Source organism: Aquarana catesbeiana, linkage group LG04, assembly GCF_042186555.1.
Source record: "Aquarana catesbeiana isolate 2022-GZ linkage group LG04, ASM4218655v1, whole genome shotgun sequence".
NCBI classification, from domain to species: Eukaryota; Metazoa; Chordata; class Amphibia; order Anura; family Ranidae; genus Aquarana; species Aquarana catesbeiana.
In genome coordinates this window covers 149,612,704-149,756,882 of record NC_133327.1, presented here as the reverse complement: position 1 = coordinate 149,756,882, position 144,179 = coordinate 149,612,704, and positions in this window count along the sequence as shown.

Genomic DNA, 144,179 nt, shown 5'->3' with positions numbered 1-144,179 from the left:
AAAAACCATAAAGTGAAATCAAAGTCCATCCAACGTGTCCTTTATACTTAATTCAATTACATAACCACAAATAAATGTCTCTAAAAAAAATCCAGTGTTTCTTCATCCAAATCTCAATACATACTCTAGCAAACCATGCTTAGTGGACTACGAAACTCCCCCTTGCCAAAACACAAATCCCGTTCTCCCTTGGTGCTCCTGTTCAAATTTTGCACTCACCAGACCTCCATGACCCTCTTAACTTAGTAAGTGGGTCCACAATAGCTTATATTTATGCTGTCCTTCAAGGAAGTCTTACAGCCTTTCAAGTCACCTCCTTGCAGCTTCTGATCTTTGCACCCTTTAATCCTCCAAATGCATTTTGGCCATTATGAATAAACAATACAATGGAAAGCCACAGTTCCGTAATTTTTATTGCAATAGTAAAAACAAAGCACTTCCAAGTGTGCACTCACATTAAAAATACAAATGGGAGCATTCAATATGGTTACTCTACCACATGGATCCAAGATGGCCGCCACTGATCCAACTTCCTTTTCACGCCCTGCGTGTGTTCCACAGACTGGAAATGATGTAGGCAGAAATTACGTCACAATGAACAAGCCCCACCCAACACGTTTTGACCAATTGTCATTGTCAGGGACAGATTTTAATAATGGGAATGTACTGTACATTAATAAAAATACAAATGTATTGTCAATACCGATGTATATGTTTAGTTCCCTAAAGGTATACCAGTTACTTCTATCTCTGTATAATTAATTTGAATTAGATCCTATTTTATGTGTAGGTGTCTTTCTAATAAAAAGCCTTTTATGCTAGCTGTAATACACATTAAAATTTTTGTGCTTTTATGTTTTATGCTATATTTTATGCACTGAGCTTGTGGTTATGCAAAAACAACTATGACTAAAGTAATTGCCCAGGAAAGAGTGTTTGTAGGTTCAAGAAGTATACTGACTGACCTGAAGAGGTCAGCACTGGCCCCATAGGGAGTTTCTTGACCCGGCCTGTTCAACTAATACTGGCCCCTCCCCCGAAAACAAACTTAATAGGTTGTGTGTGGAATTTTGTCAATATTGTCCTGTATACATGGATCTCCAGGGTTGCCAGCTCATCCCTTTCATTCTGGATACACACAGATAGCAGAAATTCCCTGACTGGTTAGATCCTAGTAAGGTACTCATTGAATAAAATACAATTTGCCTCTAGGTTGCATAAATCTTGACTATTGGGATATGAAAACTTTCTTTGTTCCAATCCATTATTTTTACCCCAGTTGTTATGTTTACTTTGTTCCCTTTACAGGTTGTCTCTTGGCATTTAAGGATTTCCAGCGTATGAGTGTCAATGATAAAACCTTATTAAACATCCATTCTGAATTTCTGCAGACTTGACCCTGTAAATATATGTAGCCAGGTGCTGGGCTAGAGCAATATGGAGAAGGAGACTTTGCCTTTATTTTCTTCTCTCCCTCTACTGAGATACTGATGTTATAATGCACCATTCTTCTCCGGCCAGCAGAGGGAGAGCTACAGCCAAACAAGCCAATAGACTTCTATGCAGAGTACTAAGAATCCTGGGAGTTGTATTTTGAGACGGCAGCCATATAATGGGTTGAATTTACACTACAGATCTCAATATGCACTTTACAGTAGGAGGAGTGGAGAGATGATTTTTATTAAACTGCCTGGGAAAGTTCTTCCTCTTGGCACCAAGGGGGTTAGAAAGAGAGCACCTCTGTCTGGATATTTGCCTGCCAGAAGGAGACCATACCAGCAGGGATCCTAGCCTGAGACTGGAAGTGAGGGCACCTGGGAGCACCTGCACCACTGCTACAGGGAGACTGGAGCATCCACTCACCCTCTGCTTCCCACTGATGATCACTGGAGGCTTTCAATAGCAAAAGGTTACCGCAGCATCCCAGGGACTGAAGAGGGCACTTCACCCATTGCTGATACTGCTTGCAGGAATTGAGCCAATGAGAGCAGGATATTAAGTGTACCCAATCTGTACTGCACTCTATACCACACTTATTAGAAACCTAGATTGCATCTATACCAACCCTATACGGCATTATACCGAATCTTTATTGCATTTGAACCACATCTACCTTGTGCCTGTGCCAAGACTATACCATAACTATACTGTATCTATATTGCATGCAGGTTAACTGGGTTGTTAAAGCGGTAGTAAACCGCAAAAGAAATTTAAATTTATTTTTACATAGTTACATAGTAGGTGAGGTTGAAAAAAGACACAAGTCCATCAAGTCCAACCTATGTGTGTGATTATGTGTCAGTATTGCATTGTATATCCCTGTATGTTGTGGTCATTCAGGTGCTTATCTAATAGTTTCTTGAAGCTATCAATGCTCCTCGCTGAGACCACTGCCTGTGGAAGGGAATTCCACATCCTTGCCGCTCTTACAGTAAAGAACCCTCTACGTAGTTTAGGGTTAAACCTCTTTTCTTCTAATTTTAATGAGTGACCACGAGTCTTGGTAAACTCTCTTCTGCGAAAAAGTTTTATCCCTATTGTGGGGTCACCAGTCCGGTATTTGTAAATTGAAATCATATCCCCTCTCAAGCGTCTCTTCTCCAGAGAGAATAAGTTCAGTGCTCGCAACCTTTCCTCATAACTAAGATCCTCCAGACCCTTTATTAGCTTTGTTGCCCTTCTTTGTACTCGCTCCATTTCCAGTACATCCTTCCTGAGGACTGGTGCCCAGAACTGGACCGCATACTCTAGGTGCGGCCGGACCAGAGTCTTGTAGAGTGGGAGAATTATCGTTTTATCTCTGGAGTTGATCCCTCTTTTAATGCATGCCAATATTCTGTTTGCTTTGTTAGCAGCAGATTGGCATTGCCTGCCATTGCTGAGTCTATCATCTACTAGGACCCCCAGGTCCTTTTCCATCCTAGATTCCCCCAGAGGTTCTCCCCCCAGTGTATAGATTGCATTCATATTTTTGCCACCCAAATGCATTATTTTACATTTTTCTACATTGAACCTCATTTGCCATGTAGTCGCCCACCCCATTTATTTGTTCAGGTCTTTTTGCAAGGTTTCCACATCCTGCGGAGAAGTTATTGCCCTGCTTAGCTTGGTATCGTCTGCAAATACAGAGATTGAACTGTTTATCCCATCCTCCAGATCGTTTATGAACAAATTAAATAGGATTGGTCCCAGCACAGAACCCTGGGGAACCCCACTACCCACCCCTGACCATTCTGAGTACTCCCCATTTATCACCACCCTCTGAACTCGCTCTTGTAGCCAGTTTTCAATCCATGTACTCACCCTATGGTCCATGCCAACGGACCTTATTTTGTACAGTAAATGTTTATGGGGAACTGTGTCAAATGCTTTTGCAAAATCCAGATACACCACGTCTACAGGCCTTCCTTTATCTAGATGGCAACTCACCTCCTCATAGAAGGTTAATAGATTGGTTTGGCAAGAACGATTCTTCATGAATCCATGCTGATTACTGCTAATGATATCGTTCGTATTACTAAAATCCTGTATATAGTCCCTTATCATCCCCTCCAAGAGTTTACATACTATCGATGTTAGGCTAACTGGTCTGTAATTCCCAGGGATGTATTTTGGGCCCTTTTTAAATATAGGTGCTACATTGGCTTTTCTCCAATCAGCTGGTACCATTCCAGTCAGTAGACTATCTATCTATTTTATTTTATGAAATACTTACCTTAGAACAAAGCTTTCCAGAAGTAAGTTGTTATGGTTCCACAGCGCTTCAAGCTTCACCATCTGTCTTCCTTCTGGGTTCGTGGGCTTCGGCTATTTGACTGGCCGAGCTGCAATGACATCACTCTCATGCATGTGCACGGGAGTCACGGCAGTGGCACAGCTCTCTCAATGGATGGTGTTCCGTCTATGAGTGAGTATGTGAGTATGTGCCGGTGACATCACTGGCTGCTACCTGCTACTATAGAAAATATCTCTTAACCGCCTTCTGACTGCGGCAGAAGGGCTCGTAGAGGCAGAATCACGTACCTGTACATTCCCCTTTAAGAGGCGGCCAGTGGGTGAGGGCGCGCTGGCAGCGGCATGCGCCCACAGCAAGCTCCGTGAGTCGGGTCGCGGGTCCCGTAGACTCGATCGCCGCGGGGATACCCGCGATCGCCTCGTGGGGAGGAAGAACGGGGAGATGCTAATGTAAACAAGCATCTCCCCGTTCTGCCTAGTGACAGTGTCACTGATCTCTGCTCCCTGTCACCGGAGCAGAGATCAGTGACGTCTCACACTTATTGCGATTTTTTTTACCAAAAATATGTAGAAGAATACGTATCAGCCTAAACTGAGGAAAACATTTTTTTTTATATATTTTTGGGGGATATTTATTATAGCAAAAAGTAAAAAATATTGCTTTTTTTCAAAATTGTCGCTCTTTTTTTGGTTATAGCGCAAAAAATCGCAGAGGTGATCAAATACCACCAAAAGAAAGATCTTTTTGTGGGAAAAAAAGGACATAAATGTTGTTTTGGTACAATACTGCACGACCGCGCAATTGTCGGTTAAAGCGAAGCAGTGCCATATCGCAAAAATGGCCTGGTCATTAAGGGGGCAAATCCTTCCAGTCCTTAAGTGGTTAATCCAGGTCGGGTTCAGCTTATGTTTTGGATAGACAATGGAGAATTTTTGCTAGGCTTGCTAAACTTTGGTGAACCATGTTAGGCTTAATGGACTAATGAATAACTAATTGGGTAATTACTCCTTATATTCCTTAATTTTTACAACCCACCCTATACCTTCTCTTACTGATGTTCTGATGCAATGTTTAAGCTCCATAGCTTAGACTCATCTTTACCTTTCACATCAATCTTCAGACTGTCTCTCTGGGATTCACTCTGATTTTTGGCTGTGCTAGCAGTGGAAAATATGACTGTGCGCATTCCTTCTTCCAGTCTGTGATGACATAGCTAGAGAAATGCAAAGCCTCTCTAATTTAGCTGTATCTAACAGCACTGAGATTATATTAAATAAAAATTCTCATCAGAAAAAATATACTACCTTTCAAAAGATTATTTGCCAGTAACACTTATAACTGTAAATTATTTTACAATTGCATATCCATATGTTTCTAAAGTTATACACTTTATTTAAAACCATTAAGTTTCCCTTTAAGGGCATTTTTTTGTATTTTAATTGGTGTAATGTGTATGAGAAACAAGGCTGCCACTTAAAAGGTTTAAGAGTCCACGAATATCTAATCATGGAAAGTCAAAATATAACAAGCTGATGCGTTTTTGGGGTTATAACATTCCTCCTTAAGCAGGACTTTAAGTTCTGGAGTGAATAAAGTGATGGATTTGTGAGGATAAATGGACAGTGATTAAACATGGGAGTAGACTGGCTGTTTTGCCTCTCACCTTCAAAAGTGTGCTTCAACAGCTGGTTGTGTAAAGGCCCTGATGACAAGGGAACATTATAGAACGTCAAATATTTTGGCTTGGTCTTCTTGAACTTCTATGATGAAATAAATACACTTGGACTTATACTACTTTGGTACGGTTCTTGTTTTCCTATACTTTTCTGTATTCACTTGAGGCCTCTTAGTGTTAGGCTGCGTACACATGGTCGGATTTTCCGATGGGAAATGTTGGATGTGAGCTTGTTGTCGGAAAGTCGGACCGTGTGTATGCTCCATCGAACATTTGCTGTCAGACTTTCCGCCAACAAATGTTTGCTAGCAGGTTCTCTAATTTTCCGCCAACAAAACTTTGTTGTCGGAAAGTCCGATCGTGTGTACACAAGTTCAACGCACAAAAGTTCATACATGCTCGGAATCAAGCAGAAGGAGCCGCACGGGCTATTGAACTTCCTTTTTCTCAGCTCGTCGTAAGTCTTCTACGTCACCACATTCCCGCGTTCGTAATTGTTGGCCAACATTTGTGTGACTGTGTGTATGCAAGACAAGTTTGAGCCAACATCCTTTGAACAAAAATCCATGGTTTTGTTGGCGGAAAGTCTGATTGTGTGTACGGGGCATAAGAGAGCCACCTAGTCAAAGACCTAGTAAGGACTTATTAACACATTGAGAAGGATAACTTTGGATCCTGCGCTTCTAACCCTCTTTTTTATTCTGCTTGATGAAAAAAACGAACTTGAGTTCCAAGTGAGACCACCTGATACATCAGGCCCTAAGTGTAATGCGTTATGGCTTTTGAAAAATCTAGTTTCATTACATATTTAAAGCAAACTTCAGAGCACAAATCACCAGTAAAATACGGTATGTTCACTAGTTATTTCGATTTTTTATCATGACTTTCAGAGATAGCTTTACTGAAAAAAAATATCTTAGTAGCAAGTGGCAGCTGTGTAGTGGCATGCACTTTGCCACATGGAGGTTGTGTGCCTTGTGAATGCAATTATATTTTTTAAAACTTCCAGAATTTACCTTGGCTAATTTTATTCAAATCAGCATTTATTGAAAGAGGCAAGATGTGAACTAAAACAGGTCACAATATTTGTTTGTAATTAAACAATGGTTCAAAAGGTAGACAGAACTGTCAGCATGAGTGGCATAAAAGCATAATAGGTCAACGACCTATTAAAACCGAATATCATATCGTATTAGACTACCTCTATAGATTTTATAATATGTTTAACAGTTAGAGAAAAAATAAAAGCAAAAAGGTGGTAAGAAGAGGGGGAAAGGAAAAAAAGGGTGAGGGAACAAAGGGAAGGCTGAACTTAGATACAAAGATCTATCTCAGATACCCATTCAGGTATATTGTGGTCTCAAAGACAGATAAATAAAAAAATATTGTTTAAATTTATGCGTGTCGATGAAGACCCACCAGGACAGCCATACTTTAAAATAGAAACTTTTTAGTACTCAAAAAAAAAAAAAACCTTTTAAGAACAAAGTTTAGTTCTGTGCTGTTTTAGTGGTTTGAAATTCAATAAGAATATTAACAGATTAATTGAACAAATCTCTTTTTCAACAGACCTGCTGTATAGTAAACGATTTGCGCTTATCTGACTCTTGTATCTCTTATGACAACAAATGAGGTGATGTATGAGCTGCTGAGACTTGGCTGATATCATTATTGTTTTCAATTATGCTATGTTTCACATATATGGAAGTTATATAATTACATAATTAGGATGGAAGAAAAAACACTGACCAATCAAGTTCAGGCTTTCCAAATTTTTAGTAATGCTACTCATAGGAGAGGACCCTCTTTTCCTGTTGTGATGTATGCTAATTTTGGCTCGTACATGAAAACCACAAAAAATGACAGTTGCTTTGATCAAAACTTCCCTAAACTAACTTTTATTTATTCAGTGTTGGACAATCAGATTGCAGTGGTCTCTAATATTTTGGGTTCCCACGTTTTACTTTTAGCAGCAAAACATATAAAAAAGACAACTATTCCAGATTTTTGGCAGATGCATTTGCATATAAGATTTTATGTAGTATGCAAGATATCTTCAGGGTTACGCTACAGCACCAGTAGTGCTTAGTATTCAGATGTTATGTCCACAAACATATACTAAACAACTAAAGCCGGCCATACATTATACAATTTTCTTGTTCAACTTTCCTTTAGAGTTACTAAAACCATATAATATGAGGTCAAACCCTAAGCCCTTTCAATTTGTAAGCAATCAGGCAGGCCCTTGCACTACTTAGTTGAAGGTAAATCTAAAGGAAATTCAATAAGAAAATTGTATAGTGCATGGCCAGCCTAAGTCTTACTAACCAAATTGATGTCAATATTTTAAGTGATGTCTATCCTTAGTGTAAGGAAGGAGCAAAAAGCTATAGCTTGTTTATCTTATGGGAATAAACAGACAAAAATATATATTTTTTGACTTCCATTTTCTCTCAAATCTATTACTTAAATCTTGGAAAAATTTAATATTTTAAAAATGTGTTTGTTTCTATTATCCTATCATGTGCAAGGTAGGAACCTGATTTTAAATTCTCGTGCACATGACTGGGTATTCAAATTGGACAAAGCTTCACTTTGCCAAGTTAAAGTTTTCTAGTCTGTTAGAAACACAATGTTCCTAATGGACTGTACAATCTAATCTGCACATAACATTGAGAATGAACAGGATGATTTTAGTTAAATTGATTTTGCTGCAAAACTACTAACTTCGTCAACAGTGAAATTTTGTTAAAATGGAAAATCTCTAATTCGCTTATTAACCACTTGTCGACCGCTCTATAGCAGTTTTACTGCTACAGGGAGGCCGCGCTGTGCAAGATCACGTATATAATACATGATCCTGCACTTCCTGGTATCGGGCGTGAGTGTGTGCCACTGGCGGCTCGTTCCTGCTGTGATTCTACACAATGGGTCCCGCAGACCCGCCAGTGGCACACACTCACGCCCGATACCAGGAAGTGCAGGATCATGTATTATATACGTGATCTTGCACAGCGCGGCCTCCCTGTTACCTACTGGTACCTGCTGATCATTCTATGTAAACAAGGCAGATCGCCGTTCTGCCAGTAAGTAAAGTATTGATCCTGTGTTTCTGCAAAGCAGGGACACGGATCTATGCCTTCCTCTGGTCAAAACACCTCTCCCACAGTAGTAAAACACCAGCTAGGCACACAGTTAACCCTTTGATCGCCCCTGGTGTTAACCCCTTCCCAGCCACTGTCATTAGTACAGTGACAGTGCATATTTTTAGCACTGATCCCTGTATTAGTGTCTCTGGTTCCCAAAAAAGTGGCAAAAGTGTCAGTTAGTGTGCAATTTGTCTGCCGCAATATCGCAGTCCCCCCAGAAAAAATAAAAACGCAGAGGTGATCAAATACCACCAAAAGAAAGCTCTATTTGTGGGAAAAAAGGGCATACATTTCATTTGGGTACATCGTCGCACAACCGCGCAATTGTCAGTTAAAGTAATGCAGTGTCGTATCGCAAAAAATGGCCTGGTCAGGAAGAGGGATAAATCTTCCGGAGGTCAAGTGGTTAGGTTGCTTAGCCAAAATTTGCTTGAGAAGTAAGGTCTACTCTTTTTTCCTTTATTTAGAGGGTGTATTTTTTGTTTTGGGGGGGTTGTCTACTTAGGGTAGTTTAGTTTATTTCATTTAATGTTCTTTATATTTATGCTTTTTTCCTTGTTTTTTGTTTGGCCATTATGTGTTCACTTTATGTTTTTTTCCTTCTTTAAACAAAAAATATTGGGGTAATATTTGACACAAGAGCAGGTCTAGGGAATTAAAATTCGCTTCTTTAACCTTTGTGAGCCACTGTACCCTTAAAAACTACCTAGAACAACCTTAATTTCACCTTCCCCATTGACTCATTTTACAAAATTGCCCAAATTTTGCCCACATCTCCAGATTTCCCTAGAAATAAAGAAAACTCTCCCATAATGTATGTAACATGATGCTTGCAACAGCATACACTAGTTTAAAATTTGCACTTACAATAATGTGATTTGAATGTGGACAAATGGGGAGGAGCCATCATAAATTTGTGTATACCTAAGACAGCATGAACTGCAAATGCAGCCATGCCAATAAAAAAATGTATAACTGACTTGACCCATAGGAATCTATCCGTACTCCAAAAAGAAACACTTTGATATTTAATCCTTTTACAGAATGTTGAGTATATATTCACAAGACACTTTGACACTGTGGGTATTGTGAGCCTTGGTATAATTATTGGTTTGGGTACTGCAGCTCCTGTGTGGAGCTGCTATCTACGAATGAAAATATTTAGCTGTCAGATAGCATCCTCAGAAGTGTTAGTGACTGGTTTAATAGGGGATTGAGCTCAGCAGGAGGGACAGAGCTGGGTTTCAATCTGACCTTGACATATAAACAAACGTACGAGAGGACAGCAAAACATGACTTATTATTTCAGAGCAAGAATTAATAAACCAGATATAGAGAGGAGATATTCACAAAGAGCTGTCCCTTGGGAGGTACACATTGACCTTTATCAGCCTAGACCTCATTCGGCAGATATCACCTCTGCTCTCTGAAATATATACATCTCCAGCTGGACAATTCATAAATTCTTCTACGTGAAGTTTATCTGGCCATCGTTTAGAATTACAGCTTGCAAAAAAAAATGTTGATCAGAAAGTGATTGTGCATTATTATTTGAGCTGCGGGAGATATTGATTACAAAAAGGCTTTTTATTTATGAAAAAGTCTAAAAATAAGAGTTGTCTATAGTATATTGCTTCAATCAGGTTTAAAGCTGCCCAGGACAGTGACAGTGAACCGTGACAGAAGTTGATAGGTAGGTAAAATAGGTAAGAACCTCAAAATGCCTTTGCCATATAAATAAAAATGTAAAAAAAAAAAATGGGTTTCCTGTAAATGATTCCGAAATTTGTGTGTGTGTGGCTTTTTTTTTTTTTTTGCTCCTTTAACATAACTATTAAAACTGTCCCATTATTTATCAAAACCTACTTCAATGATCCATGGATTTCATGGCATTGATTTACCAAAGAAATAGAGACTCCTCTTTTTGACTGTTCACTGATCTTATTAATTGGGATGTAGCTGCATTTACTTTAAGGGCCCTTTCACACTGGGGCGGGGGCGGCGGCGGCGGTAAAGTGCCGCTATTGTTAGAGGCGCTTTACCGTCGGTATGCGGCCGCTAGCGGGGCGGTTTTACCCCTCTGCTAGCAGCCGAGGCGCTTTGCCGGCGGTATAGCCGCGCCGTCCCATTGATTTCAATGGGCAGGAGCGGTGAAGGAGCGGTATACACTCCGCTCCTTCACCACTCCGAAGATGCTGCTAGCAGGACTTTTTTTCCCTCGGGGCTTTCACACTGGAATTAAAGCAGCGGCACTTTCGGGTCGGTTTGCAGGCGCTATTATTAGCGCAATAGCGCCTGCAAACCGCCCCAGTGTGAAAGGACCCAAAGTGGTTACATAGTAGGTGAGGTTGAAAAAAGACATCAAGTTCAACCTATGTGTGTGTGATTATATGTCAGTATTACATTGTATATCCCTGTATGTTGTGGTCATTCAGGTGCTTATCTAATAGTTTTTTGAAACTATCGATGCTCCCGCTGAAACCACTGCCTATGGAAGGGAATTCCACATCCTTTCCATTCTTATGCACGGTCGGTATTTCCGACAACAAATGTTCGATGTAAGCTTGAAATTCCGACCGCGTGTAGGCTCCATCGGACATTTGTTGTCGGAATTCCTGACAACAAAAATTTGAGAGCTGGTTCTAAAATTTTCCGACAACAAAATCCGTTGCCGGAAATTCTGATCGTGTGTACACAATTCCAACGCACAAAATTCCATGCATGCTCGGAATCAAGCAGAAGAGTCGCACTGGCTATTGAACTTTTTTCTCGGCTCGTCGTACGTGTTGTACGTCACCGAGTTCTTGACATTCGGAATTTCCGACAACATTTGTGCGACCGTGTGTATGCAAGTTTGAGCCTACATCCGTTGGAAATAAATCCAGGATTTTGTTGTCGGAATGCCCGATCGTGTGTACACAGCATTACAGTAAAGAACCCTCTACTCAGTTTAAGGTTAAACCTCTTTTCTTCTAATTTTAGTGAGTGGCCACGTGTCTTATTAAACTCCCTTCCGCGAAAAAGGTTTATCCCTATTGTGGGGTCACCAGTATGGTATTTGTAAATTGAAATCATATCTCCTCTCAAGCGTCCCTTCTCCAGAGAGAATAAGTTCAGTGCTCGCAACCTTTCCTCATAACTAATATCCCCCAGACCCTTTATTAACTTTGCTGCCCTTCTTTTTACTCGCTCAATTTCCAGTACAACCTTCTACAGGACTGGTGCCCAGAACCGGACAGCATACTCCAGGTGAGGCCGGACCAGAGTCTTGTAGAGTGGGAGAGTTATCGCTTTATCCCTGGAGTTAATCCCCTTTTTAATGCATGCCAATATTCTGTTTTCTTTGTTATCAGCAGCTTGGCATTGCATGCCATTGCTGAGCCTATCATCTACTAGGACCCCAAGGGTTGTAAAGTCAGAAGGTTTTTTATCTTCGTGCATTCTATGCATGAAGATAAAAAAACCTTCTGTGTGCAGCAGCCGCCCCAGCACCCCCTAATACTTACCTGAGCCCCATCCCTCTCCAGCGATGTCCACGAGTGTTTAGGCCGTCCGGGACTCTCGTCCTCATTGGCTGAGACACAGCAGCTGTGCCGTTGGCTCACACTGCTGTCAAACAAAGTCAGTTAGCCAACCAGGAAAGAGAGGGGGTGGGGCCGAACCGGGGCTTCATGTCTGAATGGACACAGGGAGCTGTGACTCGGCACGGGTGCCCTCATGGGAAGCTGCTTGCTGTGGGGGCACTCAACAGGAGGGAGGGACCAGGAGAGCCAAAGAGGGACCCAAGAAGAGGAGGATTGGGGCTGCTCTGTGCAAAACCACTGCACAGAACAGGTAAGCATAACACGTTTGTTATCTTTGGAGAAAAAAAACTTTACAATCACTTTAATGATTTGTATATAAAGCCCAAACTTTTATCGAGCTTTTGATGAAGTAGGGAAGTGTCTCTTCTGGGAAGATTCACCCTCTATTTGTCCTGGTGACCATTGTCACTAAGAAAGAAAGTGATCCAAGATTTTACAGTTGTCACATGTCAATGAAACAAGAGGCAAGGAAAAATCTTACAATGGAAAATTGTGCTGGTGACAACTGTCTACAAGGGCATTGCCTCTCATTTTGTCAAGATTTGCTTTTACTTCCTGGTGTGTCTTCATGACATTAAAAGAGAAGTATGGATTTATTTTTTTTGGAGAATCATACTTACCTATGTGGATGCAGCATCGTTCCGATACTGCATCTGTCCACTGCCGGCTCTAACACTGAGAACCGAGTGATCAAACACCGCTGATCACTCAGTTTCCAGGGTGACTGTGAGTCACCGCTGTCTGATGACTGTCAGTCACCGCTGTCTGCTCTTCCCCCCCATGCTCACTGGAGCACTTGTCTGTGGAGGGGGCAGGAGAGGCCTGCTCAGGCTCTCAGCAGCTCCCTGAGAGGCTGAGCCGGGTGCCAGTCCAGGCACATAGGTGGTTCCCAACTTGATTGTCTCAGTTTTGCCCAAGCCTGGACCAGCTCTGTGATGCCCACCGACAGTGGGCTTCAACCCGCTGTTAACTGAAAACGTGTCACAGGAGTGCAGAACGAACTGTACTTCTGTGATCCACAGGAGAAGTACAGCCAAATGAGCTTTGGTTGTACTTCTCCTTTAAGCAAAAGGAAATTTCTCCAGTGACCCTCTTAGGAGCTGCTGGGTTTTACCTTGCTGTCATAGCATTTCTAACAGTTCTGGTGACTGTCCGATGAGCGTAAAGAGGTTCTTCACCCTGTTTAAAAAAAAAAAAGAAAAGTCAGCAGCTACAAAAACTGTAGCTGCTGACTTCTAATAAACGGACACTTACCTGTCCAGGGATCCAGCTCTGTCCTCACCTGGGCAAGCTCTTCACCAGTCTTCTGGTCCCCAGTGCCAGCATATTAACTGTAGGATACCAGCTGTGACTCCTTGCAGCTTCACAGCTGGCTTCCCACTGCACATGTGCGAGCTGTGCTGCACTTTGTGAATGGTCCTGCAGTCTTCTGGGACACATGATGTGTCCCAGAAGGTTTTGGGCAGGGAAGGGTGGGGAACCTTTGGTGGAAGTGTCAAAATCTGGTACGTGCCCCCCCCCCTCCCAAAAAGACGTTCAAAAAGAAGAAGAGGGGGGCAGGAGGGCATAAAGCAGAACTTCCCTCTTAAGGTGAAGTCCCACTTTAAATTAGAGAGAGACGGTTTAGTACTACAAATAAAAACAAAGGCAGAAGTGAGAGTCACACAACTTCATGAATCTAAATTGCATCACTCTGCATCTACAAGATACTCCTCCAAATCCAGCAAGACTCTACAATCAAGATCTTCCACTTTTAGCCTGTGCTGATCCTGAGGCTTCTAAAATGTAGGCAGCCTTTACCTGAAATAAAGCAAAGATGGAAGTAGAAGCCACAGAATCCACATGCAAGAAAGCACTGATGGAAGCAGAGGTGGAAGCAAAAGCTGTACGCAAAAGAGCAAAGCTGGAAGCAGAGACTGCATGCAAGAAAGCACTGAAGGAAGCAGAGATGGAAGCAGAAGCTGAACGTAAGAGAGCATAGATGGATGCTTTGGAGAAACAATGTGAGTATGGCAAGATTAACGGTTTTAAAGCAAGCTTCTAGTAAAAGTGAAGGCCATAACAGCAGCAGACCCCCAGTTTTATTGTATGTATCTTATTCCTCACACTCTCTCTCCCAAAACTTTCAGCTCCCAGTTCCTCAGTACACCAGGCTTTTACACCACAGCAAACTGTAGACACCAGAATGCAGATAATGGACAAAACATCTTACCACGAGGCTATTCAACTACCTCATACCAAGTACACTGCTCCATAGCTGCAACCCAAAATGGAAATCAACTCTGAGTAAGTGTCAGGTATTAAATCCTTTGCCCCACCATCCCTCCCAAAGTACTTCAATATCAGCACAGCAGACAATGTAATTTGATTACTAACCAGAAAACTACAGAGGCTGGGTGTCCCCCTTCATAGCCACCATCAGTAAATTAGATGCCACAACTACAGAAGAATTAGATCTGAATATTAATTGGTTAGATCCTCAATCCACTGAGAGCATCAAAAAAACAAACCTGTTCATATTGACAACCTTGCCACATGACATGTACTAATGCTGCTTGCGACAAACTTTAGCGTAGTTTCAGCAGCCCAGAACCCATTGAGGATGCTTTATTTAAAAGGTTACCAAACTTCCCAAACTTTTCTGGCAAAGACAATCTAAAGTTTCAAGAGGTCAGTGACCTTCTTTTGGAGCTTCAACTCATCAAGGCTGATACCCATCTACTCAGCCTCTTTTACCTAGGTACTGCTCATGGGGTCAACCCAATGGTCTCCAAGTTACCTTATGGTATACAGGAAAATGAGCATCACTTGGATCAAAGTACAAGGAAAAAAATTAAGTTTCCCTTTCTCCCTCTTCCTACTTCTGTGAGTTCATTAGGATAATTGCAGATACTAAGAATGATCTAATTTTCCCCTCTGGGGAGTTCAACCCTCGGTTCACCTTCTCCAAGGCCTAGAAGCTCACACATTTCACAGAGAAACTATAGAGCATGGATGCTCAACCTGTGGCCCCACAGCTGTCGTGGAACCACAATGCCCATCATACTTCTGCATTTTGGAGCCATGAGCGTTGCAATGCCTCATAGGACTTGTAGCTGGAGGGCCACAGGTTGAGCACCCATGCTGTAGATGGTCCAGTATTTGTAAAAATGTGATATACTACAGTCCTTGAAAAGACTGATCAGAACAAGAAAACTGAAAGCCCAAATATAACAAACACTCTCGCTTAGAAATTTTATTGGCTTCCGAAAGAAGCCATTGAAAGAATGCAAAGAACTTTTAAAGAAATTTGGAGTTTGTTTCAAATGCTGAGCTTCCATGGAACACCATGCTAAAGACATACTTGCCAACTGTCCCGAATTTCCTGGGACATTCCCGGGATTTAGACCCTTTTCCCGATTTAATCATTTCCCGGGAAATGTCCCAGGAAATTCGTTTTTTCCCAATTTTCGCCGCCGAGGTTCACGCCGCTGGCCGCTAGAGGTCCGCCGCCGGCAGAGACAATGTCTCCACCGGCCGCCATTTTCAAGAAGACCGTAGAAGTGGGCTGGCCAGATGGCTACAATAGAAATTGAGCTGCGGCACCGCCCACCCCCAGCCCGCTCCGCTCCGCTGCCAGTCTCTGTGACCTGTTGTGGAAAGGGGCGGGGGATGGGCAGCACCGCAGCTCAATCTCTATTGTAACTACGGCTCCGATTGACCAACTTTGGGGCTGTATAGTCTGGATGCCACAGGGGGGGCCGTATAGTCTGGATGTCACGAGGGGTGTATAGTCTGGATGTCACAGGGGGGGCGTATAGTCTGGATGTCACTAGGGGCAGTCTGGATGTCACAGGGGGGCCGTATAGTCTGGATGTCACGGGGGCAGTCTGGATGTCACAGGGGGGCTGTATAGTCTGGATGTCACGGGGGGGCCAGTCTGGATGTCACAGGGTGGGCCGTATAGTCTGGATGTCACAGGGGGGTATATAGCCTAGATGTCACGGGGGGGGCCAGTCTGGATGTCACAGGGGGGGCCGTATAGTCTGGATATCACAGAGGGGGCCGTGTAGTCTGGATGTCACAGGGGTGGGGCCGTATAGTTTGGATGTCACGGGGGGCCGTATAGTTTGGATGTCACGGGGGGGCCAGTCTGGATGTCACAGGGGGGCCGTATAGTTTGGATGTCATGGGGGGGCGTATAGTCTGGATGTCACGGGCGGGGCGTATAGTCTGGATGTCACGGGGGGGCTGTATAGTCTGGATGTCACAGGGGGGGCCAGTATGGATGTCACAGGGGGGCACCAGATGTAAGGAGGACTGATGGGGACACAACGACATGTAAGGAGGACTGATGGGGACACAGATGTAAGGAGGACTGATGGGGACACAGATGTAAGGAGGACTGATGGAGACACAGATGTAAGGAGGACTGATGGGGACACAGATGTAAAGAGAACTGATGGGGACACAGATGTAAGGAGGACTGATGGGGACACAGATGTAAGGAGGGGCTCCGCTGATGGGGCACCTGATGTAAGGACAGACTCTGCTGGGGACACCTGATGGCATCTGGTGGCAGGCAACGTGGCAAGTGACACACTTAGGGCTCCCACTGATTCTGCATTATGGTGAGTTGAATGATTTCATTTTATATTACAATGTAATAATAGAAATAAGGCACTTCAATCAACCTGACACCATAACAACCATGGCGCCGGAATGATTGAAGCGCTAACACCAGGTGTTTGGAGTATCTTTATCTGCTGATTGTTAAACTTGAGAATACACATATTGCTATTGTGGTGTAGGATCTGGGGCTGCTGTCCATCCATCCCGCTCCCCCCTTTCCTTCTTCATCCCTCATTCATATCAGACTCTAACCACACCCCTTCGAGCCACGCCCATTTAAGCCATGCCCACTGTTCCACGTAAACCACGCCCATTGTTCGTCGCGGTGCGCAAAGCACGCCGCATTTTTGATTTTTTGTCTCGCCTACAAATGCTTGCCCCGCCCCCTTATTATAATGCAACTCCGCCACTCTGCCTACAGCCAAAAAAGTGTCCCTAAAAATATTTTTTCAATGTTGGCAACTGTAAAGACTGTAAGGCTACTACTAAGGGCATAAAATGCAACAGTGATGATCACGTGCAGATGCTTTATTCATTTCAAGACAGTCCCACTCTGTCTACAGGTAATCCTTTTAAGGCAAAACATGGAAGGAGTAGCACACACCAAACAGTGCCAAACTCCAGTTTTCTCTACATTTACAGATGTCTGTGGAGAAGGACTCTGTGATAAATCATGTGCCAAAATATGCTTAGTTTATGTATACCCCAAGGGTGCACCTGAAAAAGCTGTAAGACTGTATACTATTCTAGATGATCAGAATAACATATCTCTTGCAAGATCAAAGCTTTTTGACCTGGTAAACAAAACAGGAGATGCCTTATTATACACCATGGGTACCTGAGCTGGCATTAGAGAAGTTTCAGGCAGGAGAGCCATTGGTCTAGTAGAAGCTCCCCTGAATGGTAGTGTAGAAACACCATTGCCCACTCTCATCAAGTGCACCCAGATTCCAACCAACAGAGAGGATATCTCTATTCCTACGGATGCCTCTCACCGCTCTTACTTGAAAGGCATACCAGCTCTTGACAGAAATGCTGATATTCTTCTACTTACTGGCAGAGACATCCCAAGGGTATACAAGACTCACCAAAAAAATAATGGGCCACATGATGCACCGTATGCCCTGTTTTGAATGGTGCGCACACCACTGTCATGTCCAGAAAGACTTTGCAGTAAAGGTATGCGACAGTTCTTCAAACAAGGCCTTTCATTTTTGGGATGATAATGTCGGCACCACAGTGTTTGATGTAACGACTTAAGACCATGAGCTGGCATCCACCATGGAAGAAAAGGAGTTCTTAAAAACTATGAGTAAGGAGTTATATCAGGACCATTTTGTGCATTAAGAAAGAAACTACCAAATAATGTATAGCATGCAGAAGCATGATTTACTTCTTTACAATGCACCTTGAACAGAAAACTTGAGATGAAAAATCACTTTGTTGACTTTATGCAGAAGGTGTTTGCAAAAGATCATGCTGAGCCAGCACCACCTGGCAAGGAAGGAGAAGCATGTTGGTAGCTCCCCTGATTTAGCATGTACCATCCTCGCAAGCCAGATCAGATCAGAGCGGTCTTTGACTCAAGTGCTCGATATGAAGGTGTTTCGCTCAACAATGTCCTTCTCACCAGGCCTAATCTAAATAACCTTATAGGAGCTTTGCTTCGCTTCAGACAAGAACCAGTTGCTGTTATGTCCGACATTCAGCAAATGTTCCACAGTTTTGTCATTCAAGAAGACAGCAGAAATGTCCTCAGGCTCCGATGGTATCGCAACAACAATGTGTCACAAATGTCACGTCTACCCCAATGCAGGTGGTCAGACACTATAGCTAGCTACTGTGTGCTTCACCTAAAGCAGCCCCCTTTCCCTTAAGGCAAACAGGCCTACCGGTACTTGGTTGCCCCCAGGACTTATACACAATGCTATAGTGCCTGGCCACCATGCCAGGGCAGATGCGAATAGAGCAAACAGACAGACTACTTGCAGTTAGCAGACAGATAACGTGGTTCTATGACAGTCCAGGTAAAAGGCAGGCTGAGTTCAGGGAAAAGTCCAATATCTGATCCAGGTCATACACAGGGAAATACAGACTATCAAAGCAGGGCAGACAAATGGGAGGTTTGAACAGGAACAATGCAGGTATACTGTCTCTATCACAAGCAAGGGATAGAGTGTTCGGTTTGCTTATAACAGATGACTGATCATATCAATTACCTTGCAGGTGGACCAAACATGGAGAATGCAACAGCCAACACCCGGATGCTGGAATGTCGAGCAGGAGCACAAACGTGATCCTGACATAATGTCAGCAATTAGGTCATAGACTACTGAATGAAGGTGTGTGTTTTTGGTAACAGCCCTTCTCCTGATGTAGCAATTTATGGGCTGAGAAGGACAGCTAAAAAAGGTGAAAAAGAATTTGGATTTGATGCACATGAATTTGTAGAAAACTATTTCTACAATGATGACAGCAGGGCTGGAACAAAGGGTGAGCAGTAGGGAAAGCTCCCCTGGGCACAATGGTTTACTGTAGAGATGATGCTCCTTCCTTTTGTTACAAGGCTGACAGAAGCAATGACAGCGACATCATAACTCCTGTCAGCCCAGCGCTGGGGGTGGCAAGGAGAAGAGGAGAGAGCCATAAGGCGATGTAAGTTCTTTTCCTTCTCCCCCACCTAATACAGTCCTACTGTACCTGGTCTGAATCTACCCTCATAAATGGTTGTAAATAACAAATTTTTAAAATGTAAAAAGACAACACAAGCATGTGCCCATTATTAAAAGTTAGCACTTCCATGTCAATGCAAAACCTGACTGACAGATCAGGAGCTGCACAGTGATTTTGACAAGCAAATGACTGCTTGGTGTATCATCCCCTAAGCTTGCACAAGGCACCAGATGACCTTGTCCCGCCAGTGGATGATAGGCTTAAATCTCTGCCTGTAGAAGAAGGAGCAGTTGATCTTCTCAAACAACTCAGGCTTCACAGAACTATCTATAATGGGTCTTTAATAATTTTGCCCTTTCCTCACTCCGTAGCTAGGGGATGCTCTATGTAATCAGTCCCACCCTTTCTCTTCATGCTTTAGCCTCCATTTACCACCTGTACTTTATTCTGCTGGAGTTAAACACACTATGATTTTTTGACCAAAATGATGTTCATCTGTTATGATTTGCACAAGTTTTTGGATTAAAGCTTTCTATGATCTGCAAGGTGTCATTTGGACTGAGTCACATTCTGCCAAGCTACTGAGAATGTAAGTTAGGCTTTCACACCACAACTGGATCAGTTAAAGAGATCACATTTTCAGTGCTTAGATTGCAGAAGCAGAACATACAGAGTTCAGGTTTGGATTTAGAATCTGATATTTATGGGTAATCATAGGTAAATTTGTAGATAATTTAAACATTTGCTGTATTTAATGCAACAACTGACCCTGAGTAAGGATTACCTACTGATCAACAGCAAATGACTTATGAAGATTATCTAACATGTTGATGAAACTACAGTATGTGATCGTTTAGAAATATTTATTTCTTTATTTTTTTTTAAAAAAGGGAAAGAGCAGTTTATTTTTCACCAAGATGTGTAAGCCAAATCAGGAATTAAATTACCTAAGCATCCCAGCAATAAGAGCGATAAGAAAAAGCACAGGGGACCATTGTTAATGATAACATTCTAAAGTTTAAAGTGTAAATTTTTAGTTTTGGAAAGAGCTAGAAGTTCTATTACACTTTAATTGTTGTCTCTGTGTATACCTCATTTCATGTATGTCACCGTTCAATTAAAGCAGTTGCTCAGCCATCTTTTAAAAAAAATCAAAGTCAGCTGCTGCAAAAACTGTAGCTGCTAACATATAATAAACAGACACTCACCTGTCCCATGAGCCAGCGCTGTCCTCATCCGGCTGGTTTCTTCACTGGGCTTTGGTTCACGGCACCGGAATACTAACTGTGGGCAGCCAGCCGTGACTGCTTGTGGTGCGAGTTGCTCTGTGCTTTCTGAACGGTCCCACGGCTTTCTGGAACCTGTGATGTGCTCCAGAAGGCTGCGGGGGAAGGAGGGGGGGCAAACTTCCGCTCGGATTTCCACAGCGATTTTGACAGGTACCCGCTCCCCCTGCCAAAAAAATTAAGTGCCAAATGCGAAGGAGAAGGAAGAATGGAACTTCCCTTCTCGGGTGAAGTTCTACTTTAACTTTATTATTTAAGGTAGCAGTAACTCTCCAACAGACTTCCCATCTCTGACATGCTTTGTCCTAATATAGGATTTATACATAGAGACTCCAAGATACAGTATACAAAGGATGAGACACTTCAGAGGTGATGCCTGTGGAGGAAGAAGGGAGTGCAAATGCCACTTAGAGAAATTACATTAATTGAATGGAAAGTTACATGAGGTTTCCAAATTAATTACATTTTCTTTGTGTACGTAAATCTAAAATCTATTGTTTTAGTATGTTTGGAATTATGATTTGACTTACTGTGTACAGCTTCCTTAAACAAATTATTTTTTCTGAATCTGTTGCAAAATTTATTTTCTGGAGATCCTTCCAGTAACAGCAATTCCTTTTGCAGTTTGACAACATTAAGCCACTGCCCTACAATTAGCAGCAGTGTTGTCAACCTGCTGTATGCACTCCATCAGTTGGCTGTTGGGCTACCTCTCAGATAAGCAGCCCAATAGCCATCTGAATCAGCCCACATTGAAGGTTGACAACATTGATGTTAATTGAAATACAATGCCTTAAGACTTTCAGCCTGCAACAGAAAGTTCTGTTACTGGTAGGATTTTGGAAAACTGTATACAGTGAGGCATGACAATAAATACATTGAAAAATAGAGGTTAAAGTTTACATACACTTTAAGTTAGGAAATCCTTCCCAATGGGGTCACAGGCAGCGATACCATTCCAATACTATTCCATTTGAGGTTGTGGGCCTTCTTCACTCTGCTATAAAATGTCTTTATTGTTCTGTGTCTTGTTGAATACATTATTCCTCACTTGTTGTCTTTGTGTCCACCAGAATGTGAAGAAACCCTTTCCAATTGGAACCCAGACAGCAATAAAAATGGACAGCGGTTCTAAATCTGGCCATACATGGTTCAGTTTCTTCATTTAGCTAGTGAACTGAATGAAAAAACTGAACTTATTCCCTCGTCTTTTCTTTTCATTTTATGTGGATGCGGGAATCCTAAGCCTAAGTCTCCCCTACTACTACTAAAATTATTTTTAAAGCATCCTGTCAAAGTGATTTTCCCTCTCTAATTGTCCCAGTGACTATCATCATTGGGACAAAAGGCGGAAAAGATCCTCAGCAACAGGGACACAGAATTCAGAGCCCCAGTCTCCCACTCTGTCTGCAGCCTAGCCAGTAAAAATCTAGTGTCAGGCTGTGCACTAGCATCCCATAGACTTGAATGGGATGTTGCTTCTGCAGTATAGTTACATTCTATTTAAGTCTATAGGATGTTAATGCAGACGTGTGGCCATTCCGTCTCTAGCTTTTTACTGTCTAGGCTGTAGACATTGAGGCTAACTATGACAATTTCTGCTTGGAGTTTGCATATTCTCCTTGTGCTTGTGTGGGTTTCCTCCCATACTCCAAGGACTGCTGGTTGGATTGACCTTTAGGCTACTTTAACACTGAGGTGCTTTACAGGCGCTACAGTGCTAAAAATAATGCCTGTTTAGGGCCTGTAAAGAGCCTCTCCTGTGTCTCCAATGTGAAAGTCCTGCAAGCTGCATCTTTGCAGCGCTATAGGAGCGGTGTATCCACCGCTCCTAAAGCACCCCTTCTCATTGAAAACAATAGGCCGGGCTGCAAACCCGCCAGCAAAGCGCCGCTTTGCGGCACTTTGCGGCACTTTGCGGGTGGCTCTAACCCTTTTTCGGCCGCTAGCGGGGTTAAAACCGCCCCGCTAGTGGCTGAATAGCCCCACTAAAACGACTGTAAAGTGGCGCTAAATATAGCGCCACTTTACCGCCAATGCCCACAACGCCCTAGTCTGAAAGTAGCCTTATACTGGGAATCTAGCGGGATTTATTAAATTGGTTATCATTTATCTCCAGGAGTCTGTGGTTCTTTGTTTTATTCTGCCTTTGAGAGGAATGCAAAATCTTGGCACCCAGTGCGCAAATCCAAAGGCAATGCAAAGTGTTATTGACTATCTTCAATGAGATTTCAGTATACTCTAGGCAAATGTGAAAAATATGGCTTGCACTCTTTTCACATTCATTGCACTACCCAGTATCAATTTGAATAAAAATTACATTTTTTGTTAACCACACCTTGTTTAATCCCTTCTTGAATAGCAGTATGCAGGAAACTAACAAGTAGCAATCCTCTTAGCAATTGAACCTGTCTCATATCTGCCTGATTCACATTTCTGGAATGAAAATATGAATAAAGATATTGTGGATTTAAAGGGTCAGCCCACACAAATTTGAACTTAGTCAACCTCTGGCTTCTTAAAGATCTTGGATATTCCAGAAGAAACCAATTTAGTTCCCAATTTTGTACTTTTGGGTGTTCCCATTCTCTATGTGTTTCAGCTTCTCCTATTGCACTTTCCAAGATAAAAAACAAAAACACAATATTCATCAGGGAGAGAGAAAACCCCTCATATCTCAAGCAAAGGTATCTTACCCTGAAAGATGAAAAACAATTGTCAAGTTTATCCAGCATCTACCAAACAGTGAAAAAATTATTTTAGCTGAACCATCCCTTTAAAGAAGATGTAATTATATTTAACATGTAAATCAATTTAAAAAAAGTATTCTCTTTAAGGATCTTTGAATTCAACAGCGTTCATTATAATAATGCCTGGTGGTCCTATTATAAGGGTTTTTGTTCAGGCGTTCTTCTGTCACGTGCACATCCAATGGAGATTGTAAATGGCCACGCTGCTGCACATTTCACAGGCATGTTCCACTGTTTTCACCATTAGAATTCCCACCCTGGGAAATGACATGCAACTGCCACTGGAGTACGTTCATGTGGGCAGTAAGTTTCTTCAAAGAAGCTGTACAAGATCAGCAGCACTGAGATGCAACAAATGATGAACAAAATAAATAATAGAAAAAAAAACAAAAAAAAAATGGCAATTGCTTCAGATACACAGTGTTTTTGCAAACAAATGTAATCTAGTTTACATCTACTTGAAAGGATAACTAAACCCAAGAACAAAAATGCAATATTTTGCACCTTACCATCGTTAGACATGCTGGCTGCATTTGTTTTCTTTTCTTTTAGAAGCTAAGCACATTTTCAGAAAATATACGTTCTTGCCAGAAATGCAGTGTCATTGTCACTTGCTGTGAACCACATCAAAGAATATCTTCCTTCCTATCTTATATAAACTACTAATTGCTATGCCACCCCAGGTAATGAAGATGAAGAGACATGAGCATGTTTGGAATTCATATCAGGAGAGCTGCTTAGGGGGACAACCTTGGCTCCCTCCATAGATAGAGTGGAGTAGTTGATGTGGCCACCCAGGGACAGGAAGTGTGTTATTTGCAGGCTTACCAGATGAAAATAAGCAAAAGAAGCTTAAAAAAAGAAAACATATGTAGCCACTACGCCAAACACTAGTAATCTGCAATATATTACATTTTTGGTTTTTAATTTAGAGACACTAAACATTTATATGATGATATTGCATAAACAATACAAATATTAAATTAAAAAAATCACGACTGCCTATTCCCTGTTGTAACATTATAAAATAAAACACCATCACTAAAAGGAAGGAGAACAAAATCCCACGCAGCTCATGATATGTGAAAGTAATCATTATTATTGTTACCCACACAATAAAACTTGTAACTAGACTATCTATGTGTTCATTAAATCCAGGGAAATGTACAATGCTTTAGTCACATAAAGAGTTTCTATTGTGGAATGAGTTAATATTTAATTTGCGCTCTAGAGTATTGATCATGATGTTCTCTATGATACACTTACTGTAAGTGGTGGTATGTCAGGAGAGTCCGTCTGTCTATCTATGAAGAGTTGACATGGCGGATTAGGTTTCTTTGTGGGACGTACACTTTGGGTGACCCCGCTGTGTGTGCAGGCTGTTGGCTGTAGGATGGAGAATTCAGAGATTTGATCAGGAAATTCTGCGTGAGAAGACTGGATGAACGTTTGATTAGCAGAGAGGTTAAATCACCATCAGATTGGCAGAGTGGGGTCTCTGTGGATGGGACCAGAGTGTCTTCCTGCAGCTGAACCGAGGCTGTTTTAATTATACACGGTACACTGGGGAGTTGCCAATCCCTTCATTTCTCACCAGCGAATTTCACTTTTTCTGCATGAACTCTTTCGCCGCCAAACTGAACGCTGTTTTGCAGTCAGTTTTCAGGAAATACTCAGATTGACTTAAAAAGTAGGATACTATTCTCAGCCAGTTCTTTAAATCACTAAATATAACAAGCTAACACTTATACATCCTTTTTTATTTGCAATGGGAAAGCTCATATATGCAGTTTAGTTCCTTCACAAACTTTTGTCCATGCTATTTCATGTGACATCAAAGCACAGCTTACACAGAGAACACAAGAAGAAGCTCCAATTGCTTTGTGTTTTTTTTTTCTGTTTTTATGGCTACTCTGTTTTTCAGTTGCAGATCAAAGTCAAAATGTAAATTTCTGCTCACAATCCAAGTTAAAGCAGAACTCTGGAAAAAGAAAATAGGCATGTTCTGTGCATCCAGCATGAAACTTTTCCTTTATGCATGAGCTTCATTTTATCAAGACCAGTCACTGCTGATCACTTTCCTTGTCAGGGTGACTGGTCTTGTATCCGCCCCAACCTGTCGTTTTCTGCAGGCAGCCTGTAGTGGGTGGAGCTTGTTGAGTCCCTTCAAAAGCTGTGCTGTCTGCACAGGCTATGTAAAGAACAGGGATGATGTCACTGCTACTTTTCATGTTAATATCTGGATTTACAAAGTGGATTTATATTATTTGTGGCTCTTGAAAAAATATATTTAACTGAAAGTTTTGGTGCCCGGAGTTCAACTTTAAAACATGAAATATTATAATCGCTAAGGTATTTTTCACAGAATGCATTGTAGTTTGTCCAAGTCTATAATAAGGCCATCTTAGATCCTTATATTACTTGGCTGGGTTCTTCGTTCACTTTTTCAAAAATGGATTTTTCCTAAAACTTTTTACATTGCAGCCTTTCTTTAACTACTTATTTTCTCCTGTTACACCGAGTAACCTCCCTAAGTAGTTCTGCCAGTAGTGCTAAATTACCCTGGATATCCCATTTTTAATAAAATTGTGTCTCTTATAGGAACCAGCTTGAGCTGGTCAGACAGGGCCAGTGTAATCTAATTTTATTTTTATTTTCACCATGGAGAACTGATCGTACAGGCAGGCAAATTCTATTACTAATGTGTTCTACAGCAACCGCTATGTACCTTTATGTTGGATTATCTTTCTCAGTGTGCTCAGGCATCTTATCTAAAGATCATATAAAATAATACATATGTAGCTTTTCTATTTTTGCTGGTTATCAAGTTTTAACACTGTTTAGGTGTTGGGCACAGTTGGACATTTTTTGGTTACTGCAGGAGTCTTCTTACATGGTGTGAGGCACAATTTAGTTTTATGACCATGGTACTGTAAAACATTCATTATTAAGGAATTGGCTAGCACAGTGCATTATTGCCTGGTATTAAAGGATTTTTACTGATGCCCAAGCCATAGGAACCCGTGATTTACACATTCTGATTTGCCAGAATATTTGCATGAAGACATCTGATCTAGCAGGAATATATCATTGAGAAATGCAGAATTAAAGTTATTTTCCAACAACCCGTTTCTTCATACTCAGCTGTTTTACTTCTCCTTGGCCAGTGCTTGTATTTGGCAAAAAAAGAGTGACAATTTTGAAAAAACGCATTATTTTTTACTTTTTGCTATAATAAATATCCACCAAAAATATATAAAAAACTATTTTTTTCCTCAGTTTAGGCCGATATGTATTCTACATATTTAAAAAAAAAAAAATCGCAATAAGCGTATATTGATTGGCTTGCGCAAAAGTTATAGTGTCCACAAAATAGGGGATAAATTTATAGCATTTTAATATTTTTTTTTTTTTAACTAGTAATGGCGGAGATCTGCAATTTTTATCGGAACTGCAACATTATTATCATCAGTGCGATTAAAAATGCATTGATTACTGTTAAAATTTCACTGGCAGTGAAGGGGTTAACACTAGGGGGAGATGAAGGGGTTAAATGTGTAACCTGGGAGGTGATTCTAACTGAAGGGGGAGGGACTAACTACAGGAAGTGACAGATCGTGGTTACTAGCTAATAGAAACACACGATCTGTCACTCCTGTCCGAACAGAACAGGGACGTGTGTGTGTTTACACACACACGTCCCTGTTCTGTGTCTCCTGGTCATGATCACTCATGGCCGGAAGTCATCGCGACCGTCGGCCACGAGCATTGGCACCCCCGCTGTGCACCTGCTATCCGGACCCCGCGAGATCACGTACAGTAACGTGGTTTCATGCAGGGGAGCCAACCTGTCACACTAAAACTGCGGCGGCTGGTCCGGAAGCGGTTAAACCACAGGAGGAAGTTCCAGGCATTACATCAATAATGTATAATCTACAATACATTCAAATAAATTGCATGTGACATCTCTAAACCATGAAGTCAACTCAAAATATACATAACACCAGCAGAATGTAGCTCAGGTAGAGAATATCACTTCATTCTAAAAAAGAAAATTAACCACTGAACTTGGAATAAGGAGCTGCCTACATCCTTTTCTGTTTACGTAGTAATAAAAGATTAAAGGGGAGAAAAAAAGAGGAGATCGGAAGAGACTAGATGCAGGGTAGTTAGCCTATTTTATGATATTCATGAACCAAACATAAACTATTCCTTCATCAGAGAGGACAAACATATTTCATAGCCTCCAAAGCATGGAGTATTTTTCGTGCTTGTGCTGCGCTGAAAATACTATATCCTCCATCTTATTTATTTCTTCTACTTTGTGTAGCCAGCAGCTGATAGTTGGAGCCTGCAGATTTGTCCATTTAAGGGGGAAGCAAGACTTGGCAGCGTTTAGCAGGTGGCGTATAATCGACTTTTTATACGTTTTTGCTGGGATGGACGAAGCATGTAACAGGAAAAAGGCTGGATCGTTAGGAATCTTGCAATCAGTGAATCTTTGAACAATTTTCTATACTTCCTTCCAAAAGTGCGTTATCTTTGGGCATGTGTGCAACATCGTTCCTTCTTCCTTCTGGCAGCACAAACATCAGTCATCTACGTTGGGGAAACGTTTATGGGTACAGTACCACCTCGGCAGAATTTTAACATTTGTTTCCTGTATTTTGGTACAGATGGATAATTTTAATGAGAATTGAATAATAGTTTGTTGTTGGCCTAGTATGAACGTATGGTTTAGTTCTGCTTCCAACTTCCTCATACCAGGCATACATGGCTGTTCCTGAAGTGTGATCAATAGGTTGTACATTTTCTAAAGCACTTGCAGTAAAGTCTCTTTGTCTGAGCAATATTCCTCAAAGGTGGTTAAGTGTCGACCAAGTCTCTGTGGATTTGACAAGGACCGTAAAAAATGGTGAAGTTGCAAGACACTCCAGAATGTCAGATGGAAGGGGCCTGTGGCCTATATTAATGATGCAATAGAGGGCCATTGTCCCGCGGTCAGAAAATGTGATGCTTGATGTCGATCAGTTTGGCATAGGGTTCAGAAAGTCTGGTCTCTAAGGCCCAGGGTGAACTCCAGATTCGCTAGAATTGGCAATAAGGGAGAGTCTGCAGAAGAAAGGGACGCCTGCGTAAAGAGATGTGAGCATATGCGGACAGTTGGTCCTATTAGGGGATGCAACTTTATGCCGGACGGTAAATTGTCCTAACATCAGGGAGCCCCCTTCAATGCTATATCCATTTGGGCTTGTTCTATTAGCTCCCAGAGCTTGACAGTGTAATGACGACGCCAGTCTATAAGTCTAACTAGGTGTACTGCCTGATAGTATTTCAGAACGTCTGGAAGTGCCATTCCCCCAAGTTGTTTAGGCAAGGAAAGTTGGCTCTGGGGAAAAAGGAGGTTGTCTATGCACCCAAATGAATTTGATGAACCAGGAGTGCACTTGCTTAAAGCAATGAGATGGTATCCTTATTGGTAAGGTCTGAAAGATAACTTTATTAAAGTGATTGTGAGGGTTTGTTTTTTTGTTTTTTTTAAATAACAAACATATCATACTTACCTCCACTGTGCAGCTAGTTTTGCACAGAGTGGCCCCGAACCTGCTCTTCTTGGGTCCCTCTGTGTCTCTCGCGGCTCCTCCCCACATCAGATAACCCCCTGGGAGAAGCTCTCTCTTGGGGGGTTACCTTGTGAGCGTGCTCCCAAGTCCAGCATTCGGCATCCATAGAGGCTGAATGCAGTACTCGGCCCGCCCTCTGGCACCCGCGTCATTGGATTTGATTGACAGCAGCAGGAGTCAATGTCTGCGCTGCTATCAATCTACCCAATCAAGAGCTGAGAACCCCAGGCAGAGAGACAGTGCGTCCCCGTGGGTCAAGTTCCAGGGCTCAGGTAAGTAAAACGGGGGGCTGGTCACTGTCAGGTGTTTTTTCACCTTAATGCATAGGATGCATCTACTGAACCAAGAGTGTAAACCTCGGTGCCAAGTTTCCAGAATAGTACGGGTTTTGGTCAAAAGAGGGGGGCAGTTAAGTTCAAAAGTTCGAGATAATTTAGAAGCGTTATATGTTCCCAGGTATTTCAAAGCCAAATCCATCCATTTGAATCTGAAACTCGACCTCAGGGTCTGAAGAAGCTCCGAATCCCATAGCCTCTGATTGACTAAAATAGATTTTTAGGTTCAACAGCTTGCCGTAAGTCTCAAATTCACAGAGGAGATTTGGAAGAGAAATAGCCGGATTTGTTAAGGAAAAGAGCAAGTCATCCACATAGGCAGATATTTTATGTTGCTCCTTATGTTTCCCCAACCCTCACTCCTGCAATGTCCGAGTTCAGGTGGATCCTACAGCGAAAAGGCTCTAGGGAATGCTCTTCTTTTACAGTATATGTCTTTGGTCCCTGTGGTGACAGGGTCACTTTAAAGTACATGTAAGCCCAAACTAAATGACAATTAGTTTGTTAAAGTGCTGTGTACCATAAACATTTTTTTTTAAATAAGAAAAAAATTAAGTTCCTTTTTTTTTCATCATTTGTTGCATCCCAGCCACTGCTACATGTACAATGTCTTTCTGCATGGCCACTTGTAGTTTCTATTAGGAAAACAACTGAACGTGCACTTGGAAGTGCAGTCGCTCTAAATCTAAGGGGAAGATCTGAAATGAGTAGAAGCTCTGCTGATTTTATCATCCAATCACGTGCAAGGTAAAATGCTGTTTTTTATTCTCCTTGCATGTTCCCCTCAGATCTACAGCGACTTTATTTCCAAGCGCACTTTTAGTGCACTTTCAAGTGCACTTGCAGTGCAAAGTGGATTTTCCTTTAGTAAACAACCCCCAGAGTGTTGTGGCTCTATTACAGCAAATTACTGCATTAGGACTATCATTGCTGAATCACTATGTGTTATTTAATGAAAGTTGTAAATTCAAACACATTTAAAATTACTTTTGGAATGACATTTACATGTTAACGCTCCTATGATATTTTAGTGAATAGATTTACATACAATTTAACTTTGTAACATTTGTTTTGTATTTTAATTGATGAACACTACTGAAAAAGAAATAAATGCACAACGCTATGTTTTTTAAAGTGGAATTCAACCCTTCACTACTCACCTACCTTCCAGCGAAGTGAAACATCTTCTTCCCTGGACTGACATTTCTTCCAGTTCCTGGGATGCCCATTTAAGCCATAGACATAAATTAAAACATTGTCAAAAGTTCTAACCCTACTTATGTGCACTCTGAGCTGTCCAACTAAAAGCTCTGTTCTCTAGATTACAATGAGAGTGCAGCTCTCCCAGTGTAATCAGCAGAGCTGTGCTCAGCTCAGTATCTTATACATAGGATACAGTAGACCAGCTGTCATAGTTACAGCCGTTAGTGCGACAGCCAAGTCCTGCTCTGAATTCATTAATAATTGGAAGCTACCTTTTTAGCCTTAATTTGTAATTTGCTGGTATGTATAAAGTGTAAAAAGATAAAAAAAGGTTGTTTTTTAATAACTCTTGCATTCCCCTCTTTTCTTGGCGTTATTTTTTTTGTTGCTGATTTTTATTTATTTTTTTACAGTTTGCATTTAAACCTTTTAAATTTGTGATTGTTTGTTATGTTTGCTAGTGACCAATTCCAAAAAGGCTTTCTGCTAGATAAATAATTATGTTTCTTTTATAAAGAAACAAAACAAAGAATAAAATGTCTTTTGATGAGCTATAAAATACTTTTGTTTCCAAGTGAAAAATTGGCAAGTTTGGATTTACCATAACTACAGTGGGTATAGAAAAGTATCACTCCCCCTTTAAAATAATCACAATGGGGGTTATTTACTAAAGGAAAATCCACTTTGCACTGCAAGTACACTTGAAAGTGCACTGAAAGTGCACTTGTAAGTAAAGTCGCTGTAGATCGGAGGGCGACATGCAAGGAAACTAAAAAACAGCATTTTAGCTTGCACATGATTGGATGATAAAATCAGCAGAGTTTCCACTAATTTCAGATCTACCCCTTAGATTTAGAGCCACTGCACTTCCAAGTGCACTTTCAGTGCACTTGGAAGTGCACTTGCAGTGCAAAGTGGATTTACCTTTTGTAAATAACCCCCAATGTGTTGCTTTGCAGCGTGAAATTAAGACAGAAACAGTTTTTGTGTTATCCAGCTGTATTTACTAGTGCAACTTATAGCATTCAAGAGAAATATATAACAAAAACATGTCAGAAAATCAAAAACAGAATCACTGAGTTGGAAAAAAAATCACCCCCATTATGTCAGCATTTTGTTGGACCACCTTTTGCTTTGATTACAGCCTTTAGTCTGTTGGACTATGTCTCTACTAACTTTGCACATCAACACTTTGCAATAATTGCCCACTTTTCTTTGCAGAACTGCTCAAGTTCAGTTAAATTTGATGGTGACCATTTGTGGGCTGCAGCCTTCAAGTCATTCAATAGTATTTCAATGGGGTTTAAGCCTGGACTCTAACTAGGCCATGCAAGGACATTCACCTTTTTCTCCTTCAACCCCTGTGTGGTCATGTTTGCTATGTGCTTTGGGTCATTGTCATTTTGGAAGGTAAACCTTCTTCCCATTGACAACTTTCTGGCAGTGGCCAGCATATGTTCCTGAAGAATTTGATGGTATATTGCCCTTTTTACTTCTAACCTGACAAGTGCTCCAGTCCCTGCTGCAGAGAAACACCCCTATAACAGGATATTACCACCTCCATGCTTTACTGTGGGAATGGTGTTATTTGGATGGTGAGCTGTATTGGATTTCTGCCAGACATATCGTTTGGTGTTGAGGCCGAACAATAAAATTTTAGTCTCATCTAACCATACCACATTTTTCCATGTGGTCTCGGAATCTTCAAGGTGTGTTTTAGGTGGTCAGATGGTCAGATGAGACTAAAACTGAATTACTTCACTAAACACATGGGGTACCTTTATTTTGTGTCATTTTCTCAGTACTTTGGGACAAGGCTGAGGCTGCCGTGGGGGAATACTCAACCTTACAGGGGTTGTAAACCCTAGTGTTTTTTCACCTTAATGTATCCAAAAAACTTCTGACAGTGACCGCCCCACAATCCAACCCCCCCCCCTGTTTTACTCACCTGAGCCCGTTCGTTCCCTCGGCAGAGACTCGCTCATCTTCTCTGCCCGGGGTTCTCAGCTCTTGATTGGATAAATTGATAGCAGCGCACCCATTGGCTCCTGCTTCTGTCAATCAAATCCAATAATGCAGGTGCCAGGGGGCTGGGCCGAGTCCGGCATTCTGTGTCTATGCATGCAAATGCTAGACTCGGGAGCACGCCCGCAAGGTAACCCCCCGTGAGAGCGCTTCTCCCAGGAGGTTATCTGATGTGGGTAAAAGCCGCGAGAGAAGAAGACGAGGTTCAGGGCCACACTGTGCAAAACGAACTGCATAGTGGAGGTAAGTATGATATGTTTGTTATTTTTTATTTTTTTTAAACAAAGGTTTACAATCACTTTAGGGCAGGCCGCTACATCTGAGATGAACATACATCATGCACACTGGCACCGCAACTGTTCACCAGTTAACTCTCATTTTCGTGTGACAATGTACACCTTCTCCATATACCGCATTTAGGAATGACTTGCTGAGCTAACGCCCACATCCACCTGTCCAGCATTTTCCACAATCACTCCCAAATAGCAGAGTGTGCCTCACCGTGTGCTCTGTGCACACTCCACACGTGCTCTTACTTAACTCTTGACCTTCCATACCTATGTACAGGATGGGAAACTTCTGCAGCGCAATCCGCTCCTGTTACTATGTGGATTCATACTGAACCGAACCACTGCCCCAATTTATATCCACAGGGTGAGTGGGCCGGACACAGATGGGCCAAAACGATCAGTAAAAAAAACCTAAACTTTTGTCTCTCCAGCACAAGTAGAGAAGGTGAACCTACCAAGCTAGCTAAGACACAAACAACAATAAAAAGATAACTGGTTTGAACCATTCCCTCTATCCAAAAAAAAAAAAAAAAGATTGATGGGAGATTGGGTGGCAAAGTACCTACCTGGGGGCGAGGCACTTTAAGGCTGAAGGTGCAGCAGGTGCAGCGGGTGCCAGCTTCCTGGGCTAGTGATCAGTTTTACATGGTGGTGGTGGGGGAGTGCAGCCCTCATATAAGAATGAGGTGCTGGGGAGCATGGCCAGCAGTGGGCATGTGAGTGGCTTCTTCTCTAAGCTCTGACAGTGCCGCTGCTCAATTTTGACCAGATGAGACGGATGTGGAAGACACACTTAACCCTTTACATGCTGAGGTCCACACAGCTTAATAACATCACACCTTAAAATTGAGCAATTTGGAAGACCGTCTCCGTCAGAACAATTTACATTTTAATGGATTCCCTGAGGGGTAGGAGGGCGGGGAGCCTGAAGGCTTTATGGAAAATTGTGAATCCCGGTACTCTATCCTCTCTATTTTCCATTGAATAGGCTCATAGGGTACCACTGCGCCCTTTACCCTCAGGCGCCCCTCCCCATCTGCTATTGGTAAAACTTCTACATTTCCAGCATAGGGAAGCCATTATTCGCTCTGCTCTTTGGGTGATCTGTCCTTTAATGAAAACTGCATTTCTGTTTTCCTTAATTTCTCTTCGGCCATTCGGTTAAGTGCAGACTCCACAATAAAAACCTGCCCTACAGCATGTTGTATGTTGTGAAATTGAGAGTAGTTTCCAACAAGTAAAGCCCAATTCTTTACTTCTCCTGAGGAGATTTAATGTTACACTACATTTTCTACCTTTCTGTGTGATTTGTGACTTCCTTCACTGATGTGCCCAGCTAGATACGCCAATCTAGCTCATCGCTGATTCCTGCTGTGCCATGGAAATCCACTATTCAGGCATTTTTGCTGGAAAATGTCTATATACAGTATCTCACAAAAGTGAGTACACCCCTCACATTTTTCTAAATATTTTATTATAGCTTTCATTTGACAACACTGGAGAAATGACACTTTGCTACAATGTAAAGTAGTGAGTGTACAGCTTGTATAACAGTGTAAATTTACTGTCCCCCTCAAAAAAACTCAACACACAGCCATTAATGTCTAAACCACTGGCAACAAAAGTGAGTACATCCCTAAGTGAAAATTTCCAAATTGGGCCCAAAGTATCAATATATTGTGTGGCCATCATTATTTTCCAGCACTGCCTTAACCCCCATGGGCATGGAGTTCACCAGAGCTTCACAGGTGTTTACTGGAGTCCTCTTCTATTCCTCCATGACGACATCACGGAGCTGGTGGATGTTAGAGACCGTGCACTCCTCCACCTTCCATTTGAGGATGCCCCACAGATGCTCAATAAGGTTTTAGGTCTGGAGACATGCTTGGTCAGTCCATCACCTTTACCCTCAGCTTCTTTAGCAAGGCAGTGGTCGACTTGGAGGTGTATTTGGGGTTGTTGTCATGTTGGAATACTGCCCTGCAGCCCAGTCTCCAAAGGGAGGGGATCATGCATTGCTTCAGTATGTCACAGTACATGTTGTCATTCATGGTTCCCTCAATGAACTGTAGCTCCCCAGTGCCGGCAGCACTCATGCAGCCGCAGACCATGACACTCCCACCACCATGCTTGACAGTAGGCAAGTCACACTGATCTTTGTACTCCCCACCTGGTTGCCTCCACTGAACCAAATAAGTTTATCTTGGTCTCATCAGACCACAGAACATGGTTCCAGTAATATATGTCGTTAGTCTGCTTGTCTTTAGAAAACTGTTTGCGTGCTTTCTAGTGCAATATCTTTAGAAGAGGCTTCCTTCTGGGACGACAGCCATGCAGACCAATTTGATGCAGTGTGCAGCGTATAGTCTGAGCACTGACAGGCTGACCCCCCACACCTTCAACCCCTGCAGCACTCATACATCTATATCCCAAAGACAACCTCTGAATATGAAGCTGAGCACGTGCACTCAACTTCTTTGGTCGACCATGGTGAGGCCTGTTCTGAGTGGAACCTGTTCTGTTAAACCGCTGTATGGTCTTGGCCACTGTGCTGCAGCTCAGTTTAAGGGTCTTGGCAATCTTCTTATAGCCTAGGCCATCTTTATGCAGAGCCACAATTCTCCTTTTCGGATCCTCAGAGAGTTCTTTGCCATTAGGTGCCTAGTTGAACTTCCAGTGATTAGTATGAAAGAGTGAGAGCGATAACAACAGATTTAACACACCTGCTTCCCATTCACACTTGAGACCTTGTAACACTAATGAGTCACATGACATAGCTAACTGGGCCCAATTTGGATATTTTCACTTAGGGGTGTACTCACTTTTGTTGCCAGTGGTTTAGACATTAATGGCTGTGTGTTGAGTTATCTTGAGGGGACAGCAAATTTACACTGTTAAACAAGCTTTACACTCACTACTACAAGATATAATAAAATATTTACAAAAATGTGAGCGGTGTACTCACTTCTGTGTGATACTGTATATTTTTTTGTTTCCTCTACCACACTTTACAGCCCACAGGGGTATTTGTTTTTAGTTCTGTGTTTGCAGTTTTTTTATGGGTTCTTCTATGGACACTCCCTTCACTGGTTCTCCTATATTTGGGAAAAAGGCAGGTTTTTGCTTATAACTGGGCCGGGTGGGGGCTAGGGGTTTTAAGGTTTTTTTCACCTTGTTAATGCCAGAGTTTTGTTCACCTCTGGATTTGTCCTGATGCTGTGGTTGTACGTTATGCAATGTACTGCTATAACTGATTTGCACATACAGTCGCTCTCCGACCATATCATTTACCATATTCAGGTCACTATGGCTCTTAGCATAATGTCTTGGAACATCTTAATTCCAAAGTTCCTGGTTTTGATCTAATGAAATGGGTTAAGCCGCAGATAATATTTCTTCAGGAGACGCATATTAAAAACGCTTTAAAAACGCCCTAATATCGCTTATGCTTTCCATGCCACCTACTTTATGTACTACCAGGTAATTTTGATTCTGATTACTAGAGCACTGTCGGTGCAAATTGAGGAGGTGGTTACTGATCCCCAGGGTTGCTACCTTATTGTAATCATAAAATACCTTGATACATATTACACTCTGTTGAATGTTTATATGCCCCATCCGTTTTATCTTAACCGACAGTAAAATGTACCAACAGATTGCTCCAGATGGCTAAGGGGACCATCCTTATTGCTAGAGACTTTAATAATCTTTTATCACCATCCCTTAATAGATTGGGAGGCTCTTGTACCTCAACCACTGTTTTGCAGGATTGGTGGAAAGCTATGGGTGGGTGGAGGTTTGGAGCTGCAGGCACCCTGATCATAAAGAATTTTCCTGCCATTCTGACTCGCACTAAACTTTGTCCAGATTAGATATGTTTTTCAGACAGGCAGAAACCCAGGGTAAAGTTTTGGCCATACGATATTTACCTAAAGCTATTTCGGATCACTCCTCTGTGGTGCTGCAAGTGTCGCCTCCCTCTGGTATGCACACATGGCGTATGAGCCCCTTTTGGCTCTCTGATCCCATGGTCTTTTACAAATGCAGAGAGACGATGAGACTTTTTTGGTCAGAGAATAAACAGGGGGCCTCAGAAGGCATTCTGTGGGACACATTTAAAGCTGTTATGAGGGGATTGTACATTAACGGCGTGCGAGAACTTAAGCAAGCTAATGACTCTAACCTATCCATCTTGTCCTGCAGAGCATCTGATTTATAATCTCAATATGTCTCTAATCCTTCTCCATCAAATTATCAACAATGGAAACATGCCGAGAAATGATATGCTCTAGCTCTCACTGATAAGACACAGAAAAAACGTCTTTATTCGGCACAACATATATTTGAATAAGGGGATAAAAATAGTACATTGTTAGCTTTTCTCACCAAACCAGTCAATGAACCTTCTACTATTCCCAGGATTTTAGATGATGCTGGTTATCTGCAAGGGTCTACTGACCGCATTATGAAAGCCTTTCTACAGTTTTACTTGGATTTTGTATGTCCTGTGTACACTATACACTGGACAACCTGCTGGGGTACTTGCAGTCTTTCTGTCTCCCCTCTCTTTCTGCAGAGGATAGAGAATATTTGGATGGTCCCATTACTTCTGATGAGCTTGACTATACCCTGAGGCAGTTTGCTAAACATAAAACACCTGGTCTAGATGGTCTGCCTATCGAGTGCTATTTAGCTCATACTCTCCCTTTATAAGTGTATTTTGGAAGAGAAAACTCTTCCTGCCTCTATGAGGGAAGCTCTCATTGTACTGATCCCTAAGCCCAATAAAGATCTTCAATACTGCCCTATCTTCATGAGCAATACTGATCTTAAGATCCTGTCCAAAATACTTGCCATTCATTTGAATTCCATTGTGCCTCACTAATAAATCTCCCTAATAAAATCTGATCAGATTGGCTTCATTCCTGGCAAACCCACGTACATAAATTTGCGGAGACTGTTTACTAGCTTGCAGGTTCCCAATACCTCAGATACCCCTAGAATCCTTGTGCCTCTAGACACCTACAAGGCATTTGACTCAAGAGAATGGCCATATCTATTCCAAGTCCTACAAAAATTTCGTTTTGATGACATTTTTTTTTCTTGGATAAAAATTCTTTATATCCATTCCCATGCACGAATAAGGATTAATGGATGTATATTTGACCCCTTTTCCATCCAGAGTGGCACTAGGCACGGTTGTCTTTTGTTGCCCTTGCTGTGTGCCCTTGCAATTAAACCTCCGGTGGAACGTCTCAGAATCTCCCCCTTGCTCAAGGATATTCAGAATGGCTCATTGGAAGAAAGAGTATCCTTATATGCAGATGACATGTTGCTCTATCTCTCAGATCCTATGTACAGTGTTCCAGCCACGTTAGATCTCATTCAGTAATTTGGACAGTCAATTTGGACAGTCCATAGTCCAAAGTCAATTGAACAAAATCCTGTATACTCCCTATTGATGAGGATATCCCTCCGCAATTGCCCAGTTCTGTCCATTGCAGATCAAACATAAATCTAAATATTTGGGGGTTGACATCCAATTACCAGTGGGGAGGTACTCTGAGAATAATGTCCAGCCATGTATTTCTTCCTTCCTTACAAGGATAACCCAATGGGTTGGGCTGCCTCTCACCTTAATGAGGCATGTACATTTTTAAAATGTTTTTTCTTCCAAAATTTCTTTACATCCCGAAGAAAAATGTTCAAGAAATTCACTCACTCCTTTCTGTTTTCCTATGGCATACTAAAGTGCCCAGGCTAGCTTTGGTGTCTTTACAGCTTCCTGTCTTCCGGGAGGGGGGTCTGGCACTTCCCAATATTCGGTTCTAAAATTATGCGGCCCAATTGGTTTATATTTATTGGTGGCTTTCCTTCAGCTAAATAATGCTGCCACTGCCACAGAGGCTCCTGTGGTCTCCTCATATGAAACTCTAGGTCAGTGATGCCAAACCTTGGCATTCCAGATGTTTTGGAACTACATTTCCCATGATGCTCATGCACTCTGCAGTGTAGTTGAGCATCATGGGAAATGTAGTTCCAGAACATCTGGGGTGCCAAGGTTCGCTATCACTGCTCTAGGTAATCTCATTTACAGATGTGCAGTGGCATCCCGACATCCGTGGCCTAATGGTGACCTTTAGAGTCAGGGAGAGCTGACATCTTTCCTTAGTGTGGGTTATTAGGCATGGTGGGTGTATTGCAAGTTAGAAACATGGGCGGCAGTCCCTTTTTGAAATGCAAGAAAAGAGATTTATTGTCTCTTAAACAGAACTGGGGTAGAGAGGGTGAGGGCCAGGACACCTTTAGGCAGATGCAATAGTAATTGGCAGACTCTGAGACAAAAATAGGCAGACAGCTATACAGGTAGAGGGCCTTTAAGCTGGATGCAGCAACTGTATTTGTGGAACTGCTGTCTCCTATGGCAACTGAATTTTGCACAGTCAATAAAGATCCATACACGTAACTCACAGTAACCCGTTATAAATCTTCTCTCACATCTCACAGTATCCCACTGCAAATACTGCTTCACTCACTGAGCTCCCGGTCTTCCGGTCTCTTACTAGACTTCAAGATCCCAGTCATCACTGGATCCCTCTGAGCTCTTCCACAGCTAACCCGCTGTATTCTCCTCAAACGTCACGTCTGCTAACCCGCTGGGTCCCTTACTCGGTACTCTTCTGAAGCTTTTCCATTTCGTCACCGCTGGTGAAAAGGCTGCTCTGGTACTTCTTCAGACTTCCATACACTGGCCTCTGATAACAGGAATGGTTGTCCCTTCCTTGCGACTATTCCTCCCTTTACTTCTGGCCTTGATCCTCCCTTTACTTCTGGCCTTGATCCTCCCTTTACTTCTGGCAACGATGCGGTTCCTCGTCCGGTGGAACATCTGCAACCTGGTTGGGCTTCCGGCTGAAAGCCCCAACCCTGCGCTGCTTCTCTCAAACCTGGATAGGCCTCAGACAGTCTAGCAGACAGGTGCTCCCGGGATAGGCCTCAGATGTCTGGCCTAGCAACCCGGAATATTGTGACACACGCTTACCCAGACAGCCGTCTGGTTGGCACAGAACCCCGATCACTTGACTCCTCCCAAATAAATAAGCTGTTCCAGCAGGCCAAGGGACTAAAGAAACCCCTGCCAATTGGCTGAGACAACCCATCCACTCCTAGTATGAATTCACTATGCCCTGGTCATTTTAATGCAGAAGAGAGAGGTGCATCAAATCCAGAGTTAGGGAGAAGCCAGTGAATCCCCTATCAATCAGCCAGGCTAGTTACCACCTAGCAAGCTAAATTTGTTAGCAACCCTTCCTACAACCAGGGTGCTACAGACGTATACTTAATACCACCAGTGGCACCTTAACTTTAAAATCCTCTTTGAAAATTTATAATCAGGTGAATTTCCTGGCTGAAGCAAATCATATCAGTTCTCCCAATTAGCCTTTAAGGCATAACTACCGACTACCCCACTTTCTTGATTCACCTGATGGTCTGCGATGGGTCTTAATATACCTGCACCAGCTATATCAAGCAGGTATATTTAAACATTTCCCAATTGCAACAAGATCTGACGCTACTGCATTTGGTCTCTGATTCTATATCATAGGTTACCCCTACATTCTGATGCCATATTTTTATGATCTTCACTTAGGACCCTTTATTGTATATGAGTGCTCTTATACCATATTAGGTCAACCGATGAAATTGTATCATCTGCTGTATTTCGATTTGGTTTGTACTTCAGGTAGACAGGCTGCTAGGAATCTCATAACTGCGCAGATGTTTCCACAATCATTATTGTTTGCTCTGTTTTTTTGTTTTCTGTCTTTTTTTCTTTTCTGTTCTCTTTTGTTTCGTTACTTGTAAAACTTGTGTATACCTGCACTTATATAGTATATATTGGATTTGTGCTACCCATGTGCTCTTTGATTTTATAGCCAATATTGATGGCTTGTGTGTACCATGCTGGTTACACATTTTGAAAATGCTTTTGTACTTGTATGATATGTACCTCTTTGTACGCACATTTTTCCAATAAACTGAGTTAAAAAAAGTGAGGTGCTGGGATGGGACTGGGCAGGAAGTGGGGCAGGATCAGCCACCTGATTGGAACTGATGTCATTACTGGGAGAGAAGAGGCAGGTCCTGGGCTTAAAGGGACAGGGGTTGAAGTAATTTATTCATTCCATGTTTGAAGATCACCGCCTACTCTCCAATCCTGATTTTTCATCTGTTTTATTTACGGGGCTGTGTCATTTTGATGTAAGAGCTTTTTGAATGGATTGGGGCATCTCACAAGATGGATTTCTCTCAAGGCTGCAAGTTAGAACAAGTTTTGAAAAAGTGTCAGAAAGAAAAACTTGTGGCGCACCCCCTTAAGGGCTGCAAGTAACTGGGATCCCCCACCCTGCACAGCCAAGCACATTGGATTTCCTCAGGCATTCTGAGTCAGAGAACAGTCTGTGACTGTTTTTTTCATTTATTGAGGGATAATTACTTGGATAGGGATTGGAGATTATGGGATGCCCATTTGCCCAAACTTCAGGGACAACTCTTCCTATATACAGTCTCTATATACAACTCCTCTTCTTCTTCCAGCCCTCACTTGCTTACAGAACCCAGCTAAAACACTGTCAATTATCCAACAGTCACAGATAAAGCAATTGCCCATTGGAACCCACGGCCCCTTAGAAGTGTAGCAAAAGTTCAGTGTGCAGCTTACATTCCTCCTGTAGCTACTGATCCTAGCACCAGCTCTTCAGGCACTGCCAACCCGCCTGGCTGTAGCTGCCCATTTCATTAGCCCTCCAGGCTAACTTCTCCTCACAGTCCTCCAGACTGAGACTCACCAGCCCACCCAGCTGACTCTCAGGAGATCTCCCATATGTGCTGACCTGCTCCCACTGTCCTCTCTCCTTGCTCCTGTGCCTCCAGGAAGGGTTTCCTCCATGTGTTTTAGGCAGAATCTTCCAGCACCCGAGCCCCAGCCCAAGGTCACTCCACCTAGACTAGGGGGCCCCCTCAAGGGCCACCAACAGCCTCCTTAGCACTCCATCTACATTTTCTACCCGATTGCCCCTGCTGGCATAACTCATGTCTATTTACGAGGTGGCCTGCCCCCTTCCAGACCCTTTTTGCTGGGGATTGGATGAGGTTCTCATAAATATTAATTGCAGACCCTCCTAGCCTCCACCCACTACATCTAGAACATTCTCCAATGTTCCAGAAAACAGGGGGAGGCACCAGAAGAGCTGTCAGGATGAGTCATCCAGCCCGCTGATTTACTAAACCCTGATCCAGATTCAACCCAAGCCTGGCCCTCAGTCAAGCTAAATGTTCCTTTACTAACAACTACTTCTAGCACACACTAGAGGGTTCTACACACTGTAAGAAGAAAACAGGAAGGGAGGACGAGACAGTGCAGATATGGGACCATGGGCATTACCCAAAAAGCATGTCTCAAACCTCCCCCATGGGCAGCTGATTGCAAATGGGACTCAGATTCATGATAGGGCCTGGGTGGGTGCATAGAGGTGGAGTCTGAGAATGCTCAGTTACAGGGTGTCAGGCGAGGTGCCACAATCTACAGTATACACGTGGTATATTCCTCTCACACACCAATCGGCCATGTGATGAAAAGGGTGCTGCAATGACTCACATCTGGTTACACATGCTGGTGACATATTTTATCTGTAGCAGGGCTCTGTAGTGTTCACTGTCTGGAACTTGTCAAATAAACCTGGATCCTCTAGATTTTTGTTGTTACATTTCTATTGGGGTTTCAAATTTGGGAAAGGAACAGAGTGGACCATCCAGATCTCAATACTTTAAATATGCTTCAATATGCAACATTTACTACATATGATGCAGCACACCACGCACAATATCATACTTCTTTCTATTGTGAGGTACTGAAAAAATTGTGCACATCTGTTTTTTTTGTGCATTATTGTGCATTGGTAGCCCATTCACACCTTTAACATTAACATAACAACATTAATTCAATGCATTAGAGCATGCATCCTTCCACCCAGCAACAGTGTGACATCTTACTGCATCTGACTACAAAGGGAGCAATTAGATTGGGACACACAGGCAGCCTTTTTAGCATTCCCGCAACTGGAGATCTGTTGCTAGCGCTTGTGTATCATCAACATTAGGCTCTAATTAACCTTTATTAGTTGGATTATTCTCAGTTTATACATTGTGTACTCATCACACCAGTCTAACACTGCCAGAGCAGAAAGGTCTGTCCCATCCAGAAGCTCTTCCGGTCCTCTAACAGTACATATGTAAACATTTTACAGTAATGGATTGACCTGGGTTTTGTGATCAGATTAGTAAAATAACCAAAACTAACGTTCCAAGCTAAAAAGCCATGTCTGAAAACAAAAATATTGTCAGCTCTCTGGGGACGGTGAATGTGCTAATGTGATTTCAGGCTGTAAGATGAGATATCTACAAGGTGGTGAGAGAGTCAGCCAAATCATCTCTGTTTACCGAAAGCCATTTGTCTTGTGTCCAGTGGCACCAGCATTGCAGATTATTAAACCCAAATCACATCAAAGTGTCTTGAAAATGGGAAGAACTGGCTGTGTACATTCAGGAGACCATAGGGAATTGTTTAATAATGAGTTATCTTTTTCAGGGAAAACTGTTAGGTAGTAGTAGACTTGTGCAATGCGGATCATAAAATAGACACTTTGTGATAGTTTAATAAAAGTACTGAAATAATTATGGTGCGCCTGGGGGTTGCTATAAATTTGACTCAGTGAGGTTGATCTACTAAATCAATAGAGAATATGAATTTAGTAAAAATTAATGGTTACTTAGTATAATGAGTACCAGATCATGCACAAAGGAAATAAAAAAGAAAAAATGTGTTTGACTTGATGCTTACACGGGGCTTTCTGTTTTCAGGATGAAGAAGAAGCAGAGAAAGGGTGGGTATGTGCAACTGGGGGTGGAAGAGGGGGGTCAGGTAAGTGAATCTTTGCCCTTAATGATCAAAGCACAGGTTCAATTTTAGAAATCTAATCCTAATACTTCTCCCACTCAGTGGATAACAGGGAACCCTTATTAAATTGCATTGAAGCTCAGGTTTTAGCATAGTGCACCATTTACCTGATTGCATTAGCTTCTTCTACCAGTTGCCTGGAATGGCAATTGAAATTGGACTGGTTGCTTTTGGTTACTGCCCTCTACACATCCCTTTTGTCATTTCTACTGTTTATAGAATAAACCTAAGCACACACTAAAATAGAATGTTTAGCCGTTTTTAAAAGTATTAATCATTTATTTACTATGGTCAGGATTAAACAAATATCATTTTAAAAAGTTATTTTGTTTGGTACCAAAATCTACTTTTGGTGGAATGATTTTGCAAGTGACCTCTCCATAGGGACACAGTGTGTATCCATTTTGTTGTTCTATTTCAGTCGGTGAGCTCTATGGTCAGGATCATTTTTTAACCCAAGTTCCCTCTGCCCTAGGGCAATAAAAACACTTATGTGTTTAAAAAAAAAAAAAAAAAGCCTCACTTTCGTAGTTATCAAAGTTTTTCTTTTGAGTGATGACATCACTACCTTTTTCCTCGTTTACAGTGGCCAAGCGGAGGTGGGAGAATCAAAGTGGGTGGTGCACATCACATTCGATAAGTGCTGGTCAGGGGAAAGAGAATTACATTTCTTATGATACCATGGAAATGAGTGACATAGGGGCATGTGGGCGGTGCTGTGGTTGGGGTCAAATTGCAGCCAGCGATTTACTGCAGTTGGTGCCAAGTAATCAATGGCTGTGTAAACAGCTGCGAACAGTCACACACAGCTACAACTACCATCAGCCTATCATTGCTTTGTATGGGCTGTGCCCCTTCACACACACCTGTCATTCCAACCACAGAATCTGCAGATTCTTGCCATGTGTGTTAATGGCCCATGTGCATGCACCCTTAAAGCAGAGCTAAACTTACCTTTACTTTCAAAGTTCCCATTCCTTTAGTGCACAAGCATCTTCTCCTGGGTGCTAATCTTTGGCTGTTTTTATTAGCGGGTGCTGAAAGATGTCACAGGAGGTCATCATCCTGGCACACAGGGACCGTGCCGAATTGCGCAGTTTAATTTACATCACTGGAGAAGAGAGCAAGCGGGCAGGTAGGTGTATTTTATTGAAGAAAAGACATGTGTGAGCTAGCCTGCTCACTGTTTGTGATAGCGAGACTTTAGTTCCGCTTTAAATATAAAATATTGTACATTAGTTTGTATCTTTTAGCCAGCAGGTGGAGCTGTAAACGTCTTTTAACATTCTCCTCTAGCTCTTACGTGTCTCTATTTAGCCTGCTCACTGTTTGTGATAGCAAAACATTAGTTCCCCTTGAAATATGAAATATTGTGCATTAGCTTGTATCTTTTAGCCAGCAGGTGGACCTGTAAATGCCTTTTAATATTCTCCTATATCTCTTTACAGCCTGCAATAAAAACCCTATTAGTTCCGACCTTAGTACAGTAGCTTAAGCTGCAATTTACACACAGAGCCGAATGACTCATCAAAGTCAAATTGAACATAAATGAGTCCAGTTTTGTATACAAATATCACATCCCAAAAATAATGCACAAAGAAAAGAAAAGAACAGGAATTTTAATGGTGTTGAATCCTCAGTCCGTACTCGATGCACTCTTAAAAAGTTATCTTTTATTACAAATTCAATAAAAAGTTTGTGGGGCCCAACAGCATACCTCCCAGCTTTCTGAAATGGGAATGAGGGACACCTATTAACAAAAGTATGCAGGCATAGGACACACCCCCTGCCACACGACCCTTAAAGGAAAATTGTATAGAAAAAATGATTTGTTAAACCCACAAGTGCTTTCTTACCACTACTATTTCTTTATACTGGCTTTTGAAATTTACAAATGCAGCAATTTAGAAATTGGATGAAAGGTTTAGCACTGGGGAACACTTTTTGAAAGATAAAGATTGCATTTTATATGCAACTATACAGATCAGACCAAAATGAGGGACAAATGAGGAGGAAAGAAGGACAAAGGACTTTGTTCCAAATCAGGGACAGTCCCTCAAAATCAGGGACAGTTGGGAGCTACGCCCAACAGGGAGGTCACAGCCCAAATATCAATCCCTGGTTGTTAAAGGGCTTTGAATAAAGTAATGGATAATAATGAGTTATTTCTAAAGTTATTTCTAAAGGGAATCACCTGAACAGACTGTTATGACTTACATGGCTCAGTCTGAAAGGCTCTTTGAATGTAGGTATATATGGCTGGTCATAGCATGACTGGTGTAAGGCTGATATGTTAGTTGCCCTAACCCTTAACCCCCACTTACAAACCCCCTAGTTGTTCATGGCTCTGGTTGCTCTATTTGACACTGGCGGCATGTTTCTAATTGTACCCTTTATATATACTATTTTCCCTTTTCCAGGGATATATAATCTTTGTCCTCCTGCGATCACTTTGAATAAGACACAAGGATGGGGCACTCCGAATATATATGGGACGTTTAATTTCTCTATTTTTGAACCAGGTTCATATCCAACTTTTTGGCAGCCCAGGTGAGATTCGCTTCCTCCCACATCTACATGTTTGTATTTGTAATTTTATCTATAGGATTATGTACTTGTATTGATTATGTACTGCTTGGCAATTGTGGCAACATGTATCAACCTCAAATTTGAATAATTCTGTTATTTATCTTAATCAAACAAATCAACATGAAAACTCATCCTTGTCTTTTTGTTATTCCTAGCATAATTTACCTCTTGCCAGAAACTCCTGAAGAAGCTCTAAAAGCGAAACATGTTGAGTGGTATTGGTGTTATTTTCGCCACAAAGTGGAATTCATAACCTTGCCATGGATGGTCAAAATTCCTCATGTTTTTTACTTGTAAAATAAAACATTCAATTTTTATTGATGCTATTGTGTCCTTATCTTATCCCTATACCGAACACCGTTAAAGTCCTGGGGCTTGTTACCCCTTCTTCCCCTCATTTCATTTTACAAACCCCCTTACTTAATCTTACTTTACCAATGAAACACGTAACACTGTCTGAATTAAATGGCCAACAATGGCCCCTTTATTAATTACAAACAACAACATTGTATAAAAAATAACTTTCTTATTTTTATATATATATATATATATATATGTATATATATATATATATATATATATATATATATATATATATATATATATATAGTGGGGATGGAAAGTATTCAGACCCCCTTAAATTTTTCACTCTTTGTTATATTGCAGCCATTTGCTAAAATCATTTAAGTTCATTTTTTTTCCTCATTAATGTACACACAGCACCCCATATTGACAGAAAAACACAGAATTGTTGACATTTTTGCAGATTTATTAAAAAAGAAAAACTGAAAGATCACATGGTCCTAAGTATTCAGACCCTTTGCTCAGTATTTAGTAGAAGCACCCTTTTGATCTAATACAGCCATTAGTCTTTTTGGGAAAGATGCAACAAGTTTTTTAAACCTGGATTTGGGGATCCTCTGCCATTCCTCCTTGCAGATCCTCTCCAGTTATGTCAGGTTGGATGGTAAGCGTTGGTGGACAGCCATTTTTAGGTCTCTCTAGAGATGCTCAATTGGGTTTAAGTCAGGGGTCTGGCTGGGCTATTCAAGAACAGTCACGGAGTTGTTGTGAAGCCACTCCTTCGTTATTTTAGCTGTGTGCTTAGGGTCATTTTCTTGTTGGAAGGTAAACCTTCGGCCCAGTCTGAGGTCCTGAGCACTCTGGAGAAGGTTTTCATCCAGGATATCCCTGTACTTGTCCGCATTCACCTTTCCCTCGATGGCAACCAGTCGTCCTGTCCCTGCAGCTGAAAAACACCCCCACAGCATGATGCTGCCACCACCATGCTTCACTGTTGGGACTGTATTGGACAGGTGATGAGCAGTGCCTGGTTTTCTCCACACATACCGCTTACAATTAAGCCCAAAAACCAGACCAAAAAATCTTATTTCTCACCATCTTGGAGTCCTTCAGGTGTTTTTTTAGCAAATTCCATGCGGGCTTTCATGTGTCTTGCACTGAGGAGAGGCTTCCGTCGGGCCACTCTGCCATAAAGCCCCGACTGGTGGAGGGCTGCAGTGATGGTTGACTTTCTACAACTTTCTCCCATCTCCCGACTGCATCTCTGGAGCTCAGCCACAGTGATCTTTGGGTTCTGCTTTACCTCTCTCACCAAGGTTCTTCTTCCCCAATAGCTCAGTTTGGCCGGACAGCCAGCTCTAGGAAGGGTTCTGGTCATCCCAAACATCTTCCATTTAAGGATTATGGAGGCCACTGTGCTCTTAGGAACCTTAAGTGCAGCAGAATTTTTTTTGTAACCTTGGCCAGATCTGTGCCTTGCCACTATTCTGTCTCTGAGCGCTTCAGGCAGTTCCTTTGACCTCAGGATTCTCATTTGCTCTGACATGAGCTGCAAGCTATGTCTCACTGTGAGCTGTAAGGTCTTATATAGACAGGTGTGTGGCTTTCCTAATCAAGTCCAATCAGTATAACCAAGCACAGCTGGACTCAAATAAAGGTGTAGAACCATCTCAAGGATGATCAGAAGAAATGGACAGCACCTGAGTTAAATATATGAGTGTCACAGCAAAGGGTCTGAATACTTAGGACCATGTGATATTCCAGTTTTTCTTTTTTAATAAATCTGCAAAAATGTCAACAATTCTGTGTTTTTCTGTCAATATGGGGTGCTGTGTGTACATTAATGAGGAAAAAAATGAACTTAAATGATTTTAGCAAATGGCTGCAATATAACAAAGAGTGAAAAATGTAAGGGGGTCTGAACACTTTCCGTCCCCACTGTATATAAAACACATATTTATAACCAAAACATGTTACTGCTATGTCTGAGGTTCCTGAAAGAAGGTACCACTATTTCATCGGCTGACCACCACCACTACCACAGCATCCTGGCCCCTAGCTGCGATCGATACAGCCCAGTGACAAATGCCTACCACCCTCTTGCACCTTCAGCTCGATGACTGATAGTCCATATTACCATATAGGGAAGGTACCCATACCAAGATAGGTCCCAACCCGTACCACACCATATATTATATATATATATCCATATCTATATATATATATATATATATATATATATATATATATAGACCCTGCTGCGTTCATAAACAATTCCAGTTCCTGTGCCTGCACCGTGGGCCCAAGCCAAAAAGACCTACCATAGTACTACTCCAAAAATTCCGCCCAAACCTTTAAATCGTCCCTGTGGACCCGACCCAAACGAACAAAATGATGCGGGGCCTTGACCCCAGTTGTAGCAGTCGCCAAACGCCTGCAGAACACCCTTCCCATTGGCATAATGCGACAAGCAAAATTGAGTTTTTCCAACAATGACTGCAAGTCCTGCAACTTTACCTTGGAGCGGCGAGCCACCGCCGCCACTGACACCTTGAGATCCTCCAGCTTATCTCTTGGCAGCCGGCACACCATACGCTCGGTATCGATCACGATACCCAAGAACTTCAACACTGGTACAGGACCTTCCATCTTGTCCTGAGCCAGCGGGACCCTGGAAACCTGAAAAACATGCTGTATGGTGATAAAAGTAGTAAATTATACACTGCGCTTTAAAATATTACACAATAAATGCGTGCTGAAGATTAAAACAAACACATGTAGTGTTAATGTGACGTAAGTGACATATGTGACATAGATGTGATATGACAAAAATAAAAACAATAAATATGTCAATTAAAACATTAATATTAAAGTGCTCATGTGCATCCAAGTGCTTTGTAACACAGATATAAGTGACCAGTGGTATATAGGGAACAACACTAGTCCCACTTTAAATAGCAAAAAGTGCTATTGTGCAAAAAACAAGTCTTTTTATAAAACAATGCTGTGACAGTCCTGTTGAAAAAAGTGCATATGCGTAGTATCCAGTAGTAGCACTGCTGACATGCTTATAAATCCATGAAAAAATGATTGACAGGTGTTGCAGATCATGCATTGGTGCTCTTATCCCAGTGACCCCCTAGGTATTGAATGCTCACCTTGGAGCGTGTGACTTAGCAATTTTCCTCAGTCAATACATGCTTGTGAACCACCCCTGGGTTCTATAATGGTAACAGGATCCTGGGCTTCCCACGCAGTATCTCGGGAATAATGGGGAAAAAATCGTCGATAGTGTGATATCGCTTTAAACGTTTTATTAAAATAATAAACGGGGTACTCACATGTACCAGGTGCGTCAGTGCACCACTCTGTGTATGGCATGAAATATTACAGCGGCTTGTTTTGGAATGGTGTATGCTTCCTCCTAGGCAGATTGACTCCCTTTCGTTCCGTCCTGGCCCCTCCCCCAGGATGGAGGCCAGCAAATTCAGACAAGAACGATCGTCCAGAAGGCCTATCACCAAAAAATCATCCAAATAGTGCAGAATCGAGTGAAGGCCCGACAAATCCTTGACCACCAATTCTAGAAAGGAACTGAACAATTCAAAGTAAGAACAGGAGATGGCGCAACTCATAGGCAGGCATCTATCCACGAAAAACTCCCCCTCCCAACTACAGCCCAATAAACGCACGCTATCTGGATGAACCAGCAACAAGCGAAAGGCCGACTCAATGTCGGTCTTTGCCATTAACGCCCCTCTACCAAATCACCTACCATTAACGCCCCCCTACCCAGATTCCTGTAGAGGCCTCGGCAGGCCCACCGCCATTCCTGGCACATCCGAATCAGACAACTCGCCTTCCGATCGCTGGTCCTCCTGGCCAGAAGGGGACGCTGTGGAAGCTGAAGGAACCAAGCGTTCATGGACGGGATTAACATCAGAGGCCCTCCTCTCCGCATGGCTTTCCACTACCAACCTCCCATGCTGGGTCCTCTGCTTGCCAGCAGCTGCCTCTCTGGCACCGACGCCGTCACCCACTGGACATCTGCTTCTCCCTGCGATGGCCGTGGCTGCCCTGGGGGAGTGGCCCATGCCCGTACCAGCAGTTCTTCCACACCAGGCTGCGCCAACCACCGGATCCTGATCCAATGCCGCTGCAGGCCTGGAGGGGGAAAGGGGATGCCTCCCTCCTGGCCGGGACCCACCTACTCCTCTCAACCCCCGCGGCCGGAGCAGGGGCATGACGCTTGGCCAGGCGAGCTGGAGGGTCTGGGATCAGGCTCCCAGAACGGCGGCTAACCCTGGGCGATATATCAGGACTGAATCGCACCAGAGGCCGCAACCTCCGCACGCGCGGCATGGGGGGGGGAGGCGGTGACTGGCCCGACATACCTTCCCCCGACCCTGGCAGTAGCTCAGCCAGCTGCGCAGAAAACCACTCTCTGTACTCTGTACCACGGTCGCAGAGCGGAGCTGCTCGCGGATGCGGTCCAAAGTCTCCATGAAGAGGTAACAGCTCAAAAGCACTAAGCCTGTGTGTTACCTCTTGCGCTCAGAGCCTAAATGGTAAGCCCCGCCCCTTCCTCGTGCTAAGAAAAGAACTAAGGGACCACCCTGAGCCCACAGCAAAAACTCCCCTTCCTGCCCACAACTTCCTGGTGCTACTTACAGCAGCGTCACCCAAGTCATGCGGCCCCTCCACTAAAGTTCGCTCTGCTCCGGGACTTATCTTGAAATCTGTTGTATTTATATATATCTATATACATGTTATGGTGATCTAAGGATGTAAGGAATCACTGCCAGCCATTGTGTGTACCCCTGAATTGTGGATATTGTTTTCAATGCATATTGCTATAAGTCCCAGAAGACTTTTTTAAATAATATTGATTGTCACAATACATTTATCTGTGTATTATCACGTAAATTTCTTTCTTTTCAGCAACCATATTCAACTGCACCCTTTGAAGCCCTGAGGAAGCCTTCAGTGCGAAACGCGCTGGGAAAGGGACACCCTTCTCCCCCACTCTTTTTAGGCTGGCCATACATGGTCGAATTTCGAAAGAATTTTCTTTTGAAAATCAGAAAATTTGTGCATTTTGTGATCTGATGGTGCCACCATTGATTTCGAAATTCGGCCAACCAAGCCTTCAATTTCACCTCATGTTGCTACAGAAAAGAATTTTCGTGGCTGGGAATCTTGTTTTCTTTCTGGGAATTTTCTTTTCTTGCACATGCGCATTTCTTTTTCGATTACATTTCTCGCAGGATTCTCCCATCATTGATTAGAAAATGGTTAATTTTTCCAAAAATTTACAACATGTCCGATTACTCAAATTTGATTGCCGCATGAAAATCGGCTGTTGCTGCAGCCCACTAATGGTGCGAAATACGAACGTAAATCTTTGGATAAGATTTTCAAAAGAAAATTCTTTTGAAATTCGACCCATGTATGGCCTGCCTTACTTTTCATGGATTGCATGTTATCATATTAGCACAATATTTTGGTACTTATCTGTGATTTATAGGAGTTGCCTCAATGTTGGGGGTGCAATACTGAATATGATTTGCTGAATTCTTTCACGTTTTTAAGGAGTGTTACACCCCACAAACTTTTTAATGAATTTGTAATACAAGATTACTTTTTAAGAATGCATTGAGTATGGACACATTATTCTGACAGAAGGATTCACACTGCTCTTTTCTTTTCTATACTTTACTCATCAAAGTAATTTTCCACATTTTCCAACTGCCCAGGTGAATGGGTATGGGTTGGGGGAATGTGATGAAGGTATGTATTTGTAGCAGGCTGTTAGGAGAACCTGTTTCTTTGCCATGAATAGTGGTTTTATACATGTTTTCTTTCTTTGTTTACTATGGCCATGGGTAAAAATGAAAACTTTATAAACTTTTATAAAAAACAAAAACGAAAAAAAAAAACTTTATTTTATTTAAAAGGAGGCTTTCCATTCTATCAAAGTAACTTGCAAGACAGATGTTTACATAAATAAGAAAATAAGTAAATGGTTTGCTTTGTACTCAAAATTGACTGATACATAGCACTCTGTTAATTGATGGATTGCCGCAAATAGTATTTGTTCAGCCCTTTCAGAAGTAGAGCAAATGATATGACATTAAAAGACTGCAGAGACACTTTGTGTGTGAAATGTCTATAGTACCGACCCGCAGAGTAATGAGTGTGCGACATGGCTGAGCGAACGCAAGCTCACAAGCGTGCAGGTGTGCGTGAGAACAGCCTGGCAGCCTTCAAACTCCCCCTCCTTTCCCTGTTAATGGAATGGTATTAATTTCAGTCAAATATTATTCCATACAGGTCTAACTACTCTGTCGACTGAATATAATTCCCCATTGACTATTGATCTGAGAAGGATCAGTGTAAGATAGAAATTTACAATAATTGACAGCTTGAATGGCAAAGCAGTCAGATCCTCACTAAGAAAACCAAAAGGCTTATACAAATAGAGAAATGAGTGCATGACTCAACTGGATGTTCTTAGGAGTACAAATCTAATTGCACCAACACAGAAAGTTCACTGTTGTTCACCAATAGAATCTAGTGCTTTACAGGGTTAGTTTACCCTTGATAATGCTTCATAATTGTCTAAGTAGATGATAAATCATTGTGCCATTGACAAAAAAAATGTTCACCTTTAAAAACTCCTATTTGTAGGCCAGCCGCATGTCCCACAATGCCCTGTCATAAAGTTGCAGCCAGTGTCCAAAAATTAAACTAGTGCGGATGTTGAGAGATTAAAGCAAATATTGTAATAGAGGCATATGTTCAAATTTCCAGTTGTGTTATGCCGCCACATTGGATTATGGGTAGTGATGAGCTTGGCTTCTGGCTTTGGTCCGAAGCCTAGAAGGTTCGGCTTTGTTCCGAACCTTCTAGTTGCACCTGGAGTATGCTGTTCAGTTCTGGGCTCCAGTCCTCATTAAGGATGTACTGGAAATGGAGCGAGTACAAGGGAAACTAAGCCAATAAAGAGTTTGGAGGATATTAGTTATGAGGAAAGGTTGCGAGCACTGAACTTATACTCTCTGGAGAAGAGACGTTTGAGAGGGGATATGATTTCAATTTATAAATACCGTACTGGAGACCCCACAATAGGGATAAAACTTTTTCACAGAAGGGAGTTTAACAAAACTCGTTGCCACTCATTAAAATTAGAAGAAAAGAGGTTTAACCTTAAACTACGTAGAGGGTTCTTTACTGTAAGAGCGGCAAGGATGTGGAATTCCCTTCCACAGGAGGTGGTCTCAGCGGGGGGCATCGATAGTTTCAGAAAACCCATATAAGCACCTGAACGACCGCAACATACAGGGATATACAATGTAATACTGACATATAATCACACACATAGGTTGGACTTGATGGGCTAGTGTCTTTTTTCAACCTTACCTACTATGTAACTATGTAACTATGTAGTTATCTGTCAATGCTGGGCCAATGAGCTGCAAGAGGGAAATACCCCACCCCTCAGTTGATTTACACAAAGGGGTGGGGATACTTGTGACATCACTGACCTAATATGGGCACATGGCAATACTGAGTTTGCTAGTTGTGCTTGCTATCTATTGAGTGTGTAACAGCTGAATTTATCCTTTAATGCCTAACTCCATTCAAACCTGTTACTTTATCTTGCATAGACCGAGGATGGACTGGAGCCCCTGTTAGATTAATTGCCATGTCCCCCTTTAATAGACAGGACAAAGAAGTGATAGAAATTAATTTTTTGCCAACATTTCTGTTCTAGAGAAGCTGATCATTAGATCATTAGAGTGACTTGTCTTGAGCAGGAACGGTCTCTGTTGACCTTAATCCATCTATGGCCAGCTTTAGGAGTGCACAAGGCTACTGCCAGGCATTATAGAACATGTTAAAACCCAAAACAAAAGCATAAACAGCCAAATAAAAGGGTTGTATTTTTATTTTGCCCTGTTGGGCCCCTGGGGTGATTTTACCTCATTTCCTGTGTCTGGATGTCAAAAGGGGATCACCAGGAGAGGAATCAAGAGGAAATCTCCCAATGGAGACACAAACCACAATAAAAAATGGAAACATGCTCTGCACCTTTAACGCTGTATCTAAAATTAAAATCAATGTCTGGAATTGGCCTTACACAACAACTTACTGACAAGCAAACATGTCCTATGGTTTATTTTATATGTTTTTAATATTATTTTAAATGTATCCACCAAAAATAATGACACCAAATGAGGCTTGCTATAGAGCTACCAAACTTCTGCTATAAGTTAAAGTTAGTCTTGTAGTGGGAATGTCTGCTCTGTAAGGTGATGGGGAGAGTTGGAATTATGATGGGGGGGGGTGGAGTTTTGGATGCGCATACCTATAATTACTAATAGTCTAAAGACTAGGCAGACGGTGGGGAAATTACATGAAGTTATGAATATTGTTCTTATCCTCCCTGTGCCACGTAGTCATATAACAGAACAATAGTAGGGGAGGATCATAAGAGTGTGTGCATTCTACAAATAGTATGCCATTTAAAACTGCTCCTGTGTTTGTTTTTGGCCGGAGATATAATTTAAGGTCTATCTAAAGTTAAAACTTTTTCTTATTGTTTTGGATAGAGGGTGATGGGTTTGAACCACTATAGGCCCTTTCACATGGGTCATTTTTTCTGATCAGAGGGGGCTCCGTGACCAAATTCCCTGCTGGACTGAGGCTGAACAGTACAGATATCACTTTTGTGACATCCATGTTCATTCATTTTTTTTTCCTGCTGGGGCTTAACTGACCCATGTTAAAGTGATTTTAAAGGGTCATTTTTTTAAATAATAAACATATTATACATACCTGCTCTCTGTAATGGTTTTGCACAGAGCAGTCCCAAGCCTTCTCTTCTAGGGTCCCCCGCCATTGCTCCTGGCTCCTCCTCTTCTCGGTATGCCACCATAGAAAGCCGGTCCCTTTTGTAGCACACCTGCAAGCTCAAACCCTGGCTACACTGCCTGTGTCCATAGACGCATGCAACATGGTTTTGCCCTGCCCCCTGCTCTCTCGTCTTAGGGTGTAGCCTTCCTGGCTGTATGATTATGTCAGATTTTTTAATCTCAAAGCGGTACATTGTTTTGCATAGATTTTTGGTGTTTTTTTTAATGTAGTCCTGTAATTCTTAGTAAAGCACACTTAAATCTGTCCAAACAAGAGTCTAGTAGACATCCCGAGTATGATAAAGTTTGAAACACAAAATGATAAATTATAATATAATAAATAACTATAAATAATTATAAAAAATAATAAAATGAATTTCTCCACGATTCACTATCGCTCAATTCTGCAAGTGTTCTAATTTACTATTGCTGTTTTCTAGCTGGTCTAAAACCACTTTTGACATAAAGGGACACTTTTTGGTTGCCATGGACAATATCAAGTTTCCAGGCAGAAACAACAGTATATATTATATAAAACTGCATGCAAGTAACTGGAAAAAGCACTGGGCACTAAAGGGAGGTGAAATGATTTGATACAGTAATGTGATAAGTAGTGATAAAGTAATACTTTTTGAATTTGACCCCGGGCTCTGCCCCCGACGCTCGCAGGGAATGGAGGTTGGAACACAAGACATCAGGCAGATGATCCGGCGGAGGACACAGCGGGAGGACATCGCAGGATCCTGGTGACAAGGTAAGTATGTTGTACCAGGGTTCTGCAATGTAATCCCGAGTGTGGCTTGAGGTTATCACTAATGGTACTGAGATTTAACCCAGAGCCACACTCGGGAATACTGCCAGGAGGGTTAATTGACAAATCTGCGCTGTGAGGGTGGTGAAATCGGGGAGAGCTGCTGCTCTCAGGCACAACGCTGGATCTAGATCGGACTCAGGTATGGGGGCTGGGGGGGGGAGCTGCACACAGAAGGTGAATAGAATACATTGGGATAAAAGACCTTCTGCCTTTACAACCACTTTAAGTCTGTGGGCAGGTGGATTCCAACGGGCATGCATCCTTTTACATCCTTTTACCTTCGATCAATCACGTTTAGGTTCGGGGAAAAAAAACAGCAAAGGATGTGGACCGTTTCCATTTCTTTTTTCTGACCTAGACAAACTTGAGGGTAATTTGGATGTAAACGTCGCAGGTCCGTTTACAACTGTCTAAAAGAGGAATTCAACTCACTCTGTAGAGTTTTCCTTTTGCTCCCCCTTTTTTTTCTGGGTTAGGAAGTGAAGTGTTTAATGGGACACCCACAGCCAAAAACTGACAGATGATTTCACCCTTCCCTTTGGCTACACATACACTTTAACTAGTGAAGCCAGAATCAGAATGGCAGCCTGAGGCTTGTACCTTTACACAATTAAACCCCAAACCAAAAATGTAATATATTGCAGCTTACCGATCTTTAAATGTGCTGGCTGCATTAGGGGTCTTTTTGGCATTTTTCCTTTATTTCATCTGGTGATCTGGATAATAACCCAATTCCTGTCTTAGGGTGTCTCCACTATGGATGGAAGAGTACCAGAGACACCTTTGAACAGCAGCACTGTCAGTCTGAAGAGAGGCTAGTGTTGGATGCACTAGCAGATTTAGATGAACTTGACTAACAAATTAAAGCTGAACTCCAACCAACACTTTTTAGGCAGCTACACCAACAGTTTTTTTCCTATTGGAATAAAAAATGTAAATTAATTAATAAAAGCTGGCCATAGTAAACACCCCTGTCAGGTTTGCCTCAACCCTTTAACTGACACTTTTGCTGAACCATATTGTTGGGATCCACCCAGCTGCCTGATTGACTGCAAGCTCCATCTCTCAGCACTCGGTCGAGAGCTGAAGCCAGATGTGTCTGTCCCCTTGTCAATCTGGTTTGGAGGGGCAGGCCAAAGAGCAATGTCAGGGGACAGGACGGCACGTTGAGCAGGTGATCTGCTGAGGAGGAAGCACATACCATCCCGATACCAGTCCGGTGTTTTTACCCATTTTCGCTTGATGTAGAATGGTGCACTGACGCGCCTGATCTATGTGAGTACCCCTATGGAGGTTTTTGCTTTGACTAATAAATTGTTTAAACTTTATTACACTATCAAGTCCTTTTTTCTCCTAACATACTGAGGCATTACGCTAACGAGTCCTGGATTCCGGTAAACACTGCAGAGTCCAGTGGTGGTTCACAGGCGTGTATTGACTAAGCTTAATTGCAAAGTCACACGCTCAGAGGTGAGTGTTTAATACCTAGGGGAGCACCTGAGTGAGGACACTACGGCATGCTTTGGATCACCCACACAGCAGTTTCAAAATCACATGGACTTTAAAGCACATTTGAATTGACACAGTTGGATGTCACATATATACACAGGAGCACCTTTATTTATGTTTACCTAACAGTGTTGCCAACCCCCCGAAGTGAAATTTACTGGCAGGACGCCAAAATTTACAAACAGCACCAATTTTTTTACTAACAAAAAAACCATGAAATTTACTGACAGGGCTGCAGTTTTTACTAGCACTGCTAAAAAGTACCTAAAATGGCCGTTTTCAGTGCTAAACAGTGCAAATATCAATGTTTAAATTATAAACATATAGCTATATATAGTGCTATTAGCAATGTGTTTAAGCTAAACAAAAGTAAAAAAACGTATTTCTCCATTTACATGAAGGTCAGGTTACTATAACCCAGCCAGCACAGAGTCCCCCCTTACATCAGAGTCTGCAGGATCCCCCCTTACAGTGAAAGGGAACTCTTATGTAAAGGGGGAATGTTGCAGATCATGATTTGAGGGGGGCTCTGTTGACCAGAGACCACCTTATATCAGAGTCCACTGCATTCCCTTTTTTTTTTTTTTACAAGAAACCACTGCATTCCCTTTACATCAGAGTTCCCACTTGCATCAGGGTCTGCAGCATTGCCCTTGCACTGAAAAGAGGGAATACTGCAGACTAGGGATGAGCTTCGTGTTCGAGTCGAACCCATGTTCGACTCAAACATCGGCTGTTCGATCGTTCGTCGAATTGTGAACGATATGGGCCGTTCGCGCCAAATTCGTGTGGCGCGTCACGGCCCATAATTCACTGCGGCATCGCAGTGCATTGCTTGCTGATGATTGGCCAAGCATGCACTATGACCCGCATGCTTGGCCAATCACAGCGCCGCCTTAACAGAGAGCCGTAATTGGCCAAAGCCAAGGAGGCTTTGGCCAATTATGGCTCAGGGGATTTAGTACATGCCCCACACTATATAAGGCCGCCTGCACGGCGGCCCTGTGCAGTGTGTTCCGGTAGGCTGAGAAATAGAGAGAGAGAGAGACAGTGTCATTTCATTTGAGTTAGCTAGATTAGGCAGGACAGTCAGTCAGTTAGCTGCACTTAAAGTGTATTGTCTATATATATGCATCCCAGGTGTTGCATATATATATATATACACTGTATTCAGTTTAGCTAGATCCGTTCCTGTTATCTTCTAGACTATTTACATTTAGTGCAGTGCGTCCTGCTCACAGTGTTCAGCTAGATCCGTTCCTGTTATCTTCTTACTGACAGGCAGGCTTGTCTTGTTACAGTATTTTGAAGAAAATTACTGGTGTTCTTTTGATCCTATTAGTACCACAGTCAGGCAGCTAGACTATTTACATTTAGTGCAGTGCGTCCTGCTCACAGTGTTCAGCTAGATCCGTTCCTGTTCTCTTCTTACTGACAGGCAGGCTTGTCTTGTTACAGTATATAAAGCTACCTGAAGAAAATTACTGGTGTTCTTTTGATCCTATTAGTACCACAGTCAGGCAGCTAGACTATTTACATTTAGTGCAGAGCGTCCTGCTCACAGTGTTCTGCTAAACCTACAAGTTAGTGGGGTGCGTCCTGCTCACAGTGTTCAGCTAGATCCGTTTCTGTTATCTTCTTACTGACAGGCAGGCTTGTCTTGTTACAGTAAATACAGCTACCTGAAGAAAATTGCTTGTGTTCTTTTGATCCTATTAGTACCACAGTCAGGCAGCTAGACTATTTACAGTTAGTGCAGTGCGTCCTGCTCACAGTGTTCTGCTAAACCTACAAGTTAGTGGGGTGCGTCCTGCTCACAGTGTTCAGCTAAACCTACAAGTTAGTGGGGTGCGTCCACCTCACAGTGTTCAGCTAAACCTACAAGCTAGTGGGGTGCGTCCTGCTCACAGTGTTCAGCTAGATCCGTTTCTGTTATCTTCTTACTGACAGGCAGGCTTGTCTTGTTACAGTAAATACAGCTACCTGAAGAAAATTGCTGGTGTTCTTTTGATCCTATTAGTACCACAGTCAGGCAGCTAGACTATTTACAGTTAGTGCAGTGCGTCCTGCTCACAGTGTTCTGCTAAACCTACAAGTTAGTGGGGTGCGTCCTGCTCACAGTGTTCAGCTAAACCTACAAGTTAGTGGGGTGCGTCCACCTCACAGTGTTCAGCTAAACCTACAAGCTAGTGGGGTGCGTCCTGCTCACAGTGTTCAGCTAGATCCGTTTCTGTTATCTTCTTACTGACAGGCAGGCTTGTCTTGTTACAGTAAATACAGCTACCTGAAGAAAATTGCTGGTGTTCTTTTGATCCTATTAGTACCACAGTCAGGCAGCTAGACTATTTACAGTTAGTGCAGTGCGTCCTGCACACAGTGTTCTGCTAAACCTACAAGTTAGTGGAGTGCGTCCTGCTCACAGTGTTCAGCTAAACCTACAAGTTAGTGGGGTGCGTCCACCTCACAGTGTTCAGCTAAACCTACAAGCTAGTGGGGTGCGTCCTGCTCACAGTGTTCAGCTAGATCCGTTTCTGTTATCTTCTTACTGACAGGCAGGCTTGTCTTGTTACAGTAAATACAGCTACCTGAAGAAAATTGCTGGTGTTCTTTTGATCCTATTAGTACCACAGTCAGGCAGCTAGACTATTTACAGTTAGTGCAGTGCGTCCCGCTCACAGTGTTCTGCTAAACCTACAAGTTAGTGGGGTGCGTCCTGCTCACAGTGTTCAGCTAAACCTACAAGTTAGTGGGGTGCGTCCACCTCACAGTGTTCAGCTAAACCTACAAGCTAGTGGGGTGCGTCCTGCTCACAGTGTTCAGCTAGATCCATTTCTGTTATCTTCTTACTGACAGGCAGGCTTGTCTTGTTACAGTAAATACAGCTACCTGAAGAAAATTGCTGGTGTTCTTTTGATCCTATTAGTACCACAGTCAGGCAGCTAGACTATTTACAGTTAGTGCAGTGCGTCCTGCTCACAGTGTTCAGCTAAACCTACAAGTTAGTGGAGTGCGTCCACCTCACAGTGTTCAGCTAAAGCTACCTGTAGAAGGTTGGTGGTGTTCTCATACAACAGGCAGGCAGTTGATTTTGCTAGCTGCAGTATCAGTACATATATATATATATATATATATATATCCCAGCTTAGTGCAGCTACAGGCCATTAGTATGTCTGGAAGGCCAAGAAGGAGAGGCAGACAGTCACAAGCCAATAAGAGAGGGCAAGCAGGCTCTGTGTCTAGTGCTGGTCGTGGAGACGGTGCATCCTCATCAGCACGTGGCCATGGGACACGCTTGGCCTTTTTTTCGGCAGCTGGCCATGTTGAGCCGCAACATGCGGAAGACTTGGTCGAGTGGATGACCAAGCCGTCCTCATCCTCCTCATCCTCTCTCACCCATGCCCAGGGTACTTTGTCTGGCAAAGCAGCGGCCTCTTCCCTCGGCTCAATGTCATCAGTGACTCCTTCCCTAGCCCCACCATGTCCTCCTGAGGAGTCCCTCGAACTGTTTGACCACAGTGTTGGGTACATGCTCCAGGAGGATGCCCAGCGTTTGGAAGGCTCTGATGATGATACTGAGCTCGATGAAGGCAGTAACATGAGCACGGACAGAGGGAGTGCCCAAGAAGGACAGCAATCTGGCAGTCATGCTCCCCCTGCTGCAGCATACTGCCAGGTTTGCTCCAGTGATGAGGAGGGAGGGGATGATGAGGTCACTGACTCAACTGTAAGAGTTAATATGGGAAAAACATTTCTCCTTTCCACTGATGCTTTCCAATCCATTGGGACAAAATGTGAGGTGAAATCTTCTGAAGAGGAGGAAAGACAGCAAAACAAATGTCACAGGGGTGATAACCCTTCCCTATGTTTTCCAAAAAGCTTAAAAAAGATTTTTTGGCTGGAGCTAAACACGTTAAAAATGTACCCGTTCAAAATTACAAAGAGATTCTACTTAACAACAAACCTACAGTCCCTGTCTTGTTTGCACCGCCTGTATACTGCTGTTCAGAGTATATAGGGCCTGGTGGCCCCACACCTTTCCTTATTTTAATTTGGGTGTGGGGTTCCCCTTAATATCCATACAAGACCCAAAGGGCCTGGTAATGGACTGGGGGGTACCCATGCCGTTTGTCTCACTGATTTTCATCCATATTGCCAGGACCCGACATTCCATTAAACCCGCAAGCAGTTTTAAATGAGATTTTTTCCTTTAAAAATGACATTTGGTGCAGGGACTGTTCTAAACACGGGAAACACGCGTCACTTTACAGGCATACTATAGACACCCCTCAGGTACGATATTTAAAGGAATATTTCACTTTTTTTTTTTACTTTAAGCATCATTAAAATCACTGCTCCCGAAAAAACGGCCGTTTTTAAAAGTTTTCTTTGCATTGATACATGTCCCCTGGGGTAGGACCCGGGTCCCCAAACCCTTTTTAGGACAATACCATGCAAATTAGTTTTTAAAATGAGCACTTTTGATTTCGAACGTTCGAGTCCCATAGACGTCAATGGGGTTCTAACGTTCGTGCGAACTTTCGGTCCGTTCGCAGGTTCTGGTGCGAACCGAACCGGGGGGTGTTCGGCTCATCCCTACTGCAGACTCTTATATAAAGGGGAATGGCAGGAACTCTGATGTGGGGGCACTCTGGTGACTAGAGACCACCTTTGGCAGAGTGAACACACTAAGGTAAGGGGTGAGGGGGCTACTAGTATAGGGGGGAACCTTTGTATCAGTGCCCCCTTACATTACTGTATTCACTCCTACCTTACATCAGCAACCCGCCCCCCACTCAGACTGGCCTTGCAGCGCTGTCACTGACCTCCTCTCAGGTGCATCGTGCAGGACTCAGTCAGACGGCTCCAGGTTGGAGGCTCTGGGTTTTATCCTATCCATCCCAGCGGTGTTCCCACTCTTGACTCTTCTCCAGACTGACACAGAAGGTGGACAGAGGCTACAGACATGACACAGGAGGTGGACAGAGGCTACAGACATGACACAGGAGGTGAACAGAGGCTACAGACATGACACAGGAGGTGGACAGTCGCTGCGGACATGACACAGGAGGTGGACAGCTGCTGCGGACATAACACAGGAGGTGGACAGTCGCTGCGAACATGACACAGGAGGTGGACAGAGACTGCGGACATGACACAGGAGGTGTCATGGGCTGTTCCCACTGTGGACCTGGCCATTCTTGCACTTTTTATCTTCCTCAGTCAGGCTCTCATTCTCACTGACTCACTCACATGTGTGACTGACTGTGCTGTGCTGTCCATCCTGTACTCATCACTCCCACGGAGTCCCACCCTCTGCAGCAGGCATGCCCAGTGTCATTGCCAGGAGCTCCTTGTGTCACAATCCGTGGTATCATGACATGCCTATGGACAGGTCGGGTATGGAGATTGAAGTCCATGAAAATCCAGCAATGAGGCATGTCTGAACCTTGTGTAAGCCGCCTGCCTCGTCCTGAAGCCCTACACACTTGGATACCCCCGCACTGAGAACGATTGCCGCAGCCGCTACTTTCCATTTAAGAATGGCGCCAGGTGGCGTCATTGAGTTACTGCGCATGCGCCCCCGGGCCGATTGTGTACGAGCTTTCCTGAGCCCGGCCGGCTTCAGAGCAGCGCATGCGCAGTTAAATGGTCGGTTTGCGGCCATCTTTTTTACGGGCACCGTTGCCCGTAACGGACATTTACGGACACCCCGAAAATGGGCTTAAATTTACGGGCTGCCCGTAAATCTACGGGCGGTTGGCAACACTGTTACCTAATAGTGGGATCAACGTTTATTTACACACGACCCTATGGACACTATTGAAAGTGGTATAATTGTTAATCACTTGAATGCACGTTAGCACTTTATTAAATATATATTATATTATATTATATTATATATATTGTTTACATATATATATATATTTATTATTTTATATTTTATTATTTTTTATTCACTATATGTTTATTTATTTATCATTTTGTATACATTTGTTTCACTATTGTCACTTGCTACAGTCGGTAGAGACTGGGTTTATCACTTTATGACTTTCACATGTTTTTTGTGCACTTTGGTTATTACCTATGCATAGTGTGTAGTCTATTGTGTATTTGGAAGCGCAGCGTATATAATTAATTTGACTAAAAGTCACTGCTCTCTGATCTGACAAGACCGAGAACTGAGCGATCAGTGGTCATGTGATCACTCAGTTCTCGTTCTTAGAGCCAACATGATGCTGCATTATGGAGGTGAGTATAGATGTTGATTTTTTTTTTTTTATAACTCCACACCCCTACTAGGCTGAATTCACACAGTGTGCGTACATTGCGTATGATAACGTAAACATGTAGGAGTGAATGGGCTCATAGGGTTTCCCTATCTCTTTCATACTTATCTGCATCACATAGATGTGAACAAGCCACAAAGGAAAGAATAAGATTTGTACTTGACATGTACAGTATCTGACAAAAGTGAGTACACCCCTCACATTTTTGTAAATATTTTATGATATCTTTTCATGTGAGTGTACAGCTTATAACAGTGTAAATTTGCTGTCCCCTCAAAATAACTCAACACACAGCCATTAATGTCTAAACCGCTGGCAAGAAAAGTGAGTACACCCCTAAGTGAAAATGTCCAAATTGGTCCCATTTTCCCAGTCATGTAACTGGTTAGTGTTACAAGGTCTCGGGTGTGAATGGGGAGCAGGTGTGTTAAATTTAGTGTTATCGCTCTCACTCTCTCATACTGGTCACTGGAAGTTCAACATGGTAGCTCATGGCAAAGAACTCTCTGAGGATCTGAAAAAAAAAATTGTTGCTCTACATGAAGATGACCTAGGCTATAAGAAATTTGCCAAGACCCTGAAACTGAGCTGCAGCACCATAGACCATACAGTGGTTTAACAGGACAGGTTCCACTCAGAACAGGCTTCGCCATGGTCGACCAAACGAGTTGAGTGCACGTGCTCAGCGTCATATCCAGAGGTTGTCTTTGGGAAACAGACATATGAGTGCTGCCAGCATTGCTGCAGAGGTTGAAAGGGTGGGGGATCAGCCTGTCAGTGCTCAGACCACACTGCATCAAATTGGTCTGCATGGCTGTCATCCCAGAAGGAAGCCTTTTCTAAAGATGATGCACAAGAAAGTGCACAAACAGTTTGCTGAAGACAAGCAGACTAGGGACATGGATTACTGGAACCATGTCCTGTGGTCTGATGAGACCAAGATAAACTTATTTGGTTCAGATGGTGTCAAGTGTGTGTGGAGGCAACCAGGTGAGGAGTACAAAGACATATGTTTCTTGCCTACAGTCAAGCATGGTGGTGGGAGTGTCATGGTCTGGGGTTGCATGAGTGCTGCCGGCACTGGGCAGCTACAGTTCATTGAGGGAACCATGAATGCCAACATGTACTGTGACATACTGAAGCAGAGCATGATCCCCTCCCTTCGGAGACTGGGCCGCAGGTCAGTATTCCAACATGATAATGCCCCAAAACACACCTCAAAGACGACCCCTGCCTTGCTAAAGGAGCTGAGGGTCTGGAGACATGCCAAGCATGTCTCCAGACCAATGAGGCATCCTCAAACAGAAGGCGGAGGAGCGCAAGGTCTCTAACATCCACCAGCTCCATGATGTCATCATATAGGAGTGGAAGAGGACTCCAGTGGCAACCTGTGAAGCTCTGGTGAACTCCATGCCCAAGAGGGTTAAGGTAGTGCTGGAAAATAATGGTGGTCACACAAAATATTGACACTTTGAGCCCAATTTGGACATTTTCACTTAGGGGTATACTCACTTTTGTTGCCAGCGGTTTAGACATTAATGGCTGTGTGTTGAGTTATTTTGAGGGGGCAGTGCATTTATACTGTTATACAAGCTGTACACTCACTACTTTACATTGTAGCAAAGTGTCATTTCTTCAGTGGTGTCACATGAAAAGAAATAATAAAATATTTACAAAAATATGAGGGGTGTAATCACGTTTGTGAGATACTGTATTTTCATGCAGTAAAATGCAAAAGTTTTGCTTCAACTAAATGGACAAGTGTAAATAGGAACTAAAACAATGCCCATACTTCTGTTCTCACAGATTCAACAAGGAAATCTTTGGGAACAACTAAAACCCTGTCAATGCAGAGTAGACTTTGCATCAAACCTTTGTAATATGCCTGGTCGCTAGTGAAATGTTGGCTCTATTCACAAAGCACAGATGTCAGGTAAATTGTCACAGATGATAAGCTAAACACTGTGATAATTAGTGTCCTGTTTGTGCTACACACTCAGAGTTCTTTCATCCCCACGCTACACAAACAGAGAGAGGCCTGGAAGTGTGTACAATAATATTTGTCGTGCTAGTGACAAGTCTTGTCAATAAAGATGTCAGCACATTCAAAACAATCCCCCTTTTTCACACGTCTAGATTTGTTTCCTTTGCTACTGTCACAGGGAGATTGTCATACTTACTCTAGTCATTCACTTGTACATGTACTAATATTTATTAAGGATTTTGTATCTTCATTTCTGGAAAACAAAAAAAAAATAATTGTCAGAAATTGTGGTGGAGTGAGGAAAGTTCCTCAGAAATCACTTACAATGCCCAAGATCTCCACATATGTGTGTAGAAAATGGCCTATAACTAAGACTGTGCACTTTGCAAAGTCCAGTTGCACTCTGCAAGTGCAGTTGCTCCAGAGCTTAGTAAATGAGCAGAAGCTTTGCTGACTTCCATCATCCAATCATGTGCAACTAAATATGCTGTTTTTTCTTTTTTTTTCCTTACACGTGATTGGGTATTCTTTGTAAAGTGAAGCTTTACCTCATTTACTAAGCTCTGTCACAACTGTACTTTGCAAAGTGCCCAGCCTATTTGCCTTTATTAAATCAACCCCTTTGTGTTTTTAGCCTGTTACACATTGCTGGGACTGACCTGAAAGATACAACCTGGCTCCAGTAATGCAATGTATTGCTGCAAAGGATGTATCACAGGAATGGATGGGGATTCATACTTTAAGCCTAGGTTCACATTGATGCGTTTTGGCATGTCAAATCGGTGGCTATTGCGGGCAATGGCACTGCCCAAATCGGTGCAACGCCGACTTTGCGGCACCGCAATGATTTCCAAAAGTAGTTTCTGTACTACTTTTGGCAACTTCGGGTGCGATTTCCATTGACATCTGTGCAGGAACCCGCACAGATGTCTCTGAAATCGCCCCTCGAAGTTGGACTGACATGCGGGTATGAAATCGTGTGAGTTCAGCTGAACTGACCCGCATGTCAGTCCGACTTCGGGGGTGATTTCAATCCCGCTCCAATGTGAACCTAGGCTCAAGTGACAAAGGAAAAGAGAGTTGAGAATGATATCCACTCAAAGAAGGTCCCTGAGATAACTAAGGCCTAGTGCACAATAATAGGTGGTGGAGCCATGGTATCACCACCTGAATGCCTGTCAGCCACACCTGAAAAGCTATTCTGAAGACTGCAGAAGGTGTAAACCAGCCCCAACTTTTCTGGTTTGCTCCCTATAAAGCTCTCCATGTTCTGCCCCACTTTACATAATTTATATGTGTTTATTGAACTGCATGATGTTATTATTGTTCTGTAGTATGCTGACATTTAGTGGCAGCTTTGGGCCACTACAGCTTGTTTACTAATGAGATTTGGTATCTCCATCTGTCCATATACAATAACAATGTACAAGTCATCCAGTGCTCACAACTGAAATGGTAACCGAAAGTCCATTAGTTCATTGGTGTTGATTATGGATATAGAGCAAAAAACAAGACGAGATCCTGCAGCTCCTGAGGAACAGATTTGGGATGGATCCGTCACTGGAACATGGAAGAGAACAGCACAGGGTGCAAGGATTAACGTGTGATGAAAACAACACTTTATTGTGCAGACACACTTACATCTTAAAAGACTGTGCTCCAGCTTCAGTGGCACAAAGTGGTTAGCATGTATAAGGCAACAATCCTAGGACTGGATCGGTACAGGTGACTCCACATGCACCCTGCTCTCTCTCTGTTTCAGTGACATGTACCTGCTCCCTGTCAGCGGCTCGAATAGACTGCTGTTGATGCCACCGGCCATCCATCTTCCTGGTGGGTCCCTGACTGACTGTTTGTGCATGTGGAGCCACTGCTGCCAATACAGTCCTAGGATTGTTGCCTTATACATGCTAACCACTTGGTGCCACTGAAGCCGGAGCACAGTCTTTTAAGTGTACCTACACAATAAAGTTTTTATCATGCATTATTCCTTGCACTTTGTGCTATTCTCTTCCATGTTCCATCTGTCCTCCCCTCCTGTTTAGTGCTAGTCAGTTCAGTGCTAGCAAGACCCTCCCTGTTTCTTTCATGTTCCCTCAGTCTCTGTTAGTAATTCAGAGAGACAGGATTAAAGAATGGAAAAATGTCCTCTGTACTGCAATTAGCCGAAGTAAAATTGTGTTGGATTCAATTTCTATGTCATATTGAAGAGGTAAGTCGTATGTGGATGGTGCCAAGCCAGCAGTTGACCATATTGTCCAGAGTAGACAGATTGAGTCTAAGGCGTTATGGATGTCAATGCATAAAGCACAGTGGCTAGATGTATAGCAATTCTTCCTAGCAGCACTAGGGCCATTGGTTCAAATCCCAGCCATGACACTTTCTGCCCAGAGTTTGCATGTTCTCCCTGCACCTGCGTGGGTTTTCTCACACACTCCAAAGAAATACTGGTAGGTTAATTGGCTCCTGTCTAACATTGGCCCTGGTATATGTGAATTAGATTGTAAGCTCCTTGAGGACAGGGACTGATGTAAATGTGCAATATAAATAAATTGCTGCATAAGTTCCTGGCGCTATATGAATACCTGTAATAAATAAAGCAGCATTTGGAACAGAACACACAATGTGGGTTTCTAGGGCATATATACATTTTTGTAATCACACATCTTTGAAATAGTTTAGTTATATAGTCTGGACCTTTATTTCAGGCAAGTACAGCAACCATTTAAACTCTGCAATCAAGAGAACAACCATCAGGCTTTGACCTACTTACTTATTATATTTAGTTTCCTTTATTTGGCTATGAACTACTGCACACTCCGAGTAGGTACAGTGTATTTACAAAGGAGAACTGAAAAAAAACTTCGGACAGGCAGGCTTTTTATTGTAGAACATGCAATGTATCCTCTACAATAAAATAAACTCACCTGCCTGTTCACAGTCCTCTGCAGAGTGTGGATCCCCATGAATAAGCTCTGGGGGGGTGGAGTGAAATGTGTTGGGGGTGTGGCCTGGTCGGAGTCCAGGCTGAGGCTGCCACTCCATTCATTGCAGCAGGAAACCATTGATGTGCAACTCCCAGGGGTCACCCTTCCTTTCTTGAACCTCTGCAGAATGTACACAGAGCTCCACATGTGCAGCTCCACTTACATTTTTGGCACAGTGCCAGTGTACTGGGATGAATGACTGCTATGCATGCATGGCAGTGACATCACACTACACTGGCCAATCAATACAGCGGCACCCTGAGGAAGTAGGGGAGAAGATGTCAGTGCTGGCGAGGGACCTTGTTGGCATTGGAACAATGGAGCATTGGTGAGTATTCATGCTTTTTAGTTCCAACTTAAGGTTGTGCGTTAAAGTCGTAAGCCAACTAGATGACAGTTATTATGCTAGAGTACTGTGTGATAAAACAGCTATCATTTTTTTTTTTTTTTTAATAACATGTTATGTTTTCACCTTTTTTTCATTATATTTTCTATCTCAGTGGTGCTGATATTTTGTATAGGCATACCCCACTTTTAAGTACACAATGGGGTTTATTTACTAAAGCTGGAAAGTGAAAAATCAGGCTCACTTCTGCAAAAAAACAATGAGCTTCCAGGTTGTATTACCAAAGCTTAACTGAACAATCTGAGGTTAGAAGCTCATTGGTTTCTATGCAGAAGGGAGCCTGATTTTGCACTTTCCAGCTTTAGTAAATAAACCCCATTGTGTACTTAAAAGTAGGGTATGCCTGTAATCCCTTTCAACCACTTTCTGCCTACATGCACTTGCTTCAGCGTCAGCTGCACATGGTTGGTTTAGACCAGCTTTCTGATAGCGACACCATGACAGTGGACCATGGCTGTGCCTTGTGTGTTGGCATGGTCGTTTGTAGTCTCCACCAGGGGCATATGTGACAAGCTGACAATGCAGGAGTACAATTGGGAGACAGTCGTTACCCCTTAACAGGAAGTGCCTGAACAAGGACCTTCATTGCCAAATTACAAATTATTCTTTTAATGAAAGCTGAAGATTTAAAAATGGAAAATACTTTTGAACTACATTAACATGTTAATGTTTTTTGAAGTTTTTGCTATTGGGTTTAGAACTACTTTAAGTCACCTGGTACTTCTAGAATAATGTGGTATGCCATCATTATGGTTTCATAAAAACCATTAACGCAGAAGCCCGCTTTTTACAACATTCAGTCAACAGACTGCTCTGCAGAAATGAGAAGTTTTGCACTGGCATTGTCAATCTCTGATAATATGTAGTCACAAAGACATTATGAAAGGGAGAAATTCAGCAGTGTCTGAGCCTGTCCTTGATAATCTTCAGCTAGGGGTCAACTGATGCTTTGACAAGTACCTTACACATACTCATGCTGGTATCCACACTTTGAAGGTGTGTTGACCCTTTGAAGTCCCCCACTCTCTCCTCTTTGCCACAGACTCTCGTGTGCCACAGACCGTAAAACGTTTACATACCTCCGGCTGGGTCAAAGCAGGGACGGATGCCCGCAGAGGGAGCAGATACCTCTGCATAAGGCATGCATGATATCTGCGAGGCCCACGGCTCTGTGTCCCAGCCTGCTTTTTCATAAAATGTACAGAAATATTTGTTTTCACTTCCTTGTCTGATTTCTTGGGTTGTAAGTGTTCATGTTTGTTGTCACTGTGGACTTTGCAGGAAAGGATATTATTTTATATATTGTTTTTTAACTGTGATCTATCAAACTTTATAAAAATACAGGATGGAACTGGTAATGAAATGAAAGCACGGCTAATACAGTATATCCCCTACGAAAAAATGGTAAGAATAATAACGCACAGAAAGACATTCCATTGCTGTAATAATGTATGAGACAGTAAGCCAACCACATTTATAAATGTTACTGTACTCCAAGGTAAATCCTATTATCTTTAATAATAAGCAATGAATACAAACCTTGGAATTCATAAAGCATGTTATAGATACTCGTTAGAAATCTGTATCCCGTCCGTGCGCAACTTGCCCCATAATTTTGTCTCAGACACATTACATACACGTGACACAATTTACTCCAACATGGAAGAGGTTCTAAATAAATCTGCTTTTCTTATCGCCAATATGGCAGTGGAACTTTATTTTAAAAAAAGGTAAAAATAAAAAGTCAGGCTTTATAACACAGAAGAAACATTTTGGGATTTATTTGCTAAAACTAGTGTAGCCAAATGCCAGCTATGTCATTCTGCAACTCAGGGACACTCACAGACGAGACTGAGATGTAGCCTCTTACCCTTAGTGCTCACTGCTGGGACAGTTACATAATTTCCTGCCAGCAGAGTGGGATCACTTCTTTCAACAAGAAGAGTATCTTGGGACATGTAGTCTCACAGTCAGGACATAATGCAATCTTCAGCACTGATTGGACTACACTTACCAGAAAGCTGGCAACCGAGGAGGACACTGAGAAAGGAGATAAATTCCACTGCTAAGAGCAGGATGTCCCTCTTGGGACACGGGATCTGCAGCCACAGGAGCGAGAGGCTAGGCTACTCTGGTCTGTGTGAGGGGACGCTGAGCCCTGGATGGTTTGGAGAGCCTTTCGGTGAGTGAGCATTGTCCCTGCAGGCAGATCTTCAGCTGCTGGACTCTCATCGGCAGAGTGGCTATTTGGGCTCACTCTCACTTACACCCACATGGACGCAGCTGAGTCCTTGGGTCATCAGTTTGCCAGTCGGGCATTCTCCATCTGGCTGCAGATCCTTCAAGAGGCTGTTCTGTGACATCCTATCTCCACAAGCCTTGGCATCTCCAGGATTGGTGAGAGGGCAGAAGCCCACCTTTAACAGGCCATTCAGAGACACTGTATGCAGACACCTTTACCCCCACCATTTTTCTAAATCAAAGGCCTTTTGCTGGGATACACCATGCTTATTCTATTCACCTTTGCTGGTCGCCATTGCACAGCAACATCTTTGGGCCCCTTCATAGCTAGCTGAAGGTTCCAAATACCACTGCTTCAAAGATTCCTTCATACAAAAGAATCCATCTACAGCACCTGTTTATCTTAAAGGGGAACTCTCACTCAGGTTTTATATTTTGTGTTTTTTGTTTGGTTCCACCTGTGACTGACAACAAAAGTCTTCTCTCCCCCTCTTGTACCTGTGGTCAAAGGTTTTTCCTTAAGATCTGTAGGCTCTTACCGCCAGGTTAACTGATATTACCATTTCATTTTAATCCCAGACCGTATATCATTTATAAATATATTAAAAAGTAAGGATCCCAACACTGAACCTTGGGGTACACCACTAATAACCCTATACCATTCAGAGTAAGAATCATTACCCACTACTCTCTGAATTTGGTCTTTTAGCCAGTTTTCTATCTATTTATAAACTGATTTTTTCCAAGCTTGTAGATTTTACATTACACATTAGCCGTGTGTGGGGAACCGATTCAAACGCTTTGGCAAAATCTAAATATACTACGTCCACAGCCACCCCTTTGTCTATGGTTTTACTTACCTGCTTATAAAAAAGAAGTCAGATTTGTTTGACAACTTCTGTCTTTCATGAACCCATGCTGTCTGTTGATTAAAATATTTTTTTTTTTTTTAGCAAGAACTCAACTATGTGGTATTTTTGAAAACTCTCCAGTATCTTTCCAACTATAGAAGTTACTCGAACACTTCTATAGATACTTGGTAAAGACTTTGATCCGTTCTTAAATACAGGCACAACATTACCCTTACGTCATTCCCGGGATACTTTGCCAGTCATTAAAGAGTCCCTAAAAATAAGAAACAATGGCTTTGAAATGACAGAGCTCAATTCTTTTAGGATCTGTGGGTGGATGCCATCTGGTCTAGGTGCTTTATTCACCTTTATTCTGTCTAAATATTTCTGGACCATATCACTTTAGAGCCATTGTGGTTCATTTGGGGCTGTGTCAATACCATCCCCATTATGGACATGAGCTTCCCCATGCTCATTTGTATACACAGAGCTGAAGAAGGCATTTAATAAATGTGCCTTCTGTTTGTCCCCAATCACTCACTCTAGATTATTTTGAAAAGGGCCTACATGCTCAGACCTGACCTTTTTACTGATTTCTTTTGCAATCTGTTGTTCATTTTGAATGTTTATGTCCTTTATTTTCTTTTTTACATATTCTGTTACATTCTTTGTAACATTTAAACAATGATAGTGTTACTTCATTTTTATATTTTTATATTTTTTAAAAGCTCTTTTCCTATTATGTATAGTTTTTTTTAACTTTGGAGCCTCAAAGGTTTTATTTTTAGCCATTTAAACTTGTTGCCCATGGGAATATATTTTGCCATGTGTTCACATACTGTACAGTCGCTTTGAAGAATTCCCATTGCTGTTCTGTGTTCATCTATGCCAATATTCCCTCGCAGTGCAAGTCTTGGAGAGCAGTCTTCATCCTTGCGAAAATTTGCTCTCTTAAAATAATTGTAAAGATTCATTTATTTAAATTTTTTTTAAATAACAAACATGTTATACTTACCTGCTCTTTGGAAGGGTTTTGCACAGAGCGGCCACTGATCCTCCTTTTCTGGGGTCGTCCCTTGGCGGCACTCCTTGCTCCTCCACTTCATCGAGTGCCCCCATGGAGAGAGACGCTTTCAATGGGGGCACCCCGAGTCCTGCTGCTGTGTCCATTAACACAGATAGCAGGACTCTGCCCCGCCCCCAGCTTACATATCATTGGATTTGATTGACAGCAGCAGGAGCCAATGGCTCCTGCTGCTATCAATCTACTCAATGAGGACCCGAGACAGCGGCTGGAGCTGCTAGGCTCGTGCTCATCACTGGAACGATTGGGTTCAGGTAAGAAAAGGGGGGCTCTAGTGGTAGCTACAGAACAGAAGGTTTTTCACCTTAATGCATTGAATGCATTAAGGTGAAAAACCTTGAGGCTTTACAACTCCTTTAAGATTACAATTATCTTTCCTGTGTTTGTTGCTTACAGCTAACATTAACCACTTGCTTACTAGGCACTTAAACCCCCCTCCTATCCAGACCAATTTTCAGCTTTCAGTGCTCTCACACTTTGAATGACAATTACTCAGTCATGCAACACTGTACCCAAATGATTTTTTTGTCCTTTTCTTCATACAAATAGAGCTTTATTTTGGTGGTATTTGATCACCTCTGGGTTTTTTATTTTTTGCGCTATAAATGAAAAAAGACCGAAAATTTTGAAAAAAAACACATTTTTTCTAATTTCTGTGATAAAATTTTGCAAATTCGTAATTTTTCTTCATAAATTTTGGCCACAATTTATACTGCTACATATCTTTGGTAAAAATAACCAAAAATTTGTGGAAATTATTTGGTCTGTGTGAAAGTTTTAGAGTCTACAAGCTATGGTGCAAATCATAAAAAAATTATCACATCTGATGTACTGAGGCCTATCTCATTTCCTGAGACCCTAACAAGCCAGGAAAGTACAAATGCCCCCCAAATAACCCCTTTTTGGAAAGTAGACATTTCAATGTATTTAGTTAGAGGCATGGTGAGTTATTTGAAGTTGTATTTTTTTCCCACAATTCTTTGCAAAATTGAGATTTTTTTTTTTTTTTTTTTTTCCCCACAAAATTGTCATTGTAATAGCTTATTTCTCTCACATGGCATGTGTATACCACAAATGACACCCCAAAATACATTCTGCTACTCCTCCTGAGTATTACGATACCAAATGTGAGGGACTTTTTCACTGCCTGGCCACATACAGAGGCCCAACATGCATGGAGCACCATCAGGTGTTCTAGGAGCATAAATTACACATCACATTTCTCAACCACCTATTACACTTTTGAAGGCCCTGGAGCACCAGGACAATGGAAACACCCACAAAATGACCCCATTTTGGAAAGCTAACACCCCAACGTATAATCTATGAGGCATAATGAGTCTTTTGAATGGTTTATTTTTTTCCAGAAGTTTTTGGAAAATGTGGAAAAAAATGAAACCGCATTTTTTTTTACACAAAGTTGTCCGTTTATAAGATATTTCCAACACATGGCATTTAGATAGCAAAAATGACACCCCAAAATACATTCTGCTACTCCTCCTGAGTATTACGATACCACATGTGTGGGACTTTTTCACTGCCTGGCCACATACAGAGGCCCAACATGCATGAAGCACCATCAGGTGTTCTAGGAGCATAAATTACACATCACATTTCTCAACCACCTATTACACTTTTGAAGGCCCTGGAGCACCAGGACAATGGAAACACCCACAAAATGACCCCATTTTGGAAAGCTAACACCCCAACGTATAATCTATGCGGCATAATGAGTCTTTTGAATGGTTTATTTTTTTCCAGAAGTTTTTGGAAAATGTGGAAAAAAATGAAACCGCATTTTTTTTTACACAAAGTTGTCCGTTTATAAGATATTTCCAACACATGGCATTTAGATAGCAAAAATGACACCCCAAAATACATTCTGCTACTCCTCCTGAGTATTACGATACCACATGTGTGGGACTTTTTCACTGCCTGGCCACATACAGAGGCCCAACATGCATGGAGCACCATCAGGTGTTCTAGGAGCATAAATTACACATCACATTTCTCAACCACCTGTTACACCTTTGAAGGCCCTGGAGCACCAGGACAATGGAAACACCCACAAAATGACCCCATTTTGGAAAGCTAACACCCCAACGTATAATCTATGCGGCATAATGAGTCTTTTGAATGGTTTATTTTTTTCCAGAAGTTTTTGGAAAATGTGGAAAAAAATGAAACCGCATTTTTTTTTACACAAAGTTGTCCGTTTATAAGATATTTCCAACACATGGCATTTAGATAGCAAAAATGACACCCCAAAATACATTCTGCTACTCCTCCTGAGTATTACGATACCACATGTGTGGGACTTTTTCACTGCCTGGCCACATACAGAGGCCCAACATGCATGGAGCACCATCAGGTGTTCTAGGAGCATAAATTACACATCACATTTCTCAACCACCTGTTACACCTTTGAAGGCCCTGGAGCACCAGGACAATGGAAACACCCACAAAATGACCCCATTTTGGAAAGCTAACACCCCAATGTATAATCTATGCGGCATAATGAGTCTTTTGAATGGTTTATTTTTTTCCAGAAGTTTTTGGAAAATGTGGAAAAAAATGAAAACACATTTTTTTTTACACAAAGTTGTCCGTTTATAAGATATTTCCAACACATGGCATTTAGATAGCAAAAATGACACCCCAAAATACATTCTGCTACTCCTCCTGAGTATTACGATACCACATGTGTGGGACTTTTTCACTGCCTGGCCACATACAGAGGCCCAACATGCATGGAGCACCATCAGGTGTTCTAGGAGCATAAATTACACATCACATTTCTCAACCACCTATTACACTTTTGAAGGCCCTGGAGCACCAGGACAATGGAAACACCCACAAAATGACCCCATTTTGGAAAGCTAACACCCCAACGTATAATCTATGAGGCATAATGAGTCTTTTGAATGGTTTATTTTTTTCCAGAAGTTTTTGGAAAATGTGGAAAAAAATGAAAACACATTTTTTTTTACACAAAGTTGTCCGTTTATAAGATATTTCCAACACATAGCATTTAGATAGCAAAAATGACACCCCAAAATACATTCTGCTACTCCTCCTGAGTATTACGATACCACATGTGTGGGACTTTTTCACTGCCTGGCCACATACAGAGGCCCAACATGCATGGAGCACCATCAGGTGTTCTAGGAGCATAAATTACACATCACATTTCTCAACCACCTGTTACACCTTTGAAGGCCCTGGAGCACCAGGACAATGGAAACACCCACAAAATGACCCCATTTTGGAAAGCTAACACCCCAACGTATAATCTATGCGGCATAATGAGTCTTTTGAATGGTTTATTTTTTTCCAGAAGTTTTTGGAAAATGTGGAAAAAAATGAAAACACATTTTTTTTTACACAAAGTTGTCCGTTTATAAGATATTTCCAACACATAGCATTTAGATAGCAAAAATGACACCCCAAAATACATTCTGCTACTCCTCCTGAGTATTACGATACCACATGTGTGGGACTTTTTCACTGCCTGGCCACATACAGAGGCCAAACATGCAAGGAACACCGTCAGGTGTTCCAGGGACACATAGCATGCACATACCAAGAATTACACCCCAAAATACATTATGCTGAGCAAAGCGTAAACAAAAAAGATTACCTGTGGTTGTAGTAGCGCAGCTGTACGCAGGAGGAAAGCACTGGTCCAGGCAGCAGGCGGGGACTTGGTCAGCAGCGGCAAACACAATTGTCCAGGCAGCAGGCAGGGTTACTGTCCATATAAAGTCCAGGGTCAGTGCAGGCAGAGATATTGTCCGCAGTGCCAAAAATATTGGTCCTGGTAGTAGGCAGGTCCATGTGGTGTGGTCAGTGCAACAGGCAGAGGCGTGACGGCAGTAAGTCCTACAGGCAGAAGTAGGGCCTCGTTCAGGACAGAATGGGGACAGGGGTAGAGGCTTCTCCCACCCAAATCTCTTTGAAGCCTCCGAGTCTCCAGACCCTAATCTAGGATTGAGAAAACAAAATAAATTGTTTTCTTCATCCAGAAAAACAATTCTGGAGCCCCTCACATATGTGAGACCCCTGTGTTGAATCCCACTAGTCCAGTTGCAGGGTACAAGATCAGTCCAAGAGGCAGGCAAATATCATGGTCAAACAGTCCAAGGTCAGTTCCAGATCAGGCAGAGGTATGTACAGAATCGTTGGGCAGAAGCATGGTCGAATAACAGTCCAGGGTCAGTTCCAGATCAGGCAGAGGTATGTGCAGAATCGTTGGGCAGAAGCATGGTCGAATAACAGTCCAGGGTCAGTTCCAGATCAGGCAGAGGTATGTGCAGAATCGTTAGGCAAAAGCGTGGTCAAATAACAAGCCAGGGTCAGTTACAGAGGAGGCAGTGGCATAAGGGGTGTGAGGGTAAATTGCAGGAACGGAGGCTTACGTTTACCATACTTTACTAATAATTTACTAAAGTATGGTAACGACGAAAACATTCACCTACGCAGAGGCCTGGTTCAGAAGGACATTGTGCACAATAATAAGATGTGTCTCTTCTGAATCCAGCTCTGGTACACACCTTACATTTTTTTGCCGTCGTTGGCCTGTTGGTTTGGGAGGGATCTTATCTGGGAAGTGGCGTTCGGAGAGTCGACTTAGAACATCAGATCGGATATTTTCTGGGGGGCCGTTCGGGAATGTAAGGGCAGTGAAAACGTCTTCCTGGTAGCCAAGGAAGCGTTTGGGGTTTTGGGTGGAGTTTCGATAAATGACATAAGAATTGTAGATGGCCAAATTAAAAAAATAAATTGCGACTTTCTTATACCAATGGTATGTCCGTCTTGTGGCAAGGTACGGTTCCAGCATCTGGTCATTCAAGTCGACTCCCCCCATAAACAAATTATAGTCAAAGACACATTTAGGTTTCTGTATGGGGCCATTTCTTCTGGGGACTTCCATGAAGGTATCATCGTGGATTGAAGACAACATGTATACATCTCTTTTGTCTCTCCACTTCACTGCCAAAATCTCGTTGTTTCGTAGACTCGCCGTTTCTCCTTTTCTCAATTTTTTATTGACCAGACTTTGAGGAAAGCCCTTCCGGTTCTTTTTGATGGTACCACATGCAGGCGTCTTCATCCGATGCAGGTTGTGGAAAAGGGGCAGAGATGTGTAGAAGTTATCTACGTACAGGTGGTAGCCTTTCTCCAGTAGGGGGTATGTGAGATCCCAAACAATTTTCCCGCTTGATCCCAAGTAGTCTGGGCAATTAGGGGGTTGCAGCTGGGTGTCCTTCCCTTCGTACACTTTGAAGGCATACAAGTAACCTGTGACTCGGTCACATAATTTGTATACCTTCACCCCATAGCGTGCCCTTTTACTGGGAATATATTGCTTCATCTTAAGCCTGCCACTAAACTTAAGAAGGGACTCATCCACACATATGTTTTTGTCTGGGGTAAACAGCAAGGGGAATAGTGCAGAAAAATAATTTAAAAGTGGCCGAATTTTGAAAAGTCTATCATAGTTTGGGTCATTTCGGGGAGGGCACTGGGTATTGTCGTTGAAATGAAGAAACCTCAATATCATGAGGTATCTGTTTCTGGGCATCACCTTGGAGTATATTGGCAGGTGTTGGAGGGGGCGGGTTGACCAATAGGACAGCAAAGTGTTTTTTTTCGTGAGTCCCATGTTAAATGTGAGCCCTAAAAAAACCTTCAACTCCACCACCGTTAGGTCTCTCCATTCGTAGGGACGGGCATAGTAGGATGTTGGATTATTTGCAATGAATTGATGTGCATAAAGGTTGCACTGGGCCACAATACTTGACAGCATGTCCTCGGTAAAAAATAAATTAAAAAAATCTATTGGGGAAAAATTCTCCGTGTTCACCTGGACTCCTGGCTGGGCAGTGAAAGGGGGAATGTTGGCTTCTCCTGAATTAGGAGGAAGCCACAAGGGGTTCTGCAGGGCATAGGGAAGGCTGGCTTGGGTCCTTGGCCTTTCTTGCCGAGGCACTGCGGTGCTGGTGGACGGGACTGCCGTGCTGGTGGACGGGACTGCCATGCTGATGGACGGGACTGCCGTGCTGATGGACGGGACTGCCGTGCTGATGGACGGGACTGCCGTGCTGGTGGACGGGACTGCCGTGCTGGTGGACGGGACTGCCGTGCTGGTGGACGGGACTGCCGTGCTGGTAGATGCCACTGCCTCCCCACCAGAACGCCTTCGTTTGGCGGGCCGAATCTCTTCCTCCTCTGAGTCACTCAGTGTTTCACTACTGAGGACTGGCTCATAGTTTATGTCCGACTCGGAATCAGAAAGGGAATCTGAAAAAGAGAGCTCCCCGTTGCTCTCGTCGGCCTGGGACAGTATTTGGTACGCCTCCTCGGCGGAAAAGCTTCTTTTGGCCATGGTTGCTAAGCCTGCACTGATGAGGCGGCACTGATGAGCACAGATGGGCACTGAGGTGGCACAGAGGGGCACTGATGAGGTGGAACAGATGTGCACTGATGAGGTGGAACAGATGTGCACTGAGATTGCACAGATGTGCACTTATGAGGTGGAACAGATGTGCAGATGTGCACTGATGAGGTGGCACAGGTGGGCACTGATGAGGCGGCACAGGTGGGCACTGATGAGGCGGCACAGGTGGGCACTGATGAGGCGGCACAGGTGGGCACTGACGAGGTGGAACAGATGTGCACTGAGATTGCACAGATGTGCACTTATGAGGTGGAACAGATGTGCAGATGTGCACTGATGAGGTGGCACAGGTGGGCACTGATGAGGCGGCACAGGTGGGCACTGATGAGGCGGCACAGGTGGGCACTGACGAGGTGGAACAGATGTGCACTGAGATTGCACAGATGTGCACTTATGAGGTGGCACAGCTGGGCACTGATGGGACGGCACAGATGGAGCGGCACAGATGGGGCGGCACAGATGGAGCGGCACAGATGGAGCGGCACAGATGGAGCGGCACAGATGGGCACTGATGAGGCGGCACAGATGTGCACTGAGGCAGCACAGATGTGCACTGAGGCAGCACAGATGTGCACTGATTGGCACAGGTGGGCACTGAGGTGGCACAGGTGGGCACTGATGAGGTGGCACAGGTGGGCACTGATGAGGTGACACAGGTGGTCACTGATTGTGCAGATGTGCAGCTGGACACTAATCACCGCTGGGCAGACAGGTGGACACCGATTGGCACAGGTGGGCACCGATTGGCACAGGTGGGCACCGATTGGCACAGGTGGGCACCGATTTGGCACAGGTGGGCACCGATTGGCACTGTACTGATGCTGCACTGTACTGATGGGGCACTGTATTGATGGGGCACTGTATTGATGGGGCACTGTGTTGATGGGCACTGTATTGATGGGCACTGTGGGCACTGTAGGCACAGTAAATGTTAATACAGACTCACAGATCGCTGACAGTTTCTCTCTCTCCTCACACGCTGTCTCTGTGTGAGGAGAGAGAACCGGCAATGAGAGATGATCTCAATTGTTTACATTTTAGATCATCTCTCATTGGAGGCAGCGATCGCGCTGTAAACGGCCGCTGTGATTGGCCGTTTACAGCGATCTGTGATTGGCTGTGTCCAAGGGACACGGCCAACACAGAATTTCCCCGTTGCGCGCTCGTGAGCGCGCACGGGGAGCGAGGAAAGGGGAGGCCGTCATATGACGGCCTCCCGGGAATTGACATCCGCGCTGAAGCCGTCATTCGGCTACGGCCGGATGTCAGGTGGTTAAATGAAATCATGTTATGGTCACTGCTACCCAGATGTTCTTTTATATAAACAGTAGTAATAATAGATTGTACTGGGGGACAGACTGATCAGGGACAGGGGAACAGATTGAACTGGGGGACAGATTGAACTGGGGGACAGATTGAACTGGGGGACAGATTGAACTGGGGGACAGATTGAACTGGGGGGGCATTGTACTGGGGAATAGACTGACCTGGGGGTGATTATACTGGGAAATAGTCTGACCTTGGGGGGAAGGATTCTACTGGGGGACAGAATGACCAGAGGGGGGATTATAATGGGGACAGACTAACCTGGAGGGAGGGGGACAGATTATACTGGGGGGACGGAATGACCTGGGGGGGGGGGTGGACTAGGGGACAGACTGACCTTGTTTAGCTCTGACAGGTTTTACCCCCTTAATGACTAGGCCATTTTATGCAATACGGCACTGCGTTACTTTAACTGTCAATTGCGTGGTCGTGCGATGCTGTACCCAAATACAATCGATGTTCTTTTTTTCCCACAAATAGACCTTTCTTTTGGTGATATTTGATCACCTCTGCGTTATTTTTTTTTTGCGCTATAAACAAAATTTAATTTTGAAAAAAAAAACAATATTTTTCTGCTATAAAACATATCCAATAAAAAATCAAATTTCTTCATCACTTTAGGCCAATATGTATTCTGCTACATGTTTTTGGTAAAAAAAATCCCAATAAGCGTATATATTGATTGGTTTGCGCAAAAGTTAAAGCGTCTACAAACTATGGGATAGATTTAGCAACTTTTAATTTTTTAAAATATTTTTTACTAGTAATGGCGGCGATCAGCGATTTTTATCGGGACTGCGACATTGCAGCGGACAAATCTGACAGTAAGTGACACTTTTTAGGGACCAGTGACACCAATACAGTGATCACTGCTAAAAAAAATGCACTGTCACTATACTAATGACACTGGCAGGGAAGGGGTTCACATCAGGGGCAATCAAAGGTTTAAATGTGTCCCTAGGGCAGTGATGGTGAACCTTGGCAACCCAGATGTTTTGGAACTACATTTCCCATGATGCTCAACTACACTGCAGAGTGTATGAGCATCATGGGAAATGTAGTTCCAAAACATCTGGGGTGCCAAGGTTCGCCATCACTGCTCTAGGGGTGCTTTCTAATTGTGTGGGATGTGCTTTGACTAACGGAAAACAGAGATCCATGTTTCTGCTTAGATCACCATTTTCCCCTCTGGCAGAACGGCAGTCTGCCTTGTTTACATGATTGGCTCCCACTGTGTCGAATCACAGTGGGAGCGGGTTTCCAGCGGCACGCGTGTGTGCCCCAGACCAAGAAGAAGAAATCACGTACAGGTACGTGATTTTGCGTTTAAGGGCCGCCCTACCGCAGTATATGTACATGGGGTGGTACTTAAGCGGTTAACCCTTAAGCCCTCCTACCATTAATGCAATTTGGCCACACCCACTGTTCTCCACGGTGCGCTAATTGCACAAAATTACTCTTTTACTTGGTATCCCCAAAGGTGCCCTAGGTCTTTTACAATCCTGGCAACATCTCTGGCACAATAAAAACCATGCCCCCTCTTCACTGTGGTGCACTAAGCACATACCCTGTTTCCCCGAAAATAAGACCTAGCATGATTGTCGGTGATGGCTGCAAAATAAGCCCTACCACCCAAATAAGCCCTACCCTGTTTCCCTGAAAATAAGCCCTACCCTGAAAATAAGACCTACAAGGACTTTAACTAGGGCTTATTTGGGAGGTAGGGCTTATATTGCAGCCATCACCGACAATCACGCTAGGTCTTATTTTCAGGGAAACAGGGTAACATATTTTTTTATTTTTTCAAAAAATGGGGCCCAACTTATGATCTTGCCCAAAGGCCCACTGATTTAAAAAAGTGCCCCTTGTTAGACCTCCTGCACAAAGTTTGTATGCCCATCCCATTTGGGGTTTTCATAGTGCTCCTTCCTACTATTTAGAACACAGTACCAGGGCCGATCCCAGACGGGTGCACGGGGTGCAGTGCACCCAGGCGCCAGAGAGGTGGGGGCGCTGCAGCACCAGAGTGCTCCCCTTCCTCCTCCTCCTCCCCTCCGTGTCCAGAAGTAGCTCTGTCTGCAGGTCACCGCCGCGGAGCGGCCGCTGTGTTTCACACTGCTAGAGCCCGTCCCCCCTCCCTCCTCCTCCTCCTGACAGAGGAGAGCAGCCGCCGGAGATTGGAGCGGCTGGTCTCTGTGTTGAGAGAGACCAGCCGCGCAGTGACTTCACTGGGGGAGGGGGGCGGCCTGTGCCTGCAGCCTGACACAGGTTCTCTCCTCCTCTGTCCCTCACTCCCGCCTAAGCTGCTGCCTGACTCGATCTGGTCTTCACTCGGGCGGCGCGGCTGCACACTGTCCTCTTTAGCTGCCGCCTGGGTGTTAATGTTTCTGTACTAATAGAGGGAGGTTTGTCCCTGGGGCAGTCTGTACTAATCGAGGGGGGTTTGGCCTTGGCGGTCTGTACTAATCGAGGGGGGTTTGTCCTTGGGGGTCTGTACTAATGGGGGGGTTGTCCCGGAGGGGTCTGTACTAATGGGGGGGTTGTCTTGGGGGGTCTGTACTAATGGAGGGGGTTTGTCCTGGGGGTCTGTACTAATGGAGGGGGAGTTGTCCTGGGGGGGTCTGTACTAATGGAGGGGGTGGGTTATCCTGGGGGGTCTGTACTAATGGAGGGGGTTTGTCCTGGGGGGGTTAATGGAGGGGGGGTTGTCCTGGGGGGTCTGTACTAATGGAGGGGGAGTTGTCCTGGGGGGGTCTGTACTAATGGAGGGGGAGTTGTCCTGGGGGGGTCTGTACTAATGGAAGGGGGGTTGTCTTGGGGGGTCTGTACTAATGGAGGGGGGGTTGTCTTGGGGGGGTCTGTACTAATGGAGGGATTTGTCCTGGGGGTCTGTACTAATGGAGGGGGGGTTTGTCCTGGGGGGTCTGTACTAATGGAGGGGGGTTGTCCTTTGGGGTCTGTACTAATGGAGGGGGGTTGTCCTGGGGGTCTGTACTAATGAAGGGGGGGTTGTCCTGGGGGGTCTCTACTAATGAATGGGGGATTTATCCTGGGGGGTCTGTACTAATGGAGGGGGGTTTCTCCTGGGGGGTCTGTACTAATGGAGAGGGGATTTATCCTGGTGGGGTCTGTACTAATGGAGGGGGGATTTGTCCTGGGGGGTTCTGTACTAATGGAGGGGGGATTTGTCCTGGTGGGGTCTGTACTAATGGAGGGGGTTTGTTCTGGGGGGTTCTGTACTAATGGAGGGGGGGTGTTTGTCCGGGGGGGTCTGTACTAATGGAGGGGGGTTGTCCTGGGGGGGTCTGTACTAATGGAGGGGGTTTTGTCCTGGTGGGGGGTCTGTACTAATGGAGGGGGGTTTGTCCTGGTGGGGGGTCTGTACTAATGGAGGAGGAGTTTGTCCTGGGGGGGTCTGTACTAATGAAGGGGGGATTTGTCCTGTGGGGGTCTGTACTATAGGAGGGGGGGGTTCTCCTGGGGGTTCTGTAGTAATGGAGGGGGTTTGTCCTGGGGGGATCTGTACTAATGGAGGGGGGGTTTGTCCTGGGGGGTCTGTACTAATGAAGGAGGGATTTGTCCTGTGGGGGTCTGTACTAGTGGAGGGGGGGTTCTCCAAGGGGTCTGTACTAATGGAGGGGGTTTGTCCTGGGGATCTGTACTAATAGAGGGAGGGGTTTGTCCTGGGGGTCTGTACTAATGGAGGGGGGTTGTCCTGGGGGTCTGTACTAATGAAGTGGGGGTTGTCCTGTGGGGGGTCTGTACTAATGGAGGGGGCTTTGTCCTGGGGGGATCTGTACTAATGGAGGGGGGGTTGTCCTGGTGGGGGTCTACTAATGGAGGGGGGGTGGTTTGTCCTGGGGGGTCTATACTGATGAAGGGGGAGTCTTTACTGAGAGAGGGGTTTATACTTAGTGGGGGGTCTGCACTGACGAAGGGGGGTCTGTACTTAGTGGAGGGGGGTCTGTATTGAGGGGCAACTAAAGTTGGTGGAAGGGGGGTGACACCATGTTATACCGCACCTGGTGACACCAACCCTAGTGACGTCACTGCAGCTGCGGGTTCTTCTTTCGCCCCTTCCCCTCCCTCTCCTCCGCACGTGCACTGCTATACTAGTGAGCGGCGCTGGCCAGCACAGCCTCCCACTATGTTTATTCCCCCGCCTTCATATCAGCCAGGGAAAAAATAGAATAGAAAAAGGAGCAGAGAAGAGGATTGTGGGACATGTAGTCCCGAGGACTGGCAGCCCCACTGTAACATGGAAACTGCAGCCCACACAGCAGGCTCAGCTGAATGGGAGAGAGAGAGATACAGGAGCCTGAGAAAGCTTTCAGGGAAGTACACCCAGGACTCCAGAGGGAGAGGGCAGGGCTGAGGGAACACCATCATAGAGGGAACCCCACTGCCCTGCGCCACCAGAGGGAAAGACACACAGCCTAGCGCCATCCCTGTCGGAGAAAGGAATGGAGTCACTGCCAGAATACAGATCTGGGTGCTACCCAGCGGAGTCGCCACGGGCAATTCAGAGTGAGCTGACTCCTGATCAGAGGAACCATCGCTGGGTCAGGTGAGAGGGCCGATCGGCCATTATTTACTAACGTCCATAGGAACTGCAGTCTCTGACCATCTCTTGTATCATGTCTGCAGTCTCTGATCATCTCCTGTACTATGTCTACAGTCTCTGACCATCTCCTATACTATGTCTGCAGTCTCTGATCATCTCCTGTACCATGTCTGCAGTCTCTGATCATCTCCTGTACTATGTCTACAGTCTCTGATCATCTCCTGTACCATGTCTGCAGTCTCTGATCATCTCCTGTACCATGTCTGCAGTCTCTGATCATCTCCTGTACCATGTCTGCAGTCTCTGATCATCTCCTGTACCATGTCTGCAGTCTCTGACCATCTCCTGTACTATGTCTGCAGTCTCTGATCATCTACTGTACCATGTCTGCAGTCTCTGATCATCTCCTGTACTATGTCTACAGTCTCTGATCATCTCCTGTACCATGTCTGCAGTCTCTGATCATCTCCTGTACCATGTCTGCAGTCTCTGATCATCTCCTGTACCATGTCTGCAGTCTCTGATCATCTCCTGTACCATGTCTGCAGTCTCTGACCAACTCCTGTACCATGTCAGCCTGACACAGGTTCTCTCCTCCTCTGTCCCTCACTCCCGCCTAAGCTGCTGCCTGACTCGATCTGGTCTTCACCCGGGCGGCGCGGCTGCACACTGTCCTCTTTAGCTGCCGCCTGGGTGTTAATGTTTCTGTACTAATAGAGGGAGGTTTGTCCCTGGGGCAGTCTGTACTAATCGAGGGGGTTTGTCCTTGGCGGTCTGTACTAATCGAGGGGGGTTTGTCCTTGGGGGTCTGTACTAATGGGGGGGTTGTCCTGGAGGGGTCTGTACTAATGGGGGGGTTGTCTTGGGGGGTCTGTACTAATGGAGGGGGTTTGTCCTGGGGGGGGGTTAATGGAGGGCGATTTGTCCTGGGGGTCTGTACTAATGGAGGGGGAGTTGTCCTGGGGGGTCTGTACTAATGGAGGGGGTGGGTTATCCTGGGGGGTCTGTACTAATGGAGGGGGTTTGTCCTGGGGGGGTTAATGGAGGGGGGTTTGTCCTGGGGGGTCTGTACTAATGGAGGGGGAGTTGTCCTGGGGGGGTCTGTACTAATGGAGGGGGAGTTGTCCTGGGGGGGTCTGTACTAATGGAAGGGGGGTTGTCTTGGGGGGTCTGTACTAATGGAGGGGGGGTTGTCTTGGGGGGGTCTGTACTAATGGAGGGATTTGTCCTGGGGGTCTGTACTAATGGAGGGGGGGTTTGTCCTGGGGGGTCTGTACTAATGCAGGGGGGTTGTCCTTTGGGGTCTGTACTAATGGAGGGGGGTTGTCCTGGGGGGGTCTGTACTAATGAAGGGGGGGTTGTCCTGGGGGGTCTCTACTAATGAATGGGGGATTTATCCTGGGGGGTCTGTACTAATGGAGGGGGGTTTCTCCTGGGGGGTCTGTACTAATGGAGAGGGGATTTGTCCTGGGGGGTTCTGTACTAATGGAGGGGGGATTTGTCCTGGTGGGGTCTGTACTAATGTAGGGGGTTTGTTCTGGGGGGTTCTGTACTAATGGAGGGGGGGTGTTTGTCCGGGGGGGTCTGTACTAATGGAGGGGGGGTTGTCCTGGGGGGGTCTGTACTAATGGAGGGGGGTTTGTCCTGGTGGGGGGTCTGTACTAATGGAGGGGGGTTTGTCCTGGTGGGGGGGTCTGTACTAATGGAGGAGGGGTTTGTCCTGGGGGGTCTGTACTAATGAAGGGGGGATTTGTCCTGTGGGGGTCTGTACTATAGGAGGGGGGGTTCTCCTGGGGGTTCTGTAGTAATGGAGGGGGTTTGTCCTGGGGGGATCTGTACTAATGGAGTGGGGGTTTGTCCTGGGGGGTCTGTACTAATGAAGGAGGGATTTGTCCTGTGGGGGTCTGTACTAGTGGAGGGGGGGGTTCTCCAAGGGGTCTGTACTAATGGAGGGGGTTTGTCCTGGGGGTCTGTACTAATAGAGGGGGGGGTTGTCCTGGGGGTCTGTACTAATGGAGGGGGGTTGTCCTAGGGGTCTGTACTAATGAAGGGGGGGTTGTCCTGTGGGGGGTCTGTACTAATGGAGGGGGCTTTGTCCTGGGGGGATCTGTACTAATGGAGGGGGGGTTGTCCTGGTGGGGGTCTACTAATGGAGGGGGGGTGGTTTGTCCTGGGGGGTCTATACTGATGAAGGGGGAGTCTTTACTGAGAGAGGGGTTTATACTTAGTGGGGGGTCTGCACTGACGAAGGGGGGGTCTATACTTAGTGGAGGGGGGTCTGTACTGAGGGGCAACTAAAGTTGGTGGAAGGGGGGTGACACCATGTTATACCGCACCTGGTGACACCAACCCTAGTGACGTCACTGCAGCTGCGGGTTCTTCTTTCGCCCCTTCCCCTCCCTCTCCTCCGCACGTGCACTGCTATACTAGTGAGCAGCGCTGGCCAGCACAGCCTCCCACTATGTTTATTCCCCCGCCTTTATATCAGCCAGGGAAAAAATAGAATAGAAAAAGGAGCAGAGAAGAGGATTGTGGGACATGTAGTCCCGAGGACTGGCAGCCCCACTGTAACATGGAAACTGCAGCCCACACAGCAGGCTCAGCTGAATGGGAAAGAGAGAGATACAGGAGCCTGAGAAAGCTTTCAGGGAAGTACACCCAGGACTCCAGAGGGAGAGGGCAGTGCTGAGGGAACACCATCATAGAGGGAACCCCACTGCCCTGCGCCACCAGAGGGAAAGACACACAGCCTAGCGCCATCCCTGGCGGAGAAAGGAATGGAGTCACTGCCAGAATACAGATCTGGGTGCTACCCAGCGGAGTCGCCACGGGCAATTCAGAGTGAGCTGACTCCTGATCAGAGGAACCATCACTGGGTCAGGTGAGAGGGCCGATCGGCCATTATTTACTAACGTCCATAGGAACTGCAGTCTCTGACCATCTCTTGTATCATGTCTGCAGTCTCTGATCATCTCCTGTACTATGTCTACAGTCTCTGACCATCTCCTAAACTATGTCTGCAGTCTCTGACCATCTCCTGTACTATGTCTGCAGTCTCTGATCATCTCCTGTACCATGTCTGCAGTCTCTGATCATCTCCTGTACTATGTCTACAGTCTCTGATCATCTCCTGTACCATGTCTGCAGTCTCTGATCATCTCCTGTACCATGTCTGCAGTCTCTGATCATCTCCTGTACCATGTCTGCAGTCTCTGACCATCTCCTGTACCATGTCTGCAGTCTCTGACCATCTCCTGTACCATGTCTACAGTCTCTGATCATCTCCTGTACCATGTCTGCAGTCTCTGATCATCTCCTGTACCATGTCTGCAGTCTCTGATCATCTCCTGTACCATGTCTGCAGTCTCTGACCATCTCCTGTACTATGTCTGCAGTCTCTGACTGTCTCTTGTATCATGTCTACAGTCTCTGACTGTCTCTTGTATCATGTCTGCAGTCTCTGATCATCTCCTGTACTATGTCTGCAGTCTCTGACCATTTCTTGTATCATGTCTGCAATCTCTGACCAGCTTCTGTACCATGTCTGCAGTCTCTGACTGTCTCTTGTATCATGTCTACAGTCTCTGATCATCTCCTGTACCATGTCTGCAGTCTCTGATCATCTCCTGTACCATGTCTGCAGTCTCTGATTATCTCCTGTACCATGTCTGCAGTCTCTGATCATCTCCTGTACCATGTCTGCAGTCTCTGACCATCTCCTGTACTATGTCTACAGTCTCTGATCATCTCCTGTACCATGTCTGCAGTCTCTGATCATCTCCTGTACCATGTCTGCAGTCTCTGATCATCTCCTGTACCATGTCTGCAGTCTCTGATCATCTCCTGTACCATGTCTGCAGTCTCTGACCATCTCCTGTACTATGTCTGCAGTCTCTGACTGTCTCTTGTATCATGTCTACAGTCTCTGACTGTCTCTTGTATCATGTCTGCAGTCTCTGATCATCTCCTGTACTATGTCTGCAGTCTCTGACCATTTCTTGTATCATGTCTGCAATCTCTGACCAGCTTCTGTACCATGTCTGCAGTCTCTGACTGTCTCTTGTATCATGTCTACAGTCTCTGATCATCTCCTGTACCATGTCTGCAGTCTCTGATCATCTCCTGTACTATGTCTGCAGTCTCTGACCATCTCTTGTATCATGTCTGCAGTTTTTGACCGTATCCTGTATTATGTCTGGGGACTCTTTCTAACAGAAGCCCTCTCTGTGTGCATCAGAGAGACTCCCCTCCAGGTCTCATTAGTGTTCTCTCTTCCTGTATTTTCTTTATTGTTAAGAGATCATGGGAGGATTTCAGGGTAACAAAGACTTCTTAGGGGAGCAGCTCTGTATTTGAGTCGTTGCCATAGAATCATTTGTAAAGGGGAGGAGTTGGTAAGATCACCATGCCCATGTGGGGGCGCCAGAAATATTTCTGCACCCAGGTGTCTGTGATCCTAGGATCGGCCCTGCACAGTACTAGTACTGTGTTAATTGGCTTCTGACTAAATTCATTCTAGTGTGTGGGTGCCATGATAGGAACATTAGATTGTAAACTATTCTAAGATGAAAATAGCTACAGTAAATAAAACGTGAAATTCTATAATATTACAGGTGAAAATAGTTTTCACTTTGTTACACTGCATCAAGAATGCTCTCACTGTACAGTTTTATCCAAGTTAATCTATTTTTGATAGCTTGCAATTGTGTTTTAAATTACTTTTAAAATATTTTTATACAGTAGTACACTTATTTGCCATACCTCTCAAAGGCTGAGAATATAAAGTTCTGGAGATGTCTTGTAGATTTTTCCAGGGTTGGATGAAGCATGTAGTACAAAAAAAAGTCACCAGAGATGCCTTTGAAATCACCAGCATGAGGGCAGTATGGAATGTGCTTCATCATTTTTCTGCTGTGAAATACACGGGAATTATCCAGAGCACTACTGGTATATACACCTCAGGGCACAAGACAGATCTCCAATAGTATGTTCATTTACCATGGGAATCTTCTAGAAGGGTAAGTAACTGGGGACTCCACTCACAATCTGCATAAGGCAACGCGTATTGGCCTAATAAAAAAAAAAAACACAAATGGAAATTGCATAATGTAATTGTAGAAAATACCTAAAAGTTCATAAAGTCCCAATGCTTCTAACACTTGATTGTATGAGAAGGAATTCAAGCAATTGCTCAGCTTGGCTAAATGTCAGGGCTAAACATGTGTGAATCAGGAAAAAAGCCCAGATCCTGTGATGCAGTAGGAAAGCCCCCTGTTGTAGCGTGTGTACGTTGTGTTTACAGTCTCATGATGACATGGAAGGGGGTGGCAGTGAATACAAATTTTTAGGTTGCCATGTTTTGGGCTGCATATCAACAGCAGTAAACAGACAGGCAAGTACTCACAAAGGGAAACGTATAGTAAAGCTCTCTAGTGCCTCATACACACGAACGGACATTCCGAGAACAAAATCCATGTTTTTTTTCCTACGGATGTTGGCTCAAACTTGTCTTGCATACATACGGTCAAGAACGCAGTGACGTACAACACGTAAGACAAGCCGAGAAAAATGAAGTTCAATAGCCAGTGCTACTCTTCTGCTTGATTCCGAGCATGCGTGGCACTTGCGTCGGAATTGTGTACACACGATCGGAATTTACACGAACAGATTTTGTTGTCGGAAAATTTGAGAACCAGATCTCAAATTTTGTGTGTAACGGAAATTCCGATGGAAACTGTCCAATGGAGCCTACACACAATCGGAATTTACGACAAAAGGCTCCCATCGAACATTTTCCGTCGGAAAATCCGACTGTGTGTACGGGGCATTAGTGTATGAACACAGTCTGCTCCGTGGTTCTTCCCTACCTCTTCTCGTTTTGGTCACAGTGATACAATAATCCATTGCAATAGGACTTAGGGTTCACAACAATATGCTACAGCTCCTTATTTTAAAGGAACGTCACAAAGTGTTACATGTACAAAGAAAGTTATGGTCTAATTAACATTGTGTTTTAAATTTCATTGTTTATTTGTGTATCTTTTGCAATGTTCTTTAAAAAAAAAAAAAGATGTGTGGTATACTCTAGATAGTAATGAAACAGGTCAATTTACAATGCCACATTGTACGTCCCATTATTGACATCCTCTTCACTAGTGCAGCCTGTAGATGCCAGTCAGTCCTCCAGCCTCTGGAGGCACTCTGCACGTTGTCTGTGTTCCCAGGGGAAAGGGGAGAAGTTGCACATTGTAAGATCTGTGTTCCCTTTGTCAGTCAGTGACAGCTGCAGGGGAGAGAAGGGAATGCCAGCAACAGATGGGCCATGGGAGCCTATGACTAATGTCACTGCTCCAGGTATTCCCAGCCAGTGTAGAACGCTCTCTCCTCTCCCCTGCAGCTGGCACTGGCTAACACAGGGGATCACATTACCAGAGCAGACTGAAAATAGGCAAGTACAAGGGTTACACAGAAATATGAAAACACCAGGTAAAAGAACGATTCGTTATCTAATATGGTGTTGGACCGCCCTTGGCATCCAAGACGGCCTGAATTCTCCTGGGTTTTGATAAATATAAGTTTTGGATGGTGGATAAAAAAATCTGATACCACTCTTCATGCAAAAATCATTCCAGTTCTCACAAAGATGCCAGAGGTGGATAACCTTGTTCTCCAAAATTACCCATAGTGGCTCTATCATATTGAGGTCCAGCGACTGTAGCACTCAGGGAAGGTGTGAGACCTCATCTGCATGCTCATCAAATCACGATTTGACAACATCTGTGTGAATCGGAGCATTATTATTTTGGTAAAGGCTCTGTCTTCTGGAAACAATGTCTGCAGCATAGGGTGCACATAGTCAGCCAAAAGTTGTACATAAGTGCTGGCATTGGGTCTACCTTTCAAGGTGATGATGGTGCCTGCAGAATACCAAGATATGGCTGCCGAAACCAAGACAGTCCTGGTCATAAGCTTGGGACGGTGTTCACCACACGTAAACACCACGGTAGTTGGGAACAGTGTGAAGCTCGATTCATCGGACCATCTTACAGGCTTCCATTTATCGATGGTCCACGATTTATGGGTGTTGCACCACTCTCTCCTCTTCTGAGCAATAATATCCATCACTAGTGGTTTGGCAATTGCAGCTTGCCCATAAATGTTTTACTTATGGACTTCAAAAGAATGAGAGGAAAGGGGGATAGTCTGTTTTAAGGACACCCTTTCCCTCATGGGATGGTGGTGGCAGGAGTTTCAAGCCCCCCGATGACTAGTTTTAAAGGAGGTTTTTGTGATAGATCAAAAAAGGTCAGCTGATTGGAAATGTTCTAGATGTTCTGAGGGGTCCTCTAGGATATAATAAATGATAGATCATTTAAGGTCATGTGACCCCCCCCCCCCCCCCAGAACATTCCAAAAGCTCCCAGGACCCCTATTAAAGCAGGAGGCTGAGGGAGGGTCTTTGACAGTCGCCAGAGGGATATTTGAAGAGCGTACAACTGGATTTGGCTAAATTTGGGTACAGTTTTAAAGTATTTATTGATTAAAAAAGTTATGGTGAATTGTTAATTGTTTATATTTGTGAAAACCAATAAACAAGTTTGCAGCCCTTATTAATCCAGTTTGGTGTCTAGTGTTCTTTGTATGTTTGGTTTTGATGCCCCTAATGTCCCCAGCTAAATCACTTCTTCTTTCTACGCAAAACATGTTGTTACTTTCACACTTGCAAATTGTGTAGTTTTTCCATACTTTTGTCCAACCCCTGTATATACATCTCTCTTACATAGGTATGTAAGCATTTTATTTAAAGTGCAATACCACCATTTATTACCAATTCCTTCTAAACTATTATTCCCTCTATATTATTATATGAAACATGCACTCTCTATATCAGGCTGAAGCTAAGAGGGAAAATAAAACTTAATTCGTGTTAACATGTACACGTGTATTCTTTTTTTACAATTAGTTTAAAGTATATACATGGTTTTATATTTATTTTACATGACAAAGGATTCCCTGAGATTGTGGATTACGGTATCTAGTGAGAGAGCACAGCAGAAGCTGTTCCTCTAAAGCATGAGCTTTAACCACTTGAGCTCCTGAAGGTTTTACCCCCTTCATGAACAGAACAATTTTTCAGCACTGCGCTTTAACTGGCAATTGCGCGGTCATGCAATACTGCACGCAGATTACATTTTTATCAATTTTTTTTCACAAATAGAGCTTTTTTTTATGGTATTGAATCCCCACCAGGTTTTTTTATTTATTTATTTTTTATGTAGCATCCCCTAGCTGTGTTGCTAGGGTGCTAGAGTTTTTGTGTTAGTGTAGGTAAAATTTCAGGCTTGGCTGGCAGTCAAGCTTGTGTGTTTTTCTGGGTTGGGTGAGTGACTCATGTAGGCTGGATGACTCATCAGCAGCTTCTCTGGTGACTCCCTCTGCTATCTGGAAACTGGGAGAAGATTCCAGAAGCAGTTGGGAAGGGTCTAGGAGGAGCTAACTTGAGTGTTCTGAGGGCCCTGACCAATCCCCAACAGAAGGGTTGGCAGTGGCAGACCCCCTCAAATACTCTGGGTCAGCCCCAGCAGGGGCAGTGTGGAGTTTGGGTGGAAGGTGGAGATGGAGTGTTAGGCTGCCGGGGGCCTTTGAGAGTAGCTCCCCAGTCTGAGGGGTGAACTCAGGCCTGGACTTGAGTGCAGAAGGGAGCCTATTTATGACACACAGAGAGATCCTGACCAGGAGGCAACGGAGCAAGGACAAAAGGAGAACACTGCTGGGCCAATCTCCAGGGAGGAAGACAGCTGGGTGGGCTGGTGAGTATTGCAGTCAGAGGACTGAGAGGCGTGCCTGAATGGGCTGAGTGCAAGCAGTCTGGGATGGGTGAGTGACTCAATCTGGGAGGACTGTGGAGAAGTAGCCAGGAGGGCTAGTGAAAGGGGCAGCTGCAGTGCCTGAAGAGGTGGTAGTGGGAGCAGTAGCCACAGGAAAAGGACAGCTAGCACCAAAGACCTCTCTATTTTTGCTACACCAAAAGGGACCCACAGTCCCTGCCTGCAAAGGGCAATTACAAGGTTCTGACTGAGTCAGCGTTGGATCAAAACCAAAGTGCTAGCTGGTCCTGGGAATTGTAGTTCTACCAGCAAGTGTGTGCTGGAGGTAGAAGCAAGGGGTGTGTATATACCGAATGTATATAGGTTGAGTCCTGAAAAGTTGATCAAGTGGGCATCCCATATTAACCTTTCCCCATCCAAGTTCCAATCTTTTTTCAATTTTTTTACACTGTTATTGCCTATACAGTGATGATCACTGTATAAGAAATGGTTTTAGCTGTCATGAATGGGTTAACCATTTATGAACAGTTTGCTTATGGTTGTGGTCTGTGATTGGCTAAGCCAGGTACCATGTGATTGCTTTGGGAGAATCACAACATGACAACATGTTCATGAATGGAAATTAATGGCAACTTGTTTACATTGTTATCATGTGATCGCTATGACTAATCATAGCAAACACATGCTACCCAGTTATTGGATACCGGTAACAGTAATCCGCTGTGTCCATTGGACACAGTGGTCACAGGAGTCATAAGTGACTGAGCCTGCCCGTGCCGCCCCACTGCATGTACTGTGGCAGACTGGCAAGTGGTTAAAGCTCTACAAACCAGCTATTTTCAAAAACAAGGAGAAAAGAAAACAAAAGAACTGTATCAAAAAGTACCCAAGAGCCCCACCTGATGTCTAAATAAAATATTCATATGCAATATTTCCTATTTACCTAAAAGAAGAGAAGTATTTCCAAAAAGTTTATCGTTTTTAGTTCTGCCCATCATAAATAAGTAAATAAAGTAAATAATAAGTAAATAAAGGAAATATATACTAGACTCATATATATATATATACAGTAGATATACCTCCAACTAATACGAGGGGCGTTCAAGTCAGACTGGAAGCTTTGAGTTTATATAGTAAAAGAACAAATTTCAAGGAGTGGAAACTGCATTTATTTTTTGACATACTTAAGTGTATAAATGTATACATTTATACACTTATCCGTGTTCAATGAATGGCACCAGAGGATAGAAAATCCACATGAATAATTGCCATGTTTGTCCCTGAAAACTCTTGCCATCACTATACGCAATTGTTTGAAATTTTTTTGGTAGTGATGAGTCTGCATGCTTCCACTGCTTTACACTTCTACTGCACTAACACTGTTTTCTGCCATCTTGAATAACGGTCTCTCGACTGGCCTGTGACATGTGCGCCGCCTATGAATAATAGGGAACACTTTTCACTTACTACTGTGTGTAGTACTGCCACGCTAGCATCCCTTAATAAACCTGTAAAATTAAAAGTCCCAATTTGATTTGACCGCCCCTCATACTTTATAAGCAGTTACAGCAAACAGTTTTTTTCCCTTTTGGGAAAAAGGTTTTACATAAATAAATAAAGTCTGATCATTCTTTCCACCCCTGCCAGTGTAAAATAGTTTGTCTCATCCCTGTAACTGATACATTAGCTGGGAGCTTGTTCTTCTGAAAAACAAGAGACTTACTTTACTGGATCACTAGGAAAATAGAAGAAAGAAGCGTTATCCAAAATATCTAGTAATACTACATTAACATAATCCAATTAAAAAACACTATTGATATGGTACCTGGTACCCATAAGGATTTTAAAAATGCATCCCTTGGCTTTACTGGCCTGCTTTTGGCGCTGTGACCAATGTATCATATCTGGTGGCAGTCAGTGGTATATTTAGGTTTTGTGCTGCCCTGACTAAACTCATGCACCCCCTAAATTAAAAATGATCCACCCCTTCCTGTCAAGGCCACACCTCTTCCCGTTTAAGACACACCATATCATCTGCAAACCACACCCCTTCCTCTTTAGGCTCCACCTTTTCAGCTTAGAGCCCCACCTCTTCCTCTCTGTACATTAGCACACACAATCATGCACCATTCACTCCATACTTACATCAATCAGTGCCCATCAGTGAAGCAATTCAGTACAACCTATCAGTGCTCATCAGTGCAGCCTACCAGTGCCCATCAGTGAAGCCTACCAGTGCTCATCAGTGCAGCCGATCAGTGTTCATCAGTGCATCCTACCAGTGTTCATCAGTGCAGCCTGTCAGTGCTCATCAGTGCCCATCAGTGCAGCCTATCAGTGTTCATCAGTGCAGCCTACCAGTGCTCATCAGTGCAGCTTATCGGTGCCCATCAGTGCAGCCTACCAGTGCTCATCAGTGCAGCTTATCAGTGCCCATCAGTGCAGCCTATCAGTACTCATCAGTGTAGCCTATCAGTGGCCATCAGTGCAGCCTACCAGTACCCATCAGTGCAGCCTACCAGTGCCCATCAGTGTTCATCAGTGCAGCCTACCAGTGCTCAATAGTGCAGCTTATCAGTGCCCATCAATGCAGACTATCAGTGCTCATCAGTGCAGCCTATCAGTGCCCATCAGTACAGCCTATCAGTGCCCATCAATGCAGCCTATCAGTGCTCATCAGTGCAGCCTATCAGTGCCCATCAGTGCAGCCTACCAGTGCTCATCAGTGCAGCCTACCAGTGCTCATCAGTGCAGCCTACCAGTGCAGCTTAAGAGTGCCGCCATATCAGTAGCAATCAGTGCAGCCTCGTCAGTTTCAAAATATCACAGCTATTACTAGTGTCTATTAATTAAGTTTTGAACATAGCATGGAGCACTTTGCAGTACATGAATTTTCACTGGATGTGGAATGCTTAATGAGTTTGCATTGATTTCAGCATGGAGCACTTTGCACATGCTGAAATCAATGCAAACTTATTAAACAGTTCACATTCAGTGAAAGTTTATGAACTGCAAAGCGCAAAGTTTGCAATACATGAACTTTTACTGAATGTGGACTGCTTAATGAGTTTGTAGCATGCATGAAGGAGCACTTTATTGCAATATCATCTGAAAATATGCATTTAATCCAGGTTAAGCACTTTATATGGATTGGACATGATGACTATAAAAATCGTAATTAACTGTCCTGTTGTCCTTGCCAATGCCACCACCTGAGAGGGTTCCCGTCATCCTCCTCTCTCGCTCCTCCTCCTATAGTCGCAGAGAGAGAGACTCCCCCAGGCTGGGGAGAAGAAGTATTGTAAGAATGTCACGTGAAGGAGGGTAGGCGGAGCATTAGACTCCGCCTCCGTCACTGAAATGATATGCACACGGTCTGGCCATTTACCGGGCGTTTTATGGGGGGTGTTAGTTGCTCCCTCCCCCTGTCCAAGTACACCTTTTACTGCTAATATTATTAGCAAATGCCATGCTACAAGCTACAAGGCTACAAGCAGGCCGCTGTGCTGGTGGCTATATTTGTGTGGCAGACAGCCGCGGAGCCCGGGACTCGGGAGGATGGGTCTTGGGTTTTTTTTCCGAGTGGGGGGGCGGCTTTTTTGCTGCCCCCCCCCCCGCCCCCCCCCGCAAAGTGCCGCCCTAGACCTAGGACTTGTCAGCCTAGGCCAAGACACAGCACTGGTGGCAGTGTCCTAAAGTATCCAGATTCTTGATTAAAATGTTCGTAGATCTCCTGAGCTAGCTTTATTTCAGAAAATACCTCTGGAAATCCCAAAAGAATCCTATATATGATCTTAGCAGGCAGGACCACCATTGTGAAACATTGGAAGCAGCCTATGATACCACTCGATTACATCAAACGCAAACTGAATTGGATCATGGTTAATGATAGGTCCACCTCCTCCCTCCAAAATAACATCACAAAAAAGACATGGGATCCATGTATTAGGTATCTGTCCATGAACGAGCAACTCCTGGGACGTCCCTCTTTACTATACTTTACTGTTCCTTCCTTTTTATTACTTTCCTTTACTCTACACAAGGGGTGTCAAATTAAATTTAATTGGGGGCTGCATCAGCATTATGGTTGCCCTCATAGGGCCGGTTGTAGCTGTAAGACTAGATATCTGGAGCTCTCTCCCCCCCTTTACATCAGCTGTCAAGAGCCCCCCCTCACCTTTAGAAGTCAAGAATCCCCCAACCACTCTTACATCACAGTGCACCCCCCTTACCTTGTGCTGCTGCCAGGAAGAAGCTGGGGGCGGTGCAAGGAAGCAGAAAGTGCAGGGTTTGGAGGAGGACCAGAGGTGGGCTGGAGTCAGCTGTTGAGGTCTACTGAATACAGAGACTGGGGAGATGGAGATGAGGGAGTGTTGCTGCACAGAGAGGTACAGGATTTGTAGGAGAAATTCTGTCCTCTTCTCTGCTGCCAACTGCTAAGACAGAGGGGGGCAGAGACGAGCCTCTCTGTGGCTGCACAAAGAAGCACAGGATCTGGAGGAGTTCTGCCCTCTCTGCTGCTACTGGTGAGTCAAGGTGTGGGTGGAGACAAGGGGGGTTCTGCAGCTGCAGGAGAGGTGCAAGGGCCACATCAAATGGCCTGGCGGGCCGCAATTGGCCCACGGGCCTTGTGTTTGACACATGTGCTCTACATTATTACTGCAGTTGGCAGTTTGGCTTTTCTCCCTTTTTTCATTCATTAATGAGGTTATACTCTCAGGTATTTAGAATAGGCTTATTTCTTTCTTTTTTTTCCTTCCCCTGTAATGATTATTGTTTTATGCCTATTTGAGATCTTATTATGATGCAATACTCCCATTATGCCCACTAGTATGAATATTATGTCTTGTTCTGTGTTTGAATTCATCTATCACTACAACGACAAATAAAATCGCTGTTTTACAATCATTGCTTGAACAGTTTTATTTGTCATATCTACTGGTATACATGTTCACTGCATATTTTATTTGATGTCCGATCGCCACTATCTTTACATTAATGTTGTCTACTTGAAAATAATTATTAAAAAAGATTGAAACGTAAAATTATGGCTTTATACACTTAATCCATCCAGAGATGTATAGAAGCCTTGTCAATTTCCTAGCCATCTCTGACTTTGGATATGATGTGCTAAAGCATTAAATTGTAATATTTGAATTGTAGATGATGCATTTAAATGGCAATAAAAGAACATAATCCCAACTAGCAAACAATAAACAGGCAGATTTTGCCATTCTTTAATTCTAACCTAAGTAAATAGTGTTACTTTGGAAGTGTCATGTTCTAGAATCAGAACACGCTTCCAGGGATTGTGTTCCTCTCACTGGTGATCATGTTACCGCCAAATTGACGATTGACATTGAAGTACACCTTTATGGAATAATTCCAGCTGTTAAACCTGCACATTATTTAATCAACAGAAGCATCTCCTATTTGCAGGATCTTACAGCAAGTACAGAATAATATCAATAGACTCTTCGCATCATTTGCACAGCTAGTTATGACAGTAAATAAGGTGCCAATCTGAATGCTAACTGAAATATTGTGAAAGAACTAAGGTTATAACATTTTGGTTTTGTATAGACTTTCAAATGAAGTCCACCATGTAAAGAAAATTATTATAACAAATCCAACACAATAGTTTATATCTTCCCTTACCAGATGATAGAGCCAAAATTTACAGTCACTTTCTATGTCATGCTGCAGCTTCAGACACTAGTGGGAAAAAAACACAAAGTAGAACTTTGGCCTCCCATTATAAAATATGGGCTGCAGTACTTAAAGTGGAACTATAGGCAAAACTTTTTTTTCCATTTTGGATAGAGCAAGGAAGAGTTATAACCCCTGTCAAATTTTTTTCGCCATTTGTGTCTCATTGCAATTTTCCTTCACTTCCTGTCTCAGGAAGTTAGAGGAAATACCTGTAAATCGAGGGAATTTCTTGGGGACCCCCAGGTCATCAGAACTAGTGTACCCATTAGAAGATTTCCCCTCTATTACTTTTCTGGGGACAACCCGAAATTTGGCTAATATCTTTTACTTTCAGTTTAATGATAATGGTAATCAGGACCAATAGAGAGGGTGAATCTCCTTAATGGGGGCACAGGCAGCAATACATGTTCTAATCCCTCTCCACTCCATCCAAAACTAAAAAAAAAAATGTTTGCCTTTAGTTATACTTTAATTATAAGTGCCTGCTCTCTCATAGTCCCCCTAAAAAGCAGCTTCATGTGATAGTGTGACAACACTGCTGCATTGCTCCCAAATTAAGCTTCGGTGTCACCCTCATGGGGGCTGTGCCTGTTTTCAGTGCAGTGACTAGAAAGTGGTTTCAGGGGACGTGGCCCTAAGCATTTTCACTGCTGATCCATAGGGCTGTAGCTTGTCAATCAGCAGCTGGCCAATTGTAGCCCTGCTCACTACTTTCTAGACTGATAGCACACCTTCTGCTGTTGAAACTCTCCCACTATGAGCTGCAGTGTCTGAGAGACGTAAGGAACAAATAAATTAGGATTTCTCCCACACAGAGAACGTTTTTGTATACTTTATGAAGCATGCACATCCCATATTAACTAGATTTAGAACCTGTTAAGCTTTGCCTTGGATGTAACACCAATTTCCTAAGGAGCTGCTGAGATGTTGGATCCTCTTGCCACTGTCGGAACAGCGGCATTCTGTTTAATGTTTACCACAAGAACTTAGAGGCAGTATTATTTAAGCGCATTGGCGTTGTCAGCCCGCCATCTACTAATGAAGTCCCAAGTTTGGACGTAATGCGTAGTGGAGCGGAGCTGAGTTTCCAAGATGTCATCACGCTTATTACATTGGAGGCTGTGGTGAGCTGGATTACAGAGTGTCTTGCTGCTGAGTATGTTGGCTTTTAGTGATTTTTATCCCACTATGTGAGTGTAAATCTTACCTTTGGTATCTCAATAAAGTATTCAGTGAGCACTATAAGTTACTTCTCTGTTCTATATGTACCTATTTGATATGATGTGCGAAGAAGCAGTATTGGAGGATTAAACGCGGAGAGCAGACCTGCTAGTTTTACCCATTTATGGGAAGGGCATTTCTGACCTCCTACGAAACTTAGAAGTCATATGTGGAGGTGAGCAGATCTACCTGTCACTGGGTGGAGTGTTTTTCCTTTATTCTGTGGATCAGTAGGAATATTATCATGGAAAACTCTGGTGCTTATGGTTGCGGATTTTCTTCTATCTTTTGGATGTTACTTCACTAAGGACTCACTGATTTCATTCTATTATTGTTAACAATTTTGAATTGTACACTATTTTGCGTATTTGAAGATCACATTATTTATTTTAATGGTTTATGTCCATCTGATTATATTGGTAGTTTGTAAGAAAGTATTATATATATGCATTTTTTATTTTATTTTTTGGTAATACTGCATTATTCAGTAATATTTTAGATGAGTTAGTGGTGTTGTGGAATCACTGTTTTAGTGTGAGCTTGCAACCCATGTTAGGGTGATTTTGGACTGCACAAATAGATTTTTGTTTGTAACATGGTATATTATAATTATACAAATTTAAATGTGGCTTTATAACTATAAGGCTTTAATGGAAAGTAGAATTGTCTAAATGTGCCTAATCAGATTTTTCTACATGTAAAATAAAGAAATTCACACTCTTAAACCCAGTAAACAAATAAAATAAATGGTGCTGCTCTGTTAGCTAACATGTAAATAAATATTTTGATGAAATGTGCTAGCAAATGTGCAAAACAAGCAATATACAAATTGTGCAAAATCAGTGCTTGTATAAACAAATAAAGTGCAAACCGTTCTCATATAAATCTTCAAATTCAGCTATAAAATATATAAATGCAACTATAAAAGAAACAGTCAAATCAGTTCATATATTCAATATATCAAGTGTATGTATTAGAATCTGTAATAATCCCACGTAAAAAGTTCATATATGTACATTCAGTCTCTTGTGTCTATGTTTTGTCCATCGCCTTCTGTGCATATACTTCTGTGTCCCTTATTGGATGTTTCTATATCACCACTGTGCTCACAGGCCTCTCACCTTCTTATTACTTGTTTCTCAGCATATATCAACAATCCTCCTGGTACGTAGATCTTCTTGTATACTCTGTCCACTAGGGACCCTCTAGGTAAAGCTCCCCCCCCACTGTTCTGGTGAATAGATGGGGGGGGAGCTTTACCTAGCCCCTTTAAGGAGCTTTACAAGCCCCTTTAAGGGGCTTGTCTGTGTATGCTTCAGCTTTAGCCTCGTCCCGGATATAAAAAGATGTAGAAGAAACCTCCCATAGTGTAGTACAGGCAGTCCATGGGTTACAAACAAGATAGGGTCTGTAGGCTTGTTCTTAAGTTGAATTTGTTTGTAAGTTGGAACAGATACATTTTAAGTGTAGCTCCAGCCCAAAAAAATATTTTTTATTTTTTGGATAGCATAGGGAAGGGTTAACACCCCTATAACGTTTGTTTTGCTGTCTATGTCCCTGTTCAGAAGATTTCACCTCATTTTCTGTCCCAATGACAACTGTATTTTGACATTTTTGGGTTGTTGTTAAATTAAGATTGGTGTTAAAGCTTCAGTAGAGACACCTTTTTTCCCATGATAACTCTTACAGCAGTGAATTTCCCTTCCTAGGGGTAAATTGACCCTCACTTCCTGTTCTCACCCTCCCTTTGTAAGTATGAGTAGTTTTTAAGTCGGATGTTTCTAACCTGGGGACCGCCTGTATGGTAAAACCAATTTATTTAAATATGTACCGCACTTACAATAAAATAACTTTAAAAAAAGCATAAGAACCATGAGTACTAAACTCTTGATTCCACTTACATCACTTCCAGGAATCTCGTGTGCCTTCGCTTTTGCCCTACACGTTACATAACTGTCACATGACTTCTTCGGGGGATAGTGGCGGGCATAGTTGTAGTTCTTATTTTTACTCCATAATATTCTATTGAAATGAATTACAGTAGAAATAAAGGTCAAGTACATTGAGTTACAAAAAACACAGTCACTTCCAGCGCTAATAGGTCTTCCAAGGTGTGGAGTAACAGATATCAAATAAAATGGTGGTGTGAAAGGTATATAATGGCATCCAAAACTGGCTGGTTGCTGCCTTCCTCAGATGGGGTAATCCGAAAAGAACTACAAGAAAAACAGAAATGGAAGGCACGCACACCTAGTGCATTACCAAAGATAATTTAATAATAAAAATGTTTTATATAAAAGTGGGTACTCACAAAATTCAACTGACAAAAGGCTATAAAAACAATGCATGGAGGAAGGGGGTGTTCCCCCGAAACGCGTTAGCTGTACCCCGTGTTCTGTGCATGTCCATACATTGTTTTTATGGCCTTTTGTCAGTTGCATTTTGTGAGTACCCACTTTTATATAAAACATTTTTATTATTAAATTATCTTTGGTAATGCACTAGGGTGTGCGCGCCTTCCATTTCTGTTTTTCAGGCACATTGAGTGCAATACCAATTCAGAATTAGTAATAAAGAGATTGTTGGTTGAGGTAAAAAATTATAAAATTAGGTAAATAATGGCTCACAAGTCAGAGTATCCAAGTACTCACATAAAAAATAAATACAAATTTTTTTTTAAATTTTAAAAAAGGGAAGGGAGGGCTGGGTGATAAGAAGTGAAAAGGAGGAGAAACGTCTGCTCCCTCTCGTGCGGAACGATCCAGTTTACTAAAGACGTTTAGTCCAGATTTAAGTGGTGTAGATCCCATATTGGGACACTAACTCCTTGCAACTTTTATTGAAATTAGGATAGCTCAACCAGTCTGTAGATAATAAGAAGCTTGAAATCACTGGGCCAATTGGGAAAGGGGCCAGAGACCCCTCACAACCCGATTATATTATCACAAACAGCTTTTGCAGCCTATAAATTCCATGTTAGTCTGATCCCCTCCCCTAAACATTCACAAATGGCAACCCGGTCACATTCTTTGGTTTTTCAGGTTTAGTCCATAATTTGTTTAAAGAGATCTGTGGTCTGGAAATGGATCCAACAAGACTAAATATTCGTGTAGGAAACCATTCTATCTTGGAATTTATGAATTAGTTCTTCCATTTACGCTATTTTCCTCAGTCTGATAAGCCAATCCCTAAGGCTAGGAACTTGTGTGTTTCTCCAAAGGGCCGGAATGCACATCCGGGCTATATTGATCATATGTCTTGTCAAAGATCTCTTATAGGATAGTAGATGGTAGATACGTAAGGTGCAGTAGATATTGTGAGGGAGAGAATGATACTGATTCACCGATGGCATGAAGGATAGTGTCATGTACTTTGTGCCAGTAATTTGATAAAAGAGGACATGCCCACCAGATATGAAGGATCCTTTTTCAGAGTTGCATCTCCAGCATCGATCCAATGTTGAAAGGGCATATTTGTGAATGAGTGTAGGGACTTTATACCATCTAGATCTCAATTTATTTGCATTTTTCCACATTTTCCATGAGAGTCCTTATATACTCTCATATAATCAAATGGAGGGGCAGCCATTTTTTAGACAACCAGTAAACGAAAATGTCTGTCAGACATTTTGCCGATACCTCATGTCACCATTTTATCGAATATCAGCCTCGTAAGTTTAGTTGCAGACATTTATTTTTTATTTGATGTTGGAAACAACTTGCTCACAATATCACTACTATATATTTTGGGGTTGCCAGAAGTTATGTAATGGATGTACACATGTACAGCAGATGGAAACTATCAGATACATGTTGTGCCGATTGATAATGCAATAACTTTAGTACATTCTAACTCACTAGACAAATCTTAATACAAATACTGGTACTGCACTACCGCCATTGAAATGTTAAATCTTGCTTAAAATACATGTGACAATGATATTTCTACTAAAAAAAATTATGGTGTAGTACATTTCTAATGTGATGGATGAAGTTCAAGGTAATGTAAACCATATATAAAAAATATATATTATATATATATATATATATATATATACAATATTTTAAAGGGCCACTGCCCACATGTTATATAACTCTTTTGGATGAAATGTTATTGTGGTATGCATGCAGTATCTCACATACAGTATCTCACAAAAGTGAGTACACCCCTCACATTTTTGTAAATATTTTATTATATCTTTTCATGTGACAACACTGAAGAAATGACACTTTGCTACAATGTAAAGTAATGAGTGTACAGCTTGTATAATAGAGTAAATTTGCTGTCCCCTCAAAATAACTCACACAGCCATTAATGTCTAAACCGCTAGCAACAAAAGTGAGTACACCCCTAAGTGAAAATGTCCACATTGGGCCCAAAGTGTCAATATTTTGTGTGGCCACCATTGTTTTCCAGCACTACCTTAACCCTCTTGGGCATGTAGTTCACCAGAGCTTCACAGGTTGCCAGTGGAGTCCTCTTCCACTCCTCCATGATGACATCACGGAGCTGGTGAATGTTAGAGACCTTGTGCTCCCCCACTTTCCATTTAAGGATGCCCCACAGATGCTCAATAGGGTTTAGGTGTGGAGACATGCTTGGCCAGTCCATCACCTTTACCCTCAGCTTCTTTAGCAAGGCAGTGGTCATCTTGGAGGTGTGTTTGGGGTCATTATCATGTTGGAATACTGCCCTGTGGCCCAGTCTCCGAAGGGAGGGGATGCTCTGCTTCAGTATGTCACAGTACATGTGGGCATTTAAGGTTCCCTCAATGAACTGTAGCTCCCCAGTTCCGGCAGCCCTCATGCAGCCCCAGACCATGACACTCCCACCACCATGCTTAACTGTAGGCAAGACACACTTGCCTTTGTACTCCTCAATGGTTGCCACCACACACGCTTGCTACCATCTGAACAAAATATGTTTATCTTGGTCTCATCAGACCACAGGACATGGTTCCGGTAATCCATGTCCTTAGTCTGCTTGTCTTCAGCAAACTGTTTGTGGGCTCTATTGTGCATCATCTTTAGAAGAGGCTTCCTTCTGGGACAACAGCCATGCAGACCAATTTGATGCAGTGTGTGGCATATGGTCTGAGCACTGACAGGATGACCCCCCACCCCTTCAACCTCTGCAGCAATGCTGGCAGCACTCATATATCTATTTCCCAGACAACCTCTGGATATGACGCTGAGCATGTGCACTCAACTTTTTTGGTCGACCATGGCGAGGCCTGTTCTGAGTGGAACCTGTCCTGTAAAACCGCTGCATGATCTTAGCCACCGTGCTGCAGCTCAGTTTCAGGGTCTTGCCAAACTTCTTATAGCCTAGGCCAGTGATGGCAAACCTTGGCACCCTAGATGTTTTGGAACTACATTTCCCATGATGCTCCACAACACTGCAGAGTGCATAAGCATCATGGGAAACGTAGTTCCAAAACATCTGGGGTGCCAAGGTTCGCCATCACTGGCCTAGGCCATCTTTATGTAGAGCAACAATTCTTTTTTTTAGATCCTCAGAGAGTTCTTTGCCATGAGGTTGCATGTTGAACTTCCAGTGACATGTATGAGAGAGTGAGAGCGATAACACTAAATTTAACACACCTGTTCCCTATTCACACCTGAGACCTTGTAACATTAACGAGTCACATGACACCGGGGAGGGAAAATGGCCAATTGGACCCAATTTCGACATTTTCACTTAGGGGTGTACTCACTTTAGTTGTCAGCGGTTTAGAAATTAATGGCTGAGTGTTGAGTTATTTTGAGGGGACAGAAAATTTACACTGTTATACAAGCTGTACACTCACTACTTTACATTGTAGCAAAGTGTCATTTCTTCAGTGTTGTCACATGAAAAGATATAATAAAATATTTACAAAAATTTGAGGGGTGTACTCAGTTTTGTGAGATACTGTATGCATGCATACCACAATAACTTTTCATCAACTTTCAACTTTTGTGAGATACTGTATATGCGAATAAGGAATAATCTAATTGAAGAAGCCTTATCTCAATCTCTTATCTCTTATCTACTACCATTACGTGGAACTATTACAGATTGTAATGCCGCGTACACACGGTCGGATTTTCCGCCGGAAAATGTTGGATGTGAGCTTGTTGTCAGAAAGTCCTATCGTGTGTATGCTCCATCGAACATTTGCTGTCGGACTTTCCGCCAACAAATGTTTGATAGCAGGTTCTCAAATTTTCTGCCAACAAAACTTTGTTGTCGGAAAGTCCGATCGTGTGTACACAAGTCCGTCGCACAAAAAGTTCACTCATGCTCGGAATCAAGCAGAAGGAGCCGCACTGGCTGTTGAACTTCCTTTTTCGTGGCTCGTCGTATGTCTTGTACGTTCCACGTTAGTAATTGTTGGCCAACATTTGTGTGACCGTTTGTATACAAGACAAGTTTGAGCCAACAACCTTCAAACAAAAATCTGCGGTTTTGTTGGATCAAAATCCGATCGTGTGTACGCGGCATATTACATACAGGAGAACACACTTGATATATTGAATATAAGAATTGATTTGACTGTTTATTTTAGGCATCATTCACACGAGGCAGATCCGCTGCCACGGAGTCCGCCTATATCCGCCAGCTCAGCTCTCCGTTGATCTCCGCTGAGCCGGCGGATGACAGGTCCCTCTCTGCTCACTGAGCCGGGAGGGGCTTGTCGAGCGTCGCTGGTTGCTATGGAGAGATCAGACGAAAACGGACAGCATGTCCGTTTTCATCAGATCTCACCCGATCCGATCCGCCAGGGGCGAATGCGACTGTAGGGCCATCCGTCGGATGTTAGCGGATCAGACCGGTGACATGTCCGCTGACATCTGTCGCTCCATAGACTAACATGGAGCGCCCGTTCAGGTCCGCCAACAAAACTGACAGGTGGACCTGAATGGTCCGTACGCGTGCTTATAGCTGGATTTGCACATTTATATTATTTCACCCTACCTGCCCCCCCAACAGGGCTGTTAAAAAAAAAGTAAAAAAAATAGTTTGTTCACACATGTGAATCCGCATTTGGGTCTCTGCCTGCCTTAACCCTGCACTAGCGCCCGCACCCGCATTCATTACATGCAGTTGCAGGGTGCCTCCAGAGCAGTGCCAATCACTCAGCAGGGTTTTCTTTGACCTAGGGTATAATCTCTGCAACACCTGCATGACATATGTACATGCCTAGCTGCTGCATCTACAGCTATAGGGGGTAGTGGTTGGAAGACTGTAAAGCAAAGCTCTAATGTGGAATTTTATCGCCCCCCAACTTCACATGTGAATGAGCCCTAATTCACACAGGTACTTTGGCCGTGTGAATAAGTGATTTGTTCTTGCGGGTGGAGCCATCTGTTACTCTATTATAAAGCAACAGCTGTTTGAACACAGCCGCAGGTCCTAATTTGACAGGTGTGCAGGTGTGAATGAGTGGCTCCAAATGCACACTGTCAGTGTCTGGGGCCATATACTTGTACCCACCTGCCTGTCAAATTAGGACCTGCGGCTGTGTTCATCCCTATAGTGTAACATAGGCTGCCTGCACACAGCTGTGGGCAGCTCCAGGCACATAAACAAACCAAGCAAACTATACAAGCCACAGCGCCCATGTGAATGAGCCCCAAGACCTCACAGAGCTTTTTTTTATCAACTTCATACAGTTTTATCTTTTAGATTTAGCAGGAATTTTGTAAGTTATGTTGTGTAATAATGATATCAGTGTATTTTTTGTGTAAATATCGTTTTGATATTTTCTTGTGGGGGGGTGGGGCCCTGTCAGGTAAGCTGTATGAAGCCCTGTGATTTCTAACAGCAGCCTTGGATGTACTGATTATAGTTGCAGTGCTTTATGGGCTCCAACTTAGAAAATGCATACTGTACATGCACATTTTTTAAATCAGTGCGGGTGTATGTATTATTTTTTTTACAAAAAGTGGAATTTTTACCAGTATTTTGGCAAAATTAAATAGGGGGACTAATAAATTTAGGTTAAAGGTAGAGTTTTCTCTTTATACTTGACAACAGCAATTAAAAGTAATTCTGTAAACCATTTGCCATATTAAGTACTTAAGCACTGTGTAATACGTTGGCTCTTTGTAAATACTGAAAGTAAATGAAATAAAAAGCATAAGTTTTATTTATTATAACTGGCCTTCTGTACTTTTAATCTTTGATGACAAGCAGTTACGTTTCAAAGGAACAACAAAGCCTCATTAGACGCACCTGAGTTCATAATGACATATGTCAACAATAAAGACTTGTTAATTAGGTACACAAACGCTGCTTGCCGAGTGTGACTGGTTTAAGAGATATACAGTTTTGAGACTGGAATATGATAAGGCACCTAGGTACAGTTAGAGTGAAAAAGTGCATGTATCTTAAGAGAGATTCCCAGAGGATGCCGGCATAGGCTGGAATTTCTGTCGAGTTTTACCCAGAGGTCTCAGCTGGGAATTGTGGGGTTGAAAGGCCTGTTGTGGTGTAACTTAGATAGGTCCCAGCTGCTCTGTGTTAGGGATGAAAATCCGTACTTGTCAAGAGTACAGGTTGCATTAAGAGAGGTATGGTGGGGAAGAAGGAGGGAGGAGGGTGGCTTTTTTGTGATGGACATATTTAAAAAGCAATATGATAACTACTGGGTGGCTTAGCCAATTTTAACCTCTGTATACCCGAGTCATAATAGGAATCAAGGCTGCCCCTTCAGTCACTGGACAGCGTACGCATTATATTCGATCAAGCGAAGCCACTGAAAAAATCTGGCCTGAATTTAAAACATTACAGCATCTATTTTTGTTCACATCTCCTTTACATTCTTATTCCACTTTCCTTCCAGTGTGCCCTGTTTTTCTTATCCCCCAAGTCCTGTCATCGCCCATCTTTCATCTCCAATTGTACTGAAAGTGTAAAGAGTCAGTATTACTACTGCCTGTATAAACCCTAAAGAGACCCTGTCACCATCCTAACATAATGCTGAAAAATCTATTTCATTAAAAATGCTTCATTGGGGCTTTTTTTCCTTTCCATAGATAATATTTAATTTACCTGCAATGTGCCTCTAAACTTGCTAGGGAGCTAAAGTATATGTGAACCCTAAAAAAATAATTTTTGCCCATGGGATTTGTTTTGCCAAATAAAGCTGATACCAAACTCTGCATTGTGTCTTTTGTATCGTGACATACACAAAGTTCAATATGTCTGATTTTTAACTTTTAACATTTAATACATTTTGTATCTTTTTTTACATTTTGGTATCAACTTTACTCATCAAAGCCCATGGGCAAAATTTTCTTTTTTGGCTTTCATATATCTTAGAGCAGCCTTTTTCAACCAGGATGCCCGGGCACCCTGGGGTGCCTTGAGGTTTGTTCAGGTGTGCCTTGGCAAAATGCTTAAAAATTGCCCCAAAATTGTATACAAGCCGGTGGGTGGATGAAGCCTGCTTTTCAGTTACACAAAGCCATTGGTTTTCATTGTACATCCTTCTAGCTGCCAACCTCCTAACAGCCAATGGCATCATCAGTTGATAAGCAGAATGTCAGTTGCCTGCATATCATCCTTGTTTGACCTTCCCATACCCCTCTCCATCAGCTTTGGGGTCTTATTGAGTGAGTGATGGAGAAAAACTGAGGGAGAAGAGAAACATTGGAATACTAGTCAGTACCAGTTTGCAAAAGTGTATTTGCTTTGGAAGAATAAATCACCTCTAACGCTGGGTGTCGTACGTGTATTGATGTTGCTGCATTATGAAAAACTATCAGAATAGTTTTTACATTTTAGAATGAGGTGCCTTAAGACTGTCCATAATTTTGGAGGGTGCCTCAAGATTGACCATAATTATAATGGTTGTCTTGACTGAAAGAAGGTTGAGAAACACTGTCTTAGGAATTGAGTTTTGCCATTGTCTTAGCAACTGTGGCCTCTCTTTTGTTTCTATATGGGAACCATCTCCTTGTAAAACAACTCATTTAGTTTAAAATAGAAATGCAAGGCAAAGTGTTTGTGTGTACCGTATTTATCAGTGTATAACACTGTGTATAGCACTTTTTTCCCCTGAAAATAGGGGGCAAATCAGGGGTGTGTGTTATACACCGACAGCGTACCTCGGAGGGGAAGAAGGGGGACGAGCACCACCGGAATTCATGAGCCGCCATCTCCTCTCCACTCGGCTCTCACTCGGCTCTAACTCGGCTCTCACACACACAGTCCCGCCTCCACCACCGGCATTGGACCAGTGTTCTGTCTATCACAGGAGCTGGTCCAATGCCAATGGCGGAGGTGGGACTGTGCATGTGACTGCCGACTGAGGGTCAAGTAAACAGGAGATGACGGCTCAGTGGTTTCCTGCATTGAGAGATGGTGAGGCTTAATCAGGCAGCTGCATTGATGGGGGAGATGGGCGCAGATCAGGCTGCAGATAGGCGCAGATCAGGCTGCAGATGGGCGCAGATCAGGCTGCAGATGGGCACAGATCAGGCTGCAGATGGGCACAGATCAGGCTGCAGATGGGCACAGATCAGGCTGCAGATGGGCACAGATCAGGCTGCACTGAAGCTGCAGATGGGCACAGATCAGGCTGCACTGAGGCTGCAGATGGGCACTAATCAGGCTGCATTGATGCTCACTGACCATTATTTTGCTTCTAAGTTGTTTATTTAAAAAAAAAAGTTTTTTTCCTGAAACTTCCCTCTTAAACTGGGGTGCATGTTATACGCCTGTGTGTGTTATACGCTGATAAATACGGTATATTAAAAAAAAAATAAGCACTTTTAATTCATAATTTTTTTAAGTTTTCACACAATCTCTGTTCTCAGCTCCATAAAGGGCTTAGAGAGGTGAGGGAAGGGACTGCAGGGGAATGTGTCAGCAGGAGGAAGAGCAACAGCAGGACACTGATCTTCCCATTGATTAGTTGTGCAGGGGGGAAGGGGGGTCAGCACAAGTCTGACCACTGATGTACAGGCAAGATGTGCTCTCAAGTGCATGCTGGGATGAATGTGCTTCCATGCCCTGGTGTGGTCAGTTTAAAATAGGAAATTACTCGTTATGTCACACAAAGGAAGCAATGCAAAGAGAATACAATACATTTTTATACAATACATGGAAACCCAGACACATGGTAGAATATGAAATATTGGGGTAACATACAATTTAAAGTGGTTCTAAAGCCTTAAGGTTTTTCACCTTAATGCATTTTAGGAAATAATGTACGAAAATTCTCGTACGACAAAGGCTTTTTTTTGTTGCTTATTGTTTCTAAACATGCGCAGTCTTTCTTTTCTGATTTTCCTCGTACGAAAATTGTACAACAGTACACATTAAACTAAAATCCTTTGTTCTGTTTCCTACGAGAAAAAATTTGGAGTTTGTCCCTTTGGAAATTTTTGTCCAGAAGGTCGGAATCAGCTGTTGTGTACACACTATAGTAGAATTGTTCCTCGGACGAAAATGTTAACCCAATTTTCTTATAGTGTGTACGAGCCTTCAGAGTAGTAGGAGGTAATTTTCTGAGTAAGAATACATATTTGAATGAAAAAATTTTAAAAGCTTAATTTAGTGTCATTTGAAAGTTATCCTGCATGATTAAGCACGTTCTTCATAAAATGAGATGCATCCACAGTGAAACAAAGTTTACAGTACATTGTTCTCGAAATTTTGTTGCATGCTCATTTATGTTTCTATGATGGAGCTGCACCCTTGAAAAGAATGAGATCTAAAAACAACATACATTGCTTTACTGCTGTAATGTTCCCCACACTTACAAATAAGTTCAAAAGGGTACTGCTGGCTTATTGGAAATCAAGTATTGCGTTCTATGAAGGCAATGTACACTGGGCCACCACAGCATGACACAACCAAAGACTCAGTAATCATGTGTTTCAACTTATTCCAATGAGCAATTCTGGAAGTTGCCTTGTACACAGGAAAATGCATAGCAAGGGTTAAACCCTTATAGATGTGTCTATATATTCTATATAAGAAAGGACATTAGCAGCAAATGATTACAGAAAACCGATTTAAAACCCTGTGGCTGTCACTCGAGTAGCTGAGAGCTATGCCACCTGAGCCTATTGCTCAGATTGGTTACGCTCCTGCCTTGTCCAAATGTCAGAAAGTTGTCAGGAACTGAATTAGACAGTCTTTGAATGAGCTGACTGTTGCCGACTGTGCAGTGCTTGGAATTTATGTTGGGCACGCTAATGGTATATGTGTATTAAATCAAAAGACCGTTGGTGAAAGCTGACAAGCCTGCTGTCATTATCGCACAAGAAGAATTTTGGGTGATGTGTACATTTTAGCACTAGTAGGCAGTTCTGTAGATTTCTCCCTTTATGGCATCATTGAAAAGGAAGCCTGTTGTCAGTGAGGTGGCACTTGTTTACAGTCAGGAGACTTCAATTTAACCTTTCTGTATATTGCTAAAATTCAGCAAGGGTCCATTGAATTGTTGTGTTTTAACGCATGCTTTCAGTGCCCTAAAACACGTGTTGTGGTTTCCCATTACAAAGATCTGTTCCCATTCAAGTGTTTCAGTGCATTGCCGAAAAGACGAAACCTACAAGGAACACCAGGAAAAGGTGGAAGTGTCCAGGACCAGCAGAAGCTGTTACAGCACAGCACTAAAAGGCTCTGTTTGACAGGTAAGTCCAGTACCAGGACAGGTTCTTCCAGTGCAAAGGGCAAGTATGAGGAACTGCGCCCCCTCCCCTGCAGCTAATGAGTGTCATACAATGGGTGTATCGCCCTGCGCCCATTCTCTATCCCCTGCTCCAGCTGTCCATGGTTGGCATGGAGTATGCATTGTAAAAGCATGACCAATTGCTTACTCAGTGACTGACTGCCATTGTAATGTGCATGCGTACCTCCCCACTGCACCTGTGGCAGCTGCCCCTCCTGCTGACTCCATGCCCTGGCCCTGGGTAAGGCTCTCGTAATGTGCTAGTAGGCAGGGGGCATTTTTTTACTGCGTTTACTAATGCTTTAACAAGCTTTGGTCAATGGCTGTTAACCCTAAGAACTCCAAATTCTAAATCCAAAAATGCATTAAAAACACATGGCAACACACATCAAAATGCATGTCAACACACAAAGGAACTACACACGTATACATGAGAAAGCACCTATCTAATGCTACAAAAAAAAAATGCACCCCTATGTGCAGAATAGAAGAACGTGGGCCCTAAAAAACATATTAGAATGTACTTGTCACTTTAAAGGCCTAGTGTCTATAGCATCCATTCTTAAATTGGGTTCCTCCAGAGTTTGCTCAGGGTTCCTTGAGCTGTGGCTGATTGCACTCTCATTTGATGGTGCCTGCCTTGTTCTAGGACCAACAACCCTTGGCAAAACTAACATCATGACACAAACAATTTTCTTAGCTGTCTGTCTGGCATTTTGACTACCACTGTAATGCCCTGTACACACGATAGGATTTTCTGACAACAAAATCCGTGTTTTTTTTCCGACGGATGTTGGCTCAAACTTTGGTGCAGCTCACAGTAAGTGACAAGGACACTGCATTTCTGATAGGATCAACAGGTAATTTCTGTATTTGCTAAGAATGTTCTTAGCTTGAAAAACAATAAGAAAACAAATGAAGACACCACATCTAAAGGACTGTATGCTGCAGTATATATTTTTGTTCTTGGGTATAGTTATCCTTTAATACAGAAACATGCATAGGCCTGTATTGCCACATTTTCAATGTATTCTACATCCTTTATTCACGCTTTTTATCCCTGCCTGACTTTCTAAGGCTTCATTGACATTGCCTCTGCTTCTATATGTTTTGCTGCATTTCACAAATTAGATAAAATGCACAATCAAACTTTCAGAGAGGCTGATTTACTAAAACAGTAGAGGTTGTTCACTTAGCAAAATGAATGTTCACTGAGCTTAGTACAGGTGAATTTGTGTTCACATCAATCAAACAATCATGTGCCAGCAAAAATTTAAAAAAAATCTTATTTGCCTTGCACATGATTGGGTATTTACAGTGAACCCATGTTCACCTAATTTACTATTATTTACTTTGCCAAGTGAAAATACACTTTTCAAAGTGAACATTCACTTTATTTAGTGAACAGCATCTGCTCTTTCCATAAATAAACCCAATTGTTTTCAACTTGCCTTTTTCTCAGTGCAGTGCATCATGGGAAAATATATAACGTTCCACCTTTTACAAAGAATTTTGATCCTCTGGGGAAATGCATGTGCATGTGTACAAAACTGCATGCAAATTACATGTAAAACATATAGAAATGCATGGCAATACAACAAACACATTTAATTGTGTATGCATTTTCCTATGAAAATATATGCTATTCTGAACGCATGCAGAGTGAATAAGCTCTATCTCATTTCCTGTTGTAAGAAAGATGTGGGTGGGAAGCTGGACGCAGATCCTTGGCCCATAATAAGGACTCTTCAGTACTGCCTAATGGCTTGTCTTTGGCAGCTCTCCACAAAGCTGGGGGCCCCTTAAAAAAACTGGGGTCACGTGAAAATGAAACGGAGATAAAGCAAAATGATCAACTCCAATCCTTTGTTGTTAATTACATGTGACAGAAAACAGGGTGACAGAAAATTCCAATGCATTTTGGTGGCCAAAACCCCCTTCCATCAAGGCTTGGACAACGTAGAAAAATGGCTACCATGCACATCTGCACCAGATTTTACACTCTCCTGTTTTACTAAACCCCCCCGATTTTTCTAAGTTGTCCAAGCCTTGATGGAAGGGGGTTTTGGCCACCAAAATGCATTGAATTTTCTGTCATCCTGTTGTCACATGTAATTAACAACAAAGGATTGGAGATTTTGCTTTATCTCCGTTTGTGTTTAAAGGACGCCAGACAAAGACTCCTGGATATTACGTTCTGACAGAAAAAAGAAAGAATTGATGTGCAATTGTGCCTGCCCCTATGGACATGTGATCTCTTTCATAATAAATACACAGTTATGAAAATCTCCTAGTTTTTGATGCCCATCAGTGTGCAGGTGTACTGTGCTTAATTGCCAGAGAGAATGTGGTAGGTGCTCATTAGTGCTGTACAATGATGCATGTTCTGCTGAGAGGAATTAATATGTAAGACTGGCTAGTGGCATTAGTGTGGTGTAACAATTAGCCTGGAGAGGTGCAGCACTGACACATTCCAGCAGAGCCTCCCTCTCCCCCCCTCCCTGGTGACCTGTCAGATCTCAAGGCCTCGTCCGCCCCGGTCGCAGAGCTAAGTGCTGCTGCTGAGTCCCACTTTCCATCTGGGCGGGGGTGATGGAGGCCAGGTGGCTGCGATTGGGAGCTGTCTGTCACTGGCTCCTGTAATGGAATGGGGGTTGGGGGTGCAGCTGTGAGACCCCCTCATATAATAGCTCTGGACAGCTGTGAGGGGCAGCTAGGATTCTTCTCATACCGGCCAGCCGAATCCTGTGACAGCTCAGCAACACCTGGGGATAGCCAGCAACAGCACTTTAGGCCTAGAGGGGGGCATCATCTCACTTCAGTGATTAAGATTTAGTAGATCACTTAACAATATCCTAGTTAGAGTTGCAAAGCAAAAAAAGACACAATTAGAATAAAAAAAACACCAAAAAAAAAAAAAACTATTTCTGATGAAGTGCAAACTATGTGACACATAGATATATATTTCAGGAAAGCGCCATATACCAGTACACTACAAACCTAAAATCATTGTGATTTTCACTGTGTCCTTACAGAATTAAAAAAAACAAATGCAAGTCCTCTGACTACCTGTTTGAGCTCATGTAAATTTGTATGATCCTTTTTATATTTCTCATGTACAACGTTGCTTTTGACTTAAAAAAATTCTACCTGTTAAAAAAAAAACAACGCAAAATATGTTAGGGCCAGTTCACACCACATGCAGTCCAGAGCGTTTTTTTTTCTGCATCAAAAACGCATGGAAAGTGGGTTATATGGATTCAATGGCATAGTTCACACCTATGCTTGCAGTTCCAGTGCGTTCCAGTTCCAGAAATTAGAACATGCTGCATTTTTTTCTTTCATCAAAAACACACTGGAGGACACATGTCCCTATTTAAAGTTAGGAAAAATGAGGGGGAAACCGCACTAAAAACGCATCAAACACACACAGGAATGCATTAAAAACATGCAAAACAGCATCTGGAACGCATCCAGACTGCGTTTCTATGGTGTGAACTGGCTTTTAATAAACTATATCTGATTGATTCTGCAACTAAAAAACTATAGGCCACAATACTAAAGATTGTAGACCTATAAAAGATAAAACAGGATAAAATGGTGATACTATGAAGTTAACCAGTGATAAGCGTTTAATTGTCTAATGTTTTTTAATGTAATATCCCCTCTTATTATCATTAACGCATTTTTCAGGGAAAAATACTGGCTTTATAATATATCCTGTCTAAATTTTCCCTAGTATGTGTGTGTATGAATGAGTTAGGGACTTTGATAGTAAGCTGCTTGAGGGTAGGGACTGATGTGAATGTACAATGAATATGTAAAGAGCTGCATAAATTGATGGCGCTATATAAGTACCTAAAATAAATAAATAAATACATTTCCTAATAATAACATTGATGACAGCTTTAAATTTTAGCCAGCCAAAAGTACGGCCGATAGAGCCTGGGTAAAAAGCTAGGGCTTATGTGTTAGATGGCCAATCAGTGGTTTTTACATTTTTTGCTTAATTAGATCCATTTTTGTGTGTTGTAAATTAAATTTTCAGGCTGTAAAATGGCTTACAGTAAAAGTTATTTTATGATACAAAAAAAAAATTGCATGCAGAAATGTAGCTTTTGCTGAAAAACTGATAAACTAGATAAAGCAGCACAAGCCTATGAAAAGGTTTTTTAGGTCTTATCCACTCGGTGCTCTTCTAAACGTTTTTCTCCTGGCACGTTTTTTTCAAGGGCATTTAGGCGCCTTAAGCACTTGGGTTATATTCATGCCATTGTCAAGAATATTAATTTATTCTGGCCATTGAAAAGAAAACAATGCCGAAGTGCTAAAAGCACCTAACGTTAACATGCGTTTACCCATGTTTACTTGCGTTTAGGCGCATCAGGTGTTTTTATGCTCAAAAGCTTCTCCACTTAACTCACAAGTGATGTTTTTTTTTCTGCCTCTAAACTCCTGTAAATGTCTATAGTGTGCAGGGACACATAGGTTAACAAAAAAGCTCAAACGCCTGTAAAAGCAGCATTTTTAACTCAAGTGTGCATGGATTAAAATACACTGTATGCCCATCAAAAACTGGGGAAGGATTAAAAAAGCTTTTGGGTTTTTTATTGTTGTCTGAGGCTCCACTGAAAAAAATGTCCCCTCATTTAGGACCCTTTCGCACCGTTGTGCTGCCTTAGCACATGTGCATTATGTCATATATTAAAGAGGAAGTAAACCCTGATGGGTTTTACTTCCTCTTTATTCCCTTACAAAGTAAAAGCATAATGGGCTAGTATGCATCTCATACTAGCCCATTATTTTGCACTTACCTGCAAAGGAAGCCCGCAATGTCACGGCACAGGCCCTATAAAAATGGCACGATTGTGCCCTTTCTTCAGTGCGCATGCGCCGATGACGTAGGGGAAAGCGTATATGGTAAATATCTTCTAAACCGTGCAGGTTTAGGAGATATTTCCAGTACCTACAGGTAAGCCTTATTATAGGTCTACCTGTAGGTAAAAGTGGTGTGTAAGGGTTTACAACTACTTTAAAGCAGAACTGCACTGTATCTGAGCACCACAAATCAAAAATGTTGTTTAGTTACATTTTAATATCCAAAGCAAACTCCCCCACCCATCCATGTCCCCATGCTTTATTTTGCTGAGAACGCACTTTGGAAAACACCCCCTAGCATGTCTGGCTGCAGCCATCTTAAGTAGGGGCAGATGATTCATATAGCATTTACCTCCTGGAATCCATCTACCCTTAGCTCGGGCATGCAGGCAGGGGGGTGTGCTTAGCTGAGAAAACCCCTCCTCCCCTCCTGAAGACTCCTGGGATGTATGACATCATTTGCCTAGGCCTGAAAACCAGGAAGTAGCTAAAGTAATGTAAAAAAAAAGTTTAAAACAAGTAAATATAATATCATTTCCTATCTATTTACTAATGCTAGCAGCTTAAGGATTAAAAATAGTCGATGTTGATTGAGAGAGTGAAGTTCCGCTTTAACGCACATCGCGTTAAGGTATTCCATTAATTTGAATGGGCTGCCTAATGTACAAAAAAATACTTGTAGCATTTTTGGCAGTGCACTACAATGTAGGTTACTTAGCCATCTTATTGGCACCACCATACCTCCCAACTTTTTGAGATGGGAACGAGGGACACCTATTAGCAAAAGCATGTAGGCATAGGACACGCCCCCTGCCACGCCCCCTTAAAGGAGAATTATACAAAAAAAATATTTGTTAAACCCACAAGTGCTTTTATTTACCACTACTATTACTTTATACTGGCTTTTGCAATTAACAAATGCAGCAATCATTATCGTCCGATAATATCATTGTGTGTACTGGGCATAACACTTTGCCTTTGAAATTCATTTTTTGGGGGTGTTCAGTACCAGAAGCTTTAGTAAGAAAATGTTTTATCAAAAACCTGAATGTCTTTTGCAACCTGAAAAATGAGTTTATGACCCATAAATAATTCGATCAAGCAAACAAAGGGCCTCCTAACCTGAAATGTATACTATCACAGCTATTTTATCAGTAGAGTTGTCTCTTGACCAGTATTCTATCTGCCTGGTTGGTAAAAATGTAACCCGTTTGCAAAAAGAAAGAAATCATATAGCTGCTATTTTTCCCTGAAAAGGTGGCAGTGTTAAGTAGCCAACTAGCAGAAGATGTGGGAAGCAACACAACGATATTCTGCCCATCAAGTCCATAAAGAAACAGCTTCACTTGTCTTCTCCAGAAGCCATGCTCCTCTGAAGCATTTCCCCCTCCCACGTGATTAGTTATAAATCTCCTGAAGGAGACAAGCTGAAATTGTTTCTTTATAGACTTTGACTGGGCTGATTATCAATGTTTGGCTCTCCAATTCTTCTGCTAGTTTGTTTCAGTGGGCTAGGCAAGCCCTGCAGGGAAGCCAGCATCCGACAGCAGTGGAGTCGCCAGGTGTTAGCGCTTGGAGCATTACTACTTGTTTTTCTGGGGTTACAGCGTTAACTAGCAGTCATATTTTGACATTAAACACATTTTGGCTGGGCATACATTAAAAAAAAAAACAATAAGGGCCCATTTACAGTATCATTGTGGCACATATTACATGCATTGCAGTGTCCTACGGTGCTACAGAAAATGCTGCACGCCCAATTTTTGTGTAGGGCTGCCCCAATTTAATGCACCTTAATGCACAAAACAACAGGTATTAACATGCATGTGTTTAACATACCGCAGAGGACCTGGCTGGCGTAAATGGACCCCTAGTATGACTAGATGGTCAACACTGAATGCAACATCATTGTTAGGAAATATTACTTAGGTAAGAAATCAAACAAAGTTCAAATCTATGGACAAGTAAAAGGGATGACATTTTCCAGTGGCAAATCTCAATAATCTCAAAGCAAATAAGCTTTAACTGTCCTCAGAATTAAACAAAAGTCTGCATGTAAGGCCAAATAACCAGTGCCATGCAGTGACTGTGGGACACTCTCTGTCAGGATCCCCCCTCCCCAGCTATCCCACTTGCCTCTGCTGTAGTACTGTGTGAAATCTGTGCAGTGCTTAGTAATCTCGTGGAACTTAGACCAGTTGTCTTGCGAGGTCACTCTGTCCTTGTCCTTTGACAAAAGCATGTGTGTTCATTATGACTGTGAGTGACAGCCGACAATAGCATGAGTCGCATATAACTGTCACAAAGAAAAAGGCTTAGGTGTGCTACACATCTATTATAAAATTGCATTCTATCCACCTGCAAGCTACCCACCAAATACAGGGTCAGAACCAGCACATTGAGATGGCTCAGTACAAGCAGGCAACTAAGAAAAGCTTTTACTTTGCTATGTGCTGGGACACACCACAATGAATGTGGTAACTAGTATACAGGCCACCTGCATCAGAAGAAATCTGGGAGATGGGCCAGAACAAATGCCACAAGTAACATGGATGTTGGATGGCTAGCAGTGCCATTCAAAGTATCTGTAAGGTCTTAACCTACAAACTATATTAACAAAACAAAATTCCTTGCACAGTAAACAATAAATAATTAATTAAAATGGCATCTAAATGCTCATTTTGGGCTTTGGTCATAGATGGTGTCCTGTACGCTGATACAGGGAAGGTGCTGCATGGTGCGACCGTGATAAACCAGGAAGTATATTGAGGTTTTCCTAGTTGTGAACATCCAGGAAGTTGAGGCTGCTGGTAGGATCACTTCGTACTACTATCTATGTAGGAACATTAACTTTTCTTAATAGGGTTTATGGGACCTTAAGATTCCTTAAGAGGTTGCCAAGGGTTCCTTGAGCAGTGGCAGATTGATTTGCCACCTATACCCACCGCTAAAGACCATTGATATCAAATTCAAGGGGTCTCCTCTACACTGACCACCAATGTAAACAGACCCCAAAATTAAAGGGAGAACATCTTCACTGGCCACCAATGTAAATGAGCTTTTTTCCTACTGACCACTAGGATTGAGTTGGGTTTGAGTCCGAACTTGGTCCCGTTCACCTGAACCTGAGGGAAGCTGTCACATGATCACATCCCCACCAGTCCAATAGCTGCGGATGAGAGATTCCTCAATGTAAACAGACCCCAAAAATTAAAGGGAGAACATCTTCACTGGCCACCAATGTAAATTAGCTTTTTTCCTACTGACCACTAGGATTGAGTTGGGTTTGAGTCCGAACTTGGTCCCGTTCACCTGAACCTGAGGGAAGTTGTCACATGATCACATACCCACCAGTCCAATAGCTGCGGATGAGAGATTCCCCAATGTAAACAGACCCCAAAAATTAAAGGGAGAACATCTTCACTGGCCACCAATGTAAATGAGCTTTTTTCCTACTGACCACTAGGATTGAGTTGGGTTTGAGTCCGAACTTGGTCCCGTTCACCTGAACCTGAGGGAAGTTGTCACATGATCACATCCCCACCAGTCCAATAGCTGCGGATGAGAGATTCCCCACTCTGCAGCTGCATGTAACCAAGGGGCAGGATGCTTGTGACTTAAATGACTTAATATGGCCATGTAGCCATATTGGCGCAAAGATATCATAAGCATTCCCATCAATTTGTGTACATGTAGTTTCAGGGTGGCAAATCTCCCAAACACAGCTCATTGGACCAGGAATGTAGCTAACTTCCAGGTTCAGACTGAACCCATGGTTATCCCTGCTTACTGCCAATGTAAGATGTAATTTCTCCACTGGCCAATCGTGTAAGGAAACCCTACAAATATTTTTGTTTATGTTTCTTTTCTGCTGTCATTCATGTTTCACTTAAAAAAGGGTATCGAACAGGAGGATGAGAAAACATACTCAACATACACCATATTATATGTATTCTTTAAAAGTTTTTTCAACTTGCTGATCACACTTGGGTAGTTGGAGTTGCAGATAAAAAGAATTTGGAGATTTGAAGGAGGCTGAGAGCAATAGAAAATACTTTTTGAGTTTAAACTACATACTTAAAGTGGAACTTCACTTAAAAGTGAAGGTCCGCTCATCTTCCTCTTAACCCCCTTCTATAACATTATTGGTGTTTTCTTAGTGAGCGGGCACCTTTTTCTGACAAGTACCTGCCCCACTTCTGCAATTCTTGCCTAGGCGAGAATTAGGGAAGTTTGACCCACCTCCCTCACCAACCACAACCTCCTGGGACACCTCACATGGAGGTTGGAGGCTGCGGGACCAGTCTGAAAGCACAATGTGATTTTGCACCTGCACAGGGGGGAGTCGGCTGTGAAACAGCAGGAAGTCATAGCCATCTTCTGCAGCCAAGATGGTGGCGCCAGGGTTCTGAAAACAGGTGAAGAACCGGCCAGGGTTAAGACAGTGCTGGACTCCTACACTGGTGAATGCCTGTTTCTTAAAAGTCAGCAGCTACAGTATTTTTAGCCACTGACTTATTTTATTTCAAATTAGTGTACTTTCTCTTTGAACAGATTTTTATAAAGTTCTGTTCAGTGTCACTTTAATATTCTATATTGTATAACATTTGCATCTTTGTAATAGGATATTTGACATCATGTTTAACAATAATTTAACTTTATATTTAATAATAATTTATTTTAATATTATTATTTAATAATCATTTAATATCATGTTTATTAATAATTTAATATTTAAAAAATTGATTATGAAGGACTGAAGTAAGGAAGGGCTGTGAGGCAACGTATAGAGCATACAGAATACAGGGACACAATACCACAGTAGGGGAAAAAATAGTTAAAATCGTTTTTTTGGGTCCATAAATTAAGATGACAGCTCATTCAATAATACATTTTTTTAGAATCGCCATTGGTCCAGGAAATACAGAATGCAAAAATCAGCAGCAAAAGATCAGGAAATTGATGCAAATTGGAGGGGTTTTTTTTTTGGGTAGAAGGGTATTACTTCTAGTCTTTGTCCAGGGAGAAGATATGCCTAGTAGGGTCTCTCCATGGATCATTTGATATTACACATGTGGTCAATCACCCAACAGCTTATTACAACCAATGAGAATCAGGATGGGTAAATCTTGTCCTGGAGATCCAGGGATGAATGGAGGCACAATGTGACACCACATGCTCAACCAACCATCCAAAATGGAGATATCACTTTTACTTGGACAAGGTGACAACTGTCACTTGGAAGGTCCACATAAAGTTTCAGATCAGTTTGGATGTTTGGATGTTTACATACAGTACAATTTGTTGATTGTTTCCAATCACCCCTGTGACCTTCTGCCTAGGTGTATGATTTGTGATTCTAACACGGAAATGATTATTGACAAACATGTCACTCAAATACCTAGAGGAAAAAAGAACACTGTGTAAGCAGTATTGTATTACATGGACTTCTCTGTCAGCACCACTCATTATTAGTAGGCTTATTTCTACAACAACCCACACCATTCTGAAGTATCTTTTTTTAAAGGAAAGCTCAACGATGTATATACTTAATACACAAGGCACGTTGCAACAGTTTAGTTTTAATTTGAAAATCATCATTCCTTGCTATTAGTGCACTGTAATTCCAGTTTTGGTTAGATACTTGCATGGGGCATTTTCCAGGGAATAAGATAATCTTCCTGTGCCATTATAATGGTGCAGGGATCTGTCACAAGTGATGTGCATTAACAGAGCAGAGTGAAATAGAAACTAGTGCAGGTCTTTACCTTGTTGTCACAGTTAATATGGCAGTTTCCATATAGAAAACTGCTGCAGATTTATGCCAGTGTGATCACTGCTTGTGCAGTGATCACACTACATGAGCAGAGCCTGCAGGGTTAGCACCCTCCTCCTCCCTTCACTCTGAGTTGAGGGAGGCAGGGACCAGCAGAGAGATCAGAGCTTGCAGCTCCAGCTCTCCATTCTCTTTGCTGTATTTGTCACAGGAGAAGAGAACTGATCACTCCAATTACCAAAAGGGCGTGTACCTTTTTGTAAACCCCTTCATGCCTAAGCCATTTTCTGACATTTGTTGCTTACAAGATAAAATCCATATTTTTTGCTAGAAAATTACATAGAACCCCCAAACAGTATAATATATTTTTTTAGCAGAGACCCTAGACAATAAAATGACAATTGTTGCAATATTTTATGTCACACAGTATTTGTACAGCGGTCTTTCAAACGCAATTTTTTGGGAAAAATTACACTTTCATGAATTAAAAATTACACTTTCATGAATTAAAAAAAAAACAAAATAGTAAAGTTAGCCCAATTATTTTGTATATCGTGAAAGATGATGTTACGCCAAGTAAATAGACACCTAACATGTAATTCTTTAAAATTGCAAACGCGGAGGGATGCTTAAAAAATTTTTTATTTCTTATTATTTATTTTATTTTTTTATTTTTTTTACACTGTCCCTTTGAAAAAAAAAATCTGACCACTTTTATTGCTGTCATAAGGAATGTAAACATCCCTTGTGACAGTAATAGGCAGTGCATAAGACCTCAAATCCCTCCTTTGCACTTGAAAGCATTCAAAACGCCAAGTTTTGCTGTTTTGAATACTGTCATTTTTTTAAAATTTGGCTCCTTTAACCACTGGCCGACCACCTCACGCCGATATACGTCGGCACAATGGCAGCGGTGGGCAAATGGGCGTACCTGTACGCCCCCTTTAAGTGGAGGGGCTAGCGGGCGCGCGCCCGCCGCCTACAGGGTGAATCAATGTACGCCAGTCTCCTGGCGATTGTGTCACGGAGCCTCAGAACGGGGAAGTGCCTATGTAAACAAGGCATTTCTTCGTTCTGCCTTGTGTCATGACAAAGATCACTGCTCCTTGTCATCGGGAGCAGTGATCGCTGTCATGTGAGTTGAAGCCCATCCCCCCCACAGTTAGAATCACTCCCTAGGACACACTTAATCCCTTCATCGCCCCCTAGTGGTTAACCTCTTCACGGCCAGTATCTTTTACACAGTAATCAATGCATTTTTATAGCACTGATCGTTGTATAAATGACAATGGTCCCAAAATAGTGTCAAAAGTGTTCGATGTGTCTGCCATAATGTCGCAGTCACAATAAAAATCGCAGATCGTAGCCATTACTAGTAAAAAAAAAAAAATTATAATAAAAATGCCATAAAACTATCCCCTATTTTGTAGGCGCTATAACTTTTGCGCAAAGCAATCAATATATGCTTATTGTGATTTTTTTTTACCAAAAATAAGTAGAAGAATACATATTGGCCTAAACTGGGAAAACATTTGTTTTTTTTTATATATTTTTTTTTTGGGGGGGGGGGGGTAATTATTATAGTAAAAAGTAAAAAATATTGCTTTTTTTTCAAAATTGTTACTCTTTTTTTGTTTATAGTGCAAAAAATAAAAAATCACAGATGTGACCAAATACCACCAAAAGTAAGCTCTATTTGTGGGAAAAAAAGGACGTCAATTTTGATTGGGTGCAACGTCACACGACCGCGCAATTGTCAGTTAAAATGACGCAGTGCTGAATCGCAAAAAGTGCTCTGGTCAGGAAGCGGATAAAATCTTCTGGGGCTGAAAGTGTTAAAGTGGATGTAAACCCTTACATATACCCAGTGAAGTGAACAGCCTCAGATGATACACAGGGATGAAACAAATCTCCCTACATAAGTTTTACATGTATATCTGCTGTCTTCAGCTTGCTATATTCTTTAGAATTCTTACCTCGTGTTAGAAATTTTCTCTTTCTGTTCAGGACTGGGAGTGAAATCTTGGCATACAGATAAGACAGTTGATTAAAGGAAAGGCACCCACCCCCTCCACATTGGCAGAGACTCCCAGAGCTCTGCTGTGAATCGGGCAACCTCCCATGACACAAACTTCAGGCTACTGTAGTTATCAGGCTGATAACAGAGCTACGGGACAGAAGAAACACATGGGACACAGTGCTTTGGAGAGAGATAAGAAAACACTACAGCTCAGATTTCATGAATCGGGTTTACATCCACTTTAAGTCTTTTGTAAACCAGAAGTGATGTCATGACATTGCTTCCAAGTTACTAGATCCAATACCTGATTAAAGCTGGGCGAGCTCTGAGCGAAAGTGGGAGACATCGCCTCCCACTGCTTGGTATAATAGCCGAGCGGCTTCTCAGCCGCATCGATGGTTATCCCAAGAAAGCCACCCGCCGGATATACATAACGGTACTGGGGTGATGCGTGCAGCTGCAGACATCACCCCGGTACAACCCCTTCAAGCCGAGGCCGCATAGTTGCATACGATCGGCGTAGAACTAAAAGCAAACTTTTTTTCATTTTGGATAGAGTAAGGGAGGGTTATAATCCCTGTCAAATGTTTGCCATATTTGTCTTCGAGAGTTCCCTTCACTTCCTGTCCCATAGCCAAACCAGGTAGTGAGATGAAATCCCTACAAAGTGGAAATCACTGATTGTCACCAGGGTCATTGGAGTTAGTATCCCAATTGGAAGATTTCCTCTCTGTTCTTGTTCTGGGGACAACCCAAAATTTGGGATTTTACTTCACTTTCAATGGTAAACAGGACAAAAAAAGAGGGTGAATCTCTGTAAAGGGGACACAGGCAGCAGTAAAAACCTGACGTGTTCCAATCCCTGTCCAAAATGAAAAAAAGTTTTGTATTTATTTATACTTTAATTAGGTGCAGCATGCTTCATGCCCTAAGTTGAGCATTGTGCTTGCATAACTATATGTTAAAGTGACTGTAAACCCATTTAAAAAAACAAACAAAATCAAACAAACATACTAACCTGCTCTGTGCAATCGTTTTGCACACAAAAGCCCCGATCCTCCTCTTCTCGGATCATCTGCCGGCAGTCTTGGCTACACTCCCTGCCGAGTGCTCACTATAGCAAGCTCCCGAGCCATGCTTTGTGTGTCCATTGACACACAGAGCATGGCTTGACCCCACAGTGGCTGTGGTTGACAGCAATGAGAGCCAATAGCTTCTGCTGCTGTCTCTAAGCCTATGAGGATTGAGAGAGCGGAGAGAGCCACTGCATGCGTGCACAACACCGGACCAATAGCGGGCTCAGGGGGCTGGAGGGGAGGAGGTTTTTTACCTTAATACAGAGAATGCATTAAGGTAAAAGACCTTCAGCCTTTGGAACCACTTTAATTCCCCCTTTTAAATCTAAAGACATTTTGGACCTCAACCCAATAGAACACTTTTGGGGTGAATTAAACTGCGAGCCAAGCCTTCTCAGCCAACATCAGTGCCTGACCTCACAAATGTGCTTCTGGAAGAATGGTCAAACATTCCCATAGACACACTCCTAAACCTTATGGACAGCCTTCACAGAAGAGTTGAAGCTACGGACTAAATTTGCTGTCCCCTCAAAATAACTCACATAGCCATTATTTTCTAAACCACTGGCAACAAAAGTGAGTACACCCCTAAGTGAAAAGGTCCAAATTGGGCCCAATTAGCCATTTTCCCTCCCCAGTGTCATGTGACTCATTAGTGTTACATGGTATCAGGTGTAAATGGGGAGCAGGTGTGGTAAATTTGGTGTTATCGCTCTCACTTGCTCATACTGGTCACTGGAAGTTCAACATGGCACCTCATGGCAAAGAACTCTCTGAGGATCTGAAAAAAAATAATTTTTGCTCTACATAAAGATGGCCTAGGCTATAAGAAAATTGCCAAGACCCTGAAACTGAGCTGCAGCATGGTGGCCAAGACCATACAGCGGTTTAACAGAACAGGTTCCACTCAGAACAGGCCTCTCCATGATTGACCAAAGAAGTTGAGTGCACGTGTTCAGCGTCATATCCAGAGGTTGTCTTTGGGAAATAGACGTATGAGTGCTGCCAGCATTGCTGCAGAAGTTGAAGGGGTGGGGGGTCAGCCTTTCAGTGCTAAGACCATACAACACTCACTGCATCAAATTGGTCTGCATGGCTGTCTTCCCAGAAGGAAGCCTCCTCTAAAGTTGATGCACAAGAAAGCCTGCAAACAGTTTGCTGAAGACAAGCAGGCTAAGGACATGGATTACTGGAGCCATGTCCTGTGGTCTGATGAGACCAAGATAAACTTATTTGGTTCAGATGGTGTCAAGCATGAGTGGCGGCAACCAGGTGAGGAGTACAAAGACAAGTGTGTCTTGCCTACAGTCAAGCATGGTGGTGGGAGTGTCATGGTCTGGGGCTGCATGAGTGCTGTCGGCACTGGGGAGCTACAGTTTATTGCAGGAACCATGAATGCCAACATGTACTGTGACATACTGAAGCAGAGCATGATCCTCTCCCATCGGAGACTGGCCTGCAGGGCAGTATTCCAACATGCTAATGACCCAAAACACACCTCCAAGATGACCACTGCCTTGCTAAAGAAGCTGAGGGTAAAGGTGATGGACTGGCCAAGCATGTCTCCAGACCTAAACCCTAATGAGCATCTGTGGGACAGCCTCAAATGGTAGGTGGAGGAGCACAAGGTCTCTAACATCCACCAGCTCTGTGATGTCGTCATGTAGAAGTGGAAGAGGACTCTAGTGGCAACCTGTGAAGCTCTGGTGAACTCCATGCCCATGAGGGTTAAGGCAGTGCTGGAAAATAATGGTGGCAACACAAAATATTGACACTTTGGGCCCAATTTGGACATTTTCACTTAGGAATGTACTCACTTTTGTTGCCAGCGGTTTAGACAATAATGACTGTGTGTTGAGTTATTTTGAGGGGACAGCAAATTTACACTGTTATACAACCTGTACACTTACTACTTTACATTGTTGCAACGTGTCATTTCTTCAGTGTTGTCACATGAAAAGATATAATAAAATATTTACAAAAATGTGAGGAGTGTACTTACTTTTGTGAGATACTGTATACAGTACATCCCTAAGTGAAAATGTCCAAATTGGGCCCAAAGTGTAAAATATTTTGCGTGGCCACCATTATTTTCTAGCACTGCCTTAACCCTCTTGGTCATTGAGTTCACCAGAGCTTCACAGGTTGCCACTGGAGTCCTCTTCCACTCCACATCATAGAGCTGGTGGATGTTAGAGACTTTGCACTCCTCTACCTTCCGTTTAAGGATGCCCTGAAGATGCTCAATGGGGTTGGCCAGTCCATCACCTTTACCCTGAGCTTTTTTAGCAAGGCAGTGGTCGTCTTGGAGGTGTGTTTGGGGTCATTATCATGTTGGAATATTGCCCTGCGGCCTAGTCTCCTAAAGGAGGGGATCATGCTCTGCTTCAGTATGTCACAGCAGTACATGTTGGCATTCATGGTTCCCTCAATGAACTGTAGCTCCCCAGTGCCAGCAGCACTCATGCAGCCCCAGACCATGACACTCCCACCACCATGCTCAACTGTAGGCAAGACACACTTCTTTGTACTGCTCACCTGGTTGCCGCCCCACACGTTTAACACCATCTGAACCAAATAAGTTTATCTTGGTCTCATCAGACCACAGGACATGGTTCCAGTAATCCATGTCCTTAGTCTACTTGTCTTCAGCAAACTGTTTGCAGGCTTTCTTGTGCATCATCTTTAAAAGAGGCTTCCTTCTGGGACAACAGCCATGCAGACCAATTTGATGTAGTGTGTGGTGCATGGTCTGAACGCTGACAGGCTGACCCCCTCCCCCACCCCTTAAACCTCTGTAGCAGTGCTGGCAGCACTCATACATCTATTTCCAAAAGACAACCTCTGGATATGACACTGAGGATGTGCACTCAACTTCTTTGGTCCACCATGGCGAGGGCTGTTCTGAGTGGAACCTGTCCTGTTAAACTGCTGTATGGTCTTGGCCACCATGATGCAGCTCAGTTTCAGGGTCTTGGCAATCTTCTTATAGCCTAGGCCATCTTTGTGTAGAGCAACAATTCTTTTTTTCACATCCTCAGAGAGTTCTTTGCCATGAGGTGCCATGTTGAACTTCCAGTGACCAGTATGAGAGATTGAGAGCAATAACACCAAATTTAAGACAACCTGCTCCCCATTCACACCTAGGACCTTGTAACACAAACAAGTCACATGACTCTGGGGAGGGAAAATGGCTAATTGGGCCCAATTTGAACATTTTCACTTAGGGGTGTACTCACTTTTGTTGCCAGCAGTTTACACATTAATGGCTGTGTGTTGATTTATTTTGAGGGGACAGCAAAATTACACTGTTATACAAGCTGTACACTCACTACTTTACATTGTAGCAAAGTGTCATTTCTTCAGTGTTGTCACATGGAAAGATATTTTAAAATAATTACAAAAATGTGAGGGGTGTACTCACGTTTGTGAGATACTGTATATAATACTTTTAAGCAGTTACAGAAAGAGATTTAAAAAAACTTTTTAAAAGTTTTACATAAATGAATAAAAGCTGATCATAATAGGAAACCCGTCAGTATTAAATGGTTTGTCTCAACCTTCTAACATTCACTTTTACAGGGGGGACTCAAAACAAGTCTTCTTTGTCAGTGCTAGTGACACACTGGAACATATATGTCATCTTAAATTTTGCCTTTAGTACTACTTTATGTGGCATTGGAAATAATTAGGCAGTTATTTTAAGTTCATTCTGATTTGTTAAACAATACAAAATATTCATGTCTTCTTTAACAAGGGAAGGGCATCAGAAGCTGCCCACTTGTAGGTTGTCTCTCTCTGACTGAACCTCCATGCAGAAGCATATGAATCAGACATTGATGAGGGGAGGGTGTTCCTCCTCTGATGCATTCAGCTGTGTGCTTGTTCTGGATAGAGTTGAACCGAACAGTGACATAAAGGACCATGTAAATGCAAAAACATGTACATTTGAAAAAAATGTGAAAAAGGTTTTAAACAATATTGCTAAAAAAACATACAACCCCTACCCAAGGCACTTGTTTTCTTACATGTGCTTTCCTGCAGTACACATCCAAATCCCTTCTATGTATTTACAGGATCTCCAGTGTGTTGAACATATGTACCTGCAGTAAACAGAAGGTAGTAATTCCATCTCTCTCCAAGACTTTGATCTGTGTCCATGAAGAGTCCTTTGACACTTTTCTGTAGTGAAGGTCATTGTGTACATCCTCTCTCAGACTAGACACTAATGTCAACAATGAGTATATCTCTAAACTCCTGCCTATCAATAACCTGTGAGATAGTCCTGTGTCAGACAACAAGCTTCCAGTCAGACAGGATAGGGGCACATGTACACTCCTTTCTTCTCTGACAGTGACAGATGGCCCTGACACATCTCGCCTTCAAGGGACTGTCAGTAAGTTTAGCCAGGAAGTGGACCCTAAATACAACTGCATTTATAGGGGCAGGAAAGGTGCTGAAGGCTCTCGACACCTGTGGGATTTGTCCTCCGTGCTGAGCGATGGTACAGGATACATTGGAAATAAAATATTTCAATTCAGTTTGGCATTATATAGTAAATACTGCCCCATGTACTGTACCCTTTTGCCTTTTGGAGTGTGAGCTCTTTTGGTCAGGCAGACTGTGACTATTTTTGTAAAGCATATAATAGAAACATTATGTGATGCAGAAACTTAAAAGTGATTTTAAACAATATCCTTATTCTCAAAAATAATCCTTAAACATCCACAACTTGATAGCCCTGAGTTCTATTTTTAATATAATTGTTTCTTAACCACTTGACCTCTGGAAGGTATTACCCCCTTCATGACCAGGGCATTTTTTTGATATTCAGCACTGCGCTATTTTAACTGGCAGTTGTGCGGTCATGCAACACTGTATTCAAATTAAATAGATATATATTTTTTTTTTTTTTTTTTTACCACTGTGTTCTTTATTTTTTATTATATAATCAATAAAAAAAATGTTCTACTTTCTGTTATAAAACAAATTTCTTCATAAATTCAGGCCAAAATGTATTCTAATACATGTCTTTGGTAAACAATATCCCAATAAGTGTATATTAATTGGCTTGTGTGAAAGTTATCGAATTTACAAACTATGGTGTATATATTTTTGAAAATTGATTAATTCTGATGTACTGTCGGCCCATTTTATTTCTTGAGGTCCTTAAAATGCCAGGATAGTACAAATGCCCCCAAATGCCCCCTTTAGGGAAAGTGGACAGTTTGAGACAAAGTAAGAAATTATTATTTTTTTTTTTTTACATACTGTCACCAGTGTAGTACAGTGTCATCATATGACTTGTGTGATGGTGATCAGGGATACGAACTGGTGACAGTATGTTAAAAATAAATATACTTTTAACAATTTAAAACGGTGAGGAGGCATCGCATAGCTTCTTAATCGCCTGTCAGTAGCCTTTGGAGCGCGATCTGAATGTGGATTGGGCTTCAGAGGAAAGGGAGATTTAAACACATGTCCGGTGCCGTCGGGAGGGGGGGCTGGGGGGGGTGCTGGAGCCCCGAATGGGTCCCTGTAAAGCCCCGGGTCTCAGGCATGCAGCATTCTATTGTTAGCCCCGAGCGCCGCCGAGCGGGGACTGATCTTATCCCGGGCGCTGGCGAGCGCCACCGAGTGCCGCCAAGCGCCACCGAGTGCGGCCGAGTAACATAGCAGGTCCCGCCTTCTGGAGCCTGCAGCGCCTATGATGGAAGTCTCACTGGTCCAATGCCAGGACCCCGGGACGTGTGACGTCCATCATAGGCGCTGCAGGCTCCAGAAGGCGGGACTTACAATGCGCCCGCCGCGCCACATCACTGTGAGATCCCCGATTGGTGCTCGGGTGGGCGGCTCTCCTCTCCTCCTCTGGCTGACCACACACCACAGCTGAGCTGAGATGCTGTAGGACACATGAAGTCTGTCTCCTGGTCAGGTAGATCCGTGTATGTATGTCAGGTAGGTAGGTCAGTGTATGCATGTCAGGTAGGTAGGTCAGTGTATGCATGTCAGGTAGGTAGGTCAGTGTATGCATGTCAGGTAGGTAGGTCAGTGTATGCATGTCACTGCTGTCAGTGTATGCATGCCACTACCGTCAGTGTATGTATGTTAGGTAGGTAGGTCAGTGTATGCATGTCACTACTGTCAGTGTATGCATGTCACTACCATCAGTGTATGCATGTCAGGTAGGTAGGTCAGTGTATGCAATGCACTACCGTCAGTGTATGCATGTCAGGTAGGTAGGTAGGTCAGTGTATGCATGTCACTACCGTCAGTGTATGCATGTCACTACCATCAGTGTATGCATGTCACGTAGGTAAGTCAGTGTATGTCAGGTAGGTAGGTCAGTGTAATGGTCAGTGTGTCAGGCAGGTGAGTTTAGCGGTCAGCATTGATGGGCACTGGTAAGCCAGGTAGCAACCAGCAAGTGAGCCTACCCCACGCCACACAACCCCACCGCCCAGCCAAAAAACCCAGCGCCACTACTGCCCCACCCAACCCTCCCGTCGGCCTTGGACTTCAAGCTGAAGCCCCTGGTCTTTTTGCACCTAGCAATGCCCCTGCACATGTCTAAATCTACTTTAAGGCTCCATTCACACTAACGCGTTTTTTGATGCATTTTGCATTTTGCAGAAATGCATGGGAATTTTTTAACATGGTTTCCTATGGAACATGTTCACATCAATGCATTTTTGTGCCTCTGCGTTTTGGAAAGGGTCAGGGACTTTTTTTCATGCAAAATGCAGCATTTTGCATGTAAAAGAATTTAATGGGCCAGCATAAAAAATGCAAGTACAGCATTTTTACAGTGTTTTTGACACATTTTTGGCGCGTTTTGGCGGTTTTTTTTACACTGTATACAGTATAAAAAAACTGTAAAAAAAAACGCAAAACGCTGCAAAAACACTGTAAAAACACTGTTCAAAAACGCGGCAAGCACCGCAAAAATCACTGACAGATTTGACAGGAGAACCAGGTACTGAATAGCAGTCTGAGGAGGATAGGACTGTAGAAGGAGTGAAGCTCTTAGGTAGCCCATTATCCTCTTGGGTGGCATCAGGGAAAAGTTTAAAAACTAGCTTTATGTGGCATGTCATTTAGTTGAAACTATGTCAACTATGTCACTACCAACTGCTATAGTGACTTCTGGGCCCTTCGGTTCATTTGTATTATTATTGTCCCATCCTGATCTGCTCACATTGATATGGCATATGAATAGATTGTAGTTAATCATTCCCATTCATAAAAATCTGAGCTCCTCCTTTTATGTCTTTTTTTATTAAGTCATGCATAATTATGCATGATAGAATAACTAAAGTTAATCACTATGTTCTCCCCCGGCCCCCACTGTGAGAACACAATGACTTGGCAGGAGGGATTCCTCTGTCAACACTATCTGTGTTGATGGGAAAATTGAGCGAATTTCTTTCCTGCAACCTGTGGTTTGTGATACCATTGTTTGTGATATCCCCAACCTTGCCTGATCTAGAACATGCACACTTTTGTTGATTCTCTCGTTTTCTGTCACTCTAAATAGTTTGTGTGGGCCAAGCTGCCCCACACAAACTGTTTCCTTTACTAAATGATGTAGCTGCTTTAAGCCCTGTATAAACTGTATGTAGCATCAGCTACATACAGTATGCAATGTCCAAGCATCTTAGGGGACTTCCCATCTGAGACGCTTCACTGGCTACTGATGGACAAGGTGGGAGCCACTTTACCTTCCTCAAATGGAAGGAAGAGGTTCAGGCCACTTCGCTGTTTACCAACAGATAGGGTGGGATACTTCACTGGCCACCAACAGAACAGGTGGGTGGCTGCTTCACTGGCCACTGATGGAAGGGATCAACTTTACTTACCACTGAGGAGGGGCCAATTTCACTCTCCACTGATGAAAGGGGATATTTCACTGACCTCCGACAGAGGGACTTTTGACAGAAGGGGCGTGGGTCGCTTCTGAGAGTGGGAGCCACTTCACTGTTGTCCAGTTGTCAACATCAGTAGCCCACACTAATACTAATGTCCCCCACCTCAAGTTCACCAAGCAGTGAACCCCACTTCTTATGCAAAGCATCAGTGCCCTCATAAAATGCCAGTACCGCCCTCCCCCTCCACAGAGCATCAGTGCCACCCTTCCACATCATAGAGCATTAGTGTGCCCTTCCCTCCACAGAGCTTGTATGAACTTGGTGGCCACATCTATCTGCCATCCACACACAGATGTCAATCCCGACTGCAGAAATCAGTTGATTCTTGCCACTGGGATTAGCAGTATGGCTAATTGCCCATGTGAATGTAAACTTCTTGAACTGGTCTGAACGTCTCTGAGGGGAAAAAGCTTTGCTCACAGCAATTAGAGCCTTCCTTTTATTTGAGAGTGGCATTAGAAATATGAGGTTTGCGTGCTATTGACAACGTAGACATTTTATTTACCAAGAGTGATTACAAAACTATACCAATTTTCCAGAACTTTCACCAACATTTTTTCCATATTTTCCGAAATTTTGTATAATTATCTAGTATGATTCATTTTTCCTATATACTGCCTGATGAGGGAGCACTGTGTGTGCCAGCCATGTATGTACTAGGTGAGGATCAGTCACAATTAGCGCACGTCTCTGTAATTCTGTCATTCTGTCTTTTTTACAGTTCTGTTAATGATGAAAGATATGTAAGTTAATCTTCATTATTTTGTGTCTTCTCCTTTACAGGATCTGTTCAATGATATTTTTTGTAGTTACAAGACTACATTCTGGTATGAGCCATGTGAGTATTTAACCTCTGAAAAAAATGTAATGATTTACTTCCACATACAAGTATAGACAAAAGACTAAACAAGCCTGTTGTTTCAGTATATTATCTAAGAATTTTTCATTCCAAGCGGGTCATTTTAACCAGTTATATTTACATGTAACAAGTTGTGCAAATTATATTGGGAGACAGGCTTCACACTTTCTAGGGTGGGTGAAGACAGGCAATTAAGAGGTCATATGAGCCCAGCCTGAGTTGGCCTGTAAAAAGTGAAAATTACTTCTGCGCTACTATATAAGTTAACCATTTAAGCCCCGGAAGGTTTACCCTCTTCCTGACCAGAGCACTTTTTACAATTTGGCACTGTGCTGCTTTAACTGGTAATTGCACAACCATGCAATGCTGTACCCAAACGAAATTTGCGTCCTTTTTTTTCCCACAAATAGAGCTTTCTTTTGGTGGTATTTTATCACCTCTGCCGTTTTTATTTTTTGCGATATAAACAAAAAAATACTGAAAATTTAGAAAAAAATTATATTTTCTACTTTTTGTTAAATATTGATCGTGTGTAGGCAAGTCCGTTGCGTCGGAACTCCGTCAGAACTCCATCAAAAGTCCATCAAAAAGTCCTTCGGCATTCAGCCCGTCGAAAGTCCGCTCGTGTGTACACGGCATAAGGGCGTAAATTTTTGATTTCACTCCTCACTACCTATCACAGTTTTGGAGGCCACAAAATGCCCAGATAGCACAAAACCCCCCCAAATGACCCCATTTTGGAAAGTAGACACCCCAAGCTATTTGCTGAGAGGCATGTTGAGTCCATGGAATATTTTATATTGTGACACAAGTTTCGAGAAAATGATAGGTAGTAAGGAGTGAAATCAAAAAATGTACGCCCTTAGAAAGCCTGAAGGCGGTGATTGAATTTCGGGGTCCTGTACGCAGCTAGACTGCCAAAAAGTCCCACACATGTGGTATCCCCGTACTCAGGAGAAGCAGCAGAATGTATGTGGGGGTGTAATTTTACATATACCCACGTCATGTTTGAGTAATATATAATTTAGTGACAACTAAGGAAAAAAAATAATAATTATTGTCATTTTCACGAAATTTGTGGCAAAATATAAAATATTCTATGGAGTCAACATGCCTCTCAGCAAATAGTTTGGGGTGTCTACTTTCCAAAAAGGGGTCATTTGGGGGGTTTTGAACTGTCCTGGCATTTTATGCAAAACATTAAAAGCTTATGCCACACATCAAACACTCTTCTAACCACTTGACAAATCCCTTTCTGACACTTTTTGTTTACATGAAAAAATATTTATTTTTTGTTTGAAAATTACTTTGAACCACCAAACATTATATATTTTTTTAAAGCAAAGGCCCTATAGATTAAAATGGTGAGTGTTGCAATTTTTTTTCACATAGTATTTGCACAGTGATTTTTCAAACGCAAAAAAAAACCCACTTTTTTAAATTTTAAAGCACTAAAACACACTGTATCGCCCAAATGTTTGGTAAATTATAAAAGATGATCTTATGCCAAGTACATAGATACTGAACACAACACGCTTTAAAATTGCGCACAACCATGCAGCGGCGACAAACTATATACATTTTTAAAAGCCTTTAAAAGCCTTTACAGGTTACCGCTCTAGATTTACAGAGGAGGTCTACTGCTAAAATTACTGCCCTTGACATTCGCGGTGATACTTCACATGCATGGTGCAATTGCTGTTTACGTATGACACGAGACCGACGCTTGTGTTTGCCTTTGCTTGCGAGCAGGGGGGATGGGGGTTTTTTTTAAATGATTTATTTTGCTTTTTTATTTTATCTTTACACTGTTACTTTTATCATTTTTATTGTTATCACAGAGAATGTAAATATCCCCTATGATAGCAATAGGTAGTGACAGGAACTCTTTTTTAAAAAAATTGGTGGTCTATTAGACTCTAGATCTCTCCTCTGCCCTCAAAGCATCTGACCATACCAAGGTTGGTGTGATAAGATGCTTTCAGCAATTTCCCAATGGCGATTTTTATATCCGGCGAAACCAAAAGTCATGAAATGCTCGTAGCTTCCGGTTTCTGGTCCTTGTTGCTGGTCCTTGTTTGGCATATATTGTAATGTTCTTTTTTTTATGCAGCCTGTGGGCTGTATGAAAAAAGAGATTGATCGGTGGGTATGCCCCCCATTAGAATACCACCCCGCATCCACCCACTTCTAATGATGGGCATACATGTACTGTTTTTTTAATTGTGGTGGTGTAATCACCTCCTTCAGCGCTGGAGTTGCTGATTTACGTATCGTGAGAGCAAACCCTGTTGCTGTCAAGATGAATAAATCATTATAATATAATGTACGCAGGACTACTTTACTAATTCAAGCAGGTAAATCATGACAAATACCAATCTGTCTCTTATCTTTAGATATTAAAAAAGCATTTGATACAGTTTTGTGGCATTACCTACATTTTGTCCTACAGTGTTGGGCATTTGGTCCTCACTTTCTTAGCTGGGTCTCCTCATTATACGAAAATCCCAAAGCTTATGTTAAATATGCTGGATATAAATCAAACCTATTTGACATCTGTAGGGGTACGCCTCAGGGATGTCCACTTTCCCCACTCTTATTTGCCCTACTTATTGAACCCCTTTCTCAATCAATCCATACTGACCCCTCTATTAAAGGTCTAGATTTAGCTGGTCGCCAACATAAATTTTGCCTGTTTGCTGATGATATCTTCATTTTTATGTCATCCCCTCATATTTCTGCTCCTAATCTTATAAGTAAACTTGATCACTTTGCCCAAGTATCTGGTCTAATTATTAACTCTCAAAAATCTATAGCCTTATCTATCTTTACCTCCTCATATTTTACAACAAGCGCAAACATCCCTCCCTTTCTCATGGTCCACTTCACGCCTTCTTTACCTAAGGATAACTCTCACACCCAATCTTTCTGACATTTTCACTTGCAATTATCCTCCAATTGTGCGTCAAATATTTAATCTTCTGACACAATAGATAGGTAAAATGAACGTAATAAAGATGGCTATACTGCCCAAAATTCTTTTCGCGTTTTACCTATCCTTGTTCCAGCATACTTTCTCAGAATACTACAATGTAAGGCATTAACTTTCATTTAGGGCTCCTTGAAACCCTGTCTGCCTAAACACACTCTTTACCTTACAAAGCCCAAAGGGGACTAGGGTTTCCTAATTTTACCACCTATTAACATAACATTCCTAAATATCATGCAAAATGTGAAATTCCTCTTTGGGTTGCGCTGGAATAAATAGATTGCGACCCACTTTGAATAACCAAACACGTATGGTCTAATTCCTCCGACCGTAAAAAACTCAATAATCCTATAACTAAACATACACTTAGCCATTTGGGATAAATTTAAATTAGTAAATGGACTACAATCTCCCCATATACCATATTTATCGGCGTATAACACGCGCCGGCGTATAACACGCACCCCAAGTTTAGAAGGGAATTTTAAGGAAAAAACTTTTAGGAGTAAAGTTTAAGGAAGAAAAACTTACATTAAAATGCCCATCAATGCAGCGTTATCGGTGTCCATCTGCAGCCTTGTCAGTGTCAGTGCAGCCTTGCTCCAGTGTCTATTGCAGCCTTGTCTGTGCAGCTTTGCCCCAGTGCAGAATTGTCAGTGCAGCCTTGTCAGTGCAGCTTTGCCCCAGTGCAGAATTGTCAGTGCAGCCTTGTCAGTGCAGCTTTGCCCCAGTGCAGAATTGTCAGTGCAGCCTTGCCCCAGTGTCCATTGCAGCCTTGTCAGTGCAGCTTTGCCCCAGGGCAGCCATGTCAGTGCAGCCATGTCAGTGCAGCTTTGCCCCAGTGCAGCCTTGCCCCAGTGCAGCCTTGCCCCAGTGCAGCTTTGCCCCAGTGCAGCCTTGTGTGATCGCCGCGATCCTTGCCGACATACACAGCCGTGTGTAAATTCAAATATGGCGCCGAGACTGCAGGGACTCGGCGGAGCCAAGATACACATACCCGAGAGTCCTCGGCTTTTCTCAGCGCCGCTTACAGTCCCGCCCAGTCCCACCCTATGATGGACATCACACAGGTCCAATGGCAGGACTGGGTGGGACTGTAAGCGGTGCAGAGAAAAGCCGAGGACTCTCGGGTATGTGTATCTCGGCTCCGCCGAGTCCCTGCAGTCTTTGCGCCATATTTGAATTTACACATGGCTGTGTATGTCGGCAGCGATCGCGGCAGTCGCCGTGATCGCTCCGATCACACAAAATTGGCGGGGATCGGCCTATAACACGCACCCACAATTTTCCCCTGATTTTCAGGGGAAAAAAGTGCGTGTTATATGCCGATAAATACGGTACCTCTTTTATCATTTCTTAAAAATCCACTTTTCTATTCTGCTTGGTCTTCCCCTAAATCTTTTAAAGCATGGACCTCCACTAATTTAACTCAACTCTGTGAACTAGCATCCTCTACTTCATTCAGAACTTTCCCTGACTTATGTGAAAGTCACAAACTTCCTAATTCAGAGCTCTTTTGATATCTTCAGATTAAAAAAAAATGATGCCCTATATACAAGTAAGAATAAATTTAGATAAATTAACGTGCTTTGAAAATATATGTAAACGTGACCCACACACTAAGGGACTTATTTCAACTCTTTACACTCATCTTATTACTAAACCCAACTGAGACCCACCATCATATGTGGCTAAGCGAGAGATGGATCTTGGGTTTTCATTGGAAGCAGCCGATTGGGATAAGATTTGGATCACAACTAAGTCATCCTCGCAAAACATAGCTGCCTTAGAGACAAATTACAAAGTACTCACACAGTGGTATTTGGTCCCTGTCAGAATTGCGAAATATGCTCCAACTTTTTCCCCATCTTGTTTTCGTGGCTGTGGTGATCTTGGATCACATCTTCATAATTTCTGGAAAGATATATTTCTTATGATTTCAACACTGTTTGAAATTCCTATCAATCCTGATCTTACAATAGCACTTTAAAAACTTAAAAACCGGCCACTCTCTCCTACCGCCAATTCAAACTCCTATTACAGATCACTACAGCCGTGAAACAAACAATTGCCAAAGCTTGGAAATCCCTGTCCTTAATAATTGCCGAAACTAAAAATAGAGTCAATCAAGCAATGATCCATGCCAAAACAGAGGCTATAACTCAAGATAAAATATCCAACTTTGAGTATATATAGAATCCCTGGGTGACTCACTTTTTGTCTTCCAATTTTGATGCTTCCCTACTAAGACCTTGGTAATCCCGATTTATACTTCCATTCTCTGCATTCATGGTATGTGTTTATTACCATGTACTACCCCGGGGACCCCTACTACCTCTCATTTCTTTCTTCCCCATCTATTTTTTCCCCTACCTAAGATTAGTTTTTTTTTTTTATCTTCTTTCTCTCTTCTACCGTTCCCCCCTATTCTCTCTCTCCTCTTTCAATTTACTCTTTTTATAGTTCTGGTAGCAGAACTTTTATTTCTTTGGTTATCATTATACCGATTGTACATAGTTCCAATATGTAGTATAAGATGTTAGATTCTATAATAAATGATTTCCTTTTTTATTTATTTTTATTTAAAAACTATACTCTTGATAATAATTAAGACCTTTTTTTTATCTGAGGTCATCTTATATTAACCTGGTCTAAGTTGGTTTTATCCTCTCTTATACAATGTATGATGCAATCTTTTGAGTAGTTAGATCCATGCTAAAATTGTTTTAGTTAAACTACAGTGGGGACGGAAAGTATTCAGACCTCCTTAAATTTTTCACTCCTTGTTATATTGCAGCCATTTGCTAAAATCATTTACGTTCATTTTTTTTCCTCATTAATGTACACACAGCACCCCATATTGCTCATTAAAAACAATGAACTGTAATTTTGAATAATCCAAGCAAAATTAACTGAAATCTATGTATATAGTAATATCTCTTGTCAAATGTGTTTATTGAATTTTAACAATTAGTATACATAAGTACATATGGTGGCAGCAAAAGAAAAGATCACATATATGGTAGTAATATTGAGTTGTAGTTCCAACATAAACTAAAAGTACGGTGGGGACAGCAAGTATTCAGACCCCCTTACATTTTTCACTTTTGGTTATATTGCAGCCATTTGCTAAAATCATTTAAGTTCATTTTTTTCCTCATTACTGTACACACAGCACCCCATATTGACAGAAAAACACAGAATTGTTGACATTTTTGCAGATTTATTTAAAAAGAAAAACTAAAATATCACATGGTGCTAAGTATTCAGACCCTTTGCTGTGACATATATTTAACTCAGGTGCTGTCCATTTCTTCTGATCATCCTTGAGATGGTTCTACACCTTCATTTGAGTCCAGCTGTGTTTGGTTATATGATTGGACTTGATCAGGAAAGCCACACACCTGTCTATATAAGATCTTACAGCTCACAGTGCTGTCAAAGCAAATGAGAATCATGAGGTCAAAGGAACTGCCTGAAGAGCTCAGAGCCAGAATTGTTGCAAGGCACAGGTCTGGCCAAGGTTACAAAAAAATTTCTGCTGCACTTAAGGTTCCTAAGAGCACAGTGGCCTCCATAAAGACGTTTGGGATGACCAGAACCCTTCCTAGAGCTGGCCGTCCGGCCAAACTGAACTATCGGGGGAGAAGAGCCTTGGTGAGAGAGGTAAAGAAGAACCCAAAGATCACTGTGGCTGAGCTCCAGAGATGTAGTCGGGAGATGGGAGAAAGTTGTAGAAAGTCAACCATTACTGCAACCCTCCACCATTCAGGGCTTTATGGCAGAGTGGCCCGATGGAAGCCTCCCCTCAGTGCGAGACACATGAAAGCCCACATGGAGTTTGCTAAAAAAAACACCTGAAGTACTCCAAGATGGTGAGAAATAAGATTCTCTGGCCTGATGAGACCAAGATAGAACGTTTTGGCCTTAATTCTAAG